Source organism: Phalacrocorax carbo, chromosome Z, assembly GCF_963921805.1.
Source record: "Phalacrocorax carbo chromosome Z, bPhaCar2.1, whole genome shotgun sequence".
NCBI classification, from domain to species: domain Eukaryota; kingdom Metazoa; phylum Chordata; class Aves; order Suliformes; family Phalacrocoracidae; genus Phalacrocorax; species Phalacrocorax carbo.
Genome location: NC_087548.1, coordinates 4,630,855 through 4,775,033, shown reverse-complemented (window position 1 = coordinate 4,775,033; position 144,179 = coordinate 4,630,855). Strand labels below are relative to the sequence as shown.

Sequence of the window (144,179 nt, the reverse complement as noted above, 5' to 3'; positions counted from 1 at the left end):
AGGATAGTTCCCCCACTGGGCACTTTGTTTTAGTTCTTATCTACATCCCAATTAGTTATTCTCTGTGACTACATGCTTTATCACCCCATTCTCAGTGTCTTCTAAGGCTGGATGTTTGCTTTGATCAGTCTCTCAGCTCTCCTCAAGGATATAGTCGTAAAACAAGTGCTTCCCTATCTCTCAGTTTCTGTCTCTGGCCCTCAACTTCTGTTTTGCCAGGCTCGCATAGTTCATTGTTATGTCTTTTATGGACAGTTACAAAAAGTCTATTTTCTTAGGCATATCAGGTTGAAACTAGAGGTGTTCTTGGCCTGGCTACAGCTCAGGCCTTTACCTCCTTTGGAGCCTGTACGAAAGGGGTCTAGCACATCTGTCACACTCCACCCCATGACTACAGTCAATCCACTTTACCAACTCATAGAGTGGTAGTATGGTTATCTCTTGCCTCTATGTCATAAATATGTGGCACGTTGCAGATCAGTGATAAGAGTCCAGTTATTTGATTTTAAGCAGCACACCAATTCAATGGGATTACATGTCTGTTCAGGCATAAAATCTTAGACTATGTGTAGTGAGTTGACCTTGGCTGGATGCCCAGTGCCACCAAGCCCCTATGTCATTCCCCCTCCTCAACTGGACAAAGGAGTGAAAATATAACAAAAGGCTCATGGGTTGAGATAAGGACAAGGAGAGATCACTCAGCAATTACCGTCATGGGCAAAACAGACTCAACTTGGGAAAATTAGCTTAATTTGATGCCAATAAAATCAGAGCAGGGTAATCAGAAATAAACCCAAATCTTAACAGACCTTCCCCTGTTGTGTTAATAGTAGGAGTCTGAGGAGTGGTTAGGGGGACACCCTACCATTGAGTCACGAAGTTCAGACAGGACACCGTTGCTTTCTAAACTCCTTCTCCAAGAGGAGTCTAGGTGCGGCTAAGTCCAGTCTTAGTCTCAGACTTGGTCAACGGTTTATTTTCTAAGGACTGTAGAAGTAACCACCCATCAGAGTATTTGATGTTAGTAACTAATTTGGCAAATGCCCAGGCCGGTTGCGTTCAATGAGAACGATCACAGATAGATTAATGAATAGTGCAATTTATTAAAGCAACAGATACACAAGTTCTTTGGATTACTGGTGATAAGATTGCTGGTTACAAGAAACGCACAAATACTAAGAAAATGAGTAACACTGCTAGGCTACAAGTGCATTAAGCAAATCTGAAGCAACTCTAATGCATTGGAGATTTAAGGTGAAGCTATATAGAGGTTTCTGAGTTTTCCTGGGGGAACACTTGGTATAACCAAGTGCTCAAATCTTACCCAAAGGCATCCCAGTGGGGGGAAAGAGAGGCTCAGCCCGTCCACTGGTCCCAGAAGTCAGAGTGGTACGTGATGATATCTTCCCTAACACCCTCTTTCTCTTAAACTATTTTATACTATTTTTTATCTTTCAGGTGGAGCTTGAGTGACTCTATTCATACATACCTTTATTATGATTGGTGTAAAATTTCCTCGCTTTGCTTTTAAAGGTGTAGACTAGAAAAATTCAAAGCGCATGCCCAGTGAGGGGTGGTCGCACCTTAGAGGCGGGTAGCTTTTGGGATGGAGGTGTGTTTTGGTATTATAACGATATTATAATGAGCAAAGTTCACCAAAAGGATGGGATTTTGTCAAAAGTATGACAGACTGTTGGCCCAGGGTGGCAAATATGCAGCATACCAGCTCCATGGTACCTCAAATTCCCATTTATCACAGAGCCTGACCATGGTGCCTCCACACCCCTCCACCCTCCGGACAACTCCTTTTAGAGTCAGTATGCCAAGCTCTCCTGGCATTTCTGGCATCTAAGGTTACTAGGGAACTTCCGTGGCATGGATTCCTCACATGTCAGCTGCACTCCACCCTGACAGCCTCTTCAATGCTTTACCTTTTCTAGAAACATAAGTTTAATTTCTAAGTCATCTCCAGTGATTATTCCACATCCCTTCTTCCCAGGCTTAACTTCACTCCCGATTTTCTCTACCTCCTCCCCTCGAGCGGCGCAGAGGGATGGGGAATGGTGGTTACAATCAGTTTATCACATTGTGTCTGCTGATCCTTCCTCCTCAGAGAGACGACTGGTCACACTCTTCCCCTGCTCCAGTGTGTGGTCCCTCTGTGCTGGTTTTGGCTGGGATAGAGTTAATTTTCTTCAGGGCAGCTGATATAGTGTGTTTTGGATTTGGTATGAGAACAGTGTTGATGGCACATTCATGTTTTATTTGTTCTTAAGTAGGTGCTAAGTGTCCCTAAGTAGTGCTTACACTAGTCAATGACTTTTCCAGCTTCCCATGCTCTGCTAGGGGCACAAGAAGCTGGGAGGGGAGGGGACACAGCCAGGACAGCTGATCCAAACTGGCCAAAGGGATGTGCCATACCATATGATGTCATGCTCAGTATATAAAGCTGGGGGAAGAAGAGGGAATGGGGGGACGTTCGGAGTTATGGTGTTTGTCTTCCCAAGTAACCGTTACACTTGATGGGGCCCTGCTTTCCTGGAGATGGCTGAAAACCTGTGTGCTGATGGGAAGGAGTGAATGAATTCCTTGTTTTGTTTTGCTTGGGCATGCAGCTTTGGCTTTTCCTTTTCATTATATTATTATTATTACTATTACTCTTTTGCTTTCCCTAATAAACTGTCTTTATCTCAACCTAAGAGTTTTCTCACTTTTACCCTTCTGGTTCTCTCCCCATCCCACTGGGTGGGGGGAGTGAGTGAGCAGCTGCGTGGGGGTTAGTTGCAACCATGGGGCTAAACCATGACACCCTCCCATGGGAGACAGTGCTCCCCGAACTCCAACGTGGGTACTTCCCACAGGCTACACATCTGCATGAACTGCTCCAGCATGTGTCCCTCCCATGGGGTGCAGTCCTTCAGGAACAGACTGCTCCACTGTGGGAGCCCCATGGGATCACAAGTCCTGCCAGCAAACCTGCTCCAGTGTGGGCTCCTCTCTCCACAGGTGCTGCCAGGAGCCTGCTCCAGCACAGGCTCTACATGGGGTCACAGCCTCATTCAGGCACATGTACTTGCTCCGGCATGGGGTTGGTTCTCCAAGGGCTGCAGGTGGATATCTGCTCCAACGTGGACCTCCATAGGCTGTAGGGGGACAGCCTGCCTCACCATGGTCTTCACCAGGGGCTGCAGGAGAATCTCTGTTCTGGTGCCTGAAGCACCTTCTCCCACCCTTCTTGGATGATCTCAGTGTCTACATAGTTGCTTCTCTCACATTTTCTCACTCCTCTCTCCAGCTGCAGTTGCGCAGGTTTTTTTTGTCCCCCCTTCTGAACGAGAAAAGCGGCCAGTGGTCTATCTCTATACTGACTACTGGATGGTGGCAAATGCCCTGTGGGGGTGATTACAGCAATGGAAGCAGAGCAATTGGCAGCACAGAGGCAAACCCATCTGGGCTGCCACATTGTGGCAAGATATTGCTGCCTGGGTAGAGAACCTGATTGTGAAAGTACGTCATGTGGATGCTCATGTCTCCAAGTCGGGACATTGAAACAACCAGCAGGTAGATCAGGCTGCTAAGATTGAAGTGGCTGAGGTGGATCTGGACTGGCAGCATAAGGGTGAATTATTTCTAGCTCAGTGGGCCCATGACACCTCAGGCCTCAGGCCATCACACAGATGGGCTCGTGATCAAGGGTTGGACTTGACCATGGACGCTATTGCACAGGTTATCCACGAATGTGACACATGCGCTGCAATCAAGCAAGCCAAGCAGGTAAAGCCTCTGTGGTATGGGGGACGATGGCTGAAATATCAATATGGGGAGGCCTGGCAAATCGACTATATCACACTCCCACAAACCCATCAAGGCAAGCACCATGTACTTACAATGGTGGAAGCAACCACTGGACGGCTGGAAACATATCCCGTGCCCCACGCCACTGCCCAGAATACTATCGTGGATCTCGAAAAACAAGTCCCGTGTCGACATTGCACCCCAGAGAAAACTGGGTCAGACAGTGGGACTCATTTCCAAAATAACCTCATAGACAGCTGGGCACGGCTTTGAGTGGTTGTATCACATCCCCTATCATGCACCAGCCTCTGGGAAAATTGAATGGTACAATGGACTGTTAAAGACTACACTGAGAGCAATGGCGGGGGTAGAACATGTAAACACTGGGATACACATTTAGCAAAAGCCACCTGGTTAGTCAACACGAGGGGATCTGCCAATCAAGCTGGCCCTGCACAGTCAGAACCCTTACATACTGTGGAAGGGGATAGAGTCCCTGTAGTGCATTGAAAAAATATGCTGGCAAAAACAGTCTGGGTTCTTCCTGCCTCAGGGAAAGGCAAACCCATTCGTGGGATTGCTTTTGCTCAAGTACCTGGGTGCACTTGGTGGGTGATGCGGGAGGATGGAGGAGTCTGATGTGTGCCTCAAGGGGATTTGATTTTGGGTGAAAAGTCAATGAACTGAATGATATGCTGTTAATTGCTATATAATAATGTATGTCATCATTCCTATGGTTGCTATATGCCATATCAATGGTATCATAGTAGGAATCTCCCAAATTAATGAAGGATGAACTTAGATTGAACCAAGCAAATGCAGTGGTGATGGAATAAGGACTGACTTTAGTATGCAACAATCTGACACCAAACATAACATCTCTCTGGCCCTGAAAGACTGTTACGATAGATGGAGCCCAGTCATAGAATAAATGAACTCAGTGGACATTTCTGTGGTCATTTATGCGTATTTTACAGACATTTTATGGGGGTGGTCCATAGACCAAGAGAATGATAAACAATATCTGTATATTCTATTAAAGTATGAGAAGGCGGGTAGGGGTTATTGAAGTTGTATTGGATAGTATGTGACCTGAGCATGATGTAAATGGTATGGAATAAAGGGTGGATACTGACATGGTTTTAGCTGGGATAGAGTTAATTTTCTTCACTGTAGGTGGTATAGTGCTGTGCTTTGTACTTAGTATGAAAATAATTTTGATAACACATCGATGTTTTGGTTGTTGCTATGTAATGCTTGTACTAGTCAAGGACTTTTCCAGCCTCTCATGCTCTGCTGGGTGCACAAGAAGCCGGGAGGGGAGTGGCACAGCTAAGAGAGCAGATCCAAGCTGGCCAAAGGGATATTCCATATCCTCTAACGTCATGCCCAGTATATTAACTGGGGGGAGCTGGCCGGGGGGCAGACAGCGATCGCGGCTCAGGGACTGGCAGCATCAGTCAGTGAGTGGTGAGCAGTTGTATCACTTGTGGGTTTTTTTCCCTTTTTATTTTATTATCATTATTATTATCATCATAATCAATGTTATTATCATTACTTTTTTATTTTAATTATTAAACTGTTTTTATCTCAACCCACAAGTTCTCTTGCTTTTGCTCTTCTGATTCTCTCCCCCATCCCACAGGGGTGAGGGGAGTGAGTGAGCGGCTGCGTGGTGTTTAGTTGCTGACTGGGGCTAAATCACGACACCCCTTCTTAAATATGTTATCCCAGAGGTGCTACCACCGTCGCTGATATGCTTGGCCTTAGCCAGCAGCAGGTCTGTCTTGGAGTCAGCTGGAACTGTCTCTGTCAGGCACAGGGGAAGCTCCTAGCAGCTTCTCACAGAAGCCACTCCTGTTGCCCTCCCACTACCAAAACCTTGTCACGTAAACCCAATACAGTATGGGAGGTGATAACCACCCTAGGAACCTGCCCAAATCCTTCCACACACCCTGCCACCTACAGATCAACCACCTCAGGACACATGTCTTTGTCACTTCACTATTGAGTTGTTTCCCCTTATGCCAGGATGAAACTGCCGCGTTCCACACACCCAACAAAAAGCCAACAATGTTAGATAATAGAATCAAACAGCTTACATAAGGATGTACAAGAACCTCATGAGCCTATGCAACAAAACTAACCACATCAGTCCCAGAGGAGAAGCAGGAGGTGTAATCCCTCATTCTCTCCACAAGACACCCCACCTAGCAAAGGAATGGCATCAATGCCAGGTGAAAGGGCATGGCCATTGCTTTTATCAAAATGTTCCCAGACACAGTGAAACAGACTTATAAGCAGCACAATAAACAGCAAATGCTGAAAGCGGCCACTAAGAAGCCCTAGACTATTATACAGTAAAGCAAGCAAGCTCTGTGACCAGCCAGCACAGGAGCCTGCCAATTAACAACAGCTATAGCATGCTTAGATGAAAATTTATCTTGCCCCGTGTTGGGTGCTAAAAAGGACTGTGGTGGTGTCACCGAAATCAGGAATAAAACTCCTTAACACCAATGTAGTATTAAGAAGCAGGCATTCTTTATTACAGTGCTGGATGCACACTGGATTCCTCCTAATGTGCATGCTGCAAGTCGCAATAGACAGAGCTTATATTGCTCAGTTATATACATATGCATTAGGTTCCCCAGAATAATTACAGATATTCATTCTATTTCTTGGAACTAACTATACTATGTGCATCTTAATTACCCATGTGTTTTAAGTTCCTTAGGCCCCTGAAGAGGTATCAGGTGGTCTCTGGTGGTCCCTAGTAGTTTATTGAAGGGGTGTTTTTTTGGTGTCCTTTCCATGAACTCTGTGTCCTTCTTCCACATATGGTTATGAGTTGGCCCATCGAGTAATCTTGTCACAGTGTGTTGCAAGGCATGTTGGTTTCAACTGGTGTTCCGACTCTTATCTAGATAGAGATGTCAGCAGCAAACACAGTCAGTGACAAATGCAGTAGTGGCAACGGTAAGTTCCTCGGCTGGGCACTAGATTGGGGCAGACAAGGGGGTTCCCGGAGACAGGGAAGCCTGAGGAAGAGCAGAGCGGCCTGCCAGGTCCCTGCAGCTCTCATGAACGAGGCTGGGCATTGCCACAAGCAACCACGGGAGATTTAAACGGCCCCAGGGAGCACCAGCGACCAGGAGGGTGGTGACCAGGACAAGCAAACAGGGTGTGGTGTGGCAGTTTGCACGGCAGTTTGTGCAGCAGTTTGTTCAGGCAGGGTGCTGCATCCAGTTTGTAGACCCACAGCCCAGGGAAGTTCTCTAGGTCTCTGCCAGGGTGGTGGGCACTTGCCTCAGAGCTAAAACCAGTGTTCCCATGGCGAAAGCCCCAGAGATGTCTGATGCATCCACCCAGACAGAACTGGTAAGGAAGGAGGCTTCAGTACAGGCAGTAGGTTGCAACAAGTGCCCCGACCCTTCTTCTGCTGTAAAAGTAAGTACCTGCATAAGGTGTGCACAGGTTGATGATCTGTTGCACCAGGTGGCTGAGTTGCAGGAGACAGACAGAAGGCTGCGCAGTATTAGTGGAGACAAGGCAGAGATAGATAGGTGGTTTCAGAACCATGTTCCTGTAGCAGACACCACTGAGAATGAGGCACCTTGGACCCTAGTGACCTGCAAAAGCAGGGCTCCGCTTCAGTCCCCATCCTCCACCATCACTACCAACAACAGATTTGAAGCTTTAGCGGCTGCAGACACTCATGAGCAAGGTCTGCAATGTGCAACTGTACCAGCAGCACAGAAGAGATACCATAAAAAGAAGAGATGAGTGCTCATAGTGGGTGACTGTTAAAAGGCACTGAGGCACCCATCTGCCGACCTGACAGGGAGTCACAAGAGATTTGCTGTCTTCCGAGAGCTAAGACCTGAGACATTGCTGAGAGGGTGCCACAACTTGTCAAGAGCACAGATTACTTTCTGCTGTTACTCTTCCATGTGGGCACAAATGACACTGCAAGCCAGAGCCTGCACAGAAACAAAGACAACTATAATGCCCTGGGGAGCAAGTGAAAAATATTGGTGTCCAAGTCATCTTCTCCTCTATCTTACCTGTTGGAGAAAAATGGCCAACTATAAATAGGCAAATCATGCAAATCAACTCTTGGCTATATGGCTGGTGCCATCATGAGGGTTTTGGCTTTTATGACAATAAGACACTCTTCAGCAACTATAGCCTGCTAGGGAAGGATGGAATCCACCTGTCTGGAAGGGGCAAGGGAATCTTTGGCAGCAGGCTGGCCAACTTGGTGAGGAGGGCTTTAAACTGAGGGACGCAGGGGATGGGGGGCCAAAGTGGCAGTGCTAATGCCATCACATCCAATGGGGGAATAAGACAGGCCAACCAGAGCAGTAACAAAGGTGCCGTAGCTGCTTCATGAGATGACAATCAGGAGACCAACCACCTCAAGGGTGTGTATGGCTACAGTGGGTCCTCGTGCACCCCTCCAGGGAAACCTGCATGCTCAGGTACCTCTCTGAAATGGCTGTACACAAATGCACGCAGCATGGGGAATAAACAGGAGGAACTAGAGGTCTGTGTGTTGTCACAAGGCCATGATCTCATTGCAATCACAGAGACATGGTGGGATAGCTTGCATGACTGGAACATGGTCATGGATGGTTACAGGCTTTTCAGGAAAGAAAGGCCAGCAAGGTGAGGTGGGGGAGTTGCTCTTTATGTGAGGGAGCAACTGGAATGCATCAAGCTCTGCCTTGGAGTGGAAGAAGAAGAAGCTGAGAGCTTAGCTTATGGGTAAAAATTAAGGGGCAGGCAAATATGGGTGACACTGTTGTGGGCATTTACTACAGGCCACCTGATTAGGAAGAGGAAATTGATGAAGCTGCCGACAAACAGCCGAAAGTAGCCTCAGAATCACAGGCTGTGGTCTTCATGGGGGACTTGAACCACCCTAATATTTACTGGAAAAGCAACACAGTGAGGAATCCACGAGGTTCCTGAAGAGCATCGAGGATAAATTTTGATGCACTTGATGGAGGAGAGAATAAGGCAAGATGTGCTGCTCCTCCTTCTACTAACAAACAAGGAGGGGCTGGTTGAGGATGTGAGAGTTGGGGGTAGCCTTCCCTGCAGTGACCATGAGCTAGTGGAGTTCAGGATCCTATGTGGTAGAAGGAGGGCAACAAGTAGGATTAAAACCGTGGACTTCAAGAGAACCAATTCGAGCATCTTCAAAGACCTGCTAGGAGGAATCCCATGGGCTAGGGCTCTAGAAGACAGGGGGTCCAGGAGAGCTGGTCAGTATTCAAGGACCACTTCCTCTGAGTTCAAGATTGGTGCATCCCTAGGAGGAAGAAGTCAAGCAAAGGAGCCAGGAGACCCTCATGGATGAGCAAAGAGATTCTAGAGAAACTCAAATAGAAGAGGGAGGTTCACAGCATGTGGAAAAAGGGACTGGCTACTTGGGAGGAATATAGGAATGTTGTCAGGGTATGCAGAGATGTGACGAGGAAGGCCAAGGCCCACTTGGAATTAAATCTGGCAATGCATGTCAAAGATAAGAAGAAGGGCTTCTTTAAATACATCAGCAGTAAAAGGAAGACTGGGGATAGAGTGGGCCCACTGCTGAACAAGGTAGGGGCCCTGGTGACACAGGATGCAGAGAAGGCGGGGTTACTGAATGCCTTCTTTCTTCAGTCTTTACTGATAAGGCTGGCCCTCAGGCATCTCAGCCCCCAGAGAAGAGAGGACAAATTGGGACAAAGGAAGACTTACCATCGGTTGAGAAGGATTGGGTCAGAGATCACCTAAGCAAACTGGATCCTTGCAAATCCATGGGCCCCGATGGGATGCACCCACAAGTGCTGAGGGAACTGGTGGATGTTCTTGCTGAGCCACTCTCCATCATCTTTGAAAGGTCGTGGAGGACAGGAGAGGTGCCCGAGGACTGGAGGATGTCAAATGTCACAGTCTTCAAAAAGGGCAAGAAGGAGGACCTGGGAAACTATAGGCCAGTCAGCCTCACCTCCGTCCCCAGAAAGGTGATGGAGCAGTTCATCCTGGAGGTCATCTCCAGGCATGTAGAGGACAAGAAGGTTATCAGAAACAGTCAACATGGATTCACCAAGGGAAGATCATGCTTGACCAACCTGATAGCCTTCTATGATGGTGTGACTGGCTGGGTCAGCGAAGGGAGAGCAGTGGATGTTGTTTACCTTGACTTCAGCAAGGCATTCGACACTGTCTCCCATAACATCCTCACAGGCAAGCTAAGGAAGTGTGGGTTAGATGAGATGACAGTGAGGTGGATAGAGAACTGGCTCAATAACAAAGCTCAGAGGGTTGTGATCAATGGGGCAGAGTCTTGTTGGAGGCCTGTCACTAGTGGTGTTCCCCAGGGGTCTGTGCTGGGTCCAGTCCCGTTCAATATATCCATCAGTGACCTGGATGATGGGACAGAGTGTAACCTCAGCAAGTTTGCTGACGATACCAAGCTGGGAGGAGTGGCTGATAGGCCAGAAGGCTGTGGTGTCCAGGTCAGCGAGACCTGGACAGGCTGGAGAGCTGGGCTGAGGGGGACCTCATGAAACTCAGCAAGACCAAGTGCAAGGTCCTGCCCCTGGGGAGGAACAACCCCATGCACCAGTACAGGCTGGGGGCTGACCTGCTGGAAGGCGACTCTGTTGAGAAGGACCTGGGAGTGCTGGTGGATAGCAAGCTGACCCTGAGCCATCAGTGTGCCCTTGTGGCCAAGAAGGCCAACTGCATCCTGTGCTGCATTAAAAGGAGTGTGGCCAGCAGATGGAGGGAGGTTATTCTCCCCCTCTACTCTGCCCTAGTGAGACTACATTTAGAGTACTGTGTCCAGTTCTGGGCCCCCCAGTTTAAGAAGGACAGGGATCTGCTTTAGCAAGTCCAGCGGAGAGCTACAAAGATGATCAGGGGACAGGAGCATCTCCCTTATGAGGAAAGGCTGAGAGTCTTGGGTTACAGAGAACACTGTGAGAGGATCTCATCAATGCGTATAAATAACTGAAGGGCAGGTGTCAAGAGGATGGGACTGGACTCTTTTCAGTGGTGCCCACTGACAGGACAAGGGGCAATGGGCACAAGTTGGAACACAGGAAGTTCCACTTCAATATCGGAAAAAACTTCTTTACTGTGAGGCTGACAGACCAGTGGAGCAGGCTGCCCAGAGAGGTTGTGGAGTCTCCTTCCCTGGAGACATTCAAAACCTGCCTGGGCACTTTCCTGTGCCCCCTGCTCTGGCTGTGCCTGCTCAAGCAGGGGGGTTGGACAAGATGATCTCCAGAGGTCCCTTCCAACCCCTACCATTCTGTGATTCTGTGATGTCCTTAGTTCCTTTTATCTTGGTTTCGACTGGCACCTGCTGCTGGCTTGTTTGCATCCCTCCAGGGTGTCCCCCATCAGGCTTGAGAAGATTATGTCCTTGAGTGAATTCTTGCCTGAGGCCCCTTACAACAAGTCCCCTCTTTTGAGATTTCGCTGTTTCATTAGAGAGATCTCAATACCTTATGTATTTTGATTCACACAGATTTTTAATCATAGGAATACATTGCATTAATATACAAGTAACCAAGATTATTATAATAGTAAGTGTAGGGGAATAGACAGGGATCGGCGACCGGAAGATCACGGGATGTGACGGAAAGATAGACTCCTCCCCACAGGAGTGGCAGGAACAGGAACCGCAAGAGCTATATAAGCGTGTGACGCAGCTAAATAGACGGACATTTTGTATCCATCATATTGGTGTCTGTGCATCACTGTCCCCAGGGTGGGTAGAGCCCTGTGTCCCGGAGGTATGCGGCCCAAGATAAGTTCTCCCATAGAAGCATACAGCTACAAGTGGTGACCCCGACGTGATTAGCGGGGAGGCTTGGCAAGTTCGCCGGGGGGAAAGAGAGCTTGGGGCAGGCAGGGGCGGGATGGGGAGCCGCAGGTCGGCGGGCGCGCCATGGAATCAGTCATAAAGGTACTGAAGGGATTGGGGAAGGAATATGGTACTTCAATATCGAAGGCGCCTACCTCAAAGGCCATCCAATGGATGATTACGCAGGGGCTCATACGAAGTCCCGCAGACATATTTAATAAGGATAAGTGGGTGAGGATTAAAGAGGAGCTAGCCGAAAGGGCTATGATGGGAAAACCCCAGTACATACAGCTCTGGGGAAAGATACACCGATTACTATTGAAAGCTCGGGATGATCAGGAGACGTGGCGGCAGGCGCGGCGGTGCCTGCACGGTGCTACAGGCGACAGTAGCCCGGAAAGAGACCCAGGAGGGGCAGTGGGGACGCAGACAGGGGCAAGCATCGCGGGGGATGGGAAAGAAGGGGAGAGTTCGGACGGAGTAGCCTGGCCAGCGACTCAGTCTGAGGCTCCCAAGGAGGTGGATCGGGAAGCGGCGGTGTTCCCTGTTGAGCCAGCGGGGCCTTTAGAGTCGCCCCCCCACCCCCGCATACCCCTGGGATGATTTGGCACGGGCGCGGGAGCCCGCGCGCGGGGAGAGTGACGTGGCAGCGGACGCAGCGGGAGTGACGGAGCGGAAGGAGAAAGATGACCAGCGCCGGAAGCAGCGCCGGCAGCGGCACCGCCCTCTGCCCGACCCTCGAGACTGGCTCCCGGGGCAACCCTTGAGATGGGAGTCGGACGAGGAGGGGGATTGGGGTGCCTGTAGGGGAGGACAGGGGGAGTATAGAACAACTTCGAGTAGCAGCGAATCAGAAATTGGGGGAGAAACCGATGCCCATATGTGGGAAGAGAGAGCAGCTTGCCTGCGGCGCGCAAAAAAGAGGCACAAAACAGCAGAGACTCGGAGGACCAATCAGAAGGAGGGAGGAGAGGGACCGCCAAAAGGGGAGGTCCGGGGCGCTGCAGCTCCGGAGGGGTCTCCGGAGGACGTGCTGCGGCAGCTGCAGCAGGCTATGCGCGCACTAGGGGAAGTAACTCGGCAGCAGACGGGACTTTTAACGAAGGGTGCGCCCCAGCGACAGTCAGTTGAGTTACCTAACTGGCGGCTGATAGCTAGAGATTGTAGCCTCGATGGAGTAAGGATAGAGATGCCCGGGATCTTCCCTGTCCGACTAGCTCCAGGAGGAGGGGTGGAGTGGACGCCGATAGATGCCAAGCTGGTGCGAAGTTTATGGCGAGAAATTAGAGAAAAGGGGCTCGAAGTACCCAAGAATGGTGTAAAGCTTGGAATATTGTATTAAAACACGGCATTGCTTACAATAGCACAGGGCAGGCAGTAGTAGAACGCGCTCATCGCACCTTGAAAGCAAAAATAATACAGCTTGGGGAGGGGGAGGGGTATAAGGGAACTATACCCATAGCAGCTCAGCAAACTATTTTAATGCGTGCATTATATTCGCTTAATCATTTTATACGCGGGCAGGAGCAAGTTACAGCAGCGGAGAAGCACTTTGGCAAAGCTCAAGCAGGCGAGCGCTATCCGCAGGTACGAGTAAGGTTCCCAGGCAGTGAGCAATGGGAGAGAGGATGGAAACTGAGATGCCTGGGGAGGGGCTACGCTGCGGTTGAGAATGAAGGGCGCATAGAATGGGTGCCTGCAAAGTGTGTGAAAGCAGAACTGTGCAAGGATGTACAATGAATAATCCCTTTCTGAGTTGTCTCTTTGCAGGGTCTGCTGACATGGATCCTCATGCTAGCCGTACCATTGGGAAAAGAAATGAGCTCCTTGACAAGATCGCAAGCAATATTGCAACGAGAGCGACACTGGAAAGGGTGGCAAAAGAGAGATATGAACTGGATAGTAATAATTGGGGGGATCTTGTTGTGTGTAGTAATCATGGTTACTTGTGGGCTACCATTGTTATGCTGTGTTATAAGACAAATCAAAGAGCGCCTGCGAGCGTTACATGAATATAGACCTGACCGCAATATGTATCCGCTTACATAAGTAGCTTTGTAGAATTTTAGTAGCATGGGGAGGGGGAGATGTAGGGGAATAGACAGGGATCGGCGACCGGAAGATCACGGGATGTGACGGAAAGATAGACTCCTCCCCATAGGAGTGGCAGGAACAGGAAGCGCAAGAGCTATATAAGCGTGTGACGCAGCTAAATAGACGGACATTTTGTATCCATCATATTGATGTCTGTGCATCACTGTCCCCAGGGTGGGTAGAGCCCTGTGTCCCAGAGGTATGCGGCCCAAGATAAGTTCTCCCATAGAAGCGTACAGCTACAAGTAAGCTAAGTAATAACTTAGTTATTTCCCTAGCTTTGTTGGTGTGACAGGGAAAAGCTTCCGGCCATCCTGAGAAAGTATCAATCAATATCAGGAGATATCTATAACCATTTTGTTTTGGTAACTCAGAAAAATCAATTTGCCAGTAACCTCTGGGGGAATTTCCTTGCCTAGTGGTCCCTGGGCATGGTCTTTTCCCGTTCATGGGATTAATGTTTGAACAAATGGGGCATTTTGCTATTACAGACTTTACTATTCCAGTCATCCCTGCACAAATAATCAAATTTTGAAGGCTTGAAATCATAGCCTCACTACCCCAGGGTGTTTCCTCGTGTCCCTTATTTACAATTTCAGTCATGACCTGCGGCGTAACAAGGACTTTTCCTGTGGGAGTTATCAACCAGCCCTCTCTGTTTGTGGTTGCTTTCAACAATGATGCCAATTGTTGGTCTGTCTCAGCATAGTCAGGTTTCAAACTTGGGAACTTCACCTGTTTTACTGGTACTGATGCAAGGATGCCTTGTTGTGCTGGTTTTGGCTGAGAAGGGGTTAATTCTCCTCCCTGTGGGGGTCGGCTACCTTTCCAGCTTCCTGCGCTCTGCCGCGTGGCAGGTGGGGCTGGGAGGGGCAGGGCCATGGTGGGGACGGCTGACCCCAACTGGCCAATGGCATGTTCATTCCATACCATGTGACACCATGACCAGTATATTGAGGGGGGGCAGGTTGCAGCTCGGGAGCAGCGTGGCGCCGGGTCGGCGGGCGGCTGTGGCGCGTGCGGTTTGTTTCGGTGGTTCGTTTCCCCTCCCTTTCCCCCTCCCCCGGGGCTTTGCGCCTCTCGTTGGTCTCCTTTACATTGCATTTCTGTTGTTGTTTCTTTTAATTTTAATTATTAAACTGTTCTTATCCCAACCCACGAGCGTTACCCTTCTGATTCTCTCCCCCATCTACCGGTGGGGGAGTGAGCGAGCGACTGTGTGGGGCTGAGCTGCCGGCTAAACCACGACAGTCTTTTTGGTGCCCAACATGGGGCTCAAGGGTTGGAGATAATAACAGCTGCTGGTCACAGCACCATGTTGTCCTTTTTGCAGCTGGTGTTAAAGATTGGTGTTGGTTTGTTGAGTCTGCTGTGATTAGTAATGTTTTGCCTACAAGATTTGTTATACAAACACTCGTTTTCAGCTTTATCTAGTGTTTGGGGTTTTTGCTGAAACCCTTACTGTACTTTGGATACCACCTTGTTGAGGCAATTAGCAATTATACCTCCTCCTCTGAGAGATTTTATATGGAGGAAATAAATACAGAATAGTACCTTTGCAACTTTGTTCTATGATGTCTGTGCCTTTGTTACAACAACGTTTTTGTATCTTGAACATCCTTGGGTGGTTAAGGTGCACTTATTGTTAGTTTTTGGGCATGTTGTTTAGGTTTTGACTGAGCAACTTAAGAATATCACCCAGAAATCTGCCCCGAGGCTTGATAGTTACGAGTGGCAGGGCATTTGGGATAGCATGGGCAAATAGCTAGGGCAGTGGGCACCCGCAGTGTTTTGGGGTTTCACCCCCGAACAAGTGCAGAATCCTGAAAAACTAGTAGAATATTTGGAGAAAGTATGTTGTTATGCTGGGATCTCCAGAGAGACACAGGTAGCTGCAACATGCTGGGGCCTGGCCCATGCATACTGAGCCATGCTCAACAGCATTCAATGCCCCCAGGGGGAAGAGAATGTCTCTGGATTGAAATGCAAAGTGACTGGCACTGTAGACAATCCAGCCCTGATGACAGGCACTGCAGCCACTCAAACCCCCACAACAAGTACTTGAGCTGGCTCAGAAAATAAACCCGTACCAGTATCAGTTGCTCACATACACAAGAAGAAATATTGGAAACGGACGTCAACTCGTTTAGAACGGGATGATGAAAAAGCAGGGCTGTCACGGGGAGAGGAGGAAGAAGTCATAAATGAAATATAGACCACCCGATCCCTGTCCTTCAGTGACTTGCAAGATATGCGAAAATATTTCAGACGTCATTCAGGTGAGCATGTTGTCACCTGGCTGCTCCGATGCTGGGATAATGGGGCCAGTAGCCTGGAACTAGAGGGAAAAGAAGCCAAACAACTGGGATCCCTTTCTGGGGAAGGGGGCGTTGACAAATCAATTGGAAATAAAACACAAGCCCTCAGCCTCTGGAGGCGACTCCTGTCCGGAGTGAAGGAAAGGTATCCCTTTAAAGAAGATGTTACATATCGCCCAGGAAAATGGACAACTATGGAGAAAGGCATCCAGTATCTGGGGGAATTAGCTGTGTTTGAGGTGATTTATGGTGACCTGGACGATCAATGGTCATCCAAAGAGCCAGATGAAGCCGAGTGCACACGACCCATGTGGTGGAAATTTGTACGGAGCGCACCATCTTCGCATGCAAACTCATTGGCAGTCATGTCCTGGAAAGATGACGAGACACCAATGGTGGCAGAGGTGATTGATAGACTCCGGGATTGATACAAAAATTCGTGGATACTATCCTTCAAAGTCCGAACTTCCCCATAAGAGGAAGCGGAGTATCCAGACAGTTCCCGAAATAAAACTCAATAGCAACAGAGTCACTATTAAGCAGGCATCCTTTATTACAGCGCTGGGCAGCACTGGGGATTGATCCACCATGAGTGCTCCAGTGATTCAGTAAACTTCCAAAGATTATATACTATAAAGTCATACATATTAATAAGATTCACGAGGATTCATTAACATATGTAAAAGCTCAAGCTGCATGCATAGTTGTACTTTTAGAGGTCTTTGGGAGTCCTCCAGTGGTCTCTGATGGTCTTCCTCACCTATCCGCTGGTTGAACTTTGGGTTTCCTTTGCCCATTATATAGTCACTGAATTAGCTCTCCAGTCCTTTGGCCGTGGACTATCACAAGGGGCTGATTTAAACTAGTTCCTCGAGTGCTTATCTCGGCACTGATGTCCAGAGTCTATGTTATTAATGAATTTACAAGCTTATGCACCATCTTTTTAATCCCATCTGGCACCAATTTGCATTCTTCAAATCCCTGAAACTATCTTTGCAAGGGAGGAAACCACAAGAGAACAAGGATGTTTACAATAAGGATTAAGTCAAGGACTGTCAGGGGTTTAGTTCTATCAGGATTACGAAACAAATCTCTCTTCCTCGCTCGTCTCTGCTGTGGAGAAACTGTCCCAAGAGGTCCAGCAACTCAAAGAAGATATGTCCTACTCCCCACCTCGACAGAGTAGTGTCTCAGCTGTTAGGACTAAGCGTCCTTTGGCTCAAAGAAGGGGATACACACCACGGGCCACCCTATGGTTCTACCTACGTGACCACGGAGAGGACATGATGAATTGGGATGGCAAGCCTACTTCGACCCTACAGGCATGAGTACATGAACTGCAAGGAAGAACAGTCACTCAGGGAGGCTCTTCCAGGAAAGCTGCTGCTCCAATTTCCAGTGAGCAAGTCCCCAGACAGAGGAGTAGAAGCGCTGATATTATTTCTGAGCTTAATAGAGAGACTCCTGATTCACATTTACAGGAAGTGAGTTGTGAGTGCCATGATCAGGACTAGAGGGGCCCTGCCTCCAGCTGGGTGGAGGAAAGGGATAACCGGGCTTACTGGACTGTGTGGATCCGATGGCCTGGCACGTCCGACCCACAGGAGTATAAAGCTTTAGTGGACACCGGCGCACAGTGAACCTTAATGCCATCAAACTATAAAGGGGCAGAACCCATCAGCATTGCTGGAGTGACAGGGGGATCCCAAGAGCTAACTGTATTGGAGGCTGAAGGGAGCCTAACCGGGAATGAGTGGCAGAAGCACCCCATTGTGACTGGCCCAGAGGCTCTGTGCATCCTTGGCATAGACTATCTCAGGAGAGGGTATTTCAAGGACCCAAAAGGGTACAGGTGGGCTTTTGGTGTAGCTGCCTTGGAGACGGAGGAAACTGAACAGCTGTCTACCTTGCCCGGTCTCTCAAAGGAACCTTCTGTTGTGGGGTTGCTGAAGGTCAAAGAACAACAGGTGCCAATCGCCACCACAACAGTGCACTGGCGGCAATATCGCACCAACAGAGACTCTCTGATCCCCATCCATAAACTCATTCACCAACTGAGGAGCCAAGGAGTGATCAGTAAGACCCGCTCACCCTTTAACAGTCCCATATGGCCAGTGTGGATGTCTAATGGAGAGTGGAGGCTAACAGTAGTGCTGCTGTGCCAGACATACTAGTACTTCAGTATGAACTGGAGTCAAAGGCAGCCAAGTGGTATGCCACAAATGATATTGCTAATGCATTCTTCCCAATCCCTCTGGCAGCAGAGTGCAGGCCACAGTTTGCTTTTACTTGGAGGGGGGTCCAGTACACCTGGAATCGACTGCCCCAGGGGTGGAAACACAGCCCTACCATTTGCCATGGACTGATCCATAATGCTTTGGAACAAGGTGGAGCTCCCGAACACCTACAATACATTGATGACATCATCGTGTGGGGCAACACAGCAGAATAAGTTTTTGAGAAAGGAGAGAAAATAGTCCAAATCCTTCTGAAAGCTGGTTTCGCCATAAAACAAAGTAAGGTCAAGGGACCCGCATGAGAAATCCAGTTCTTAGGAATCAAATGGCAAGATGGTCGTCGTTAGATTCCAATGGATGTGATCAACAAAAGAGCAGCCATGTCTCCACCAACTAGCAAAAAGGAAACACAAGCTTTTTTGGGCGTTGTGGGTTTTTGGAGAATGCATATTCCAAATTACAGTCTGATCGTAAGCCCTCTCTATCAAGTGACCCAGAAAAAGAATGATTTCAAATGGGGCCCTGAGCAACAACAAGCCTTTGAACAGAATAAACAGGTGATAGTTCATGCAGTAGGCCTTGGGCCAGTCTGGGCAGGACAAGATGTAAAAAATGTGCTCTACACTGCAGCCAGGGAGAATGGCCCTACCTGGAGCCTCTGGCAGAAAGCACCAGGGGAGACCCGAGGTCGACCCCTAGGGTTTTGGAGTCAGGGATACAGAGGGTCCAAAGCCCGCTATACTCCAACTGAAAAAGAGATATTGGCAGCATATGAAAGGCCCAGAAATCTTGGAAGTGATTATGGACTGGCCAGAAGGCAAAGATTTTGGATTATCACCAGAGGAGGAGGTGACACATGCTGAAGAAGCCCCACTGTATAACAAACTGCCAGAAGAGGAGAAGCAGTATGCCCTGTTCACTGATGGGTCCTGTCGCCTTGTAGGAAAGCACCGGAGATGGAAGGCTGCTGTATGAAGTCCTACACAACAAGTAGCAGAAACTGCTGAAGGAGAAGGTGAATCGAGCCAGTTTGCAGAGGTAAAGGCCATCCAGCTGGCCTTAGACATTGCTGAACGGGAAAAGTGGCCAGTGCTCTATCTCTGTAATGACTACTGGATGGTGGCAAATGCCTTGTGGGGCTGGCTGCAGCAGTGGAAGCAAAGCAACTGGCAGCGCAGAGGCAAACGCATCTGGGCCGTCACATTGTGGCAAGATATTGCTGCCCGGGTAGAGAACCTGGTTGTAAAGGTACGGCATGTGGATGCTCACGTCCCCAAGAGTCGGGCCACTGAAGAACATTGAAACAACCAGCAGGTAGATCAGGCTGCCAAGATTGAAGTGGCTGAGGTGCATCTGGACTCGCAACATAAGGGTGAACTATTTCTAGCTCGATGGGCCTATGACACCTCAGGCCATCAAGGGAGAGATGCAACATACAGGTGGGCTCGTGATCGAGGGGTGGACTTGACCATGGATATTATTGCACAGGTTATCCATGAATGTGACACATGCGCTGCAATCAAGCAAGCGAAGTGGGTAAAGCCTCTGTGGTATGGGGGACGATGGCTGAAATATAAATATGGGGAGGCCTGGCAGATTGACTATATCACACTCCCACAAACCCTCCAAGGCAAGCGCCATGTACTTACAATGGTAGAGACAACAACTGGCTGGCTGGAAACATACCCTGTGCCCCACGCCACTGCCCGGAACACTATCCTGGGTCTTGAAAAACAAGTCCTGTGTCGACATGGCACCCCAGAGAGAACTGAGACAACGGGACTCATTTCCAAAATAACCTCATAGAGAGTTGGGCCAAAGAGCATGGCATTGAGTGGGTGTATCTCATCCCCTATCATGCACCAGCCTCTGGGAAAATTGAACGGTACAATGGACTGTTAAAAACTGCACTGAGAGCAATGGCGGGGGGTGGGACATTCAAACACTGGGATACACATTTCGCAAAAGCCACCTGGTTAGTCAACACGAGGGGATCTGCCAACCGAGCTGGCCCTGCCCAGTCAGAACCCTTACGTACTGTGAAAGGGGATAGAGTCCCTGTAGTGCACACAAAAAGTATGCTGGGCAAAACAGTCTGGGTTCTTCCTGCCTCAGCCAAAGGCAAACCCATTCATGGGATTGCTTTTGCTCGAGGACCTGGGTGCACTTGGTGGGTGATGCGGGAGAATGGAGAAATCCGATGTGTGCCTCAAGGGGATTTGATTTTGGGTGAAAACATTCAATGAACTGAATGGCACAATGTGAACTGCTATATAATATTGTGTGTCACCTTTGTGTTGTATCAATGATATCAAGAGTATTAGCCTCCGAACCCATGGAAGATAAACTATGAAACAAGCCATGCAGCAGTGATGGAACGATGACTGACTCGGCATGCAGCAACCCAACTCCACACACCATCTCTCCCACCCTGAAAGACTGATACAACAGATGGAGCCCAGAGTCATGGACTGGGTGAACTCAATGGACATTTTAATGGACATTTTACAGGGAAGGTCCATAGACTAAGGGAATGATGTCTGTGTATTACGTTAAAGGATGGGAAGGGGAGGGGTGGTGGTTGGTACGGTTGTATTGCATCATATGGGACCTGGGCATGGTGTAAATGGTATGGAATAAGGGGTGGAGAATGTGCTCGTTTTGGCTGAGAAGGGGTTAATTCTCCTCCCTGTGGGGGTCGGCTCCCTTTCCAGCTTCCCGCGCTCTGCTGCGTGGCAGGTGGGGCTGGGAGGGGCAGGGCCGTGGTGGGGGAGGCTGACCCCAACTGGCCAATGGCATGTTCATTCCATACCATGTGACACCATGACCAGTATATTGAGGGGGGGCAGGTTGCAGCTCGGGAGCGGCGCGGCATCGGGTCGGCGGGCAGCTGTGGCGCGTGCGGCTTGTTTCGGCGGTTCATTCCCCTTCCCCCTCTCTTTCCCCCTCCCCCGGGGCTTTGCGCCTCTCGTTGTTCTCCTTTACATTGCATTTCTGTTGTTGTTTCTTTTAATTTTAATTATTAAACTGTTCTTATCCCAACCCACGAGCGTTACCCTTCTTATTCTTTCCCCCATCTACTGGTGGGGGAGTGAGCGAGCGAATGTGTGGGGCTGAGCTGCCGGCTAAACCACGACACTTGTTCAGCCACCTCTTTAGCAGAACTGATGTACTTTACAATGCATTATCGCTACTTCCTTAGGTTTTTTAATATCCTGTAGAAGTTGGAGAATTTCTTCCTTGTATTTAATAGGTGATCCTTGAGCTGACAACAATCCTCTTTCTTTCCAGATAGCCCCATGTGCATGGGCAATCCCAAATGTGTATTTTGAATCAGTCCATATACTTACCTTTTTCCCTGCAGCTACCTTCAAGGCTCATCTTAAAGCCACTAGTTCCACCTTCTGGGCCGACGTATTGATAGGTAGGGCCCCAGCCTCTATTATCTGTTTAGTTGTAGCCACCACATATCCAGCCATCCGTTTCCCATCTCCTACAAAGCTGCTACCATCTGTAAACAGCTCTAAATCAGGCTTAGTTAACGGTTCATCTCTTAAATCCTGTCTGCTGGAATATACGTGTTCGATGGTTTGCAGACAGTCATGGTGCAAGTGTTCAGGGTCCCTTATTTCTGAATTCAGAAACATTGCTGGCTTGATTGCTGTGGTGATTTTAAGTTCCACATCATCCTGTTCCAACAAGATAACTTGATATTTGAGCATACGGCTTGGAGACAACCAATGTCCCCCCTTTTGCTCTAAGACAAAAACCACCATATGTAGAATGTACACAGTGATTCTTTGTCCTATTGTTAATTTTCTAGCTTCTTGGATTAGAAGAACAGTTGCAGCTACAGCACACAAACATCCTGGCCATCCTTTACTCATATTATCTAATTTGTTTAGAGAAATACCCCACAGCTCTTCTCTAGGTTCCCAGTATTTGTGTCAGCACACCCAAGGCAAGATGCTGTCTTTCATGTACAAATAACTCAAAAGGTTTAGACAAATTGGGCAGTCCCAATGCAGGTGCTGACATCAAAGCCTTTTTTAAGTCCTTAAAAGCTACATGGCATTCAGGGGTCCATAGTAGGTGGCTCTCTGTTGACCCCCTTAAGGTTTCATAAAGGGGTTTTACCAACAGTCCATAACTGAGGATCCACAGCCTGCACCACCCGGCCATACCCAGAAACACCCTCAGCTCTCGTACAGTTCTTGGTTCTGGAGTTTGGCAGATCGCTTCTTTTCTGTTGGCTCCCAGTCTCTGTTGTCCTTGTAAAACCTCAAAACCTAAAGAAATCATAGTCTCTTTTCCCACCTGAGCTTTGCTCTTTGATGCACGATATCCTCCTTGTCCTAAGAAATTCAACAGGCTTGTAGTAATTTGTAGACATTCTCTCCCAGTCTCTGCAGCCAACAAAATGTCATCTACATATTGCAGTATTGTTCCCTCTGGGTTTTCCTTCTTCCATAATTCCAGCTCCTTTGCCAGCTGGTTGCCAATTATTGTAGGTCTATTCTTAAACCCTTGAGGCAGCACCATCCAAGTAAGTGGTGCTTTGTGCTAGGTGGTGGGGCTTTCCCATTCAAAGGCAAATATCGCCTGGTTATCTTTGTGAGGTGTGCAGAAGAAGGCTCATCCTTGAGATCAAGCACAGTAAACCACTTATGCTTTTCCTTCAAGGTTGTCAGCAAGGTATATGGATTAGCCACTACTGGGTGAATATCTTGAACAATTTGATTCATGGCTCTTAAGTCTTGAACTAATCTATATTCCTTGCCATTTTGGTTTTTTTGCTGGCATTATTGGAGTGTTATATTCTGATTCACACTCTATCAATGTATTATTAATCCTTCCAACCCCTTCCTATCCTCCCACTTGATAGGGTACTGTTTTTGCCTTACTGGCTTAGTTCCAGTTTTTAAGACAACTTTTACTGGTTCTGCCAATTTAGACCAACCTGGGATTCCATCAGCCCGTACGGAGGGTGTTACTGCATCCTCTACTCCTGCAGGAATTTCTTCCTCTGGTCTCTGTGCGTTCTGTAACATAAAAATTCTCGCTTCCACAGGTTTTGATTCAGGTATTAATAATTGCACTTCTCCATTCTTAAAAGTTATCTGTGCATCTAATTTGCTCAAGAAATCTCTTCCCATCAAGGGCACCGGGCATTCAGGCATATAAAAAAATTGATGAGTTACCCATTGTTTTCCTAATTTAAAATTTAAGGGCTGTAAAAAGGGCCAGTTTTCTTGTTTCCCTGTACCACCACCAACGCTTACAGTTTCATAGCTGAAATTTCCCTTACACATAATAAGTGGCTCCCGTATTGGGTAAGAATTCCACCTCATCGTTCCCCAGCTTTAATGTAACCAGGGGTTCTGCTGGGGAGACTTTCAATTCATCCCCTGATCCCTGTCAATCTGAATCTTGACCCAAAGTAAGCAGCTCTTCCACCTTGGGATTTTCCTGTTTTCTTGGAAAATTCCTCTGAAAATGCTTCTGAGGGCATTCCCTCTCCTACTGCACCTTTTGTTTAAAAAAAAGTTAAAAATGCACTGATCCTTAGTCAAAGTTTTACTCTCCCCAGGTCTAAAGGGGGTCCTCATACTTCCTCCCATAGGAGGGCGAGCTAACCTATACCCATCATTTTGCCTTCTGCTGCTGCATCAGGCAGCAATTAAGCCTTGTGATTCTCTTTCTTAACTTGCTCCTTTTCCTGTCACTACTTCTCCTCCTCCTCCCTATTAATATACACCTTCCACGTTGCCTCTAACAACTTATCCATAGATCTTGCCTCTGCTCCTTCTAGCTTTTGCAGTTCTCTCCTAATATCAGGATTCAACTGCCCCACAAAGTCACAAACATTAGCGCATCAGTCTCTCTTCAGATCCTAAACTGTCCATTTCCTAGCCATATCACATAGTCATTCAAAGAAAGCTGACGGAGTTTCATCTTTCCCTTGTACCAACTGATAGAATTTTGACAACGTTTTCAGTTTTAGAATCACGTTCCTTACACCAAACAATATTAACCTCTGATATTCAGTTAACAATAACCTTTGTGCCTGATTGTTAGGGTCCCAATTCAGGTTGGTGGTGGGAAAAATGATCCTCCAGTCTTCTTGCCTGTGCATCCTGAGCGTGAACCCTCTCTGCTTCTTCCTTAGCCTTAACCACAACAGACCTCCACTCCTCATATGTCAACAATATATTCAACACCGCCTGTATATCCTTCCACTCTGGATCATGATTCTCCACAATAGTTTCCAATAACTTTGCCACCTTTTCCAGGTCTTCCCTATATGTTCCAGCCATCTCTTTCCATCCAAGCCCTTAAGTCTGCTACTGAGGAGGGTACTTTAACCCACACTGGTCCCCCTGTCAGACCCACAGCCTGCCTTAAGGGCGCTTGTAGCACCGACCCCCTCTCCTAGTTCTTCCTGCTACTGCACTGAAATTCTCCCCTTCACTTTCAGCATCACTGTCCACATCCCTATTATCCACTTCTCCAACTTCCCTGTTTCCACCCTGATCATTACCTCCCTGTAGATTTCCCTGACCCAGAGCCACTAATAATCCTACATCATCTTCCTCTTCCACTGGCTCCTTGTATTTTACACCTTTTACCAGTACTACATGCAGAACAACATCATTTAGGCATTTGTCCCAAATTTGTTCTAAAGCCAAAACATTTGCATCCTTTGTAATCAATCCTCGTTCTTTTCTACTTTTCCAAGCATTCCGCAACGTGAAACACAAATCCACATATGGTATCTCATCACATTTTCCTTCTCTTTTACAAAGCAACATTAACTGTAATATAGTATTATTACATTATAATAACATTGTATTATTATAGTATTATATTTCAAAGTATACATTGGCTACCAATGATTACAATATTCAGTTAACTGCTTCCTTGTGAGGGGATCACACACACCCCCGCCCTTCCTCCAATGCTTCAGTAAACACCCTAAAGGTGATTTCCTTAAGATGACTCCTTTAGATGATTCCCCACCCATATTAAATGTGAGTTCCAAAACAACTCTCTGCTCCAAGCATGCAAAAACAAATCCATAGTTCTGATAACCAAGCCAAAATTCAGAGACCAATCAAGACAATTAACCAAACTGGGGACTCAAACCCCTTTCAGTGGGACTCTAACCCACTCCTTAAGCTTTGGGGACTCGAACCCCATTCCAAACCAAATAGGGGACTCGAATCCCCAACCAGAAAACATACTTTGCAAAATTATTTTTCTCTTAATAATTGACCAAAACCAATATTACAAGCGCTGGTACTTAAAACCAAATTATAGTTAGAATTTCCAATTAAATAAACTTTCCCTTCCTGTGCGGGCAGACCTTAGGCTGGTATGTGAGGCACTCATGCCAGCAAGCGCTTAATTCCTTTACCTCACTGGGACTCAAACCTGGCCCCTTGGCTGGCACTCCGGACGTCCCCATAGTAACATGCAAACAAGCCGTCCCTTAGGTACCTTTATAGTCCAACCCTGCATAGCTTGTGCTGTGCCTTACAGGCACGCAACCTTTACCTTTAATATTCCTTTAAATCCTTTAAGAAAAGAATTCCTTCACCTTCCATGGGGCCTTGCTCAGAGCTCTTTTGTCCAGGGATCGGAGGTTGTCCCTGAGAATCCCTCAGTGCCAGCTGGAGGCCCTGCGATCCCACAGATCTGTCGAGGTTCAAGAGCAGAGTCCCACCTGGGTCACCAAAAACTGTCACCGAAATCAGAAATAAAACTCCTTAACACCAATGTAGTATTAAGAAGCAGGCATTCTTTATTACAGCATCAGATGCATGGGGGGGAGAAATAATTACTCCTAGCATGCATGCCCCAAGTTGCAATAGAAAAAGCTTATATTGCTCAGTTATGCACATATGCATTAGATTTCCTGGAACTAATTATAATACTTGCATCTTAATTACACATGTGTTTTAAGTCCCTTAGGAGCCCCTAAAGAGGCAACAGGTGGTCTCTGATGGTCCCCAGTGGTTTGTTGAAGGGGTGATTTTTGTGTCCTTTCCATGAACTGTGATTCCTTCCACTCATGGTCATGAGTTGTCCCACTGAGTAATCTTAGAATCATAGAATTGTTAACGTTGGAAAAGACCCTTAAGATCATCAAGTCCAACTGCTAACCTATCACTGCCAAGTCCACCACTAAACCATAGCCTCAAGCACCACATCTACCCTCCTTTTAAATACCTCCAGGGATGGAGACTCAACCACTTCCCTGGGAAGCCTGTTCCAATGCCTGACAACCCTTTTGGTGAAGAAGCTTTTCCTAATATCCAACCTAAACTTCCCCTGGCGCAGCTTGAAGCCATTTCCTCTCGTCCTATCACTTGTTATTAGGGAGAAGAGACCGACCCCCGCCTCGCTACAACCTCCTTTCAGGTAGTTGTAGGGAGTGGTAAGGTCTCCCCTCAGCCTCCTCTTCTCCAGACTAAACAACCCCAATTCCCTCAGCTGCTCCTCTTAAGACTTGTTCTCTAGACCCTTCACCAACTTCGTTGCCCTTCCCTGGACATGCTCCTTGTAGTGAGGGGCCCAAAACTGCACACAGTACTCGAGGTGCAGCCTCACCAGTGCTGAGCACAGGGGCACTATCACCTCCCTGCTCCTGCTGGCCACACTATTCCTGATACAAGCCAGGAGGCCATTGGCCTTCTTGACCGCCTGAGCACACTGCTGGCTCATGTTCAGCTGGCTGTGAACCAATACCCCCAGGTCCTTTTCCTCCAGGCAGCTCTCCAGCCACTCCTCCCCAAGCCTGTAGCGTTGCATGGGGTTGTTGTGACCAAAGTGCAGGACCTGGCCCTTGGCCTTGTTGCATCTCATACCGTTGGCCCCAGCCCATCAATCCAGCCTGTCCAGGTCCCTCCGTAGGGCCTTCCTGCCCTCCAGCAGATCGACACTTCCACCCAGCTTGGTGTCATCTGCAAACTTACTCAGGGTGCACTCAATCCCCTCATCCAGATCATCAATGAAGATATTGAACAGGACCGGCCCCAACACTGAGCCCTGGGGAACACCACTCGTGACTGGCCGCCAACTGGATTTGACTCCATTCACCACCACTCTCTGGGCTCGGCCGTCCAGACAGTTTTGAACCCAGCGCAGAGTACACTCGTCCAAGCCGTGAGCAGCCAGTTTCTCCAGGAGAATGCTGTGGGAGACAGTGTCAAAGGCCTTACTAAAGTCAAAGTAGACAACGTCCACAGCCTTCCCCTCATCCACTAAGCGGGTCACCTTATCATAGAAGGAGACCAGGTTAGTGAGGCAGGACCTCCCTTTCATAAACCCGTGCTGGCTGAGCCCGATCCCCTGCATGTCCCGCATGTGCTGCGTAATGGTATTCAAGATGATCTGCTCCATGACCTTTCCCGGCACCAAGGTCAGGCTGACAGGCCTGTAGTTCCCTGGATCCTCCTTCCGACCCTTCTTGTAGAGGGGCGTCACATTCGCCAGCTTCCAGTCATCTGAGATCTCCCCGGTTGACCAGGACTGCTGGTAAATGATTGTCACAGTGTGTTGCAAGGCATGTTGTTTTCAGCTGGTGTTCTGACTCTTATCTAGATGGAGATGTCCTTAGTTCCTTTTGTCTTGGTTAGGACTGGCACCTGCCTGCTGCTTGGTTGTTTGCATCCCTCCAGGGTGTCCCCATGAGGCTTGCAAAGATTATTTCCTTGAGTGCGTTCTTGCTTGCTTGCGGCCCATTACAACACTCACCTAGAGAAGCATTTGAAGTAGGAAGTTTTACTGCTGTTTCAATTGCTTTCCTGCAGAAGTGACTGTAAACAGTGCAGGCAAATCTCTCCTTCAGTGGAGCTGGAAGGCTGGAAGTGATCAGCACCCAGATCCCTTTTCCCTTCCCCAAATATACCCCTAAGGGCTCAGGAACTTCTTACAAATTTGTCAGGATCGACTGTTGGGTTGAATAATTTGGCAGAGGTTAAACCCCCTTGCTTTCCAACCGACATCAGATAATTCTGGGAGGTTGGGGGTGGCTGGGCTTAACTTCTGATTAACCCCAATGTTTTATCGTGACTAGGTTCCTTTTACATTCTCGGAAACAGAATTAAGACTCAAAATGGAGTCAAGTGCCAAGTCACTTTATTTGGCCAACAATAAACATGTGAGAGGAAAGGAGAGAAAGAGAGAAAAAAGGTGAGAAAGGGAGAGGGAGAGAGCACGCATTGTGATAGCTACCACCACGGATCTGCTGCAGTTGGTCCATCCGTGCAGTCCGTCCATCCAATGTATCTTCAAATCCAGTGGAGGGAGAATGTTCCAGAACACTCCTTGTGGTCTCTGCTGGTTTCTCCTTTTTATAGCGTTGTCCTCTTGCATAGTCAATAACTGTTTTGAATATCCACACCTCCCACTCAGCAGTGGGGCACATGCCCAGTACCATCATTAGAGGGTGCTAAAAGTTCCATTGCAGGCACAACTGGAAATACCAGATAAAGCTGAAAACGAGTGTTTGCATAACAAATCTTGTAGGCAAAATGTTACTAATCACTGCAGAACACAGCAGACTAAAGAAATCAACACCAATCTTTAACACCAATTGCAAAAATGAGAACATGGTGCTGTGACCAGCAGCTGTTATTATCTCCAACCCTTGAGCCCCATGTTGGGCGCCAAAAAGATTGTCATGGATTAGCCGGCAGCTCAGCCCCACACAGTCGCTCGCTCACTCCCCGACCGGTAGATGGGGGAGAGAATCAGAAGGGTAACGCTCGTGGGTTGGGATAAGAACAGTTTACTAATTAAGATTAAAAGAAACAACAACAGAAATGCAATGTAAAGGAGAACAATGAGAGGCACAAAACCCCGGGGCGGGGGGAAGGGAGGGGGGAAGGGGGAGAACGAACTGCTGAAACAAACCACACACGACGCAGCCGCTCACCGCCCGCCGACCCGATGCCGCGCTTCTCCCGAGCCGCAAACTGCACCCCCCCATAATATACTGGTCATGGTGTCACATGGAATGGAATGAACATGCCATTGGCCAGTCGGGGTCAGCCGCCCCCACCATGGACCTGCCCCTCCCAGCCCCCCGCCACACGGCAGAGCCGGGAAGCTGGAAAGGTAGCCGACCTCCCACAGTGAGGAGAATTAACCCCTTCTTAGCCAAAACCAGCACAATCTATAACGTGTTACCCTGTAGTCCTCTAATATTTTATTTCCATTGGTAAATTTGTGTTGAGTTTGCAGTGCCTCAGGACTGAAGTTTGTCAGGCCTGCTCTGTCTGAAGTTCTCTTGATCTGTCCATGACTTTGTTTTAAAATGATTTAGCTATAACAGCAATTTTTATAATTGATCAGGTGTCTATGGATAATATTATTTTCTTTTGTCTATCTTTGTATGGTGCCACCATGGTTTTATGATTCTGACATAGTAATGTAGTGTAGAGAAATACAGGCCTGTTATGATAGCAGGGGCCTTGAGAATTGGAGACAGACGATGCAGTGTAGAGGAATAAAGGAGTAGGATAATAAGAGATGGGGCACAGGATTTTGGCACCGGAGACCCCATGGCTATAAACGCACCAAGGGTCAGTTAAAGAAATGCTGGAAAAAAATGATTTTAGGGGTAACAGAGAATATTGAAATAGCGCCTAGCATCTGTAAAAAGCCACCATATAGAGTAAATTCGGATGTAACCTGGAGTTGCAGACCAATGAAGAAAAAGCAAAGATTGAATATATATATTTAAAAAAGGTGTGCTTCCTCTTTGACAATAAACAAGATTCTGAGCATAATAGGCCTTGGCATAATAGGCCCTTGTCCCCTTACAGAACACCTGTTAACTCACTTATGTAAGAAGACATGTTCATCACAGAATGGCAGGGGTTGGAAGGGACCTCTGGAGATCATCTTGTCCAACCCCCCTGCTTGAGCAGGCACACCTAGAGCAGGGTCCACAGGACCATGGCCAGGTGGGTTTTGAATGTCTCCAGGGAAGGAGACTCCACAGCCTCTCTGGGTAGCCTGTTCCACTGCTCTGCCAGCCTCACAGGAAAGAGGTTTCTTCTCATGTTTAGGTGGAACTTCCTGTGTTCCAACTTGTGCCCATTGCCCCTTGTCCTGTCAGTGGGCACCACTGAAAAGAGTCCAGTCCCATCCTCTTGACACCTGCCCTTTAGATATTTATAAGCATTGATAAGATCCCCCCTTAGTCTTCTCTTCTACAGGCTGAACAAACCCAAGTCTCTCAGCCTTTCCTCATATGGGAGATGCTCCAGTCCCCAGATCATCTTTGTAGCTCTCCGCTGGACTTGCTCAAGGAGTTCCACATCCTTCTTAAACTGGGGGGCCCAAAACTGGACACAGTACTCCACATGTGGTCTCACTAGGGCAGAGTAGATGGGGAGGATAACCTCTCTCGATCTGCTGGCCACACTCCTAATACATCCCAGGATACCATTGGCCTTCTTGGCCACAAGGGCACATTGTTGGTTCATGATCAGCTTGTTGTCCACCAGCACTCCTGGGTCCTTCTCAACAGAGCTGCTTTCCAGTAATTCAGACCCCAGCCTGTACTGGTGCATGGGGTTGTTCCTCCCCAGGGGCAGGACCTTGCACTTGGTCTTGCTGAGTTTCATGAGGTCCCCCTCAGCCCAGCTCTCCAGCCTGTCCAGGTCTCGCTGACCTGGACACCACAGCCTTCTGGCCTATCAGCCACTCCTCCCAGCTTGGTATCGTCAGCAAACTTGCTGAGGTTACACTCTGTCCCATCATCCAGGTCACTGATGGATATATTGGACGGGACTGGACCCAGCACAGACCCCTGGGGAACACCACTAGTGACAGACCTCCAACAAGACTCTGCCCCATTGATCACAACCCTCTGAGCTTTGTTATTGAGCCAGTTCTCTATCCACCTCACTGTCATCTCATCTAACCCACACTTCCTTAGCTTGCCTGTGAGGATGTTATGGGAGACAGTGTCGAATGCCTTGCTGAAGTCAAGGTAAACAACATCCACTGCTCTCCCTTCGCTGACCCAGCCAGTCACACCATCATAGAAGGCTATCAGGTTGGTCAAGCATGATCTTCCCTTGGTGAATCCATGTTGACTGTTTCTGATAACCTTCTTGTCCTCTACATGCCTGGAGATGACCTCCAGGATGAACTGCTCCATCACCTTTCTGGGGTCGGAGGTGAGGCTGACTGGCCTATAGTTTCCCAGGTCCTCCTTCTTGCCCTTTTTGAAGACTGTGACATTTGACATCCTCCAGTCCTCGGGCACCTCTCCTGTCCTCCACGACCTTTCAAAGATGATGGAGAGTGGCTCGGCAAGAACATCCACCAGTTCCCTCAGCACTTGTGGGTGCATCCCATCGGGGCCCATGGATTTGCAAGGATCCAGTTTGCTTAGGTGATCTCTGACCCAATCCTTCTCAACCAAGGGGAAGTCAGTCCTCCTTTCTCCATATTTTCTCTCTCTTCTCTGGGGGCTGAGATGCCTGAGGGCCAGCCTTATCAGTAAAGACTGAAGAAAGAAGGCATTCAGTAACTCCGCCTTCTCTGCATCCTGTGTCACCAGGGCCCCTACCTTGTTCAGCAGTGGGCCCACTCTATCCCCAGTCTTCCTTTTACTGCTGATGTATTTAAAGAAGCCCTTCTTCTTATCTTTGACATGCATTGCCAGATTTAATTCCAAGTGGGCCTTGGCCTTCCTCGTCGCATCTCTGCATACCCTGACAACATTCCTATATTCCTCCCAAGTAGCCAGTCCCTTTTTCCACATGCTGTGAACCTCCCTCTTCTATTTGAGTTTCTCTAGAAGCTCTTTGCTCATCCATGAGGGTCTCCTGGCTCCTTTGCTTGACTTCTTCCTCCTAGGGATGCACCGATCTTGAGCTCAGAGGAAGTGGTCCTTCCATCTTCAAAGTAAAAAGGCTATATGCCAGTTGGGTCAATCTTGTATTTCTTCAATAAGCAGGTCCATACGTTCAAATCTTCAGAGTCCTTGGGTTTATATTTAAACCGACTGCAAAGCAATGATGCTCGTTTTCAAGCATTGCTGTTGTCACAGTAATAGTACATAGGATGTTTCCATGAATGAAATATCTTTGGATATAAAGGAGAGTTACAGTAAGAGACAATTTCAGGTGTTTATGAAGTATATTATCTTCCCCATTCTAGGAAGAATGTGATGGTATAGAAATATCGTTATGAAGGTGTCACAGAAAAACCTGGTCTCCAAATGCATGGGTGTATTTGCATAGGAGGAGATGTAGTTGGGGGCAGAAGGGTTCAGTCAGATATAGCTTCTATTTTTTTTTCCAGGAAAAGTTAACTTATTTCTGTGTTTGGGATTAAAGATTGCATGCTTTGGGATTTATGATTCCGTGTGCGTGTGAGACCATTAAGCGATTTGTATTTAAATTCTTTAAATCTGAGAAAGTTGGAATAATAATGGGTGGGATTCTTTTCTTGCACCTTATGCTGACTTTACTTTGGAGGAGCCACTCTCAATTTGTACTGCTGTAAATGAGCAGAGGCTTTTGGAGAGTAGGGGAGGAAACTCTTCAGAGTAACGTTTAAATGGGGAAAAAATCCTTTTATATACTCTCCTGGTGCAGATTTCTCTTTGGAAGTTATTCTCTAACTATTTTCCATCTCTGTTTATTACATGCTAAACAGATGGCCCAGAAATTAGCCAAAGGCAGGAAGAAGGTGCAGTACATCCACCATCAGCTTGATGTTATATCTGTTCTTCTGTTTGCTTTGTTGGGTTTTTTTCTTCCTTTTTATTTTGTGCTTTTCTTTTTTGCATCCAGCAAGATTTTTTTAGGGTTATTTCTGAGTTACCATGTCAGTTAACATTTCTCAGAAATCAATTGCCTGGTTGGCTGTCATTAGCCATTGCTTATCATTAGCCATTTTGTGTTAGAAATAGGGTAAAGATTGGCCTTATCAAAGGGATACAGGTAGTACCAAAAATGCATACCAAGGAAATAGGACTGATGTGTCAAAGGTTTTATTCTGTAAACTGGCAAATTTTTTTTAAAAAGTGCTTTTTTTATTCCTCTATAGAGAGTGTTTTGCTTGATTCACAGCTGTGTCAAATAAAGGAAAAAAGAATAGACACACAATTATATGCTGACTGACTCATATTTTAGTAATATGTTATGATTATGGAGTTCTTAAATAGTTATCAGATTTTTTAAAAAGCACTTAAAATTGCAAGCATTTGCTTTTTGTTTACAAAGGTACGGCTTCTAGAGGGAGTTAGCGTGTTAATAGTATGTTGTTTGACTGTGAAGACCCTCTTACCAGAACTGCACTATAAGTTATTTAAAACTGCACCTATGGTACAGATTTTTCAATTATTCTGAGCAATCGCTGTTGTTAAGCCCCTGTATGTGAAGGGAGGTCAGAGTGGATTTTATGGGATTAAAAATTTTACAAATTGCATCTAACCCACTTTCATACCTTATATAGGTGTCATGGTTTCAGCTGGGATAGAGTTAATTTTCTTCACTCTAGCTGGTATAGTGCTGTGCTTTGAAATTAGCATGGAAAAAAAACCTGTTGAGATAACACACAGATGTTTAGGCTGTTGCTGGGCAGCGCTGATACTAGTCAAGGACATGTCTAGCCTCCCATGCTCTGCTGGGTGCACAAGAAGCCGGGAGGGGAGGGGGCACAGCTAAGAGAGTGGATTCAAACTGACCAAAGGGCTATTCCATATCATGTAACGTCATGCCCAGTATGCTACCTGGGAGGGGCTGGCCGGGGGGGGAGGGAGCAATCGCGGCTCGGGGACGGGCAGCGTCGGTCGGCGGGTGGTGAGCGGTTGTATCGTTCATGTTTCTGCGTTTTTGTTCCCTGTTTTCCCTTTCCTTCCTTTTCCCTTTTATTATATTAACATTACTGTCATTATTATCATAATCATTTATCATCATCATTCTATTGTAGTTATTAAACTGTGCTTATCTCAACCCACAAGTTCTTTTGCTCGTCCGATTCTCTTCCCCATCCCACAGGGGTGGGGGGGGGAGGGTGAGCGAGTGGCTGCGTGGTGTTCAGTTGCCAGCTGAGGCTGAACCACGACAGTCTATTTTTGGCGCCCAACGTGGGGCGAGAAGGGTTTGATATAATAACAGTTGCTGGTCACAGCATTGATTAATCTGCTCGCAGTATTAGTTTGTCCAGTCTTTACCATGCTGATTGTAAAGTACATGTTAAAACTTGCTGTTGGTTCTGTCAGTTGGCTGTGCTCTGCAGTGATTAGAGATATTTTGCCTAGGAGACTTGTTATTAAAACACTGGCCTTGACTGTTATCAGTTATTTAGGTTTTGCATGGAAGCCGTTACTGTACTACAGCTACCACCTCATGGAGGCAATTAGCAATTATACCTCCTCCTCTGAGGAGTTTTTTATGGAGGAAATACAGAATGGCACCGTAGCTAATATCTTATGTAATGTCTCCTCCCTCATTACAACAACTTTTCAGTATCTTGAACATCCTTGTGTAGTTAAGATACATCTGTTGATATTGCTTTGGCAAGTGGTATCAGATCTGTCTAAGGTTAGTAAGCAAGTTAAGAATATAATCCAGAGATCTGTCCCAAGGCTCGATAGCTATGCGTGGCAGGGTATGTGGGAAAGTATGGGCAAATGCCTAAGACGGTGGGCACCCCCTGTGGTGTGGGACTTCACCCCTGAACAAGTGCAGAATCCTGAAAAATTAGTAGAACATTTGGAGGAAATATGTTGTCACCCTGGCAATTCCAGAGAGATACAGATCACTGCCATGTGCTGGGGTCTGGCTTATGCCTATCGAGCCCTATTTAACACTATTCAGTACCCCCAAGGGAAAGAGAAGGGAACTACTCCGACCCCTGTGACAAGTACCGCGGCCACCCAAACCCTCACGACAGACACTGCAGCTACTCCAACCCCAGCGACAAGCACTGCGGCCACCCAAACCGCCGTGACAGAGACTGCAGCTACTCCAACCCCAGCGACAAGCACTGCAGCCACCCAACCCGCCGCGACAGAGACTGCAGTTACTCCAACCCCGGTGACAAACACTGCGGCCACCCAACCCGCCGCGACAGAGACTGCAGCTACTCCAACCCCGGTGATGAGCACGGCGGCCACCCAACCTGCCGTGACAGAGAATGCAGCTACTCCAACCCCGGTGATGAGCACGGCGGCCACCCAACCCGCCGTGACAGAGAATGCAGCTACTCCAACCCCGGTGACAAGCACTGCGGCCACCCAACCCGTTGCGACAGATACTGCAGCTGCTCCAACCCCGGTGATGAGCACGGCGGCCACTCAAACCCCCACGACAGGCACTGCAGCTACTCAAACCCCAGTGCCAAGCGTTGCAGCTGAACCAGAGGACCAATCTGTGCCAGTATCAGTCGCCCCTATACGCAAGAAGAAATCATGGAAGAGAAAGTCAACTCATTTAGAAAGAGATTACGATGAACCAGGGCCATCACGAGAAGAGGAGGAGGAGGAGGAACCATGTGTACAAGAAACGGAAACTACCTGATCTCTATCCTTGAGTGAGTTGCGGGATATACGGAAAGATTTCGGGCGTCATTCAGGTGAGCACGTTATCACCTGGCTGCTCCGATGCTGGGATAATGGGGCCAGTAGTTTGGAATTAGAGGGGAAGGAAGCCAAACAACTGGGATCCCTCTCTAGGGAAGGGGGCATTGATAAAGCAATTGGAAAAGGAACACAAGCCCTCAGCCTCTGGAGGCGGCTCCTGGCCGCGGTGAGAGAGAGGTATCCCTTCAAAGAAGATATTGTATTTCGCCTAGGAAAATGGACGACCATGGAGAAAGGCATTCAGCATCTAAGGGAATTAGCCGTGCTTGAGGTGGTTTATGGTGACCTGGACGATCAACGGTCCTCCAAAGATCCAGATGAAGCTGAGTGCACACGACCCATGTGGCGGAAGTTTGTACGGAGCGCACCATCCTCGTATGCAAACTCATTGGCAGTGATGTCCTGGAAAGATGACGAGACACCAACGGTGGCTGAGTTGATTGATAGACTCCGGGAATATGAAGCGAATCTCTCTTCCTCGCTCGTCTCTGCTGTTGAGAAACTGTCCCGAGAGGTCCAACAACTCAAAGAAGATATGTCCTACTCCCCACCAGTATGGACCAGTATCTCAGCCATTAGGAGTAATCGTCCCTTGGCTCAAGAGAAGGGATACACACAACGGGGCACCCTATGGTTTTACCTGCGTGATCACGGAGAGGACATGAAGAAGTGGGATGGAAAACCTACCTCAGCCTTAGAGGCGCGGGTACGTGAGCTGCAAGGGAGAACAATTACTCAGGGAAGTTTCTCCAGGAGAGCTGCTGCCCCAGTTTCCCGTAAGCAATTCTCTAGACAGAGGAGCAGAAGTGCTGATGGCCTGACTGATCTTAACAGAGACACCCATGATTCATATCTACCGGAAGTGAGTGATGAATACTATGATCAGGACTAGGGGGGCCCTGCCTCCAGCCAGGTGGAGGAAAGGGATAACCGGGTTTACTGGACTGTGTGGATCCGATGGCCTGGCACATCTGACCCACAGGAATATAGAGCTTTAGTGGACACCGGTGCACAGTGTACCTTAATGCCATCAAACTATATAGGGGCAGAACCCATCAGCATTGCTGGAGTGACAGGGGGATCCCAAGAGCTAACTGTATTGGAGGCCGAAGTAAGCCTAACTGGCAATGAGTGGCAGAAGCACCCCATTGTGACTGGCCCCGAGGCTCCGTGCATCCTTGGCATAGACTATCTCAGGAGAGGGTATTTCAAGGACCCAAAAGGTTACAAGTGGGCTTTTGGTGTAGCCGCCTTGGAGACAGAGGAAATTAAACAGCTGTCTACCTTGCCTGGCCTCTTGAAGGACCCTTCTGTTGTGGGGTTGCTGAAGGTCAAAGAACAACAGGTGCCGATCGCCACCACAACAGTGCACCGACGGCAATATCGCACCAACAGAGACTCTCTGATCCCTATCCACGGGCTCATTCGTCGACTGGAGAGCCAAGGAGTCATCAGTAAAACCCACTCACCCTTTAACAGTCCCATATGGCCAGTCCGGAAGTCTAATGGAGAGTGGAGGCTAACGGTAGACTATCGTGGCCTGAATGAAGTCACTCCACCGTTGAGTGCTGCTGTGCCAGACATGCTAGAACTTCAATATGAACTGGAGTCCAAGGCAGCCAAGTGGTATGCCACAAATGATATTGTTAATGCATTCTTCTCAATCCCTCTGGCAGCAGAGTGCAGGCCACAGTTTGCTTTTACTTGGAGGGGGGTCCAGTACACCTGGAATCGACTGCCCCAGGGGTGGAAACACAGCCCTACCATTTGCCATGGACTGATCCATAATGCTTTGGAACAAGGTGGAGCTCCCGAACACCTACAATACATTGATGACATCATTGTGTGGGGCAATACAGCAGAAGAAGTTTTTGAGAAAGGGAAGGAAATAGTTCAAATCCTCCTGAAAGCTGGTTTCGCCATAAAACAAAGCAAAGTTAAGGGACCTGCACGAGAAATCCAGTTCTTGGGAATAAAATGGCAAGATGGTCGTCGTCAGATCCCCATGGATGTGATCAACAAAATAACAGCCATGTCTCCACCAACCAGCAAAAAGGAAACACAAGCTTTCTTGGGCGTTGTGGGTTTTTGGAGAATGCATATTCCACACTACAGCCTGATCGTAAGCCCTCTCCATCAAGTGACCCGGAAAAAGAATGATTTCAAATGGGGCCCTGAACAACAACAAGCCTTTGAACAGATTAAACGGGAAATAGTTCATGCAGTAGCTCTTGGGCCAGTCCGGGCAGGACAAGATATCAAAAATGTGCTCTACACCGCAGCTGGGGAGAATGGCCCTACCTGGAGCCTCTGGCAGAAAGCACCAGGGGAGACCCGAGGTCGACCCCTAGGGTTTTGGAGTCGGGGATACAGAGGGTCCGAAGCCCGCTATACTCCAACTGAAAAAGAGATATTGGCAGCATATGAAGGGGTCCGAGCTGCTTCAGAAGTGGTTGGTACTGAAGCACAGTTGCTCCTGGCACCCCGACTGCCAGTGCTGGGCTGGATGTTCAAAGGAAATGTCCCCTCTACACACCATGCAACTGATGCTACGTGGAGTAAATGGGTTGCACTGATCACCCAGCGGGCTCGAGTAGGAAACCCCAGTCGCCCAGGAATCTTGGAAGTGATTATGGACTGGCCAGAAGGCAAAGACTTTGGAATATCACCAGAGGAGGAGGTGACACGTGCTGAAGAAGCCCCACTGTATAACACACTGCCAGAAGAGGAGAAGCAATATGCCCTGTTCACTGATGGGTCCTGTCGCCTTGTGGGAAAGCACCGGAGATGGAAGGCTGCTGTATGGAGTCCTACACGACAAGTAGCAGAAACTGCTGAAGGAGAAGGTGAATCGAGCCAGTTTGCAGAGGTAAAGGCCATCCAGCTGGCCTTAGACATCGCTGAACGGGAAAAGTGGCCAGTGCTCTATCTCTATACTGATTCCTGGATGGTGGCAAATGCCCTGTGGGGCTGGCTACAGCAGTGGAAGCAAAGCAACTGGCAGCGCAGAGGAAAACCCATCTGGGCTGCCACATTGTGGCAAGATATTGCTGCCCGGGTAGAGAACCTGGTTGTAAAGGTACGGCATGTGGATGCTCACGTCCCCAAGAGTCGGGCCACTGAAGAACATCGAAACAACCAGCAGGTAGATCAGGCTGCCAAGATTGAAGTGGCTGAGGTGGATCTGGACTGGCAACATAAGGGTGAACTATTTCTAGCTCGGTGGGCCCATGACACCTCAGGCCATCAAGGGAGAGATGCAACATACAGGTGGGCTCGTGATCGAGGGGTGGACTTGACCATGGACGTTATTGCGCAGGTTATCCACGAATGTGAAACATGTGCTGCAATCAAGCAAGCGAAGCAGGTAAAGCCTCTGTGGTATGGGGGACGATGGCTGAAATATAAATATGGGGAGGCCTGGCAAATTGACTATATCACACTCCCACAGACCCGCCAAGGCAAGCGCCATGTTCTCACCATGGTAGAAGCAACCACCGGCTGGCTGGAAACATATCCTGTCCCCCATGCCACTGCCCGGAACACTATCCCAGGCCTTAAAAAACACGTCCTATGGCGACATGGCACCCCAGAGAGAATTGAGTCAGATAATGGGACTCATTTCCGAAATAACCTTATAGACAGCTGGGCCAAAGAGCATGGCATTGAGTGGGTGTATCACATCCCCTATCACGCACCAGCCTCTGGGAAAATCGGAAGATACAATGGACTATTAAAGATGACACTGAGAGCAATGGGGGGTGGAACATTTAAACACTGGGATACACATTTAGCAAAAGCCACCTGGTTAGTCAACACAAGGGGATCTGCCAGGCGAGCTGGCCCTGCCCAATCGGAATCCTTACGTACTGTGGAAGGGGATAGAGTCCCTGTAGTGCACATAAAAAATATGCTGGGCAAGACAGTCTGGGTTATTCCTGCTTCCAGCAGAGGCAAACCCACTCGTGGGATTGCGTTTGCTCGAGGACCTGGGTGCACTTGGTGGGTGATGCGGGAGGATGGAGGAGTTCGGTGTGTACCCCAGGGGGATTTAATTTTGGGTGAAAACAGCCAATGAACTGAATAATATGCTGTTAATTGTAATATGATGTTGTATGTCATCACTACTATGGTTGCATCAGTGGAATGTTATCATGGTGGGAATCTCCCAATTAATGATAATAGCAAATGCTGAAGGAGAAAAAATAGACTGTCGTGGTTCAGCCTCAGCTGGCAACTGAACACCACGCAGCCGCTCGCTCACCCCCCCACCCCCACCCCTGTGGGATGGGGAAGAGAATCGGACGAGCAAAAGAACTTGTGGGTTGAGATAAGCACAGTTTAATAACTACAATAGAATGATGATGATAAATGATTATGATAATAATGACAGTAATGTTAATATAATAAAAGGGAAAAGGAAGGAAAGGGAAAACAGGGAACAAAAACGCAGAAACACGAACGATACAACCGCTCACCACCCGCCGACCGACGCTGCCCGTCCCCGAGCCGCGATTGCTCCCTCCCTCCCCCGGCCAGCCCCTCCCAGGTAGCATACTGGGCATGACGTTACATGATATGGAATAGCCCTTTGGTCAGTTTGAATCCACTCTCTTAGCTGTGCCCCCTCCCCTCCCGGCTTCTTGTGCACCCAGCAGAGCATGGGAGGCTAGACATGTCCTTGACTAGTATCAGCGCTGCCCAGCAACAGCCTAAACATCTGTGTGTTATCTCAACAGGTTTTTTTTCCATGCTAATTTCAAAGCACAGCACTATACCAGCTAGAGTGAAGAAAATTAACTCTATCCCAGCTGAAACCATGACAATAGGGTTTCCATATATCTTTGTTTAGTTTTGGCTTCTGCGATCTAATACTTTGTTTTGAATTGCTGTTCTGGTGACTGTGTCTTGTTTGTGATCTAGTTAAGGGTGTTACCTAATGTTATTGACTCTATTCCATTTATTTGCAGGCTCTAGAAGGTGAATTTCAACCTGTGACTGAAGTGGACCTCTTTATTTCTACACAGAGAATAAAAGTATTGAATGCAGACACTCAGGTATGGAGAAAGAAGCACCTTTGCCAGGTCAGGCCTTGTCAGTGTTATAATAATAGTCTTTTGAAACAGACCTTCATCTACCTGCCAAAATTTGACTTTCAGGGAGTGCTGGCTCTTACAGTTCCCTCCAAGACTTCCTGGTCAGAAAGCTATGCTCAAGAACCACATAAAACATGGAATTAATCAGTGTTGTCTGACTGATTTGGCAGGTATGCTAATTGCAGTCAGCCCAAAAGATAAGAAGCTTTGTTCATATTATACAGTATTCTAGGCAGTCTATACTATAATATGACAAGTACCAATTGTCCACAGACAAGCCGAAGGTATTTGGTTGTGAAAACTAATTTGAAGTCCTTAGTCCTCAGCATGTTGTGTGTGTACAGGACAAGATACCCAAGTCTTTCTGTTCTTTTCCACAGTAACTTTCACTTTCAAAATGTGCTTTTTTTATGGTTTGCTTTTTTTGAAAGTCAGGCTGATGGTTCCTCTTGGCACCTCCTTTCATACAGGAGACTTATTTCCTTTTTGTAGACATTTACTTAATAAAGGTGTCATGCTGCCATTAATCTCTTTATAAAACATCAAAAGTGCAATAAGAATTTGCTTAAAACAGCGTCTGATACCATTTTTTCTATCCTTCAGGAAACTATGATGGATTATCCTCTGAGGACCATTTCTTACACTGCGGATATAGGGAATATAGTTGTTCTGATGGCTCATAGACAAATGCTGCAATCAAATTCCCGGGACAGTGTGGAAGCATCTCACCCTTCCCAAGATGGAAAAAGGCAATACAAAATGATTTGCCACATCTTCGAGTCTGAGGATGTAAGGATTTCTTTTTCTTGTGATTTTTCTAGGAGATAAACTGTGATCACATCTTGACAGGCTTGAAAGTCTATAGCCAGTGGTCCTGTTTGGCTTGTTTCTTAATTGCTTAAAAATATTTAATTGAAGTAGAAGAACTTGTTTTCTCTTTGCATGATGGAACCCTGAGTTTTACTTGCAAAGTCAGTATTTATGTAACTTCATTTTTTTCAAGTAAATTTAATGCTTTCCTAGAAAAAGTGAGGGACACATTCTAAACTGAAAAAAGATTTTTTTTGACACTGTCTCCCAAAGCATCATCCTACAGAAGCTGGTGGCTCATGCCTTAGGTATACTCTTTGCTGGGTAAAAAAACTGGCTGGATGGCCGAGCCCAGAGTTGTGGTGAATGGAGCTAAATCCAGTTGGTGGACGGTCACAAGTGATGTTCCCCAGGGCTCAGTGTTGGGGCCAGTCTTGTTTAATATCTTTATCAATGATCTGGATGAGGGGATCAAGGGCACCCTCAGTAAATTTGCAGATGATACCAAATTGGGCAGGAATGTTGATCTGCTTGAGGGTAGGAAGGCTCTACAGAAGGATCTGGACAGGCTGGATCAATGGGCTGAGGCCAATTGTATGAGGTTTAACAAGGCCAAGTGCCAGGTCACAACAACCCCATGCAATGCTACAGGCTTGGGGAAGAGTGGCTGGAAAGCTGCCTGGCAGAAAAGGACCTGGGGTACTGATTGACATCTGCCTGAACATGAGCCAGCAGTGTGCCCAGGTGGCCAAGGCGGCCAACAGCATCCTGGCTTGTATCAGGAATAGTGTGGCCGGCAGGACTAGGGAAGTGATCGTCCCTTTGTACTCGGCACTGGTGAGGCCGCACCTTGAATACTGTGTTCAGATTTGGGCCCCTCATTACAAGAAGGACAATTGAGGTTCCTGCACCCAGCAGGAACCAGTGTTATGCACAGCACTATTCCACACTCAGTTTCCTGCACTCATCAGCTCTGCACTTATGCCATATTGCTTTCCACTTGTAAACAATATGTATATCATTCCCAGTTTACCTTGATCACCTCATAACAAAGGATTCCACTAGTCTGCTTTTTTCAGCTGCTTCCTTGCATGGCACAGAGATCAGAGCTTTCCCTTTACATGCCTTTGTTTTTCTACCCATCCCTGCCTCTACCACCAGTAGCAGGTGTTAGGAGCTAGAATCATAGATTCATAGAATGGTTTGGGTTGGAAGAGACCTTTAAAGATCATCAAGTTCACCCCCCTGCCATGGGCAAGGACATCTTTCACTAGATTAACTTGCTCAAAGCCCCTTCCAACCTGACTTTGAACACTCCCAATGATGGGATATTGACACCCTGCCTCCTGACACCCTGCCCCTTGACCAATATTGGCAGCGTAGACAGACTGCCAACACCCTGCCCCTTGACTGACATCAGCAGTGTAGGCAGGATGCCACCCACATTATTCATGTAAGGTATGATGCTCTCAAATCATACTGCCATTGGTGGAGCCATAGGAAAGCATGACTCTTACCCATATTCAAAAGGCATTTGCACAATTGGCTGTTGCTGCCAGATGACCTGGACGCCAAGTGTCCCTGGCAGTCTGCCAGAGCCATGGCATCGCTTATGAGCCTGTGTTAGCTATTGGTGATTGGGTGAGTTGCAGTATGGGCATGCTGTTGCTCATCTTTCCTACTACCTCAGTAAAGCTGTGTTTTATAACACTGTCAGTTTCTATTACCATTTGGATCACAGGCATCCACAACTTCTCTGGGCAACCTGTTCCAGTGTCTCACCACCCTCATCATAACAAAAAAAATTCTTCCTTATATCTTATCTAAATCTACCCTCTCTCAGTTAAAAACTGTTGCCCCCTGTCCTGTCACTACAGGCCTTGGTAAAAACTCTCTCTCCATCTTTCTTATAAGCCCTCTTTCTATATTGAAAGGCCACAATAAGGTCTCCCCAGAGCCTTCTCTTCTCCAGGCTGAACAACACAACTCTCTCAGCCCTTCTTCATAGAAGTGTTCCAGCCATTTTTGTGGCCCTCCTCTGGACCCTCTCTAACAGGTCCATGTTTGTCTTGTGCTGGGGACCCCAGAGCTGGATGAAGTACTGCAGGTGGGGTCTCATGAGAGCGGAGCAGAGTGACAGAATCACCTCCCTCGACCTGCTGGCCACACTTCTTTTAATGCAGCCCAGGATATGATTGGCTTTCTGGGCTGCAAGCACGCATTGCCAGCTCATGTCTAATTTTTCATCCACCAGTACCCCCAAGTCCTTCTCCACAGGGCTGCTCTCAATCAGTTCAGCAGCCAGTCTGTACTGATACTGGGGATTGCCCCGACCCAGGTGCAGGACCTTGCACTTGGCCTTGTTGAACTTCATGAAGTTCGTATGGGCCCACTCCTTAAGCCTGTCAAGGTCCCTCTGGATGTCATCTCTTCCCTCTAGTTTATCAACTGCACCACTCAGCTTGGTGTCGGCTGCAAATTTGCTGAGGGTGCACTCAATCCCACTATGTCATTGATGAAGATACTAAATAGTATTGGTCCCAGTACAGACCCCTGAGGGACACCACTCATTACTGCTTTCCACTTGGACATTAAGCTATTGACTATAACTCTTTGGACGCGGCCATCCAGCCAATTCCTTATTCATGTAACAGTCCATCCGTCAAACCCATATTTTTATTTATTTTATCTTTCCAATTTAGCAGCAAGACTGTTGTGGGTGACAGTATCAAAGGCCTTACAGAAGTCCAGGTAGATGACGTCTGTAGCTCTTCCCTTGTCCACTGATGCAGTCACTCCATCACAGAGGGCCACTAGATTAGCAATTAGGAATATAGGAAGTAATTTGTTTGTACTGGATCTGTATGGGATGGGGTCAACTTTTTTCACAGCAACCTGCATGGTGCTATGCTTTGCATTTGTGGCTAAAACAGCGTTGATAACACACCAATGCTTTGGCTACTGCTGAGCAGTGCTTGCACAGCATCAAGGTTTTCTCTCTTTTTCTCCCCCTGCCCCCAGCAAGTAGACTGGGGGCAGGTAAGAGCTTGGGAGGGAACACCACCAGGATAGGTGACCCAGACTGACCAAAGGGCTATTCCACACCATATGATGTCATGCTCAGCTGTAAAAGCTGAGAGAAATGCGGAGGAGGGGAGGCATTCATTATTCAGGCGTTTGTCTTCTGAAGCAACTACTACGCATACTGAGGCCCTACTTCCCAGGAAGTGGCTGGACATCTCCCTGCTGAAGGGAAGTAGTGAATGAATTCTTCTATTTCCTTTGCTTGTGCATGCAGCTTTTACTTTCCCTATTAAATTTTTATTATCTCAGTCCATGAGTTTTCTTGACTTCCTTCTGTTTTCTCCCCATCCCACAGGAAAGGGGAATGAGTGAGAGCCTGGGTGGGTGTTTTGCTGCTGGCTGGGGTCAACCCACCACACTGTTGCCTAAGTGAAAAACATATTTAAAGTTAGACAGTAGAATAACATTTCTGCCATATGCCCTGCATATTTAAATAGTGAACATATTTATGGAAAGGTCCACATGTGGCAAGAATTGAAAATGAAAGCTGGGACACAACCTTAGCTAAGTAATTGATATAATTTAGGATAAGTTGTGTCATTTATTACCCTAAAACAATGCTGTTTTAAATACATAGTTAATGTTATATGTTTGATTCTGCAGATGCACATATACATTACTGCAAACTAAGTGGCAGAAGAGAAATTTGAACACCTTCTTAGCATACATACATTCATTCAGTTTTGGCAAGCCACTTCCTAAATTATTATCAGCAAACTCTCGGCCTTGTCTGAGGTATTTTTTTTCTGTATTTTATTGTTGCAATTCTTATAGACATTAGTACTCTGCTAAATAAAGGAATGTAGCACAGTAAATACATCAGAACAAAATAGATGGCAACTCCCCCTCAACCCAAACTCCCCCCCAGATGAAACCATTGCAGCTCCATTACAGAGAAAGGGTCAAAGACCTGTGACAAAAAACATCAGAGGAATTACATTCAGATGTGCAGGCTCACTTATATAGAGAGAGAGATCACCAAGTTCAGTGTTTACAAAGAATAATATTTTTACAAATGAAATACTACACTTTTTCCAACACTTTATAATAATTCCTATTTGACCTTTTTACAGAACAATAATACAAGAGAGTCTAGGCATTGCACAAAATATGTACAAGAGATCTCACGCACATTGCCGTCTTCAGAAACTTATTTAATTTAGAAAATTAAGGAAAAAAACACACAAAAGAAAACAAATCTGGAAATTCTAACCAAACAAGATTCAAAACAAGTGGGGAAACTTGTTAATAAAAATAAAAAGGATGTTTCATCTGTAATGTAAACACCGAAGCATTAATAAGAATATATGAAATAGTGAAGAGGGAAAAAAACTTTTTAGACCTTTTACAGAAGAAGGAATGTAAAATGGCAGTTTATTCTTTTAAATCCATGGAGAATTCACACATCTAATCTAATAAACTACTGCACTACTGTAGAAAATTGCCAGTTCTTCCTTTTGAGCTAATTTTCCTTGCAACTGTCTTTACTTTTGCAAACTAAAATGGGATTATTTACAAGACTTATCAGGAGTGTACACTGGAAACTTCCCAGTGTAGAAATCTTATACATATATTACAATTGATCGGAACAATGAAGATTCTGAGTGAAGGTCCTGCCGCTAGGGAGGAACAACCCCATGCACCAGTACAGGCTGGGGGCTGAACTACTGGAAAGCAGCTCTGCTGAGAAGGACCTGGGAGTGCTGGTGGACAACAAGCTGACCATGAGCCAACAATGTGCCCTTGTGGCCAAGAAGGCCAACGGTATCCTGGGATACATTAAAAGGAGTGTGGCCAGCAGATCGAGAGAGGTTATCCTCCCCATCTACTCTGCCCTAGTGAGACTACATTTAGAGTACTGTGTCCAGTTTTGAGCCCCCCAGTTTAAGAAGGATGTGGAACTCCTTGAGCAAGTCCAGCAGAGAGCTACAAAGATGATCAGGGGACTGGAGCATCTCCCATATGAGGAAAGGCTGAAAGGCTTGGGTTTGTTTAGCCTGGAGAAGAGAAGACTGATGGGAATTTCATCAATACCTATAAATAGCTAAAGGGTGGGTGTCAGGATGACGGGACTAGGCTCTTTTCATTAGTGCCCACTGACAGGACAAGGGGCAGTTGGCACAAATTGGAACACAGGAAGTTCCACCTCAATACGAGAAAAAACTTCTTTACTATGAGGCTGGCAGAGCAGTGGAACAGACTGCCCAGAGAGGTTGTGGAGTCTCCTTCCCTGGAGACATTCAAAACCTGCCTGGACACAGTCCTGTGCCCCCTGCTCTGGGTGTGCCTGCTCAAGCAGGGGGGTAGGACAAGATGATCTCCAGAGGTCCCTTCCAACCCCTACCATTCTGTGATTCTTCACTAGGATCCAATCCAACAAGCATTCATATGCTCAGCTTTAAGCATCTGTTCACCATGAAGTCAATGGGTTAGGTACTCAGGTGCTTACAACTAGGTATAAGCTTGATTGCAGGAAAACAGCCTTGATTTTAATGATTCAAATTTTTGTGTGCTTAGGTTTTCTTCATCTCCCACTGAAGTCAATGGGAAGACCCCTCAACATGAATTGGACAGAACCACAAAAACAAGTGAAGTTGAGGGTGTAAAACACAGCAGGAATCAGAAGTGTGATAACTGTCTTCAAGACTGTTGAGTTTCCTCAGGCAACTTATGGAAAGCCTGCACTGTATATAACCTACTAAATAGTATATGGTAATATATCATATTGATATAGATTACTATTTTTATAAGAAGTTATGAAAATTTTCAAATTATCTCCATAAGCCAGATGTCTACAATGAAAAACTCTAATCACAAGTCATTCACAATCTATTTACATCAGTCTGATAGCAGAGGTAAATACTAATCTGGAATACTAACACCATTTGCTTGCAAAATCTGCTATTCCAGAGATCAAGATTAAATTATGCAAAAACAAGAACTGCAGTAAATGAAGTTATTCTACACTACTTTCAAACTAAAATGTATTCACTTGCTGCAACAGCTTATGCTCTGTTCTGTTATCTCCCTTACTGCCCATTGAAATATAAAGCTGATTTTTTTCTTTCTCTCTCTCTGTTCATCCCATGTATGTCCATGGTTTCTGAAAGGCAACAATAAACCTCTGACCACAGATGGAAACCAAGTGCTCAGCGAAAATCAAAGTTTTCATGGCTCTCATCAACAGAAGTGTGCATATGTACATACACATCCATGAAATCTCTAGAATAAAGTCCAGGTATCATTACTAGTCTCCAAACACAATGCAGTGCACAGTCCATTCCACAGTAATTGAGAAACTAATGGCTATAAGCATCACACCATTCTCAAGTGAAAAGGATGGTATTTTTTTTTTCCCCATATGTGTTCTGGTCTTGTTTTTAATCACACTGAGCCTTTACATGGCAGAAACTGTTGCTTTCAGAAAATTCAAGGCATCAGCCTGGTCTGAATATATGGTTCAAATTCAGTGTAAACAGCAGTATGCAGTATGGACAGAATGTAGATATACAAAATGGAATGTTTTCATCTTGAGGAAAAAGAGCCATCAGCTGCTTTATTCTTTTACTGTTTTTCCCCTTTGTCCCTGATATAAGTTATAGACCAGTCAAATCCAGCATTTCATACATCTCTACATTTCTTCACACAAATCCATATAGTACTCACACATCCTCTAAGTGTCATATGGAAAAACAAATCACAAATTAACTTATATAACAAAATAAATAAATAAATTTATTCCCACTTTACCTTTACTTCTCCTATTTACATCTAAAGAAAAATGTCAATAAAAACTAGATGTCTTTCAACAAAAAATACTTTTAAAATGGCTCAGTGTAACAAAATTACTTAGAACAGTGTGGAGACCTATTATTTTCAAGCACAATTATAAATGTCAGTATACACAAGCACACAATTGTGTGCACCAAATCTGTAATTAAGAGCTTAGAATGTATAGCTTTTCAGCAGAGCCCCTCAGTATTACTCTTGCTGGATATTTAGAGATCACTCCTCTCCCCCCTCATTTAACCTCTGAAATGGGCATATAAAAGACTCACTGCATTTGAAAAACAAGTATTTTAAGAATTAGAAACCTGGGGGACCCAACTGCAAAAAATCACATCTTCTGAATTATTTGCTGAAACATGTCAAAATTGCATTGTCTGTACCAACTCATGGAGCAACTTTTGGGGTTCTATTATCCTGAAGAACAGAAATTAAAGGGTGTACATTTGAACAATGGGTTTTATGCGAGCATCAGTTATTCATTCTTCATAGGCATGTAAAACTTTTTGTGAGTCTTACCATGAACGCTGCTGCTGCTATTTACTCTCTGTGTGGAGTTGCGTAAAGCTTTACTTGTACAGAGATGTAACCAAAAAGTCTCATGGCTATATTTTTCCCTCCCCCTTTATACACAGCAAATGTTGGGGGGAGAGAGAAATATATCTGTGGACACAAATGCAGCACTAGAAACAGACACAGTAATGAGGAAAACTATCCTTCATGCATGTTGTGAAGGTGAGGTGTCAGCCTTAGATATAAACTGGTTGCTCTTGCGCAGTCAACAGTCTGTACATAGCAGCTGGCATGGTCTTCATATGAATCTAGAAGGTAATAAGACATGTTAATCAATACTCCTAATAGGCATGCTACCAAAAACATGAGTGTCCATAGCCTAGGGAGCACTAGGGAAGAAACTAGCTGAGGTAATATAGGGCAGAAGGGAAAAGGAAAGCCTGAGAATTTTTATATCCATACTAAGGTCTGGGGAAAAATTATTCTCTAAGGTGTTGAGTATCTACCAACCATCTCAATTTTTATCTGAAGTTGTGGGCACTTCAGTAATAAGAAAAACCTTGGTGGTTCTCACTCTCACTTCTAGTATTTATGTTTGAACAGTAACAACCCAAAAGAGGCAATGATGATGAAATATGCAATATTGTCTAGGCACACTGCTTGCTCCTACCTCACCGACAGCATTTGAGAGAATGTGAACAATTTTCTCATGAGGTGTTGCTACAACACTCTGCCCATTGATTTCAATGATACGATGGCCAACTCGCACTCCTCCTCGTTCTGCTATACCTCCTCTCATAAGGCTACAGATCTGGAAGGGAAAGGACAAAATTATCAGAGTTTTGATATGGAACAGAGGCTTTTGACCACAAACAATAATTCAGTATTTAAATACATGTGTTTGCAACAAAGTCTAAAATGTAGTGGATCACTGATTCAAAGTAACACTTATTAGTAATCGAGTAGTACACATTCTCTTCAAAAAGCAAAAGAAACCATCCACCAAAAGCCATCCATATTATACTTGTTACTTCATGGTTTGAAAATTTAAGAGTGTATGAATAAATACAGTTTATAAAAAGTTTAAAGTGCATAAGCCTTGCATTAAGAGAGAATCAAAGACACTCTTTTGAGACCATATGCAATTATTTGGTCAGAGACACAAATGATACAGACTGAAAGCAGCATTCTCCATACACTTTTGTTTCTTTAACCTAAACCAGCCTTTTTACTCCTCTGATTGATGCTAAAGCTATGAAATAAAGTTTCTTTTCCTACTTTTGACTGGGAAAAAAGTCAGATGAATAACTTGGACCAGTTCAGCTTTTATATGTTAGACTAAAAATGTGTACTGAGCCCCTGTTGCAGTGAGGGAAAAAGTACAATTCATTACATATGTAAACTTTAACATATGTAAAAGCATCACCAGAAGGTCTGGAAGCTACTTACAATCCCATTCTGTACACTGAAGCCTAACTGGTATCTGAGGTCAGGTCTCCTGATCAAGACTGTGGTTACCGGAGGACATCTAACTACATTCAATTTAACTTGGGCTTGGTTTTTCAAACCCTGCAAAAAAATACCATCACCATGAAAAATGCTGACAAAGATGGTGTGAAACAATTTAACATGATCACTAGGAGAAACAATACTTAGAATGTTAACATGGGAATAGCTCTGAATAAGCAGTTCTTTGAATGTATCATTATAAAGCAGGATTCCTGAATACCAGACACAAGCAACAGGATGCTCAGTGAATTGAATGATGCAGTATAAACCTCTTCTTGTCAAGACGCTCATGTGGTTGTTTTAAGAAAGGAAGCAAAGGAAATAAAAAGCAGGTCTATGCAGTTGACCAGAAAACTGCCAAACATTCTGGCTGGGAAATGAAATTTAAAATATGCAGCTAAGATCAATAGTTACAAATAAGTGGCTTTTCTGGTGTAGTCATATTCAGTTCTGCAATGCAAATGTCAAGTCCTTGTATAAGCAATACTCATATTTATATTGCCCCTCCCTTCTAAATGGGATTTATCACATTCAGCATTAAATCTTTGCTACCAGAAGAACTAAAAGAAGGAAAACACAAACATAAAAGGGGAGATAATTGTAGAGTCTGACCATTACATATATTCAAGCGTTCAGAGCTGTTACTTGTAGGTAAATCCAACTCCAATGTTAGATTACTTTTTTCTATACAACATATAGAACTGAACACACATTACTCTTAAATGTTGCATTTACACACATGTAGCCTTCAATAAACAGAACCCATACAGAAAAGAGATATTATGTAGAGTACAGTAGCTTCAAGCTTCAATCACGTTAACATTTATCAATTACAATGCCTGCTTTTGAATTTCTTTCATATGCACAAAGTGAAATATGGATCGCATTGAAAATAATGGGTTGCCTGCCACTCACTTCAACAAGATTAGGATTTCATTTAGAAAAATAACTCCTATTACAGCTAAGGTAATATACTGATGTCTCTACATGCAGTTTACCACTGCTGATTTTGTTGAGCCTAAATCTAGACTTGGTACTGACTTGAAACTGACATTCTGCTGGGATGAAAAGTCAATGCCTCTAACTGCCTGGACATGACAGTTGCACAGGCCCTGAATCTGTTTCTGATAGTAGCTAGCACCAGATGTTTCTGAAAAAGACATAAGTAGCATAATACAATTAGGGAATAACCATCACATATGGAAAGATTCTTCCTAGATCTGTCAGTTTGTAAATGGTTTATAGTCAATTAGTAGCAAGGCTTACATCTCTAATTTTAAAATAATCTTATGTGAAGTACTTGCAAGATATTCTCCTCATCTATATAAAATGCTTATCTTTTCATAGGAGACCTTATAGCATACTAAAAAAGTCTGCAGTCAGGATATTTCTGTAACATTGAAATATATACTTGGGTGACTGATGGTTCATTTAGGGGTTCATTTGTGTTATCCAATAATGTTACATAAACAGTTCTAGATGCACGGCTATAAAGACCTGCAAATGCATCAACTACCTTCTTAACAGAAAGATAAATGGCTAGCAGTTCCTCTGGCAACAGCCTCATGTATCCATGAAAAAGGAGTAGAAAGGCCTCTAAAGGCAGGAGACAGCAAAGCTAGCTTTTTGATTGTTTTCATTTTGAGAAAGTACAGAAGATTCTTAATGCATCACAGCAAAAGTCCATCTGTATGAGAAAAGCATACATCAGTTTTAGAAATAAAATTGATATGGGATAGAAAACAAAGCTCAGAACATGACGGGTAGTAAGCTTTGTTCCACTGAAGTTAGCCCAGAGATACTTAAGGGTTTTTTTATGCTTCAGGAAAAAAATAAAAGACTGCAGTTACCAATGTTTTAATATACTGCATTCACAAGATATCGTTTGAATTAACTGAATCCAGAATGGTTGGTCTCAGAGACTTAAATATCTATTACTTGTCAGTGCATGGTCTTTACATTTCCAGAAACCAGAATATCAGAACACCACTACCCAGCAGGGACACAGAAGGATTTCTATAATCCTATATAGCATTACATTGCATGTCTACATGGTACAATATGCAGCAGTTCTGTGGTGATTGACTATTTCAATAGGTAACCCAGAAGACAATTTAGCTGATTTTCCAACATTCTCAAGGATTACATTTTTCCCCCTCCTGAAACTTTGATGTTTAAATACCCATTCTCTTGTATGTTGCATCTACCCCAGAGGCTCTTCATTTACAGTTGACTCGCCTGCTTTTTGCATTTACATGATCTCATGTCAATTAAAAGAAAATTCTTCTGGTTAAAAAGTCCCACCATTTAGCCAAGTTCAAAGAAACATTATACTTTCCAATATACTCAAGTTGTTTCTACAGAAAATAAATAGGCTTAATTTTTCCTTTAAAAAAGAATAAAAGTTTAGAAAAATGTTAAAATATGTTTTAAAAAGTCAAGCTTTTAAAAAAATTACTCAGTTCTCTAGGAATTAGATCTCAGGAATCATTTAAATGGCTAAAATTGCACCAATGCAGATTTTAGGCACCTATGTCTCAAACTGTCCTATGAAGTTTAGGTGCCTCCAGGTAGTAACAGACATCTTCCTTTTGGATCCAAATATTCCCTTGGGGCCTGAATTCCTGCAGCATGCCCTGGTCTAAGCAGCTAAATGCATAGCTCCCTTCTTAGGGCTCAGAAAATAGGTAAAACAGAATTTGCCCTCTATTTTAAAGTCATCAAAAGGAAACTGCTATAAAATGCACAAGTTCAAAGTTAACAAACAACAAATAATTCTATACTTTTTGATCTCCCACTACTCCAATAAAGATTTTAAAATATGTAATATCCAGGAATATTCTCTGTACCTTTATAATGCTCTGGCATGTTGAGAGTGGTAAGCCAACCAAACTGGTCCCATTAATTGACATGATCTGGTCCCCTATATTTAGTTTCCCAGACTTCTCTGCTGGTCCTCCATGCATCATGTTGGCTATGATAACTGTAGGCAAAATGGATCCCCAGCCAGATTCCACAATCACTACACCTAGAATTTCTCCCTTTTGCTTTTCAATGTAAACCTGAATCATAAGAAAGAGAGTTTCAAACAAAAGCTTTTTTCTCATCTATGGAACTGATGATCCCACCCCCTCATATGTTTCCATATAAACAAACACAGGCTTCTCATTTGCAAAATGCCTTTCTTATTCAAAGGCAAAACACAATAGGGTATATAGTTTAACATAGTTTAAATGCCTTCAACCATCAAATAACATTAAAACTAGAGATTTTGTTTAATTCAAAATTGCCCCCAAATAGAACTCATCTGTTCATATGGCTGGAGGGAGCTGGTATAGAACAACCCTGGCATGATGGCCTTTGGTGGACACAACTAAGTCAGGGAGGGTTTTAAAGTACTTGTGACTGTGTTTTCTGAAACAGTTACCTGTGTGTTGCAGTGTTACACTACTTCATCTTTATTGATAAAACCAGCAGCAAATATATAGCCTTTTAAAATCTGGGGTCAACCACTCTTACCAACCTCAGTGCCTCCAAAAATTTTATACTGTCTACTCTATATTCACTTCACTGTCGTGTGTCTCAAATGTGAAAATTTTTGGGTAAAAAGAATACAAAAAGAAAGTAAATCATTCAACTATTGATAAATTTAGGGTTCCCTGCTTGCTCTTAAAACAGAATTGCCCACAGGATAAACCTACTGGGAAGGATAGAAATTACCTCAGTGCCGTTATTCATTGGAAGCACTAATAGCTTTCTAATTGTTGCCAGTACAGGCTTGAACTCAGTATACATGAGCTTAATGGTGTTATGGAAAAAAAGCAGACATACATCTTTGCAGTTTTCAGATTTGGAAAAATGAATCAGGTCATCGTTGTACATGTCCTGGGTATTGAGCAAGTCACTATATTCCTTCTGGCTTAGGTCTTCTGGATTGATTCCATTTGCCCTCAGAAATTCCTGGTAGGCCACGCTAAATGCTTGACCTATAGACTGTGCAATCAGCTGTGCCTGTAGTAATTCCCAAAGAAGAAAAGAACATCAAATATTCCGATGGTTTCATTCACTGATACTTTCTCTGTTATAAACATGCTGCAAAATGGTTTATGCCTACATGTTAAGGAACCTAAAGTATTAAGTAAAAAAGCAAAACAGACTGTCAACATAGTCATCCATGCAGTGAACCCAGATGAACATAAGAAACACAAGTAAAGCCTTCCTTTCACAGCTAACTACTGCTAACTTAAAGGTATACCTATTGCATTACTTGAAATTGAGACTCCAGAGGGAGAACTTGAGTTCTCACCTGTGGTAATTTTCACTTCTGGCACAAAATCAAGCCATCAATAAAAAATAAAAACACCTTCTAGAAAACATACAACAGCATTTTAAAAGATAATGAGAAGGCCTTTAAAAGAAGGCAAAAGTTTATTGAGCTGCAGTAGGAAGGGTGTTGACAGTAGTTCGAGGGAAGTGATCCTTCCTCTCCACTCAGCACTGGTGAGGTCACACCTGGAGTCCTGTGTCCAGTTCTGGGCTCCCCAGTATGAGAGAGACATGGACATACTGGAGAGAGTCCAGAGAAGGGCCACAAAGATGATTCAAGGACTGGAACATCTGACATATGTGGAGAGGCTGAGAGAGCTGGGACTGTTCATCCTAGAGAAGGATCAGGGGGATCTTACAGATACATAGAAATACCTGATGGGAGAGTGTAAAGAAGATGGAGCCAGCCTATTTTCAGTGGTGCCCAGTGACAGGACAAGAGGCAATGGGCACAAACCAAAACACAGAAAATTCCACTTAAACCTAAGAACACACTTTTGTACTGTGAAGGTGTGTAAATACTGGAACAGGTTGTCCAGAGAGGTTTCAGAATCTCTAAATGTCATGGTTTTAGCAGGGATAGAGTTAATTTTCTTCACTGTAGCTGGTATAGTGCTGTGCTTTGGACTTAGTATGAAAATAATGTTGATAACAAACTGATGTTTTGGCTGTTGCTAAGTAGTGCTTGTACTAGTCAAGGACATTTCTAGCTTCCCATGCTCTGCCGGGTGCACAAGAAGCCAGGAGGGGCCACAGCTAAGAGAGTGGATTCAAACTGGCCAAAGGGATATTCCATATCATGTAACATCATACATCATGCCCAGTATGTTAACTGGGAGGAGGTGGCCGGGGGAGGCAGGCAGCAATCATAGCTCGGGGACTGGCAGCATCAGTCAGCGGGTGGTGAGCGGTTGTATTGCTTGTGTTTGGGTTTTTTTCCCTTTTCCCTCTTTTCCTTTTCATTATATTATCACTATTATCATAATAATTATTAACGTTACTATTTTATTTTAGTTATTAAACTGTTCTTATCTCAACCCACAAATTTTCTTGCTTTTGCTCTTCCGATTCTCTCCCCCATCCCACAGGGGTGAGGGGAGTGAGTGAGCAAGCGGCTGCGTGGTGTTTAGTTGCCAACTGGGGCTGAACCATGACAGTCCTTTTTGGTGCCCAACACGGGGCTCGAAGGGTTGAGATAATAACAGTTGCTGGTCACAGCATAGACTCTGTTCTCAATATTAGTTTATCCAATCTGCACCATGCTCTTGTATTTGCTGTGCCTATTAAAGATTGGTGTTGGTTTTTGTGGTCTGCTGTGCTCTGCAGTGATTAGTGATATTTTGCCTGGGAGAGTTGTTTTTAAACACTGGCCTTCAGTTTTATTTGGTATTTGAAGTTTATATTGAAGCCATTACTGTACTTTGGGTACCACTTCATGGATACCATTAGCAATTATACCTCCTACTCTGAGAGGTTTTTTCATGGAGGAAATACAGAATGGCACCTTAGCTGCCGTCTTCTATAGTGCCTCCTCTCTCACTACAACAACTTTTCAGTATCTTGAACATCCTTGGGTAGTTAATATACATCTCTTGGTATTTCTTTGGCAGATAGTTTCAATATTGTCTAAGGATAATAAACAATTTAAGAATATCATCCAGAGATCTGCCCCAAGGCTTGATAGTTATGAGTACCAGGGCATATGGGATAGTATGAGCAAATACCTACGGCAGAGGGCACCCCCAGTGTCTTGGGACTTCACCCCTGAACAAATGCAGAATCCTGAAAGGCTAGTAGAGTATTTGGAGAAAGTATGTTGTCAACCCGGCAACTCCAGAGGCAACTTGCTGGGGCCTCGCCCATGCCTATCGAGCCCTGTTCAACAGTATTCATTTCTCCCAAGGGGAAGAGAAGGCCTCTGAACCTAGAGAGGACAAAGAAAAGGAAAACAAGAGGCATTGAGGCCACTCCAACTATGGTGACTCAAACCGGGGCCACTCCAAATCCGGCAACATATACTGCGGCCATTCCAAGTCTGGCGACAGCACTGTGGCCATTCCAGCCCCAACAACAGGCCCTGCAGCCAATTAAACCCCTGTGCCAAGCACTGTGGACACTCCAACCCCCACAGCATGCACTGCAGCTGAATCAGAGGATGAGCCCCTGCCAGTATCGGTGGCCCCTAAAGACAAGAAGAAATCCTGGAAGAGAAACTCAACTTGGTTAAAAAGAGATGATGGAAGACCAGGACCATTACGAGGAGAGGAGGAGGAAGAGGAAGAACTCATACAAGAAACAGAAACTATCTGATCCCTATCCTTGAGTGAGCTGTGAGATATGCGAAAATATTTCGGCTGTCATTCAGGTGAGCACATTGTCACCTGGCTACTCCGATGCTGGGATAATGGGGACAGCAGTCTGGAATTAGAGGGAAAAGAAGCCAAACAACTGGGATCCCTTTCTGGGGAAGGGGGCATTGACAAAGCGTTTGGAAAAGGGACACAAGCCCTCAGCCTCTGGAGGCAACTGCTGTCATGTTTTCGAGAAAGGTACCGCTTCAAGGAAGATATTGTATTTTTCCTAGGCAAATAGATGACCATGGAGAAAGGTATTGAGTACCTGAGGGAACTAGCTGTGACTTAAGTCATTTATAGTGACCTAGATGATCAACAGTCATCCAAAGATCCAGATGAAGCCGAGTGCACACCACCCATTTGGTAGAAGTTTGTATGGAGCACACCACTGATGCATGGAAACTCCTTGCAAGTAATGGCCTGGAAAGAGGACGAGGCACCAATGGTAGCAGAGGTGATTGATCAAATCAGGGATTACGAAGCAAATATTTCTTCCTCCCTCATCTCGGCTGTGGAGGAACTGTCCCGGGAAGTCCAGCAACTCAAAGAAGATATATCCTACTCACCACCTCTAAGGACCTCTCAGCCATTAGGAGTAACTGTCCCTTTGCTCAAGGGAGCGGACACACGCCACGCAGCACTCTATGGTTTTACCTGCGTAACCATGGAGAGGACATGAGCAAGTGGGATGGAAAGCCTACCTCGACCCTAGAGGCACAAGTACGTGAACTGCAAATAAGAACACTCACTCAGGGAGGCTCTTCCAGGAAAGCTGCTGCTCCAGTTTCCAGTGAGCAAGTCCCCAGACAGAGGAGTAGAAGCGCTGACTGTATTTCTGATCTTAATAGAGACACTTGTGATTCGCATTTACAAGAAGTGAGTAACAAATACTATGATCAGGACTAGAAGGCCCCTGCCTCCAGCCAGGTGGAGGAAAGGGACAACCGGGTTTACTGGACTGTGTGGATCTGATGGACTGGCACATCCAACCCACAGGAGTATAAAGCTTTAGTGGACACCGGCGCACAGTGCACCTTAATGCCATCAAACTGTATAGGGGCAGATCCCATCAGTATTGCTGGAGTGACAGGGGGATCCCAAGAGCTAACTGTATTGGAGGCCGAAGTGAGCCTCACCGGGAATGAGTGGCAAAAGCACCCCATTGTGACTGGCCCAGAGGCTCCGTGCATCCTTGGCATAGACTACCTCAGGAGAGGGTATTTCAAGGACCCAAAAGGGTACAGGTGGGCTTTTGGTGTAGCTGCCTTGGAGACGGAGAGAATTAAACAGCTGTCTACCTTGCCTGGCCTCTCGAAGGACCCTTCTGTTGTGGGGTTGCTGAAGGTCAAAGAACAACAGGTGCTGATTGCCACAACAAGAGTCCACTGGTGGCAATATTGCACCAACCGAGACATCCTGATTCCCATCCATGAGCTCATTCACTGACTGAAGAGCCAAGGAGTGATCAGTAAGACCCGCTCACCCTTTAACAGTCCCATATGGCCAGTGCAGAAGTCTAATGGAGAGTGGAGGCTAACAGTAGACTATCATGGCCTGAATGAAGTCACTCCACCGTTGAGTGCTGCTGTGCCAGACATGCTAGAACTTCAATACGAACTGGAGTCAAAGGCAGCCAAGTGGCATGCCACAACTGATATTGCTAATGCATTCTTCTCAATCCCTCTGGCAGCAGAGTGCAAGCCACAGTTTACTTTCACATGGAGGGGTGTCCAGTACACCTGGAATCGACTGCCCCAGGGGTGGAAACACAGTCCTACCATTTGTCATGGACTGATTCAGACTGCACTGAACCAGCAAGAAAGTCCAGAACAGGGAGAAGCTCCGGAACACCTTCAATGCATTGATGACATCATCGTGTGGGGCAACACAGCAGAATAAGTTTTTGAGAAAGGAGAGAAAATAGTCCAAATCCTTCTGAAGTCTCATTTTAACATAAAACAAAGTCAAGGGACCTGCACAAGAGATCCAGTTCTTAGGAATCAAATGGCAAGATGGACATTGTCAGATCCCAATGGATGTGATCAACAAAAGAGCAGCCATGTCTCCACCAACTAGCAAAAAGCAAGCACAAGCCTTTTTGGGCGTTGTGGGTTTTTGGAGAATGCATATTCCAAATTACAGTCTGATCGTAAGCCCTCTCTATCAAGTGACCAGGAAAAAGAATGATTTCAAATGGGGCCCTGAGCAACGACAAGCCTTTGAACAGAATAAACAGGTGAGAGTTCCTGTAGTAGGCCTTGGGTGAGTCTGGGCAGGACAAGATGTAAAAAATGTGCTCTACACTGCAGCTGGGGAGAATGGCCCTACCTGGAGCCTCTGGCAGAAACGTGCCGGGGAGACCCAAGACTGACCCCTAGTGTTTTGGAGTCGGGGATACAGAGGGTCTGAAGCCTGCTATACTCCAACTGAAAAAGAGATATTGGCAGCATATGAAGGGGTTTGAGCTGCTTCAGAAGTGGTTGGTACTGAAGCATAGCTCCTCCTGCCACCTCGACCGCAGGTGCTGGCTGTTCAAAGGGAAGGTCCCCTCTACACACCATGCAACTGATGCTACATGGAGTAAATAGGTTGCACTGATCACCCAGCGGGCTCAAGTACGAAACCCCAGTCACCCAGGAATCTTGGAAGTGATCATGGACTGGCCAGAAGGCACAGATTTCAGAATATCATCAGAGGAGGAGGTGACATGTGCTGAAGAAGCCCCACTGTATAACACACTGCCAGAAAATGAGAAGCAATATGCCCTGTTCACTGATGGGTCCTGTCCTCTTGTGGGAAAGCATAGGAGACGGAAGGCTGTTGTATGGAGTCCTATATGGCAAGTTGCATAAACTGCTGAAGGAGATGATGAATTGATCCAGTTTGCAGAGGTAAAGGCATTCCAGCTGGCCTTAGACATCGCTGAACGGGAAAAGTGGCCAGTGCTCTATCTCTATACTGATTCCTGGATGGTGGCAAATGCCCTGTGGGGGTGGCTGCAGCAGTGGAAGCAAAGCAACTGGCAGCGCAGAGGAAAACCCATCTGGGCTGCCACATTTTGGCAAGATATTGCTGCCCGGGTAGAGAACCTGGTTGTGAAAGTACATCATGTGGATGCTCACGTCCCCAGGAGTTGTGCCACTGAAGAACATCGGAACAATCAGCAGGTGGCTCAAGTGGATCTGGACTGGCATCATAAGGGTGAATTATTTCTAGCTTGGTGGGCCCATGACACCTCAGGCCATCAAGGGAGAGATGCAACATACAGGTGGGCTAGTGATTGAGGGGTGGACTTGACCATGGACGCTATTGCACAGATCATCCATGAATGTAAAACGTACGCTGCAATCAAGCAAGCGAAGCAGGTAAAGCCTCTGTGGTATGGAGGACGATGGCTGAAATATAAATATGGGGAGGCCTGGCAAATTGACTATATCACACTCCCACAAACCTGCCAAGGCAAGCGCCATGTGCTTACAGTGGTGGAAGCAATGACCGGCTGGCTGGAAACATATCCTGTCCCCCATGCCACTGCCCGGAACACTATCCCAGGCCTTAAAAAACACGTCCTATGGCGACATGGCACCCCAGAGAGAATTGAGTCAGACAACGGGACTCATTTCCAAAATAACCTCATAGACACCTGGGCCAAAGAGCATGGCATTGAGTGGGTGTATCACATCCCCCATCATGCAACAGTCTCTGGGAAAACTGACCGGTACAATGGACTGTTGAAGGCTACACTGAGAGCAATGGGGGGTGGAACATTCAGGCACTGGGATACACATTTAGCAAAAGCCACCTGGTTAGTCAACACTAGGGGATCTGCCAATCGAGCTGGCCCTGCCCAGTCAGAACCCTTACGTACTGTGGAAGGGGATAGAGTCCCTGTAGTGCACGCAAAAAGTATGCTGGGCAAAACAGTCTGGGTTCTTCCTGCCTCAGCCAAAGGCAAACCCATTAGTGGGATGCACTTGGTGTACTTGGTGGGTGATGTGGGAGGATGGAAGAGTCTGATGTGTGCCTCAAGGGGATTTGATTTTGGGTGAAAACAGCCAGTGAACTGAATTTCCATGCTGTTGATTGCTATATAATATTGTATGTCATCACACTTATGGTTGCTATATAACATGTCAATGCTATCATATTAGGACTATCCCAAATTAATGAAGAATGAACTTTGAACCATTAAAAGTGCAGCAGTGATGGAAAAAGGACTGACTTCAGCATGCAACAATCCAACACCATACACACCATCTCTCCAGCCCTGAAAGACTTGTACAATAGATGGAGCCCAAAGTCATGGACTAAATGAACTCTGTGGACATTTTGTGGCCATTTGTGCACCCTCTACAGACATTTTACAGGGGTGGACCATAGACTAAGGTGATGGTAATTAATATCTGTGTATTTTATCAAAGGATGATAGGGCGGTGTTGGTTATTGAGGTTGTATTGGATAGTATGGGACCTGAGCATGACATAAATAATATGGAATAAGCTGTGGATACTGTCATGGTTTTAGCTGGGATAGAGTTAATTTTCTTGACTGTAGTGGGTATAGTGCTTTGTTTTGGACTTAGTATGAGAATAATATTGATAACACATTGATGTTTTAGTTGTTGCTAAGTAGTGCTTGTACTAGTCAAGGACTTTTCTAGCTTCTCATGCTCTGCCTGGTGCACAAGAAGCCAGGAGGGGGACAGCCAGGACAGCTGAACCAAACTGGCCAAAGGGATATTCCATATAATATGACATCATGCCCAGTATATTTACTGGGGGGTGTTGGCCAGGGGAAGCAGTGATTGTGGGTTGGGGACTGGCAGCATCATTTGGCAGTTGGTGAGCGGTTGCATCACTTGTTTGGGTTTTTTTTCCCTTCTCCCGAAGTTTCACCTCTCTCTTTCTCCCTCATTATTTTCCTTTTCATTATACTTTTATTGTTGTTACAGTTTTATTTTATTTATTAACTGTTCTTATCTCAACCCACAAGTTTTCTTACTTTGGCCCTTCCAATTCTCTCCCCCATCCCACAGGGCTGGGAGGAGTGAGCGAGGAGCTGTGTGGGTCTTAGTCTCTGACTGCGGCTAAACCATGACACCTGTTCTAGTTGGCCCTGATTAAGCAGGCAGGGATTCAACCAGACAGTCTCTAGAGGTGCCGTCACACCTCATCTATGCTATGGTTCTATGGTAGTTCAAACTCTTCCTTCTCATCCATGCTTTCCTATAAAATTCTCACAACCATGTCTGAAGTTACTGTCAGATAAAGTATGGAAAGTGTGGAAACAACTGGCCCATTGAGCAGATTCAGCCCTTAATGTGACTGGATGTGGTACACAATCGCAGAATCGTTCAGGTTAGAAGGGACTTCAGAGGGTCTCTAGTCCAACCTCCTGTTCAAAGCAATCTTCTATGAGGTCAGACCAGCTTCCTCAGGCTTTTTAGTCAGGTATTGAAAATCTTCAGGGACAGACTCTATAACCTCTCTGGGCAACCTGTTCCAATTCTTGACAATCCTCATAATGAAAAAGTTTTCCCTTGCATCCAGTCTGAACCTTTCTTGTTTCAATGTATACCCATTAGCTCTCATACTCCCACCATATACCACTGTGAGGAACCTGGCTCTGTCTTCTTGATGATCTCCTCATGGATAGTGGTAGGCTGCTGTTAAGGCCCCTGAAGCCTTCTCTTCTCCAGGCTGAACAAGCCCCATTCCCTCAGCCTCTCTTCATAGGGCAAGTGCTCCATCCCCCTGACCATCCTGATGGCCTTCTGCTGAACTTGCTCCATTTTATCAATTCCTTTCTTGGGGGGGGCACAAAACTGGATGTGGTAGTCTAGAGGTGGTCTAGTGAGTGTTGAGTGGACAGGAAGAATCATTTCCTGCAATTTACTGCTTATGCTCCTTTTAATCCAGCCCAGGATACTGTTGTCTGCCTTTGCTTGCCAGGGCATACTGATGGCTCATGTTCATCATTGCCAAGACCCCCCAGGGCCTTTTCAGCAGAGCTGCTGTCCAGCTAGTCAGTCCCCTGCCTGTTTTGTTGCCAGGGTTTCTTCCTCCCTAGGTGTAGGAATTGTCATTGGTCCTTGTTGAATCTCACGAATGAAAAGCTCAGGGGGCTTCCAGCCCACTCCACCTAGTCTATATGGCTCTCTCGTAAGCCCATAGCTTGCTCTTGGCTGCCCTGCTCCATAGCTTTCATTCACTGCTTAATTGCTCCCTATGAGCTATTCTAGTGACTGGAAAAAAGGGAATATTGCACCAATTTTAAAAAAGGTAATAAGGAGGACCCTGTGAACTACCAACCAGTCAGCTTCACCTCTGTACCCAGCAAGATCCTGGAACAAATCCTCCTGGAAGTTCTGTCAAAATATATGGAAGACAGGGAGGTGATTAGGGACAGCCAACACGGCTTTACCAAGGGCAAATTGTGCCTGACCAACCTAGTGGCCCTCTGTGATGGAGTGACTGCATCAGTGGACAAGGGAAGAGCTACAGACGTCATCTACCTGGACTTCTGTAAGGCCTTTGATACTGTCACCCACAACAGTCTTGCTGCTAAATTGGAAAGATAAAATAAATAAAAATATGGGTTTGACGGATGGACTGTTACATGAATAAGGAATTGGCTGGATGGCCGCGTCCAAAGAGTTATAGTCAATAGCTTAATGTCCAAGTGGAAAGCAGTAATGAGTGGTGTCCCTCAGGGGTCTGTACTGGGACCAATACTATTTAGTATCTTCATCAATGACATAGTGGGATTGAGTGCACCCTCAGCAAATTTGCAGCCGACACCAAGCTGAGTGGTGCAGTTGATAAACTAGAGGGAAGAGATGACATCCAGAGGGACCTTGACAGGCTTAAGGAGTGGGCCCATACGAACTTCATGAAGTTCAACAAGGCCAAGTGCAAGGTCCTGCACCTGGGTCGGGGCAATCCCCAGTATCAGTACAGACTGGCTGCTGAACTGATTGAGAGCAGCCCTGTGGAGAAGGACTTGGGGGTACTGGTGGATGAAAAATTAGACATGAGCTGGCAATGCGTGCTTGCAGCCCAGAAAGCCAATCATATCCTGGGCTGCATTAAAAGAAGTGTGGCCAGCAGGTCGAGGGAGGTGATTCTGTCACTCTGCTCCGCTCTCATGAGACCCCACCTGCAGTACTTCATCCAGCTCTGGGGTCCCCAGCACAAGACAAACATGGACCTGTTAGAGAGGGTCCAGAGGAGGGCCACAAAAATGGCTGGAACACTTCTATGAAGAAGGGCTGAGAGAGTTGTGTTGTTCAGCCTGGAGAAGAGAAGGCTCTGGGGAGACCTTATTGTGGCCTTTCAATATAGAAAGAGGGCTTATAAGAAAGATGGAGAGAGAGTTTTTACCAAGGCCTGTAGTGACAGGACAGGGGGCAACAGTTTTTAACTGAGAGAGGGTAGATTTAGATAAGATATAAGGAAGAATTTTTTTTGTTATGATGAGGGTGGTGAGACACTGGAACAGGTTGCCCAGAGAAGTTGTGGATGCCTGTGATCCAAATGGTAATAGAAACTGACAGTGTTATAAAACACAGCTTTACTGAGGTAGTAGGAAAGATGAGCAACAGCATGCCCATACTGCAACTCACCCAATCACCAATAGCTAACACAGGCTCATAAGCGATGCCATGGCTCTGGCAGACTGCCAGGGACACTTGGCGTCCAGGTCATCTGGCAGCAACAGCCAATTGTGCAAATGCCTTTTGAATATGGGTAAGAGTCATGCTTTCCTATGGCTCCACCAATGGCAGTATGATTTGAGAGCATCATACCTTACATGAATAATGTGGGTGGCATCCTGCCTACACTGCTGATGTCAGTCAAGGGGCAGGGTGTTGGCAGTCTGTCTACGCTGCCAATATTGGTCAAGGGGCAGGGTGTCAGGAGGCAGGGTGTCAATATCCCATCATTGGGAGTGTTCAAAGTCAGGTTGGAAGGGGCTTTGAGCAAGTTAATCTAGTGAAAGATGTCCTTGCCCATGGCAGGGGGGTGAACTTGATGATCTTTAAAGGTCTCTTCCAACCCAAACCATTCTATGAATCTATGATTCTAGCTCCTAACACCTGCTACTGGTGGTAGAGGCAGGGATGGGTAGAAAAACAAAGGCATGTAAAGGGAAAGCTCTGATCTCTGTGCCATGCAAGGAAGCAGCTGAAAAAAGCAGACTAGTGGAATCCTTTGTTATGAGGTGATCAAGGTAAACTGGGAATGATATACATATTGTTTACAAGTGGAAAGCAATATGGCATAAGTGCAGAGCTGATGAGTGCAGGAAACTGAGTGTGGAATAGTGCTGTGCATAACACTGGTTCCTGCTGGGTGCAGGAACCTCAATTGTCCTTCTTGTAATGAGGGGCCCAAATCTGAACACAGTATTCAAGGTGCGGCCTCACCAGTGCCGAGTACAAAGGGACGATCACTTCCCTAGTCCTGCCGGCCACACTATTCCTGATACAAGCCAGGATGCTGTTGGCCGCCTTGGCCACCTGGGCACACTGCTGGCTCATGTTCAGGCAGATGTCAATCAGTACCCCAGGTCCTTTTCTGCCAGGCAGCTTTCCAGCCACTCTTCCCCAAGCCTGTAGCATTGCATGGGGTTGTTGTGACCTGGCACTTGGCCTTGTTAAACCTCATACAATTGGCCTCAGCCCATTGATCCAGCCTGTCCAGATCCTTCTGTAGAGCCTTCCTACCCTCAAGCAGATCAACATTCCTGCCCAATTTGGTATCATCTGCAAATTTACTGAGGGTGCCCTTGATCCCCTCATCCAGATCATTGATAAAGATATTAAACAAGACTGGCCCCAACACTGAGTCCTGGGGAACATCACTTGTGACCGTCCACCAACTGGATTTAGCTCCATTCACCACAACTCTGGGCTCGGCCATCCAGCCAGTTTTTTTACCCAGCAAAGAGTATACCTAAGGCATGAGCCACCAGCTTCTGTAGGATGATGCTTTGGGAGACAGTGTCAAAAAAAATCTTTTTTCAGTTTAGAATGTGTCCCTCACTTTTTCTAGGAAAGCATTAAATTTACTTGAAAAAAATGAAGTTACATAAATACTGACTTTGCAAGTAAAACTCAGGGTTCCATCATGCAAAGAGAAAACAAGTTCTTCTACTTCAATTAAATATTTTTAAGCAATTAAGAAACAAGCCAAACAGGACCACTGGCTATAGACTTTCAAGCCTGTCAAGATGTGATCACAGTTTATCTCCTAGAAAAATCACAAGAAAAAGAAATCCTTACATCCTCAGACTCGAAGATGTGGCAAATCATTTTGTATTGCCTTTTTCCATCTTGGGAAGGGTGAGATGCTTCCACACTGTCCCGGGAATTTGATTGCAGCATTTGTCTATGAGCCATCAGAACAACTATATTCCCTATATCCGCAGTGTAAGAAATGGTCCTCAGAGGATAATCCATCATAGTTTCCTGAAGGATAGAAAAAATGGTATCAGACGCTGTTTTAAGCAAATTCTTATTGCACTTTTGATGTTTTATAAAGAGATTAATGGCAGCATGACACCTTTATTAAGTAAATGTCTACAAAAAGGAAATAAGTCTCCTGTATGAAAGGAGGTGCCAAGAGGAACCATCAGCCTGACTTTCAAAAAAAGCAAACCATAAAAAAAGCACATTTTGAAAGTGAAAGTTACTGTGGAAAAGAACAGAAAGACTTGGGTATCTTGTCCTGTACACACACAACATGCTGAGGACTAAGGACTTCAAATTAGTTTTCACAACCAAATACCTTCGGCTTGTCTGTGGACAATTGGTACTTGTCATATTATAGTATAGACTGCCTAGAATACTGTATAATATGAACAAAGCTTCTTATCTTTTGGGCTGACTGCAATTAGCATACCTGCCAAATCAGTCAGACAACACTGATTAATTCCATGTTTTATGTGGTTCTTGAGCATAGCTTTCTGACCAGGAAGTCTTGGAGGGAACTGTAAGAGCCAGCACTCCCTGAAAGTCAAATTTTGGCAGGTAGATGAAGGTCTGTTTCAAAAGACTATTATTATAACACTGACAAGGCCTGACCTGGCAAAGGTGCTTCTTTCTCCATACCTGAGTGTCTGCATTCAATACTTTTATTCTCTGTGTAGAAATAAAGAGGTCCACTTCAGTCACAGGTTGAAATTCACCTTCTAGAGCCTGCAAATAAATGGAATAGAGTCAATAACATTAGGTAACACCCTTAACTAGATCACAAACAAGACACAGTCACCAGAACAGCAATTCAAAACAAAGTATTAGATCGCAGAAGCCAAAACTAAACAAAGATATATGGAAACCCTATTGTCATGGTTTCAGCTGGGATAGAGTTAATTTTCTTCACTCTAGCTGGTATAGTGCTGTGCTTTGAAATTAGCATGGAAAAAAAACCTGTTGAGATAACACACAGATGTTTAGGCTGTTGCTGGGCAGCGCTGATACTAGTCAAGGACATGTCTAGCCTCCCATGCTCTGCTGGGTGCACAAGAAGCCGGGAGGGGAGGGGGCACAGCTAAGAGAGTGGATTCAAACTGACCAAAGGGCTATTCCATATCATGTAACGTCATGCCCAGTATGCTACCTGGGAGGGGCTGGCCGGGGGAGGGAGGGAGCAATCGCGGCTCGGGGACGGGCAGCGTCGGTCGGCGGGTGGTGAGCGGTTGTATTGTTCATGTTTCTGCGTTTTTGTTCCCTGTTTTCCCTTTCCTTCCTTTTCCCTTTTATTATATTAACATTACTGTCATTATTATCATAATCATTTATCATCATCATTCTATTGTAGTTATTAAACTGTGCTTATCTCAACCCACAAGTTCTTTTGCTCGTCCGATTCTCTTCCCCATCCCACAGGGGTGGGGGTGGGGGGGTGAGCGAGCGGCTGCGTGGTGTTCAGTTGCCAGCTGAGGCTGAACCACGACAGTCTATTTTTTCTCCTTCAGCATTTGCTATTATCATTAATTGGGAGATTCCCACCATGATAACATTCCACTGATGCAACCATAGTAGTGATGACATACAACATCATATTACAATTAACAGCATATTATTCAGTTCATTGGCTGTTTTCACCCAAAATTAAATCCCCCTGGGGTACACACCGAACTCCTCCATCCTCCCGCATCACCCACCAAGTGCACCCAGGTCCTCGAGCAAACGCAATCCCACGAGTGGGTTTGCCTCTGCTGGAAGCAGGAATAACCCAGACTGTCTTGCCCAGCATATTTTTTATGTGCACTACAGGGACTCTATCCCCTTCCACAGTACGTAAGGATTCCGATTGGGCAGGGCCAGCTCGCCTGGCAGATCCCCTTGTGTTGACTAACCAGGTGGCTTTTGCTAAATGTGTATCCCAGTGTTTAAATGTTCCACCCCCCATTGCTCTCAGTGTCATCTTTAATAGTCCATTGTATCTTCCGATTTTCCCAGAGGCTGGTGCGTGATAGGGGATGTGATACACCCACTCAATGCCATGCTCTTTGGCCCAGCTGTCTATAAGGTTATTTCGGAAATGAGTCCCATTATCTGACTCAATTCTCTCTGGGGTGCCATGTCGCCACAGGACTTGTTTTTCGAGACCCAGGATAGTGTTCCGGGCAGTGGCGTGGGGGACAGGATATGTTTCCAGCCAGCCGGTGGTTGCTTCTACCATGGTGAGAACATGGCGCTTGCCTTGGCGGGTCTGTGGGAGTGTGATATAGTCAATTTGCCAGGCCTCCCCATATTTATATTTCAGCCATCGTCCCCCATACCACAGAGGCTTTACCTGCTTCGCTTGCTTGATTGCAGCACATGTTTCACATTCGTGGATAACCTGCGCAATAACATCCATGGTCAAGTCCACCCCTCGATCACGAGCCCACCTGTATGTTGCATCTCTTCCTTGATGGCCTGAGGTGTCATGGGCCCACCGAGCTAGAAATAGTTCACCCTTATGTTGCCAGTCCAGATCCACCTCAGCCACTTCAATCTTGGCAGCCTGATCTACCTGCTGGTTGTTTCGATGTTCTTCAGTGGCCCGACTCTTGGGGACGTGAGCATCCACATGCCGTACCTTTACAACCAGGTTCTCTACCCGGGCAGCAATATCTTGCCACAATGTGGCAGCCCAGATGGGTTTGCCTCTGCGCTGCCAGTTGCTTTGCTTCCACTGCTGTAGCCAGCCCCACAGGGCATTTGCCACCATCCAGGAATCAGTATAGAGATAGAGCACTGGCCACTTTTCCCGTTCAGCGATGTCTAAGGCCAGCTGGATGGCCTTTACCTCTGCAAACTGGCTCGATTCACCTTCTCCTTCAGCAGTTTCTGCTACTTGTCGTGTAGGACTCCATACAGCAGCCTTCCATCTCCAGTGCTTTCCCACAAGGCGACAGGACCCATCAGTAAACAGGGCATATTGCTTCTCATCTTCTGGCAGTGTGTTATACAGTGGGGCTTCTTCAGCATGTGTCACCTCCTCCTCTGGTGATATTCCAAAGTCTTTGCCTTCTGGCCAGTCCATAATCACTTCCAAGATTCCTGGGCGACTGGGGTTTCCTACTCGAGCCCGCTGGGTGATCAGTGCAACCCATTTACTCCACGTAGCATCAGTTGCATGGTGTGTAGAGGGGACATTTCCTTTGAACATCCAGCCCAGCACTGGCAGTCGGGGTGCCAGGAGCAACTGTGCTTCAGTACCAACCACTTCTGAAGCAGCTCGGACCCCTTCATATGCTGCCAATATCTCTTTTTCAGTTGGAGTATAGCGGGCTTCGGACCCTCTGTATCCCCGACTCCAAAACCCTAGGGGTCGACCTCGGGTCTCCCCTGGTGCTTTCTGCCAGAGGCTCCAGGTAGGGCCATTCTCCCCAGCTGCGGTGTAGAGCACATTTTTGATATCTTGTCCTGCCCGGACTGGCCCAAGAGCTACTGCATGAACTATTTCCCGTTTAATCTGTTCAAAGGCTTGTTGTTGTTCAGGGCCCCATTTGAAATCATTCTTTTTCCGGGTCACTTGATGGAGAGGGCTTACGATCAGGCTGTAGTGTGGAATATGCATTCTCCAAAAACCCACAACGCCCAAGAAAGCTTGTGTTTCCTTTTTGCTGGTTGGTGGAGACATGGCTGTTATTTTGTTGATCACATCCATGGGGATCTGACGACGACCATCTTGCCATTTTATTCCCAAGAACTGGATTTCTCGTGCAGGTCCCTTAACTTTGCTTTGTTTTATGGCGAAACCAGCTTTCAGGAGGATTTGAACTATTTCCTTCCCTTTCTCAAAAACTTCTTCTGCTGTATTGCCCCACACAATGATGTCATCAATGTATTGTAGGTGTTCGGGAGCTCCACCTTGTTCCAAAGCATTATGGATCAGTCCATGGCAAATGGTAGGGCTGTGTTTCCACCCCTGGGGCAGTCGATTCCAGGTGTACTGGACCCCCCTCCAAGTAAAAGCAAACTGTGGCCTGCACTCTGCTGCCAGAGGGATTGAGAAGAATGCATTAACAATATCATTTGTGGCATACCACTTGGCTGCCTTGGACTCCAGTTCATATTGAAGTTCTAGCATGTCTGGCACAGCAGCACTCAACGGTGGAGTGACTTCATTCAGGCCACGATAGTCTACCGTTAGCCTCCACTCTCCATTAGACTTCCGGACTGGCCATATGGGACTGTTAAAGGGTGAGTGGGTTTTACTGATGACTCCTTGGCTCTCCAGTCGACGAATGAGCCCGTGGATAGGGATCAGAGAGTCTCTGTTGGTGCGATATTGCCGTCGGTGCACTGTTGTGGTGGCGATCGGCACCTGTTGTTCTTTGACCTTCAGCAACCCCACAACAGAAGGGTCCTTCGAGAGGCCAGGCAAGGTAGACAGCTGTTTAATTTCCTCTGTCTCCAAGGCGGCTACACCAAAAGCCCACTTGTAACCTTTTGGGTCCTTGAAATACCCTCTCCTGAGACAGTCTATGCCAAGGATGCACGGAGCCTCGGGGCCAGTCACAATGGGGTGCTTCTGCCACTCATTGCCAGTTAGGCTTACTTCGGCTTCCAATACAGTTAGCTCTTGGGATCCCCCTGTCACTCCAGCAATGCTGATGGGTTCTGCCCCTATATAGTTTGATGGCATTAAGGTACACTGTGCACCAGTGTCCACTAAAGCTCTATATTCCTGTGGGTCAGATGTGCCAGGCCATCGGATCCACACAGTCCAGTAAACCCGGTTATCCCTTTCCTCCACCTGGCTGGAGGCAGGGCCCCCCTAGTCCTGATCATAGTATTCATCACTCACTTCCGGTAGATATGAATCACGGGTGTCTCTGTTAAGATCAGTCAGGCCATCAGCACTTCTGCTCCTCTGTCTAGAGAATTGCTTACGGGAAACTGGGGCAGCAGCTCTCCTGGAGAAACTTCCCTGAGTAATTGTTCTCCCTTGCAGCTCACGTACCCGCGCCTCTAAGGCTGAGGTAGGTTTTCCATCCCACTTCTTCATGTCCTCTCCGTGATCACGCAGGTAAAACCATAGGGTGCCCCGTTGTGTGTATCCCTTCTCTTGAGCCAAGGGACGATTACTCCTAATGGCTGAGATACTGGTCCGTACTGGTGGGGAGTAGGACATATCTTCTTTGAGTTGTTGGACCTCTCGGGACAGTTTCTCAACAGCAGAGACGAGCGAGGAAGAGAGATTCGCTTCATATTCCCGGAGTCTATCAATCAACTCAGCCACCGTTGGTGTCTCGTCATCTTTCCAGGACATCACTGCCAATGAGTTTGCATACGAGGATGGTGCGCTCCGTACAAACTTCCGCCACATGGGTCGTGTGCACTCAGCTTCATCTGGATCTTTGGAGGACCGTTGATCGTCCAGGTCACCATAAACCACCTCAAGCACGGCTAATTCCCTTAGATGCTGAATGCCTTTCTCCATGGTCGTCCATTTTCCTAGGCGAAATACAATATCTTCTTTGAAGGGATACCTCTCTCTCACCGCGGCCAGGAGCCGCCTCCAGAGGCTGAGGGCTTGTGTTCCTTTTCCAATTGCTTTATCAATGCCCCCTTCCCTAGAGAGGGATCCCAGTTGTTTGGCTTCCTTCCCCTCTAATTCCAAACTACTGGCCCCATTATCCCAGCATCGGAGCAGCCAGGTGATAACGTGCTCACCTGAATGACGCCCGAAATCTTTCCGTATATCCCGCAACTCACTCAAGGATAGAGATCGGGTAGTTTCCGTTTCTTGTACACATGGTTCCTCCTCCTCCTCCTCTTCTCGTGATGGCCCTGGTTCATCGTAATCTCTTTCTAAACGAGTTGACTTTCTCTTCCATGATTTCTTCTTGCGTATAGGGGCGACTGATACTGGCACAGATTGGTCCTCTGGTTCAGCTGCAACGCTTGGCACTGGGGTTTGAGTAGCTGCAGTGCCTGTCGTGGGGGTTTGAGTGGCCGCCGTGCTCATCACCGGGGTTGGAGCAGCTGCAGTATCTGTCGCAACGGGTTGGGTGGCCGCAGTGCTTGTCACCGGGGTTGGAGTAGCTGCATTCTCTGTCACGGCGGGTTGGGTGGCCGCCGTGCTCATCACCGGGGTTGGAGTAGCTGCATTCTCTGTCACGGCAGGTTGGGTGGCCGCCGTGCTCATCACCGGGGTTGGAGTAGCTGCAGTCTCTGTCGCGGCGGGTTGGGTGGCCGCAGTGTTTGTCACCGGGGTTGGAGTAACTGCAGTCTCTGTCGCGGCGGGTTGGGTGGCTGCAGTGCTTGTCGCTGGGGTTGGAGTAGCTGCAGTCTCTGTCACGGCGGTTTGGGTGGCCGCAGTGCTTGTCGCTGGGGTTGGAGTAGCTGCAGTGTCTGTCGTGAGGGTTTGGGTGGCCGCGGTACTTGTCACAGGGGTCGGAGTAGTTCCCTTCTCTTTCCCTTGGGGGTACTGAATAGTGTTAAATAGGGCTCGATAGGCATAAGCCAGACCCCAGCACATGGCAGTGATCTGTATCTCTCTGGAATTGCCAGGGTGACAACATATTTCCTCCAAATGTTCTACTAATTTTTCAGGATTCTGCACTTGTTCAGGGGTGAAGTCCCACACCACAGGGGGTGCCCACCGTCTTAGGCATTTGCCCATACTTTCCCACATACCCTGCCACGCATAGCTATCGAGCCTTGGGACAGATCTCTGGATTATATTCTTAACTTGCTTACTAACCTTAGACAGATCTGATACCACTTGCCAAAGCAATATCAACAGATGTATCTTAACTACACAAGGATGTTCAAGATACTGAAAAGTTGTTGTAATGAGGGAGGAGACATTACATAAGATATTAGCTACGGTGCCATTCTGTATTTCCTCCATAAAAAACTCCTCAGAGGAGGAGGTATAATTGCTAATTGCCTCCATGAGGTGGTAGCTGTAGTACAGTAACGGCTTCCATGCAAAACCTAAATAACTGATAACAGTCAAGGCCAGTGTTTTAATAACAAGTCTCCTAGGCAAAATATCTCTAATCACTGCAGAGCACAGCCAACTGACAGAACCAACAGCAAGTTTTAACATGTACTTTACAATCAGCATGGTAAAGACTGGACAAACTAATACTGCGAGCAGATTAATCAATGCTGTGACCAGCAACTGTTATTATATCAAACCCTTCTCGCCCCACGTTGGGCGCCAAAAATAGACTGTCGTGGTTCAGCCTCAGCTGGCAACTGAACACCACGCAGCCACTCGCTCACCCCCCCCCCCACCCCTGTGGGATGGGGAAGAGAATCGGACGAGAAAAAGAACTTGTGGGTTGAGATAAGCACAGTTTAATAACTACAATAGAATGATGATGATAAATGATTATGATAATAATGACAGTAATGTTAATATAATAAAAGGGAAAAGGAAGGAAAGGGAAAACAGGGAACAAAAACGCAGAAACACGAACGATAAAACCGCTCACCACCCGCCGACCGACGCTGCCCGTCCCCGAGCCGCGATTGCTCCCTCCCCCCCCCGGCCAGCCCCTCCCAGGTAGCATACTGGGCATGACGTTACATGATATGGAATATCCCTTTGGTCAGTTTGAATCCACTCTCTTAGCTGTGCCCCCTCCCCTCCCGGCTTCTTGTGCACCCAGCAGAGCATGGGAGGCTAGACATGTCCTTGACTAGTATCAGCGCTGCCCAGCAACAGCCTAAACATCTGTGTGTTATCTCAACAGGTTTTTTTTCCATGCTAATTTCAAAGCACAGCACTATACCAGCTAGAGTGAAGAAAATTAACTCTATCCCAGCTGAAACCATGACACCTATATAAGGTATGAAAGTGGGTTAGATGCAATTTGTAAAATTTTTAATCCCATAAAATCCACTCTGACCTCCCTTCACATACAGGGGCTTAACAACAGCGATTGCTCAGAATAATTGAAAAATCTGTACCATAGGTGCAGTTTTAAATAACTTATAGTGCAGTTCTGGTAAGAGGGTCTTCACAGTCAAACAACATACTATTAACACGCTAACTCCCTCTAGAAGCCGTACCTTTGTAAACAAAAAGCAAATGCTTGCAATTTTAAGTGCTTTTTAAAAAATCTGATAACTATTTAAGAACTCCATAATCATAACATATTACTAAAATATGAGTCAGTCAGCATATAATTGTGTGTCTATTCTTTTTTCCTTTATTTGACACAGCTGTGAATCAAGCAAAACACTCTCTATAGAGGAATAAAAAAAGCACTTTTTTAAAAAAATTTGCCAGTTTACAGAATAAAACCTTTGACACATCAGTCCTATTTCCTTGGTATGCATTTTTGGTACTACCTGTATCCCTTTGATAAGGCCAATCTTTACCCTATTTCTAACACAAAATGGCTAATGATAAGCAATGGCTAATGACAGCCAACCAGGCAATTGATTTCTGAGAAATGTTAACTGACATGGTAACTCAGAAATAACCCTAAAAAAATCTTGCTGGATGCAAAAAAGAAAAGCACAAAATAAAAAGGAAGAAAAAAACCCAACAAAGCAAACAGAAGAACAGATATAACATCAAGCTGATGGTGGATGTACTGCACCTTCTTCCTGCCTTTGGCTAATTTCTGGGCCATCTGTTTAGCATGTAATAAACAGAGATGGAAAATAGTTAGAGAATAACTTCCAAAGAGAAATCTGCACCAGGAGAGTATATAAAAGGATTTTTTCCCCATTTAAACGTTACTCTGAAGAGTTTCCTCCCCTACTCTCCAAAAGCCTCTGCTCATTTACAGCAGTACAAATTGAGAGTGGCTCCTCCAAAGTAAAGTCAGCATAAGGTGCAAGAAAAGAATCCCACCCATTATTATTCCAACTTTCTCAGATTTAAAGAATTTAAATACAAATCGCTTAATGGTCTCACACGCACACGGAATCATAAATCCCAAAGCATGCAATCTTTAATCCCAAACACAGAAATAAGTTAACTTTTCCTGGAAAAAAAAATAGAAGCTATATCTGACTGAACCCTTCTGCCCCCAACTACATCTCCTCCTATGCAAATACACCCATGCATTTGGAGACCAGGTTTTTCTGTGACACCTTCATAACGATATTTCTATACCATCACATTCTTCCTAGAATGGGGAAGATAATATACTTCATAAACACCTGAAATTGTCTCTTACTGTAACTCTCCTTTATATCCAAAGATATTTCATTCATGGAAACATCCTATGTACTATTACTGTGACAACAGCAATGCTTGAAAACGAGCATCATTGCTTTGCAGTCGGTTTAAATATAAACCCAAGGACTCTGAAGATTTGAACGTATGGACCTGCTTATTGAAGAAATACAAGATTGACCCAACTGGCATATAGCCTTTTTACTTTGAAGATGGAAGGACCACTTCCTCTGAGCTCAAGATCGGTGCATCCCTAGGAGGAAGAAGTCAAGCAAAGGAGCCAGGAGACCCTCATGGATGAGCAAAGAGCTTCTAGAGAAACTCAAATAGAAGAGGGAGGTTCACAGCATGTGGAAAAAGGGACTGGCTACTTGGGAGGAATATAGGAATGTTGTCAGGGTATGCAGAGATGCGACGAGGAAGGCCAAGGCCCACTTGGAATTAAATCTGGCAATGCATGTCAAAGATAAGAAGAAGGGCTTCTTTAAATACATCAGCAGTAAAAGGAAGACTGGGGATAGAGTGGGCCCACTGCTGAACAAGGTAGGGGCCCTGGTGACACAGGATGCAGAGAAGGCGGAGTTACTGAATGCCTTCTTTCTTCAGTCTTTACTGATAAGGCTGGCCCTCAGGCATCTCAGCCCCCAGAGAAGAGAGAGAAAATATGGAGAAAGGAGGACTGACTTCCCCTTGGTTGAGAAGGATTGGGTCAGAGATCACCTAAGCAAACTGGATCCTTGCAAATCCATGGGCCCCGATGGGATGCACCCACAAGTGCTGAGGGAACTGGTGGATGTTCTTGCCGAGCCACTCTCCATCATCTTTGAAAGGTCGTGGAGGACAGGAGAGGTGCCCGAGGACTGGAGGATGTCAAATGTCACAGTCTTCAAAAAGGGCAAGAAGGAGGACCTGGGAAACTATAGGCCAGTCAGCCTCACCTCCGTCCCCAGAAAGGTGATGGAGCAGTTCATCCTGGAGGTCATCTCCAGGCATGTAGAGGACAAGAAGGTTATCAGAAACAGTCAACATGGATTCACCAAGGGAAGATCATGCTTGACCAACCTGATAGCCTTCTATGATGGTGTGACTGGCTGGGTCAGCGAAGGGAGAGCAGTGGATGTTGTTTACCTTGACTTCAGCAAGGCATTCGACACTGTCTCCCATAACATCCTCACAGGCAAGCTAAGGAAGTGTGGGTTAGATGAGATGACAGTGAGGTGGATAGAGAACTGGCTCAATAACAAAGCTCAGAGGGTTGTGATCAATGGGGCAGAGTCTTGTTGGAGGTCTGTCACTAGTGGTGTTCCCCAGGGGTCTGTGCTGGGTCCAGTCCCGTCCAATATATCCATCAGTGACCTGGATGATGGGACAGAGTGTAACCTCAGCAAGTTTGCTGACGATACCAAGCTGGGAGGAGTGGCTGATAGGCCAGAAGGCTGTGGTGTCCAGGTCAGCGAGACCTGGACAGGCTGGAGAGCTGGGCTGAGGGGGACCTCATGAAACTCAGCAAGACCAAGTGCAAGGTCCTGCCCCTGGGGAGGAACAACCCCATGCACCAGTACAGGCTGGGGTCTGAATTACTGGAAAGCAGCTCTGTTGAGAAGGACCCAGGAGTGCTGGTGGACAACAAGCTGATCATGAACCAACAATGTGCCCTTGTGGCCAAGAAGGCCAATGGTATCCTGGGATGTATTAGGAGTGTGGCCAGCAGATCGAGAGAGGTTATCCTCCCCATCTACTCTGCCCTAGTGAGACCACATGTGGAGTACTGTGTCCAGTTTTGGGCCCCCCAGTTTAAGAAGGATGTGGAACTCCTTGAGCAAGTCCAGCGGAGAGCTACAAAGATGATCTGGGGACTGGAGCATCTCCCATATGAGGAAAGGCTGAGAGACTTGGGTTTGTTCAGCCTGTAGAAGAGAAGACTAAGGGGGGATCTTATCAATGCTTATAAATATCTAAAGGGCAGGTGTCAAGAGGATGGGACTGGACTCTTTTCAGTGGTGCCCACTGACAGGACAAGGGGCAATGGGCACAAGTTGGAACACAGGAAGTTCCACCTAAACATGAGAAGAAACCTCTTTCCTGTGAGGCTGGCAGAGCAGTGGAACAGGCTACCCAGAGAGGCTGTGGAGTCTCCTTCCCTGGAGACATTCAAAACCCACCTGGCCATGGTCCTGTGGACCCTGCTCTAGGTGTGCCTGCTCAAGCAGGGGGGTTGGACAAGATGATCTCCAGAGGTCCCTTCCAACCCCTGCCATTCTGTGATGAACATGTCTTCTTACATAAGTGAGTTAACAGGTGTTCTGTAAGGGGACAAGGGCCTATTATGCCAAGGCCTATTATGCTCAGAATCTTGTTTATTGTCAAAGAGGAAGCACACCTTTTTTAAATATATATATTCAATCTTTGCTTTTTCTTCATTGGTCTGCAACTCCAGGTTACATCCGAATTTACTCTATATGGTGGCTTTTTACAGATGCTAGGCGCTATTTCAATATTCTCTGTTACCCCTAAAATCATTTTTTTCCAGCATTTCTTTAACTGACCCTTGGTGCGTTTATAGCCATGGGGTCTCCGGTGCCAAAATCCTGTGCCCCATCTCTTATTATCCTACTCCTTTATTCCTCTACACTGCATCGTCTGTCTCCAATTCTCAAGGCCCCTGCTATCATAACAGGCCTGTATTTCTCTACACTACATTACTATGTCAGAATCATAAAACCATGGTGGCACCATACAAAGATAGACAAAAGAAAATAATATTATCCATAGACACCTGATCAATTATAAAAATTGCTGTTATAGCTAAATCATTTTAAAACAAAGTCATGGACAGATCAAGAGAACTTCAGACAGAGCAGGCCTGACAAACTTCAGTCCTGAGGCACTGCAAACTCAACACAAATTTACCAATGGAAATAAAATATTAGAGGACTACAGGGTAACACGTTATAGATTGTGCTGGTTTTGGCTAAGAAGGGGTTAATTCTCCTCACTGTGGGAGGTCGGCTACCTTTCCAGCTTCCCGGCTCTGCCGTGTGGCGGGGGGCTGGGAGGGGCAGGTCCATGGTGGGGGCGGCTGACCCCGACTGGCCAATGGCATGTTCATTCCATTCCATGTGACACCATGACCAGTATATTATGGGGGGGTGCAGTTTGCGGCTCGGGAGAAGCGCGGCATCGGGTCGGCGGGCGGTGAGCGGCTGCGTCGTGTGTGGTTTGTTTCAGCAGTTCGTTCTCCCCCTTCCCCCCTCCCTTCCCCCCGCCCCGGGGTTTTGTGCCTCTCATTGTTCTCCTTTACATTGCATTTCTGTTGTTGTTTCTTTTAATCTTAATTAGTAAACTGTTCTTATCCCAACCCACGAGCGTTACCCTTCTGATTCTCTCCCCCATCTACCGGTCGGGGAGTGAGCGAGCGACTGTGTGGGGCTGAGCTGCCGGCTAATCCATGACAATCTTTTTGGCGCCCAACATGGGGCTCAAGGGTTGGAGATAATAACAGCTGCTGGTCACAGCACCATGTTCTCATTTTTGCAATTGGTGTTAAAGATTGGTGTTGATTTCTTTAGTCTGCTGTGTTCTGCAGTGATTAGTAACATTTTGCCTACAAGATTTGTTATGCAAACACTCATTTTCAGCTTTATCTGGTATTTGGGGTTTTTGCTGAAACCCTTACTGTACTTTGGATACCACCTTGTTGAGGCAATTAGCAATTGTACCTCCTCCTCTGAGAGATTTTATATGGAGGAAATACAGAATAGTACCTTTGCAACTTTGTTCTATGATGTCTCTGCCTCTATTACAACAACCTTCTTGTATCTTGAACATCCTTGGGTGGTTAAGGTGCACTTATTGTTAGGTTTTGGGCATGTTGTTTTGGTTTTGACTAAGCAGCTTAAGAATATCACCCAGAAATCTGCCCCAAGGCTTGATAGTTACGAGTGGCAGGGCATGTGGGATAGCATGGGCAAATACCTAGGGCAGTGGGCACCCGCAGTGTTTTGGGGTTTCACCCCCGAACAAGTGCAGAATCCTGAAAAACTAGTAGAATATTTGGAGAAAGTATGTTGTTATGCTGGGATCTCCAGAGAGACACAGGTAGCTGCAACATGCTGGGGCCTGGCCCATGCATACTGAGCCATGCTCAACACTCTTCAGTGCCCCTAGGGGGAAGAGAATGTCTCTGGATTGAAATGCAAAGTGACTGGCACTGTAGACAATCCAGCCCTGACGACAGGCACTGCAGCCACTCAAACCCCCACAACAAGTACTTGAGCTGGCTCAGAAAATAAACCCGTACCAGTATCAGTTGCCCCCATACACAAGAAGAAATATTGGAAACGGACGTCAACTCGTTTAGAACGGGATGATGAAAAAGCAGGGCTGTCACGGGGAGAGGAGGAAGAAGTCATAAATGAAATATAGACCACCCGATCCCTGTCCTTCAGTGACTTGCAAGATATGCGAAAATATTTCAGACGTCATTCAGGTGAGCACATTGCCACCTGGCTGCTCCGATGATGCTGGGATAATGGGGCCAGTAGCCTGGAACTAGAGGGAAAAGAAGCCAAACAACTGGGATCCCTTTCTGGGGAAGGGGGCGTTGACAAATCAATTGGAAATAAAACACAAGCCCTCAGCCTCTGGAGGCGACTCCTGTCCGGAGTGAAGGAAAGGTATCCCTTTAAAGAAGATGTTACATATCGCCCAGGAAAATGGACAACTATGGAGAAAGGCATCCAGTATCTGGGGGAATTAGCTGTGCTTGAGGTGATTTGTGGTGACCTGGACGATCAACGGTCCTCCAAAGATCCAGATGAAGCCGAGTGCACATGACCCACGTGGTGGAAATTTGTACGGAGCGCACAATTGTTGCATGCAACATCATTAGCAGTAATGTCCTGGAAAGATGAAGAGGCACCAATGGTGGGGGATGTGATTGATAAACTCTGGGATTATGAAGAAAATCTCTCTTCCTCCCTCATCTCGGCTGTGGAGAGACTGTCCCAAGAGGTTCAGCAACTCAAAGAAGATCTGTCCTACTCCCCACCTCGACAGAGTAGTGTCTCAGCTGTTAGGAATAAGCATCTCTTTGCTCAAGAGAGAGGATCCACACTACAGGCCACGCTATGGTTCTACCTGCGTGACCATGGAGAGGACATGATGAGGTAGGATGGCAAGCCTACCTCGACCCTAGAGGCACAAGTACGTGAACTGCAAATAAGAACACTCACTCAGGGAGGCTCTTCCAGGAAAGCTGCTGCTCCAGTTTCCAGTGAGCAAGTCCCCAGACAGAGGAGTAGAAGCGCTGATATTATTTCTAAGTGTAATAGAGGGACTCCTGATTCACATTTACAGGAAGTGAGTTGTGAGTGCCATGATCAGGACTAGAGGGGCCCTGCCTCCAGCCAGGTGGAGGAAAGGGATAACCGGGTTTACAGGACTGTGTGGATCCGATGGCCTGGCACGTCCGACCCACAGGAGTATAAAGCTTTAGTGGACACCGGCACACAGTGAACCTTAATGCCATCAAACTATATAGGGGCAGAACCCATCAGCATTGCTGGAGTGACAGGGGGATCCCAAGAGCTAACTGTATTGGAGGCCGAAGTGAGCCTCACCGGGAATGAGTGGCAAAAGCACCCCATTGTGACTGGCCCAGAGGCTCCGTGCATCCTTGGCATAGACTACCTCAGGAGAGGGTATTTCAAGGACCCAAAAGGGTACAGGTGGGCTTTTGGTGTAGCTGCCTTGGAGACGGAGAGAATTAAACAGCTGTCTACCTTGCCTGGCCTCTCAAAGGACCCTTCTGTTGTGGGGTTGCTGAAGGTCAAAGAACAACAGGTGCTGATTGCCACCTCAACAGTCCACCGGTGGCAATATCGCACCAGCTGAGACTCCCTGATTCCCATCCATGAACTCATTCATCGAGTGGAGAGCCAAGGAGTGATCAGTAAGACCCGCTCACCCTTTAACAGTCCCATATGGCCAGTGCAGAAGTCTAATGGAGAGTGGAGGCTAACAGTAGACTATCATGGCCTGAATGAAGTCACTCTGCCACTGAGTGCTGCTGTGCCAGACATGCTGGAACTTCAATACAAACTGGAGTCAAAGGCAGCCAAGTGGTATGCCACAAATGATATTGTTAATGCATTCTTCTCAATCCCTCTGGCAGCAGAGTGCAGGCCACAGTTTGCTTTCACATGGAGGGGCGTCCAGTACACCTGGAATCGACTGCCCCACGGGTGGAAACACAGTCCTACCATTTGTCATGGACTGATTCAGACTGCACTGGAACAGGGAGAAGCTCCAGAAAACCTTCAATGCATTGATGACATCATCGTGTGGGGCAACACAGCAGAAGAAGTTTTTGAGAAAGGAGGGAAAATAGTCCAAATCCTTCTGAAAGCTGGTTTTGCCATTAAACAAAGCAAGGTGAAGGGACCCTGACAGGAGATCCAGTTCTTAGGAATCAAATGGCAAGATGGACGTCATCAGATTCCAATGGATGTGATCAACAAAAGAGCAGCCATGTCTCCACCAACTAGCAAAAAAGGAAACACAAGCTTTCTTGGGCGTTGTGGGTTTTTGGAGAATGCATATTCCAAATTACAGTCTGATCATAAGCCCTCTCTATCAAGTGACCTGGAAAAAGAATGATTCCAAATGGGGCCCTGAGCAAGCCTTTTAACAGATTAAATGAGAAATAGTTCATGCAGTAGCACTTGGGCCAGTCCGGGCAGGACAAGATGTATAAAATGTGCTCTGCACTGCAGCTGGGGAAAATGGCCCTACCTGGAGCCTCTGGCAGAAAGCACCAGGGGAGACCCAAGACTGACCCCTAGTGTTTTGGAGTCGGGGATACAGAGGGTCCGAAGCCCGCTATACTCCAACTGAAAAAGAGATATTGGCAGCATATGAAGGGGTTTGAGCTGCTTCAGAAGTGGTTGGTACTGAAGCATAGCTCCTCCTGCCACCTCGACCGCAGGTGCTGGATTTTCAAAGGGAAGGTCCCCTCTATACACCATGCAACTGATGCTACATGGAGTAAATGGGTTGCACTGATCACCCAGCGGGCTCGAGTAGGAAACCCCAGTCGCCCAGGAATCTTGGAAGCGATTATGGACTGGCCAGAAGGCAAAGACTTTGGATTATAACCAGAGGAGGAGGTGACACGTGCTGAAGAAGCCCCACTGTATAACAAACTGCCAGAAGATGAAAAGCGATATGCCCTGTTCACTGATGGGTCCTGTTGCCTTGTGGGAAAGCACTGGAGATGGAAGGCTGCTGTATGAAGTCCTAAACGACAAGTCGCAGAAACTGCTGAAGGAGATGGTGAATGGAGCCAGTTTGCAGAGGTAAAGGCCATCCAGCTGGCCTTAGACATCGCTGAACGGGAAAAGTAGCCAGTGCTCTATCTCTATACTGATTCCTGGATGGTGGCAAATGCCCTGTGGGCGTGGCTACAGCAGTGGAAGCAGAGCAACTGGCAGCACAGAGGCAAACGCATCTGGGCTGCCACATTGTGGCAAGATATTGCTGCCCGGGTAGAGAACCTGGTTGTAAAGGTACGTCATGTAGATGCTCACGTCCCCAAGAGTCGGGCCACTGAAGAACATCGGAACAACCAGCGGGTAGATCAGGCTGCCAAGATTGAAGTGGCTGAGGTGGATCTGGACTGGAAACATAAGGGTGAACTATTTCTAGCTCGGTGGGCCCATGACACCTCAGGCCATCAAGGGAGAGATGCAACATACAGGTGGGCTCGTGATCGAGGGGTGGACTTGACCATGGATGTTATTGCACAGGTTATCCACGAATGTGAAACATGCGCTGCAATCAAGCAAGCGAAGCAGGTAAAGCCTCTGTGGTATGGGGGACGATGGCTGAAATATAAATATGGGGAGGCCTGGCAGATTGACTATATCACACTCCCACAAACCCACCAAGGCAAGCGCCATGTGCTTTCAATGGTAGAAACAACAACTGGCTGGCTGGAAACATACCCCGTGCCCCACGCCACTGCCCGGAACACTATCCTGGGTCTTGAAAAACAAGTCCTGTGGCGACATGGCACCCCAGAGAGTGCTAACTAATTGAGTTAGACAACGGGACTCATTTCCAAAATAACCTCATAGACACCTGGGCCAAAGAGCACGGCATTGAGTGGGTGTATCACATCCCCTATCATGCACCAGCCTCTGGGAAAATTGAACGGTACAATGGACTGTTAAAAACTACACTGAGAGCAATGGAGGGGTGGAACATTCAAGCACTGGGATACACATTTAGCAAAAGCCACCTGGTTAGTCAACACTAGGGGATCTGCCAATCGAGCTGGCCCTGCCCAGTCAGAACCCTTACGTACTGTGGAAGGGGATAGAGTCCCTGTAGTGCACGTGAAAAATATGCTGGGCAAAACAGTCTGGGTTCTTCCTGCCTCCGGCAAAGGCAAACCCATTCGTGGGATTGCTTTTGCTCGAGGACCTGGGTGCACTTGGTGGGTGATGCGGGAGGATGGAGAAATCCGATGTGTGCTCAAGGGGATTTGACTTTGGGCAAAAACAGTCAGTGAACTGAATGGCACAATGAGAACTGCTATATAATATTGTGTGTCACCTTTGTGTTGTATCAATGATATCAGAGTACGAGCCTCCCTACCCATGGAAGATAGACTGTGAAACAAGCCGTGCAGCAGTGATGGAATGATGACTGACTCGGTATGCAGCAACCCAACTCCACGCACCATCTCTCCCACCCTGAAAGACTGATACAACAGATGGAGCCCAGAGTCATGGACTGGGTGAACTCAACGGACATTTTAATGGACATTTTACAGGGAAGGTCCAGGAACTAAGGGAATTATGTCTGTGTATTATGTTAAAGGATGGGAAGGGGAGGGGTGGTGGTTGGTACGGTTGTATTGGATGGTGTGGGACCTGGGCATGGTGTAAATGGTATGGAATAAGGGGTGGAGAATGTGCTGGTTTTGGCTGAGAAGGGGTTAATTCTCCTCACTGTGGGGGGCGGCTACCTTTACAGTTTCCTGCATTCCGCTGCGTGGCAGGTGGGGCTGGGAGGGGCAGGGCCATGGTGGGGGCGGCTGACTCCAACTGGCCAATGGCATGTTCATTCCATTCCATGTGACACTATGACCAGTATATTAAGGGGGGGCAGTCTGCAGTTCGGGAGCGGCGCGGCGTCGGGTCAGCGGGCGATGAGCAGCTGCGTCGCATGCAGTTTGTTTCGGCAGTTCGTTCCCCTTCCCCCCTACCTTCCCCCCTGCCCCGGGGCTTTGCGCCTCTCGTTGTTCTCCTTTACATTGCATTTCTGTTGTTGTTTCTTTTAATTTTAAATATTAAACTGGTCTTATCCCAACCCACGAGCGTTACCCTTCTGATTCCCTCCCCCATCTACCAGTAGGGGAGTGAGCGAGCGACTGTGTGGGGCTGAGCTGCCGGCTAAACCACGATGTAGATAAAGATTTATGACTAATTAGTATTAGGAACTGCAAACAAACAGAAAGCCTTAATCATGGATGCACTCAACGTTTTATGTTCATGCTCACAACAAGTCTGCCAGATTTACTTTAAGCCAGTGTAAAAGCAGGCACTGAAACATTAGATACTTTTTCTTATTTACAAATAAACCCAAGCATTTCCACATTTCTAATAATCTATTTCAGATAGAGAAGTATGCTATAGTTTGCTATCACCAGGCTACAGCAAAAGCAATTGGAACTGGCTCATACTGAAGGCTCTCCATTAAATTGACACTGACATTAAGGAATAACATAGATATCCTGAACAGCAGCTTCTGCACACACTGGTAGGACTTCTTTTTATTTTTTTAAACTCCCCAGATAAGCAATTGTAACTCTTCCCCAAAATCAGAATCTTTCAGAAAAAACTGTAAACTGTACACAATGATGGATCTCACATGAAAAAGGAAAAAGCACATCAGAAATAGAAAGGAAAAATCTTGAGCTAGAATTTCACAGTGCAGACACTATGTCAAAGGTGACTCAAAATACCCTATTAAGCACTTCATTCAGAACCCTGCTCTCAAATTCAATAGGAACAGCATCAGACTGCAGATTTACTTCAGCTTCTTAGTGAATGACTATCTAATTTCATAAAATTAATGTAATGGAGGTCCCAGTTGACTGGAGGTTAGCAAATGTGACACCCATCTACAAGAAGGGAAATACAGGCCTGTCAGTCTGACCTCGGTACCGGGGAAGGTTATGGACGAGATCATCTTAAGTGCTATCACATGGCACATACAGGACAACCAGGGGATCAGGCCCAGCCAGCATGGGTTTATGAAAGGCAGGTCCTTCTTGACTAACCTGATCTCCTTCTATGACCAGGTGACCTGCTTAGTGGATGAGGGAAAGGCTGTGGATGTTGTTTACCTGGACTTTAGCAAAGCCTTTGACACTGTCTCCCACAGCATCCTCCTAGAGAAGCTGGCAGCTCATGGCTTGGACAGGTGCATTTTTCTCTGGGTAAAAACTGGCTGGATGGCCAAGCCCAGAGAGTTGTGGTGAATGGAGCTAAATCCAGTTGGTGGATGGTCACAAGCAGTGTTCCCCAGGGCTCAGTTTTGGGGCCAGTCTTGTTTAATATCTTTATCAGTGATCTGGATGAGGGGATCGAGTACAACCTCAGTAAGTTTGCAGATGATACCAGGTGGGAGTGTTGATCTGCTTGAGGGTAGGAAGGCTCTACAGAGGGATCTGGACAGGCTGGATCAATGGGCTGAGGCCAATTGTATGAGGTTTAACAAGGTCAAGAGCCAGGTCCTGCACTTGGGTCACAACAACCCCATGCAATGCTACAGGCTTGGGGAAGAGTGGCTGGAAAGCTGCCTGGCAGAAAAGGACCTGGGGGTGCTGATTGACATCTGGGTGAACATGAGCCAGCAGTGTGCTCAGGCGGCCAAGGCGGCCAACAGCATCCTAGCTCGTATCGGGAATAGTGTGTCCAGCAGGAGTATCAGTGTCCAAAACTGAAGAGATTATCAATCAGGTATATCCAGGAGTATGGGCTACAGGAATTCCAGGAAAAGCAAAGAATGCCATTACCATAGTAGTAGAACTTAAAGAAGGGGTAAGGCCAGTATGACAAAAACAATACCCCTTGAAGTTAGAAGACGGGAAGGGAATAGAAGGACCAATGAATAAATTTTGCAGCACAGGCTATTAATAGAATGTGAATCAGAATATAATACCCCATATTACTAGTAAAAAAGCCAGATGAACTATCGGGTAGTACAAGATTTAAGAGAAGTGAACAAAATTATTAAGGACCTACACCCTGTAGTAGCTAATCCTTATACCTTACTTACTAAATTATGGGATAATCAAGTATGGTTTACAGTATTAGATTTAAAAGACGCATTCTTCTGTTTGCCTTTAGCCAAAGAAAGTAAAAATTTATTTTCATTTGAATGGGAAAGCCCTACCACTGGCAAAAAAAGCTTACCTGGACAGTGTTACCCAAGGTTTTAAGAATAGTCCAACAATCTCTGGAAATCAATTAGCACGAGAACTTGAAACATGGGATCCTCCCTGCAGGGAAGGAGTCCTTTCACAGTATGTGGATGACTTTATTAATAGCAACTGAAACAAAACCTGATTGTATATAATGGACTACCAGTTTCTTGAATTTTTTGGGACTAAATGGGTATCGAGTCTCAACAGAAAGCTCAGATGGTGCGGCAACAAGTAACCTACCTTGGATATGAATTATCTGGAGGACAACAGGAATTAGGAACAGAAGGAAAAGAAGCCATCTGCAGAACCCCCCTCCCTCAGATGGTAAAAGAACCCAGGACCTTTTTGGGAATGACAGGTTGGTGCCGGTTATGGATTTATAGTTATGGAATAATAGTAAAACCTTTGTATGAACTTCTGAAAAAACAACCCCACTCAATTGGTCTGGTCCAAAGAAGCTCAAAATGCATTCAATACACTTAAAAAGGAACTAATGAAGGCCCCAGCCCTGGGCCTACCTGATGTGACTAAACCTTCTGGCTGTTTTCCCATGAAAGACAAGGTGTAGCTCTGGGACTCCCAGCTCAATGGCTAGGACCCTACAGAAGAGCTGTGGCCTGTTTTTCTAAACAGCTTGACAAAGTAAGCAAGGGGTGGCCAGAGTGCCTGCAAGCTGTGGCAGCTGTGGTCTTGAATATTCAGGAGGCCTGGAAATTCACCTTAGGCCAAAAGATCACAGTACTGGTTTCACACACAGTATCAGCTGTGTTGGAACAGAAAGGGAATCACTGGCTTTCCCCATCCCGATTTCTACAATACCAGGCCATTTTAATTGAACCAGATGATGTTACTATTGAAGTAACCAATGTTACGAACCCAGCTTCTTTCCTCAGTGGAGTGACTTCTGAACCATTAACACAATTGCCTTGAAACTATAGAGACTGTCTACTCCAGTAGACCAGATTTGAAAGAAGACCCTCTGGAAGATGCACAAGATTCCTGGTTCACAGACGGAAGCAGCTTCGTCTGACAAGGTATTTGAAAGGCTAGATACACGGTGACAACAGTGAACAAAATAATTGAATCTCAATCACTACCTGCTGGAACATCAGCTCAAAAGGCTGAAATTATTGATTGCCCTGATGAGGGCCCTGGAGCTGGCAAAAGGGAAAAAGAGAAATATATGGATAGATTCCAAATACGCCTTTGGAGTTGTCCATGCTCATGGAGCAATTTGGAAAGAATGAGGGCTATTAACTACACAAAGAAAACAAATAAAGCATGCAGAGGAAATACTTTGCCTATTAAAGGCAATGCAACTACCAACTAAAGTTGCTGTCATGCGCTGCCAAGGACATCTAAAGGGTAACACTGACCTGGAAAGAGGTAACCTATTGGCTGATTATGAAGCTAAACAGGTAGCAGAAAGAATGCAAAAGTTCTTAACGTTAATTTCAGATAATAGAGTTAGGAAGGGTTTAGATGAACAGGGAAATATTGAATACTCTAAAACTGATAAGGAACTAATAGAAAAGTTGGGGGGGGCAGATTCCTTCCAGAGGATGGGCCTATTTGAGTGATGGCAGAATTATAATTCCTGCCAAACTGGTATGGGGAATTGTTAAAGAGGAACATAATAGAACACATTGGGGGGCAGACTCTCTGTATATCTTTTTAAATAGGAAATTAATAGGGAGAAATTTATATACCACAATCTGACAGGTCATTCAACAATGAGATATGTTTGAAAAACAGTTATTAATTGAATTGGTTACTCTAATGGTTTTAAGAATGTTTGTGTATCTCTCAGATGTTTTCTTTGCTGTTGTCGAAATTCAGCTGAGACATATGGTAATTGGAAAAGAAATAAGATTAGACACCAAGTGGAAACAGGGAAATTCTTACATTGAGGATTGTAGCAGGTAAGCTACAAGCCCTCAAAAGAAAAGGAGGGATCGATAGAGCTGTTGTGACTAAAACTTGTTGCTTTGGGGAAGTCAGAAAAGCTTCAGGACAAGAAGCTCCTAAACAAATTTGCAACGACAACATTTGACCTTAGAAAAGCAGATGTACAGAACCATAAAGATAAGGAACTGCAGAGTAAAACACTAAACCAGAACAGGCTATCCCTCAAGGATAGTATATACGTGATCACAGAACTGAGTTTGCGCAAAAGCAGCAGTTAACTAGCAGACGCAGTGAGGAAGAGTATATCCTTCATCCAGAGACCCCTGATGACCACCCAGAGACACCAACAGGCATGTGCAAAGCACATTTGCATATGACAATGGATTATTGGAAAATTAATGAATATGTATATCTTTTCTCAGAAAACTAATGAATATGTATGTAAAGCTTGTATAAGTTATGCAACTAACCCTGTGCAGGCACGCACATTAGGAGGAGTGATCCCTTGTGCAGTGCATCCAGCACTGCAATAAAGAATACCTGCTTAATAGTTGTTCAGACTATTGAGTCCCGATTTTGGCTTTTCACGGCATCAACAGATTAGAGCAGAAGCTGTACTGTACAAATTAGCATTATCTGGAACTTTTTTCCTTTCACCCTTGTTCCAAAAGCAGCATTAAGTGGTTTATCTTGCAAAAAAAAAAAAAGATTAGTCACTTAATGTTTATGAAACCACAGATAACCCAACATGAGAAGACTTAAGCGTACAAGAAGTTCACATCTGCAGCTTTAAAACACTAACTTGAGAAACAGCAAGAGTCATCCCTCACCTTGATTCTGCTGACAGCCTCTTGTGCCTGCATCATTCTCACATTCTTGGAGGGAGTTTTGTCAGAAAGGAGTTGAGTGGAGCCGAGGTAATTGGCAGCAAAAATTATTCCATCAATCAAGTCTTCAGGGTCACAAGGTCCAGGAACTACAAATACGGGGGGGGGGGGGGAATCACATAAAACCATGGTTAAAGAAATAATATTCTGACTTCTTGAGTCTGTACCTAAGAGCTGCAAACGCTCCTCTGAACTACTTCACTTTAGCATGATGGCATGACAACCAATACTTTTAATCAAGTCATACAAAACACCAAGCATGTCTTCTCAACATCCCTCCAGCAGAAACTAATTGCTAATTCAATTTCTCACAATAGATCATTCTCCTATAAGGCAGGGTTCACTCTAGAGCAAAATAACCTCTTTAGTTTTGTTCTTACATAGAAACAAGAATACTTAAATTGTTCTCTCAGCACTTTGAACAGGTAGTGGAATCTCCTCAAGAGTGCTTTACGGTTATGATACACACACCACCACACCCAGTAGAAGAGATCAGTATTAACAAAATCACACTCGTTCCCAACAAGGGTATTGTGTTGGGGCGGGGAGGAGGGGGAGGTGTTAGAGAAAAAGATTTTGATGGTAAATATACAGTGCAAGGGCTCTTGCATTTGGAAAAAGCTACTGTCTTAGTCCTGCAAGATACATAATGACTTCAGCTCTCATCAACTTCTGTGTAAAGTTAAAAGTCAATGAGGTATTGATCACCTCACAAGTCAGTACAGAGAAACATATAATATACAGGTTTTCAGGTGTTTGGGGATTATATGTGCAGAAATTAGGGCTTTTCTATATATATGTTAAAATTCTCATGATCTGAGAAAAAGGAAGGTTTATGCAAGAAGCTTCTTATTTTGCTACAAGTAAGAAAAAAAATCTATGTTCAAGGCCAGTGAAAATGTACAGACAATCATAATTTGAGAATTGGTAGAATTGTCTATATTTTACCAAGAATTATAAACTGGTTTTGCTCTCTATTTTGCTAGAAACAAAACCTGATCCTTTCAGAACAGAGTTTTTAGTCAACTCAGGAGTTAGCCTGAGATTTAAGAGGTGCTAAAGCCTGAAGTTGAACATAACACAAAAATGTCAATTTTATTCTAATTCACCAAAGATGACATTAATAAGGACTGAGAAATTTACCTCCAAAAGAATATGCCATTAAGTTAATAAAAAAATTAGTAGCTAGAACTAAATTTTAATCAAATTCATAATATATACACAGATATGAGTACATACACAAACTTTATCATGAAGCTTTCCCAATTTATGGCTTCTTTATAGATGAAAGTTTATGACTACTGATTTTGAGGTACCTTGAGTGTGCTCATTCTGTTCAGTACTACATAAATGGACACCCAAAAAATGAAAATAATTATGGTCGATAGTAATTTTCAGGAATGAAACCCAAAGGAATGGAATTTATATTGTTGGGCCACTGATTAGGCTGTGTCCCAAGCCTCAGCTAATTGAACAGGATGTGGAAAACTACTGGCTGTGACACAAGAAATTGCTGGACATGACAGGTAACAGAGTGAACTGCCAAAAGTTACAGGCAGCACCACGAGGGATGGCTGGATTGCACTGGTGGTTAAGGGGGAGTTACATGAGACTTCACAGACACCTGACAGGGAGCATTGGGGGCCTTTGGGGGAGTGGAACCTTGCAAGGCCAGAAGTGCCTGAGTGACTATAGCATACAAGGCTGAGAGTGTCTAGGGACTGGTATCAGAAATACCAAATTTGGGTATGGATGTAGCAATAACAGACCAGTGGGGAAAAAGTAATTAGAGATGGGTTGTTTATTTGGGAGGAGACCAGGGTGGAGAATGGAAGGGATCAGGGTAGATGAGGGGGGAGAAGTACAAGCATGGGAAAATGGAGAGAAGGGGGGACAGAAGAGGCTGGTCACATGTAAGCAGGCTGCCAGTCAGTACACTTGTTTGACTGAGCCTTGTTCTTGATCACTGCAGTCTGTCCTGCCTTCTTATTAAATCCTTTTTCTTAATTCATTTTTCTGTGTGCTCTCACCCTCTAGCCTATGTGAGTGCTGCAAGGGTTAAGTGCCAGCAACTGGAGAAGGGGCCACAAGTCACAGGTGCCAGCAACTGGAGCAATCAGGGTGTGTTTATATTTCCCTAATGAACTTTAATACTTTAAGCGTGTGTGTGTAATTTGCTAGCAAACATCAACCTGGGCTAGCTTGCAAATAGGAGACCTGCATCTGTAAAGGCTCAAGGTGTTGGTGAGGGGCCCCAAGTCCAGGCATGAATATTAGAAAGGGAGATACAAGGGTGACAAAAAGGAGGGCCAAGCAGCAGGGAAAAATGTTAATAAAGTGTTTGTGGGCCCCCATTGGGCAACCATGTGCTTGATCAGTCAACTGCAGTCTAAATCAGGACAATGAACAAAACCTGTTGTTCTGACCATATGACACATGTTAAACCTGCTTCCATGATCAGGATGATTGGGGGTGGTAGTTTGTGGGGTGCTTTCCTGGGCTATCAGGGGAACACCAAGATGGGACAGAGCAAGCATCCTGATATCACTAGGTTGGTGTCCGTTCTAAGCCTGGCAGTATCAGCATCTTACCAACCACTTCCAACCAACCACATAGCATCTAGAAGTGATACATATTGGCATATTATTGCTCAAGCCCTGAAAATATACAGTACTGTAATTGCTGATATTTGTTACCCTATGCATAAAGGCCTTATCACCACTTCCACTACCAAAACCTTTATAGCACAGTTCTTGATCAAAACACAAAATCTTAAGCATAGGGTGAAAGAGGTACAGATAAGACAGGAAGCATAATCAAAAGGAAAAACGAACATGTTTTATTTTTATGAGATGTGAACACTCTTGCAGAACAACAGTATTGTTCTTCACAAGCCCCTCTCTGTACATTATGAAATTATCTGTTGAATAAAAGTGTAGTGCAGGTGAAAGTTTTTCCTCAGACTATCAATTACCTGCATAAAAATAGTGTATTCAATGTTTTAAGCAACTGCCCACTGGACCAATATCTCAAAGAATGCAAAGAGATTTTTTTATTTGTTGGGGGGCAGGGACACACTTTAGGATGGTCCATGACAGAGAGAGGTCACAGGTTCTAAAATATACAACATATACTTTTAAAGACTAGACCAATGGCAAAATTTACAGTCTAAAGATAGTAGACTGTAAAGCAATCAAGGAATTTGAAGACATTCCAAATTAAATATGATGTCAGCTTTTTTTTTCCATTCTATAAAGGATAAGGGCTATTTAATCAGAGGATAAGTACCTGAAAATCAGTGCAATTTTCCTCCTACTTGTCTGCCAATTAAATCTCAGTTTTGTGGAGAGATTGACTGTTTTGTCTAACCTCTATTCCTTATTAGACAACAAATTACTCTCTACACACATTCACATATGTTATGAATTCCGTGGTGATTTTTTTAAATCAATAATTTAAATTACAATGATAACAACCCAGTAGAAAGGTGGCAGGACGCATCAATTAAATATTACAAAATAAGAGAGATTTTGCTCAACTTCTAAAAAAGTCTACTAGGGCTTAATTCAAGTTCCAGGTTGGACACAGTTTAATCTAAATCAATTCATCCAATCTCAGCAAGTTTTATGTTCTGCACATAAAAATAAAGTTCTATACAATAAAAACATGAGTTCTTCATATAATGAAACCTTTAAGTTATGAAATATATCTTACCTTCAACATATTTTGGGAATGAAGCCAAGCTTTTTCTGGACTGTAATCAAGACAAATAGGATTTCAACAGAACAAATATGCTTCAATACACATTAAAAATTCCTCCATAAAAATGAAATCACAGTAATAGTTATTAGCAAAAGAGGGTGAGCTTATTAGGAAAATATTTACTTTTAAATTAAATGTCTGACCAATTATTAGAGGGTTATTACCCCTAAATATGGTATATTCTATTAACTTGTTCATCAAGCAGGCAACACTACATTATTTTGAATTAGCTCTTGGTGTTTGGCAACATGCTTCCTGACTACTAATTAGTGCCGTGCTCTCTTTAACAAACAGAAATACAGGAAAATACATAATCTCTCATAGACATTTTCTAAATAAATACATCTGGAGATATTAAAAAGAAGGACTAATACTATTATTATTCATGACAAAAATAATTGACCTATTCTGTTAATTATGAACCAAATTTAATAACTTATTAGGATTGTTCTTGAAAGGCTATGTAGCCACTTATATCTGCTGGAGTAGATGTATTTAACAACGGTCCTACACTGATTATGTTTATACTGTAACAAGCACAAAAATACATATGAACATGCATGATTTAGACAATGAAAACTGCAAGCAAGGCATTTATTCCTTGTTTATTTAATCAAGTAAAGAATGAAGTAAAGTCTCACTTTCATGAAAGGTAAACTAATAGAAAAAAACCCAGTTGTCTATGAGACTGGTATCAGAAACTATAACTTCAGGGAGACTCACCATTTTGTTATACTCAATATGTTGTGGTTAGCCCCAGGCAGCAACTCAGACCCACACAGCCACTCGCTCACTCCCCCACCAGTGGGATGGGGGAGAGAATCAGAAGGGCAAAAGTGAGAAAACTCATGGGTTGAGATAAGAACAGTTTAATAATTAAAATAAAACAACCACTACAACTAACCAAACTACTACAACTGGAAAATAACAAGAGAGGGAGGCAAAACCCAGGGTGGAAGGGTGATAGGGTAATAAAAACCCAAAACAAACAAGTGCCACAGCCACTCACCACCCACTGACACCCCCCTCCAACACTGACCACCTCAACCTGAACCACCCCACACCAACTCCCCCAGTTAATATACTCTATCCCAGCCAAAACCAGCACAGCAACACTGCATGGTTTAGTACCTCCCTTACAAAAATAATAATGACAAAGCCTCATTATTTTTAGGACACACTTTTAGGTTTTAACAAAACCTTTATTTAAAATGTAAATTTTAGTGTTCAGTTGATGGACAAAACCAGTAATTCAATATTAATGACCTTTTTTTTATTACTCATAGATATATAATTAAAAATTGATTCCCCTTTTTCAATAACGTTTTCTGATACCTTGTTATTACTTTAGTTTTATCAGTGTTTCTTGACATGGATAATGAATGAAAAGAATTGTCTTTGTAGAGCCTTTGTAATAAAAACATTAATATTAGTTTTCTCAGCTTTATCCTGAAATGAAGTTTTATTGGCTAGTCAGATTACTGAATATCTGTCAAACCTGTAATTATATACATAAAATTTGGTTAGGCCTTGAGTCTTTTTAAAAAAAAAAAATATGTATACTTTGAGTTTTTTTAGAAGTGTACAGTTGTTTTGTTCTCTAGGCCCGTCAGAATCCAGATAACTGAATATCTGCTAGCATCACAGTAGCAGCAATTGCATGCAATTATTGAAGTGGGTATAGGTGGCGCAGTAAAAATAAAGTCATCACAACAGATTGAATAGCCACAGAAAAGCCAGTCCTGATTTGAAAATAAATGCTTGTGTCCTCTCAGCACTTGATTTTCCTTAAGCATTTTGACAGCAGGCAGTCATTACTTAGTCATAAATTTCTCTCTGCTGATATTGTCTCTGAGAAGAATCATAGAATCATTTAGGTTGGAAAAGACCTTTAAGATCATCGAGTCCAACTGCAAACCTAACACTGCCAAATCTACCACAAGAGCTTTTATGGTTTTGCTGGATAACTCAGAAACGCTCTTTCATGAGGAAAGGCCAAGTATTTTAAGGTTCTCTAGGCTCTGTTTTATCTTTCATATGTCTTTTGTTTTTCTGCCACCAATTATTTTACAGTGAGGACAGTGTAGTAGGATGAAAAATATTAATTATTCCTCGCGTCCTTGTACCAATTAATGGAAAAGACTCACTGGATTAGTCATTTACCTGTCACATAAGCATGCGCTTCCCAAGTGATTGATTTGTCACAAGCATATAGAACCTGTTAAACTGCCTATCATAAAAGGAAACAAATTGGTGAATATGTAAATGCAACTGAACATCATCTGAGACACTGGACTTCATCCTGATCATATGTGAATCTTGTTTTTTTATATATATATATATAAAAATAAATATATATATATGAGTTGCTCAAAATTTAACGCATTGCAGAATGAGGTTCAGGTTTGTCAACATCTTGTAATGCTTGGCTTATCAAAAACTTTTATTTTCAAAAGGTTTAATAGCAGCATATGCTTTAGTATACCTATTACCATGGGTTTTTATACAAAGTTGTCTTTACTAAATTCTCCCATATTGTGATGGCTTTGGCTGGGATAGAGTTAATTCTCTTCACTGTAGCTGGTATAGTGCTGATGGCACATTGATGCCTTAGTTGTTAAGTAGCAGCTAAGTGTCACTAAGTAGCACCTATACTAGTTAGGGACCTTTCCAGCTTCCCATGCTCTGCCACATGCACAAGAAGCCGGGAGGGGAAGGGGCCACAGTCAAGACACCTGACCCCAACTGGCCAATGGGATATTCCATATCATGTGACATCATGCCCAGTATATTAACCGGGGGAGTTGGCATGGGGTAGGGTGGTTGTGGGCTGCCAGTGATGGATCATGAGTAGTTGCAGCACTTGTTTGTTTTGGTTTCTTCTCTCTCTCCCCATTATATTATTATTGTTGTTATTGTTTATTTTAATTATTAAACTGCCATGAGTTTCCTCACTTTTACCCTTTTGATTCCCTCCCCATCCCACTGGTGGGGGAGTGAGCGAGCGGCTGTGTGGGGCTTAGTTGCCAGTTGGGGCTAACCACAACAGTTGCTTATTTGCATGGAAAAAAACCCCAGCACATCTGACTGAAATTACCCTGAAATAACACTTAACACTGTATGTGATCACATATTGAAAACTAAAATGGGTAGTGTATTGTTCATTTTCTCCTTTGAGTAAGATTAATATCTAACAACTGTCAGCCTTTAGAGTTGTCACAAAGCAACTACATCTGTAAACTGAATAAAGCCAGAGGCTTTAGCAAACTAAATATTGTAAGTTAAATCATAATGGCACAATCCAATGCTGTTGAAGGCTTTAGTGCAGGATAAATTAAGGACAAAATTCTGAAGTCTTCTGAAAGCTTCCATCCCCTTCTAAATGCAAGCATGTATTTAAATTAATATATATACACAGGCTATAAGCTTTTTTCTCCCCTAGATGATAAAGAAGAAAAACAAGAATGGACTAAGTCTTGTTTAAATTTCAACCAATATTTCTGTTTACAGTACATTAGATTGTTCATTTGTAGAAGATAACTTGTGCTTAGCTATCAGCTAACAGCATGATATCTATCAGCAACTGTGTCTACTTGCTTGCAGATCTCTAACAAATCTAACACTGAAGTTTGAAAAAAAATTCTCACCTCATATCAGTGAGATAAGCATTTCTCATCTCATCTTAGTGGAACTACTGCAGTGTGGAAACCTGCCAGGTAAAGACCTTGACAAAAAAAAAAAATGAAGTGTATAGCTCGCTTTCAAGGAGCCCAGAGTCCGGACTCCTAGATTCTAGTTTCAGTTCTGCCTGTGAATCATTGGCAGGCTATTGAGAAATCACTTACTTGTTCCTACGGGTCAGTTTGCCCATCAATAAGATAGTAGGCAGCATTAAATTAGTACATTGGAAGGGCCTATTCACTTGGCTGAGAAATGTTATTCTCTTTATGGCAAGATATTCTGCAGAGATAAGGAAGAGAGCTAGCTCCTCTTGCCCTGAATACAGAGGTGACATTGGCAGCTGATCCTCAATAAATCAATACCCTCTAGCCTGTTAAACAAGTGTTGTTGCAGCTAGAGTAAGGAATGCCATCACAAATGGTCTCGGATACAGTATGTTATGCATTCAGTCAGGGAGACAAACACAAAGGGAAAATATCAAATCAGTTTTTTGTTTTTGTTGCTGTTTTGGTACAAGAGAGGAGATTATACATGTACAAAGACAAAGAAAATAGAAAGGCATAAGCAATACAGACAAGACAGTGACTTTTAAAAAGCTTGCACTACCTCTTTATTAGTGGAGGTCTCTGCTGTACTGCAGATATCCTGATGATGTTGCCTACTTGGTTCAGCACCCCAGGGTGAAGAGGAATCAGGAGACAGAGACTAGACATGGTAAGAAAATAAAATTACATCATTTGAGTGACTGATGTAGAAATATCTCTGGTTTGGCAGTGGGAATAAGAAATGAGGAAAACACCAAAACATGACAAACACTTTCTGAAGTGTTATAGCCCTTTTCATTGCAATGATCACACAGTCTATTAGGATGTTGAGACTTATCTGAACAGCTAAATCAACACAGAAAACTTTACTTTGTCAATAATCTATTAAATGCAGCATGTTGAAAAATTAATAGCTGCCTTCAGTGGTAGACAACTGTGGTGGGTTGACCTCGGCCAGCTGCTACACGCCCACCCAGCCTTTCTCTCACTCCCCCTCCTCAACAGAATGGGGGGAGAAAATAAGATGGAAAAGCTCATGGGTCAAGATAAAGACAGGAAGATCACTTACCAATTACTGTCATGGGCAAAACTGACTTGACTTGTGGAAGAATCCTTTAATTTTTGCCAATTAAAATAGATTTGGATGGTGAGAAACAAAGACAAATTAAAACAACACCTTCTCCCCACCCCTTTTTCCCAGGCTCAATTCCTGACTCCCCTATTTCCCCACACCCCAAGCAATGCAGGGTGGATGGGAAACAGGATTTAGGTCAGTCCATAACAGTTCCTTTCTGCTGTTCCTTCCTCCTCACACTTTTCCCCTGCTCCAGCATAGGTCCTCTCCACAAGCTGCAGTTCCTGTCAGGAAAAATCTGCTATAGTGTGGGTTTTCCACAGGTCTCAGTTCCTTCAAGAAATATCTACCTGCTCCAGTGTGGGGTCCTTCACAGGCCATAGTGTGGATATCTGCTCTGGCATGGTCTCTTCCACAGGCTCTAGGGGAATATCTGGTCTGGTGCCTGGAGAACCTCCTCCCTCTCCTTCTTCTCGGACCTTGGTGTTCATACTACTGTTTCTCACTTTTTTTCCCCCCTCACTCCTCTGCTCATCATCTGGCATTTTTGTCCTTTAAATGTTTTCACAGAGGCACCACCAACTTCACTGACTGGCTCAGCTTCAGCCTGCTGTGGGTCCATGAACAAGCTGGCTGGAACCAGCTGTGTCAGGCACAGGGCTACCCATACCTCTTCCCACAGAGACCACCTTGTAACCCCTGCTACCAAAACCTTAATTAAATCTTAATGGAGAAACCATCTTTCAGACTATTTCCCCCAGTCATTCGCTATTATAAAGACTGTTCTTCTCTGTTCTAACTATAAAACCTCCATCAAATGTCATATACTTGGGAAAGTCATATTAGAAAAATAAAGTGAAAACCACAGAAAACCAGTATCATGAATTTTCTATCTCTGTGTGATCCACCAGCAAATACCTTGGTAAGCTGCTATGAGAAATACTATCATACTAATAGGACACTCTTATAGAATGCTGCTAACATTAAAGAGCAATAGTTATGTATCTAAAGTCAAGAGTAGTAAGTACTTTAGTACAAATATGATTAAAAAATACAGCATATAGAAAGAAGACTGTAAAGCTTTGACCCAGAAAGTATTTCAAAACCAGATCTTTAGGAGATGTGGCAGTGCAGATGTCACAAGGTGAGCCCTCAGATGAAGCTTTAGTATTCAGTTATGCGCACTGGTTGTTTTTTAAGCCCAGAAGCTCTGAAATTCTGCAAAGTCTCCTTCAACATAGGAATCTTGCTCCTTGCTTTGCCACATCAGTACAGTTTGTCACTAATAGTAAAACAGCCAAATACTATCATTCTAGCTTCATAAGCAATTATTACATCCCCTCTCTAAGCTAGCTAGTGTTATAACACTGTAATATGACTATATTTCTGCTTTGAGATGGCAGCAGCAAATTCTTGGCTGCATTCCCACCCCAGCTTAAATCTCAAACTCTATCAAATATTATGCTATGAAATCTAATTTCTGCTGCTTTTTCTTCATAAACATACAACAACAAAAATAATCCATCCACCTCCTCCTTTTCCTCATTTCTTGAAAAGGCCTATCTTGTATGTTTACTAAAAAGAAATTCCAGAATCACATTCAACTAATAGAGGCTACCAAAGAGTTAGAAAGCAATTCTTTATACAGATGCATCCTAGGTAAACAGTAGCCTTTGCTTCTATTTATTTATTTATTTATTTTATTCACAACTGTGGGGCAAAAAAAAGACATACAGAAAAGGTGATTTTGTGAAATGGCACCTAGAATATGGGAATATACTTGCACTATGACAATGATGAATCATTTATCACCCATAAGTTCCCTGACACTTTCACAAGTACTTTGAGAGAGTTATATACATCCTAACTTACCATGTGACATAAAATGTTACAGTTCTGTGCTGACTCAACTGCACAAGTAGCATTTCCTATTCTCTTAGGAAAGCATTCCCATTGCGTTCTTATTCCCATTAGATACATAATACTGTGTATATTATGGTTAAACATGAAAGGTGTGAAAAACTCTCAACCTAACAATGACATCATATACAGATATTGGAAGACTGAGCTTTAAGCAGTAAGCAAAAGCAAAACAAAAAAAAGCATATGATCCTTCAACACCAAATGTATCCATGAAGAACCCTCTGAAAAGCCTGAAAGCTCTCATACTCATATGCCAAAATAATAACAAAAAAGCTTTTACATAAACTAATCTAATTACTGACATATAGAAATTCAGCACTGCTTAAAATGTGTTAATGGTTGTTCCAGTAGCATCACAAAAATCATAAGCTAGTCTTGTCTACAGAATATTATTCTTATTGACCTATCAGAAAGATTATACAGCCTTCTAGGAACTGTCTTTGCATGTTCGTTACAAAAGTTTCTGAAAAAACTACTGCAGCCTGACCAACCCCCACCCCCCCAAATGCAAACATCATAGAATCTATAGTGTGCTACAAGACATGCAATTAGAATTATTCTCAAAAATGCTTGTATGTCCAAGTTTGTCTTTGAAGAATCATAGCCTGTTTGTCTTCCTCAGCAAAATGAAAGCACAGAGGTACAATATACAACACTACAGCCCACAAGTAGCTTTTATACCAATAGCAAGAAATATTTTTGATAAACCACAGAGGACAAACAATTTATGCAGCTACTTGGAAACAATGTAAACTAATGTCTAAAGAAAATGTCCAATACTGATTCCTTAAGAGTTAACAGAACTGCTTTAGAAGCCTAACTAAAACTTTGTCAGGATACAAACAATAAATGAATGTCAGTCTTTCTACTATTGCCATAGAAAACTTTGCTACTGACTTGTAGAGTGCTTTTTTTCCAGGACTCTTAATAACAATAAGCATCCACAACCCTTTTTTTCTCCTCCTTGAAGACCTACCTATATTTCTTTTTTAGCCCAATAGATAAAAAAATTCTTCATCTTAATTGCATTGCTTCAGTCTAAGAATACGATCCACTTCACTGCCCTTTACAATGGGATTTTGTTGCGGTTTAGCAGGCAACTCTACCCCACACAGCCGCTCGCTCGCTCTCCCACCGGCAGGATGGGGGAGAGAATACACCAGAAGGCCGTGCTGCCATCCAGCAAGACCTGGACAGGCTGGAGAGCTGGGCTGAGGGGGACCTCATGAAACTCAGCAAGACCAAGTGCAAGGTCCTGCCCCTGGGGAGGAACAACCCCATGCACCAGTACAGGCTGGGGTCTGAATTACTGGAAAGCAGCTCTGTTGAGAAGGACCCAGGAGTGCTGGTGGACAACAAGCTGATCATGAACCAACAATGTGCCCTTGTGGCCAAGAAGGCCAATGGTATCCTGGGATGTATTAGGAGTGTGGCCAGCAGATCGAGAGAGGTTATCCTCCCCATCTACTCTGCCCTAGTGAGACCACATGTGGAGTACTGTGTCCAGTTTTGGGCCCCCCAGTTTAAGAAGGATGTGGAACTCCTTGAGCAAGTCCAGCGGATGATCAGGGGACTGGAGCATCTCCCATATGAGGAAAGGCTGAGAGACTTGGGTTTGTTTAGCCTGGAGATGAGAAGACTGATGGGGGATTTCATCAATACCTATAAATATCTAAAGGGTGGGTGCCAGTATGATGGGACTAGGCTCTTTTCAGTGGTGCCCAATGACAGGGCAAGGGGCAATGGGCACAAGTTGGAACACAGGAAGTTCCACTTCAATATGGGAAAAAACTTATTTCCTGTGAGGCTGGCAGAGCAGTGGAACAGGCTACCCAGAGAGGCTGTGGAGTCTCCTTCCCTGGAGACATTCAAAACCCACCTGGACATGGTCCTGTGCCCCCTGCTGTGGGTGTGCCTGCTCAAGCAGGGGGGGTTGGACGGGATGATCTCCAGAGGTCCCTTCCAACCCCTACCATTCTGTAATCAGAAGGGTAAAGCTCGTGGGCTGAAAAGTACAGTTTAATAATTAAAATAAAACAATAACAACAACAGCAACAATAATGCAATGAAAAAGAAAACAATGAGAGGCACGAAACCCGGGGAAGGGGGTAAGAACAACCAAAACCAACAGCACTTGCTACACCAATCCAACACTGCCAGTCCCCAAGCCGCATCCACTCCCTTGCACACCAACTGCCCCGGTTAATATGCTGGTCATGGTGTCACATGGTATGGAATGAACATCTCGTTGACCAGTTGGGGTAAGTTGTCTTGGATGTGGCCCCGCCCCTCCTGGCCTCTAGCCTAGGTGGCAGAGCATGGGAAGTTGGAAAGGTCCCTAAATACTATAGGCACTACTTAGCGACACTGAGCCGCTACTTAACAACTAAAGCACTTTACCAGCTACAGTGAAGAGAATTAACTCTATCCCACCACACTCTCCACCCCTTATTCCATACCATTTACACCATGCCCAGGTCCCATACCACCCAATACAACCTCACCAACCACCACCCCTCCCCTTCCCATCCTGTGACATAGTACACAGACAACATTCCCTTAGTCTATGGACCATCCCTGTAAAATGTCCATTAAAATGTCCATTGAGTTCACCCAGTCCATGACTCTGGGCTCCATCTGTCATATCAGTCTTTCAGGGCAGGAGAGAGGGTGTGTGTGGTGGTGTTGCAGGCTGAAGTCAGTCTTTGTTCCATCACTGATGCAATTTGTTTCAACAAAGTTCATCTTCCATGAACTGGGATATTTGTACTGTGATATCATTGATACGGCATATAGCAACTACAGAAGAGATGACATACAACATTATATAACAGTTTGCATTATGCCATTCAGTTCATTGGCTGTTTTCACCCAAAATCAAATCCCCTTGAGGAACACACTGGATTTCTCCATCCTCCTTCATCACCAACCAATTGCAGCCAGGTCCTCAAGCAAAAGCAATCCCACAAATGGGTTTGCCTTTGCCTAAGGCAGGAAGAACCCAGACTGTTTTGCCCAGCATATTTTTTGCGTGCACTACAGGGACTCTATCCCCTTCCACAATATGTAGGATTTCTGACTGGGCAGGGCCAGCTCGGTTGGCAGATTCCCTTAGTGTTGACTAACCAGGTGGCTTTTGCTAAACATGTATCCCAGTGTATGACTGTTCCACCCCCAATTGCTCTCAGTGTAGTATTTAATAGTCTGGTGCATGATAGGGGATATGATACACCCACTCAATGCCATGCTCGTTGACCCAACTGTCTATGAGGTTGTTTGGGAAATGAGTCCCGTTGTCTGACTCAGTTCTCTCTGGGGTGCCATGTCGCCCCAGGACTTGTTTTCCAAGGCCCAGGATAGTGTTCCAGGGGGTGGCATGGGGCACGGGATGTGTTTCCAGCCAGCCAGTCGTTGCTTCCACCATTGCAAGCACATGGTGCTTGCCTTGGTGTGTTTGTGGGAGTGTGATATAGTTGATCTGCCAAACCTCCCCATATTTATATTTCAGCCGTTGTCCCCCATACCACAGAGGCTTTACGCACTTACTGATTGCAGCACATTTCACATTCGTGGATAACCTGTGCAATAACATCCATGGTCAAGTCCACCCCTCGATCACAAGCCCACCTGTATGTTGCATCTCTCCCTTGATGGCCTGAGGTGTCATGGGCCCACCGAGCTAGAAAAAGTTCACCCTTATGCTGCCAGTCCAGATCCACCTCAGCCACTTCAGTCTTGGCAGCCTGATCCACCTGCTGGTTGTTTCGATACTCTTCAGTGGCATAACTCCTGGGGACGTGAGCATCCACATGATGTACATTCACAACCAGATTCTCTACCCGGGCATCAATATTTTGCCACAATGCAGCAGCCCAGATGGGTTTGCCTCTACGCTGCCAGTTGCTTTGCTTCCACTGCTGCAGCCAGCCCCACAGGGCATTTGCCACCATCCAGGAGTCAGTATAGAGATAGAGCACTGGCCACTTTTCCCATTCAGTGATGTCTAAGGCCAGCTGGATAGCCTTTACCTCTGCAAACTGGCTCATTTCACCTTCTCCTTCAGCAGTTTCTGCTACTTGTCATGTAGGACTCCATACAGCTGCCTTCCATCTCCGGTGCTTTCCCACAAGGCAACAGGACCCATCAGTGAACAGGGCATATCGTTTTTCATCTTCTGGCAGTTTGTTATACAGTGGGGCTTCTTCAGTACGTGTCACCACTGGTGATATTCCAAAGTCTTTGCCTTCTGGCCAGTCCATAATCGCTTCCAAGATTCCTGGGCAACTGGGGCTTCCTATTCGAGCCTATTGGGTGATCAGTGTAACCAGTTTACTCCACGTAGCATCAGTTGCATGGTGTATAGAGGGGATGTTTCCTTTGAACATCCAGCCCAGCACCGGCTGTCGGGGTGCCAGGAAGAGCTGTGCTTCAGTACCAACCACTTCTGAAGCGGCTCGAACCGCTTCATATGCTGCCAATATCTCTTTCAGTTGGAGTATAGCAGGCTTCAGACCCTCTGTATCCCCAACTCCAAAACCCTAGGGGTTGACCTTGGGTCTCCCCTGGCACTTTCTGCCAGAGGCTCCAGGTAGGGCCATTCTCCCCGGCTGCGCTGTAGAGCACATTTTTTACATCTTGTCCTGCCCAGACTGGCCCAAGGCCTACTGCATGGACTATCTGCTGTCTAATCTATTCAAAGGCTTGTCATTGCTCAGGGCTCCATTTGAAATCGTTCTTTTTCCGGGTCACTTGATTGAGAGGGCTTACGATCAGACTGTAATTTGGAATATGCATTCTCCAAAAGTACATAACATGTAAAAAAGCTTGTGTTTCCTTTTTTGCTTGTTGGTGGAGACATGGCTGCTCTTTTGTTGATCACATCCATTGGAATCTGACGACAACCATCTTGCCATTTGATTCCTAAGAACTGGATCTCCTGTCCGGGTGCCTTGATCTTATTTTGTTTTATGGTAAAACGAGCCTTCAGAAGGCTTTGGACTATTTTCTCTCCTTTCTCAAAAACTTCTGCTGCTGTGTTGCCCCACACGATGATGTCATCAAAGTACTGAAGGTGTTCCGGAGCTCCACCTTGTTCCAGTGCAGTCTGAATCAGTCCATGACAAATGGTAGGACTGTGTTTCCACCCCTGGGGCAGTCGATTCCAGGTGTACTGGACACCCCTCCATGTGAAAGCAAACTGTGGCCTGCACTCTACTGCCAGAGTAATGGAGAAAAATGCATTAGCAATATCATTTGTGGCATACCACTTGGCTGCCTTTGACTCCAGTTAGTACTGAAGTTCTAGCATGTCCGGCACAGCAGCGCTCAGTGGCAGAGTGACTTCATTCAGGCCACAATAGTCTACTGTTAGCCTCCACTCTCCATTAGAACTCTGCACTGGCCATATGGGACTTTTAAAGGGTGAGTTGGTCTTACTGATCACTCCTTGGCTCTCCACTCGATGAATGAGCTCATGGATGGGAATCAGGGAGTCTCAGCTGGTGCGATATTGCCACCGGTGGACTGTTGAGGTGGCGATCGGCACCTGTTGTTCTTTGACCCTCAGCAACCCCACAAAAGGGTCCTTTGAGAGACCGGGAAAGGTAGACAGCTGTTTAATTCTCTCCATCTCCGAGGCAGCTACACCAAAAGCCCACCTGTACCCTATTGGGTCCTTGAAATACCCTCTCCTGAGGTAGTCTATGCCAAGGATGCACGGAGCCTCTGGGCCAGTCACAATGGGGTGCTTTTGCCACTCATTCCCAGTGAGGTTCACTTCGAACTCCAATACAGTTAGCTCTTGGGATCCCCCTGTCACTCCAGTAATACTAATGGGTTCTGCCCCTATATAGCTTGATGGCATTACGGTGCACTGTGCACCAGTGTCCACTAAAGCTTTATACTCCTGTGGGTTGGACGTGCCAGGCCATCTAATACACTCAGTGCAGTAAGCCCGGTTTTCCCTTTCCTCTGCCTGGCTGGAAGCAGGGCACCTCTCTAGGGGAACAGACAGGGATCGGCGACCGGAAGATCACGGGATGTGACGGAAAGATAGACTCCTCCCCATAGGAGTGGCAGGAACAGGAAGCTCAAGAGCTATATAAGCGTGTGACGCAGCTAAATAAACGGACATTTTGTATCCATCATATTGATGTCTGTGCATCACTGTCCCCAGGGTGGGTAGAGCCCTGTGTCCCGGAGATATGCGGCCCAAGATAAGTTCTCCCGTAGAAGCGTACAGCTACAAGTGGTGACCCCGACGTGATCGGCGGGGCGGCATGGCAAGTTTGCCGGGGGAAAAAGATAGCTCATACGAAGTCCCGCAGACATATTTAATAAGGATAAGTGGGTGAGAATTAAAGAGGAGTTAGCCGAAAGGGCTATGATGGGAAAACGCCAGTACATACAGCTCTGGGGAATGATACACCGATTACTATTGAAAGCTCGGGATGATCAGGAGACGTGGCGGCAGGCGCGGCGGTGCCTGCACGGTGCTACAGGCGACAGTAGCCCGGAAAGAGACCCAGGAGGGGCAGTGGGGACGCAGACAGGGGCAAGCATCGCGGGGGATGGGAAAGAAGGGGAGAGTTCGGACGGAGTAGCCTGGCCAACTACTCAGTCTGAGGCTCCCAAAGAGGTGGATCGGGAAGCGGCGGTGTTCCCTGTTGAGCCAGCAGGACCCTTGGAATGCGCCCCCCCACCCCGCATAGCCCTGGGACGACTTGGAACAGGTGCGGGGAGGGTGACGTGGCAGCGGACGCAGCGGGAGTGACGGAGCGGAAGGAGAAAGATGATCAGCGCCGGAAGCAGCGCCGGCAGCGGCACCGCCCTCTGCCCGACCCTCGAGACTGGCTCCCGGGGCAACCCTTGAGATGGGAGTCGGACGAGGAGGGGGATTGGGGTGCCTGGAGGGGAGGACAGGGTGGGTATAGAACAACCTCGAGTAGCAGCGAATCAGAAGTTGGGGGAGAAACCGATGCCCACATGTGGGAAGAGGGAGCAGCTTGCCTGCGGCGCGCAAAAAAGAGGCATAAGGCGGCAGAGACTCGGAGGACCAATCAGAAGGAGGGAGGAGAGGGACCGCCAAAAGGGGAGGTCCGGAGCGCTGCAGCTCCGGAGGGGTCCGTGGAGGACGTGCTGCGGCAGCTGCAGCAGGCTATGCGCGCACTAGGGGAAGTAACTCGGGGGCAGACAGGACTCTTAATGAAGGGGGCGCCCCAGCGACAGTCAGTTGAGTTACCTAACTGGCGGCTGATAGCTAGAGATTGTAGCCTCGATGGAGTAAGGATAGAGATGCCCGGGATCTTCCCTGTCCGACTAGCTCCAGGAGGAGGGGTGGAGTGGACGCCGATAGATGCCAAGCTAGTGCGAACTTTATGGCGAGAAATTAGAGAAAAGGGGCTGAAAGACGAAGGAGTAGGATTGCTGCTGGACGCTGCGCATGCAGTGCCATTGACCCCCTCTGATGCTAAGCAGTTGGCGAAAGCAATATTGGCTCCCACAATGTACATACTTTGGAAGGAGGCAATGCACAGTGCCTGCCATGCCCTCGTACAGCAAGTGGCGGCAGTTCCGGGCCACCCGCTGAGAGGGACCACCCTTGACCGGCTCACTGGCAGAAGTCAAGGACTGGAAACCCCGCAGTTGCAAGCAGCAGAATTAAGGGGCAGGGAGCTGCAAGCGGTAACGGAGAGTTCCCGCAAAGCATATAGTGAAGTGGGCAGGTATGAGAAAAAAGCAGAACCTTGGCAAAAGATACAGCAAGGACTAGCAGAGCCATTTACAACATTTTGTGACAGGTTGCAGAAGGCTATTATAGAATCAGAATTGCCACCAGCAGCCAAGGAGGCAGTCCTTATGGATTGCCTCCGAAATCAAGCAAATCCGCAAACACAAGATATCCTCCGCACCCTGGCGGTAGGGGCGCCATTGGGTGAAACCATCAGGCATGTCTTGCGCCAGGAAGCATTGAACCAGCATGGCGGTGCGGGAGCGCACATCTGCCAGAACCCTGACTGTGGAAGCGAAGAAAGGGTAATGGTGCAAGCGGCCGGGGTGGGGCCGAGATGTTACTTGTGTGGACAGCAAGGGCACTTTAAAGCTGGGTGCCCGCTAGCGGAAAGGGGAGGACGTAATGGAGGAGGAGCGCGCCCAGTAGGGAGGTGCTGGGTGTGTGGGAAGCCAGGACACCTGGCAAGAGATTGTCCAACCACGAAGCCGGGAAACGGCCAAAGGAGGGTGAAGCGAGGGGGATTCGCGCCTCCTGTGAGTCAAATGACCCCCATCATGGTGCCAGCGCCAGGAGCTTGGCCCACCGTAGCGGGCCAAGGGGGAGTGAACCATCATGCAGGGGAGCAGAACCAGCAAGATTTGCAGGTTACAGCCCCTGCGTGGCCTTGGTCATAGGCTGTGATGAGAGACCCATGGCGGCGGTGATGATTACCCCACAAGAGCCGAGTTGCCCGGCACGCATATGCCTGGGAATGTTAGTGGATACCGGGGCAGATGTCACAGTGATGCCACTCGAACGGTGGCCACCAACTTGGCCCCTTGCCGTGAGAAAACGTATAATAGGGGTAGGAGGAGAACAACAGACGAGAACTAGTACTTGCCCTGTGAAACTCGAAGTCATGGACGAGGACGCAGGGAAGCTCCTCACGGCCGTAGTGACCATACTAGTAGCAGATGGGGTAGCAAGCCCCTTGTTAAGGCGAGACGACCTTGCCCAGATGGGGATCGGGTTGAAAAATTTAGCATAAGGGCCACTGCCTCAGAGGGGCTTCATCAGCACAAGTTAGTGTGGAAAACCGAACAGCCCGTCTGGGTGGAGCAGTGGCCCCTGACAACAGAGAAAACAGAGGCTGTAAGAGCTATAGCAAAACGAGAGCACAAAGCAGGGCACCTAGAGCCCTCGATGAGCCCGTGGAACACCCCTATATTTGCTATAAAAAAGAAAGATAAAAACCAATGGAGGATGCTGCATGACCTTAGAGCAGTAAATCAGTAAATGGAGGACATGGGGCCTCTCCAACCTGGCCTACCAGATCTGAGTGCTGTCCCGAAAGGATGGCGAGTCATTGTTTTAGATCTCAAAGACTGCTTCTTCAGTATTCCACTACATCCAGATGATAGAAAGAGATTTGCCTTTACTCTGCCCGCGGTGAACCACGCAGAACCAGGTAGTAGATGGCAGTGGACAGTACTTTCGCAGGGGATGAAAAATTCTCCAGCGATCTGCCAGAGGTATGTGGCTTCTGCATTGCAGCAAGTAAGGCGACAGTATCAGGAGAGAATCTACATGATCCACTACATGGATGACGTCCTCATAGCTGCGCCCACCCAGGCGTTATGTGAACAAGTCTTTTCAGACACCCAAAGGGGCCTTGCGGGACAGGGCCTCAAGGTAGCTGAGGCAAAGGTACAGCGAGGACCAGTGTGTGGATTTCTGGGTGCTAGAATACAAGGGGATTCCATACAAGCTCAGCCTATTAAACTTACACCTAAGGTTAAAAATTTACACGATGTACAGAAGCTGGTAGGAGCACTGCAGTGGTTGCGGACTTTCGTGCGCGTCACCGGTGAGGAGATGCAACCTTTCTATGCGTTGCTGAAAGGGACCGACCCGTGGGAGCCCAGGAGTTTAGACGCTGAGGCAGTCCAGCAATTGCAGACGATAGACCGTCGAATGCAAAAGGAAGGAGTATGGCGGTGGGACCTCCAGGAGGAATTAATTGCACGTTGGATTCTGACCGCTGGTGGAGGATTAGGATTGCTATATCAAATACGGACAGGGGAAGAAAAGCCACTGCGATGGGTATATCAGAAGGTTCCCAAGGATGCGTTCTCCACAAAAGTCAAGGTAGCCGGGGTGTAGGGGAATAGACAGGGATCGGCGACCGGAAGATTACGGGATGTGACGGAAAGATAGACTCCTCCCCATAGGAGTGGCAGGAACAGGAACCGCAAGAGCTATATAAGCGTGTGACGCAGCTAAATAGACGGACATTTTGCATCCATCATATTGATGTCTGTGCATCACTGTCCCCAGGGTGGGTAGAGCCCTGTGTCCCGGAGGTATGTGGCCCAAGATAAGTTCTCCCGTAGAAGCGTACAGCTACACACCTCCAGTCCCAATCGTGGCATTCGCAACTCACTTTCTGTAAATTCCCTACAAAGGAGAGGGTAGTAAGCAGAGTGAGAGGCCCCCTTGGCTCAGCCATGACCTCCTGGGTCTACTCAAATCCAAAAGGGAAGCACACCAGAAATGGAGAAGTGGAGGATTATCCGTCAAGAACTACAAGGGCATTGCCAGAGCTTGCAGAGATGCACTTAGAAAAGCAAAACACAAGCTCGAATTGAAACTGGCTGTAAATGTCAAAAATAACAAGAAAGGGTTCTTCAGGTATGTCAACCAGAAGCAGAAAAAGAAGGAAAACATAGGCCCACTGTTAAACAGAAAAGGACAGTCAATCACCAATGATGCTGAAAAGGCAGAGGTCCTCAACACCTTCTTCACCTCTGTCTTTACCAGCGCTGTCAGGTCCCGGGCTTTGGGAACAAAATTGCCAATTGAACCAAACACCGACCCACCATCAGTGAAGGAAGAGTAGGTATATGAATTACTACAGGAGCTTGACCCCCACAAATCAATGGGCCCTGATGCCATCCACCCAAGGGTGTTGAGAGAGCTGGCTGACATCATCGCAAGGCCGCTCTCCATAATCTTTGAGAAGTCATGGAGAACGGGGGATGTCCCAGAGGACTGGAGGAAGGCAAATGTTACCCCTATGTACAAGAAGGGCTCGAGGGAGGATCCGGGTAACTATAGGCCTAGCAGCCTTACTTCAATCCCTGGGGAAGTTATGGAACAAATTCCCCTGGGGGCCATCACAAGTCAAATGAAGCACGTGATTGGGAAAAGCCAATATGGATTCACTAAAGGCAGATCATGTTTGACAAACCTGGTGGCCTTCTACGACAAAGTGACTTGCCTGGTTGACATGGGGCAGGCGGTGGACATTGTTTACCTGGACTTCTCCAAGGCCTTTGATATAGTCCCCCACAGCCTCCTCCTGCAGAAATTAATGCGTTATGGCCTAGACAAGTGGTCTGTGCAGTGGGTGGGGAACTGGCTGACAGGCCGCACCCAAAGGGTGGTAGCAAATAGCTCTTTCTCAAATGGCAACCTGTCACTAGTGGAGTCCCCCAGGGATTGATATTGGGCCCAATGTTATTCAACATCTTTATAAGTGATCTGGACAACGGCATCAAGTGTAGCCTGATGAAGTTTGCTGATGACACCAAGTTGAGTGGGGAAATAGACACTCCAGAAGGGAGAGCTGCTCTGCAGGGAGATCTGGATAGGCTGGAGGAGTGGGCCAGCAAGAACCTTATGAAGTTCAACAAGGAAAAGTGTAAGGTCATGCACCTGGGAAAACATAATCCAGGAGTGCAGCACAGACCGGGATCCACCTGGCTGTAGAGCAGCTCCGTGGAAAGGGACCTGGGGGTCCTGGTGGACAGAAAGCTCAACATGAGCGAACAGTGTGCTGCTGCGGCCAAGAAGGCCAACAGGATGCTGGGTTGCATCAAAAAAGGCATCGCCAGCAGAGAGAAAGAAGTCATTATCCCACTTTACTCAGCGCTTCTCAGGCCACACCTGGAGTACTGTGTACAGTTCTGGTCCCCTCTATACAAAAAGGATGTGGACAGTCTTGAAGGGGTCCAGAGAAGGGCCACCAAGATGATCAGAGGACTGGGAAGCCTGCCATATGAGGATAGGCTGGGAGAACTGGGTTTGTTCAGCCTTGAGAAAAGGAGGCTCAGAGGGGACCTCATCACCGTGTACCAGTACTTAAGGGGTAGCTACAAAGAAGATGGAGACTCCCTTTTTACAAGGAGTCACATGGAGAGGACACGGGGGAATGGACACAAGTTGCTCTTGGGGAGATTCCGATTGGACACCAGAGGAGAATTTTTCACATTGAGGACAGTCAACCATTGGAATAATCTCCCCAGGGGAGTGGTTGACTCGGCCACGTTGGACACCTTCAAGAGTCATCTGGACAGGGTGCTGGGCCGCCTTGTTTAGACTCTGCTCTTTCTAGAAAGGTTGGACTAGATGATCCCTGAGGTCCCTTCCAACCTGCAATTCTGTGATTCTGTGTGATTCTATGATTCTGTGAAATGTGAATCAAGAGTCTCTCTCAGAAATAAAAGCAACGCTTCTACTCTTCTGTCTGGGGAATTGCTTACTAGAAACTGGAGCAGCGGCTTTCCTGGAAGAACCCCTTGACTGTTCTTCCTTGCAGCCTGTGTACCCATGCCTCTAGGGTTGTAATAGGCTTGCCATCCCATCTCCTCATATTGTCTCCGTGGTCACGCAGGTAGAACCATAGGGTGGCCCATGGTGTATTTCCTCTCCTTTGAGAAAAAAAAAACACACTTATTCCTAACAGCTGAGACAGTACCCCATAGAGATGGGGAGTAGGATATATCTTCTTTGAGTTGCTGAACCTTCCAGGACAGTTTCTCCACAGCAGAGACAAGCGAGGAAGATATATTTGTTTCATAATCCCGGAGTCTATCAATCACCACTGCCACTGTTGGTGCCTCATCCTCTCTCCAGGACATCACTGCCAATGAGGTTGCATAGGAGGTTTGTGCGCTCCGTACAAACTGCCACATGGGTCATGAGCACTCGGCTTCATCTGGATCTTTGGATGACTGTTGATCGTCCAGGTCACCATAAACCACCTCAAGCACAGCTAATTCCCTCAGATACTGGATACCTTTCTCTAAGGTCATCCATTTTCCTAGGCGATATGTAACATCTTCTTTAAAGGGATACCTTTCCTTCACTCCAGACAGGAGTCGCCTCCAGAGGCTGAGGGCTTGTGTCAATGCCCCCTTCCCCAGAAAGGGATCCCTGTTGTTTGGCTTCCTTCCCCTCTAATTCCAGGCTACTGGCTTCATTATCCTAGCATCAGAGAAGACAAGTGACAATGTGCTCACCTGAACAACAGATGAAATTTTTTCACATATCTCACAGCTCACGCAAGGACAGGGATCAGGTGATCTCCGTTTCATTTATGACTTCTTCTTCCTCTGCTTGTGATGGCCCTACTTCTTCATCATCCCGTTCTAAATGAGTTGACACTCACTTCCAGTATTTCTTCTTGTGTACGGGGGAGACTGATACAGGTTGATTCTCTGGTTCAGCTCCAGTACTTGTCCTGGGGGTTTGAGTGGCTGCAGTGCCTGTCACTTTGCATTTCAATCCAGAGACATTCTCTTCCCCTTGGGAGCACTGAATACTGTTGAACAGGGCTCAGTATGCATGGGCCAGGCCCCAGCATGTTGCAGTTATCTGTGTCTCTCTGGAGTTCCCAGCATAACAACATACTTTCTCCAAATATTCTACTAGTTTTTCAGGATTCTGCACTTGTTCGGGGGTGAAACTCCAAAACACTGCGGGTGCCCACTGCCCTAGGTATTTGCCCATGCTATCCCACATGCCCTGCCACTCGTAACTATCAAGCCTTGGGGCAGATCTCTGGGTGATATTCTTAAGCTGTTTTCTAACTTTAGTCAAAACCAGAACAACATGCCCAAAACCTAACAATAAGTGCACCTTAACCACCCAAGGATGTTCAAAATACAAAAAGGTTGTTGTAACAAAGGCACAGGCGTCATAGAACAAAGTTGCAAAGGTACCATTCTGTATTTCCTCCATATAAAATCTCTCAGAGGAGGAGGTATAATTGCTAATTGCCTCAGCAAGGTGGTATCCAAAGTACAGTAATGGTTCCATCAAAATCCCCAAATGCGAGATAAAGCTGAAAACTAGTGTTTACATAAGTAATCTCTAAGGCAAAACATCACCAATCACAGCAGAACACAGCAGACTAAACAGGCCAACACCTATCTTTAACATATACTGCAAAAACAAGAGCATGGTGCTGTGACCACCAGCTGTTATCTCAAACCTTCTGAGCTCCACATTGAGCGCCAAAAGAGACTGTTGTGTTTTAGCCCCAGCTGGCAACTCAGCCCCACACAGCCACTCGCCCACTCCCCCACCGGCAGGACAGGGGAGAGAATCAGAAGGGTAAAGCTCATGGGTTGAGATAAGAACAGTTTAATAATTAAAATAAATCAATAACAACCACAGCAACAATAATGCAATTAAAAGTAAAACAATGAAAGAGGTGCGAAACCCGAGGGGGGGCGGGGGGGAAGCGGAATGAACAACCAAAACAAACTACACGTGACGCAGCCACTCACCGCCCACCAACCTGACACCACCAGTCCCTGAGTTGCAACCACCCCCCTGTGCGCCAACTGCCCCAGTTAATATACTGGTCATGGCGTCACATGGTATGGAATGAATATCCCACTGGCCAGTCTTGGTCAGCTGTCCCTGCTTTGGCCCCTCCCTTCCCGACCTCTTGCCCACTTTGCAGAGCATGGGTAGCTGGAAAGGTCCCTAACTACTATAGGCACTACTTACCGATACTTAGCTGCTACTTAACAGCAACTAAAGCATCAATGTGCCATCAGCACTTTACCAGCTACAGTGAAGAGAATTAACTCTATCCCAGCAAAACCAGCACAGATTTAATAACAGAACTCATAATAGGAAAAACAGTAGTACTGTATTGCATCAAATCTATCCTTCTCATCCCAGTTGGTTAGACTATCTTCTAATAGTAAAATCTGCTCATTTTAGAAGAGTGATGCTGTTTACCAATTTTTTGCAGCAGTATACCTCAAGACCTATGATTTGTGCACTGCATACATCTTCTATTTGTGCCTTTAAATGCCTCCTTCCCATACTCAGCTAAGAGCATTCACAACATACAGTTTCCAGGTGGAGATAGCTCCTGCCCATCATTCTTCCCTAGGAGACTACTTTGAAGATACAAGGCCCTGCCCTTCCAGAGGGATGAGAATATATACCTAGGAGAACCATGGCCTTTTCTAAAGGGAATCCCTATATGCCATTCTCTCTGTTGTGTATGTGCCAAAAAAATCCATGCCAGTCCATCATGGACTGTTCAGGAGGGCATGAACTGCACTTCTCTGGTTCTATGCACAGAATATCTAATCTAACTTCAGCTGCATAGCCTTTCCATACAGTGTCAGTTTCTCAATGTCATTACTCTTGCTGCTGTGCAAAATGAACTGATATTATATTTCAAAACAGATTATACAAAACTGGGGGAAGTGGCTGATACTTCAGAGGGTTGTGCTGCCATCCAGAGGAACCTAGACAAACTGGAGAAATGGGCCAACAGGAACATCATGCAGTTCAGCAAAGGGAAATGCCAAGTCCTGCACCTGGGGAGGAACAACAACACACACCAGTACATGCTGGGGGCACCCAGCTGGAAAGCAGCTTGGCAGAAAAAGACCTGGGGGTCCTTATGGACACCTAGTTGAACATGAGCCAGCAATGTGCCTGAACAGCAAAGTCAGCCAACAGCATCCTGGAATGCATTAGGAATGCAGGTTGCAGGAGGTTTTCCTTCCCCTCTACTCAGCACTGGTGAGGCCACACCCAGAGACCTGTGTCCAGCCCTGGGCTCCACAGTACAAGAAAGACATGGATGCACTGGAGCCAGTCAAGCAAAGAGCCATGAAGTTGACTACGGGAGTGGAGCATCTCTCATGCAAGGAGGGGATGAGAGAGATGGGACTGTTCATCCTGGAGAAGAGAAGGATCAGGGGGGTTCTTATCAATCTATATAAATAGCTGATGAGAGGGTGTAAAGAGAACAGGACCAGACTCTTAGCGGTGCCCAGTGACAGGACAAGAGGCAATGGGCACAAACTGAAACACAGGAAATTCCACACTTTGGTTTTTTTAAATACACCATGAGAGTCCTTGAATACTGGGACAGATGGTGGAGTCTGCAGCCTTTGAGATATTCAAAACCTGACTGGACAATATCCTGGGCAACCCACTCTAGCTGCCCCTGCTTTGAGCAGGGGGGCTGAATGAGACAATCCCCAGTGGTCCCTTCTAACCTCTGATACTGTCCCTCACAGTATCCTTCTGGACAAGTTGTCCAACTGTGAGATGAGCAGGTACATGGTGTGCTGGCTGAAGGGCATGGCTCAAAGGTTTGTAGTGAATGGGGCTGCGTCTGGGTGGAGACCAGTCACCAGTGGTGTTCCTCAGGGTTCAATTCTAGGGCCAGTTCTGTTCAGTATTTTTATCAATGATCTGGATGAAGGAGTTGAATGCACCATTAGCAAGTTTGCTGATGATAACAAACTGGGAGGTGCTGTTGACTCTCTTGAGGGACAAGAGGCCTTGCAGAGGGATCTGGAAAGGTTGGAGCATTGGACAATCATCAGTGGCATGAAATTTAACAAGACCGATTGTTGGATTCTGCACCTGGGACCGAGTAATGCTGGACACAAGTATAGATTGGGAGAGGAGTGGCTGGCGAGCAGCCCTGCAGAAAGGGATCTGGGAGCCCTGGTTGACAGCAGGCTCAGTATGAGTCAGCAGTGTGCCTGGTAGCCACAAGGGCAAACCGCATCCTGAGGTGCAGCAAACACAGCATAGCCATCCAGTCAAAAGAGGTGATGATCCCGCTGTATTTAGCGTTGGTGTGGCCTCACCTTGAGTGCTCTGTGCAGTTCTAGGCCCCACAATTTAAAAAGGATGTGAAAGTCCTTGAATGCATCCAGAGGAGGGCAACAAAGCTGGTGAAGGGGCTGGAAGGTGTGTCCTGTGAGGAGTGGCTAAGGACTCTGGGTTTGTCTAGTTTGGAGAAAAGGAGTCTGAGGGGTGACCTCATTGATCTCTACAGCTTCCTGAGGAGGGGAAGTGTGGGATATCTGGAAAGCAAAGGACACGTAGTGAACAATCCAGGCTCGGACTGCGCGGACTTAATTGGCCTGGGAACAAGAAGGCCTCAAGGATGTTGCGAGTTAAAACCAATGTATGTAGCTATTAATAACAGCTGTGGTTTTGTATTTCCCAAGACTTACAAAGCGGCATGGTACGAACTTACTGTGGGAATGTGTGGGATGGCATTACGTCTTTCTGATAAGTTGCATCCCAAGATTGGCCACAGGTGCTGCTCTGTCAACAGGGGCCGCATCCCATACCACCGGTGGGAGTGTCTCGTTACAGCGTAGCAAAACAAGGCGGGAGTTGCCGATGCTGCTAGTGGCTATCCTTGGGATAAAGCCCAAGGCCGTGCTGACCAACTAATAAGAGGCTTGTATATAATAAACAGTAGAGGCTTGTGTGTGATAAGGTGGTTGCAGAGCTATATTAACCACGCTGTGTCTGTAATAAACTGGCATTTGCTTGATCATATTGGTTGTGTGGGGTGTCCGTGACTTCCGCGTCAGCAAGTGGCGCCCGAACAGGGACCCCGGATCGGAGTTGGATTTTCTGACGGAGCCAAAGACGGAGGGTGCGGAAGCCGGCCATAGGTGAGTGCTGCCCCGGCACTCGGGAAGACACTAGCGCAAAAGATTGGAACTCACCCTGATCAGGCGGGCAGCCGGGGAGGAGATGGGGTCCACCATGACAAAAGAAGAGTCAGCAGTGGTTAAGCTCCTCCAACATATCCTCTCAATGAGAGGGCTGAGTTATGACTCGTCTACCCTGAAGGCTTTGCTATCTTGGGCAAAGGGAAAAGACTTGATCCCCACAGCTGGAGCCGCCTTTGATGTATCAATATGGGAAAAAATAGGGGCAGAGCTGCGGGATGAAATAAGTAAAGGATCCAGGGAGGCGAGCAAATTCTCTACCGTGTGGAGGTTGATTAATGAAACATTGCAAAGCATGAGGGCTGAACGGCAAGCTGTGGCATCTGCATTTGTGGCTTTGACTCCAGCCGACGGGTCTGCCTCTGCAACCAGCATGCTGTTCTCAGGTCCAACGATCCCTGCTGCAGCCCTGGCTCGCGCTGCGGGGGGGTCCGAATCCCAGCAGAAACTGTAGCCACAGCCCATGCTGCCACACATGTACCAGCACCAGAGGGAAAAGCTGCAGAAGATTTTCTACCACCACCAGATGCAACACAGTTAGACAGGCCTCAGTTTTGTGACGATGCCGATCCACCATCCCGACCCTCTTCACCGGCGCCGACCACTTCACTTTACCCTCCCTTGCCACCTTCTCCACCGTCACGTTGCGAAGAGGAGGAGGGGAGAGCAAACAGTTTGGGGATGCACAATTGCGGGAATTGGTAAAAAGGCTGGAAACTTTAGAGGCTCGCCTAGGGGCGCCGCCAGAAAAGTTACCAGCTCCTCTGTCTGTGCCATGCCCCGGACCATTGGGGTCTAACCCATTCGTCCCAAATGAAACACTGGGTGGGACCAGTGCTCCTGCACCAATGCCAGCGCCACCAGCGTCGGCGGTATTTGGGCAAGGGTTGTTGGCAGGGGGGGCGGGAGACCCATCCATGCGATGGAAAGGGGTGATTTGAGATGCCATGATAGAAGGGCAGTTTTTGCCACTGGCATTTCCAGTTATAGCAGATAATAATGGGAGAGGAGTGTGGGAAGCATTGGATTGGAAAATGTTGAAGCAGGCCAAAAATGCTGTTACTCAGTATGGGTTAAAATTACCATATACTCAGTCCGTGTTACAACACATTTTTCCTCACAGTTATTAACTCCTTATGACTCTAGGATGATTGTCCGGATGCTGTTGCCACCCTCGCAGCAGCTACAATTTTTCCGCTAAAACAGGAGAGGCTGCAAATTTTACAGGACTTAGTAAACGAACAATTAGAACCAGGTCATATCGTGCCTTCTACAAGCCCTTGGAACACTCCCGTTTTTACCATTCAGAAAAAATCTGACAGATGGCGGCTACTGCACAATTTACGAGCAGTAAACGCTGTTATGCAGGACATGGGGGCACTACAGCCAGGATTACCTTCCCCTGTAATGATCCCCAAGAACTGGGATGTGCTTATCATTGATTTAAAAGATTGTTTCTTTACTATTCCCTTGCATCCAGACGATGCAGAGAAATTTGCATTTACGGTACCGACAATTAACAAACAAGAGCCAGCGAAAAGGTATCAATGGGTGGTGTTACCTCAGGGCATGAAGAACTCACCTACATTGTGTCAAAATTTTGTAGCATGGGCTCTACAGCCATTCCGAGCAACATCCATCCTTACTAATTTTTCACTATATGGATGACACATTGATTGCCAGTGAAAAGATGGATTCGAAAGGAATATTACAAAAGTTAGTAGAAACCTTAGAGCCAAAGGGACTTAAAATAGCCCCAGAAAAGGTGCAGCACCGAGGTCCATGGCAGTATTTGGGCTGGACCATTACCGGAAGTGCAGTCCGACCACAGAAAATCGAACTTAAAACAGACATTAAGACCCTCTCAGATGTTCAAAAATTGATGGGAGACATTCAGTGGGTAAGAGCTGTTAGTGGAATCACTAATGATGATTTAGCTCCTTTAATGCCCCTCTTAGGAACCACGACCAAAGCTAACGAGCGATGAAGTCTATCAGTAGAACAGAAACAGGTGTTAGATCAGGTTGTGGAAAAAATTCTAACAGCTACTGTACAGAGAAAAATTGCTATTTTGCCTTTGCAGTTTTTGATTGTTAATTCATCACCCAAACGAAAACATTTAGTAGGACTCATAATGCAATTAGACGAACAGCACATCAACATTCTGGAATGGGTATTCTTATCTTATCAACCCAAAAATACAGTTTGTACATGGGTCGAGCTGTTAGCTAACATAATTATTAAAGGCAGAAGAAGGATTTGGGAGTTATCAGGACAAGAGCCCGCAACGATATTTATGTCTATAGCACAGAGCTATTTGGACTGGCTTTTAGCGACCTCAGAGACAATCCAAATCGCTCTTGCTGAGTATCCAGGTACGGTTACTAATAATTATCCATCAGCAAAAATTTTATCCCTATTGCAAAACCAGGAATTTGAGGAAATCCCTTGCAGGTCAGAAGTACCAGTGGAAAGACTCACATTATTCACTGATGCTGGAAGGAAATCAAAACGAGCTACTATTGCTTGGCACAGCAACAACCAGTGGCATCATCAGCTTCTTACAGGGAACACCACAGACTCTTTGCAGACACTCGAACTGAGAGTAGTCTTGTGGGTTTTTCAATGCTGGCCTGACGACCCTTTAAATGTAGTCTTGGACTCGTGCTATGTGGTGGGAACGGTACAGTGCTTGGAACGCGCCATGATCAAAACTCTAAAAAATAACACCTTATATATGTTACTGATGCAGCTTTTGTTTTTGTTGACTCAACGCAGAAAACCCTATTTTGTGACACACATTCGCAGCCATCAGTTTAATCAAGGCTTGTCTATCGGAAATAATGTAGCAGACAAGCTAGTCGCTACTGCTTGGAAAAATCACAATGTCAACCTGTTTGAGCAGGCCCGTTTGTCTCATGAATTTTTACATCAATCCACAAAGGTGTTAGCAAAACAGTTTAACTTAAAGCTGTCAGATGCCCGAGGCATTTTGCAATCGTGTCCAGCTTGCCAAAAACTGGGATTTGGTCTGGGTCTTGGGGTAAATCCTTGGGGCTTAGGAGCCTTGCAGTTATGGCAAACGGATGTCACTCATATTACAGAATTTGGGCGTCAAAAATATGTGCATGTCAGTATTGATACTTACTCCCATGCATTGTGGGCCACTGCTCAAACAGGAGAATCAGCCAAACATGTTGTGAAGCATATGCATGCGGCTATTGCTGCTTTAAGAGCTCCTCAGGAAATAAAAACAGATAATGGCCCTGCATACATTTCACGAACATTCGAACGCTTTTGCCAATTGTGGGGCATTCGCAGAGTAACTGGCATACCCCACTCCCCTACAGGACAGGCCATTGTGGAACGTGCGCACGCTACCTTGAAATCGCTGTTGCAAAAACAAAAAGGGGAGAACTGGCTCCTTCTGAACGTCTTGCAAAAGTGATTTATGTTCTAAACTATTTGAGGTTAACAGGAGACCGTGACTCTCCTCCAATTGTAATTCACCATCTGTCATTGCAATCTGGACTACAAAAAGCTGACTCGGTAAAAGCACAGTATCAAGATTTAAAAACTGGGGAATGGAAGGGTCCCGCAGAAGTAAAAATGACCGGTCGAGGTTATGTTTCTGTTTTGACAGACGAAGGTCCACGGTGGGTGCCTAGCCGCTGGGTGAAACCATGGAGAGAAGATCTGGGACCAGCAACTAGATCGACTTAAGAAACTAACCAATGAGTTAAAAGCTAGCTCTCTAGGCCTCGATTCATGGTTAACTGGGTTAGGTATCTCAGGATGGGTAAGAGATTTAATTACCCATGGGCTTGTCTTATTATTAGGATTATTATTAACTGTGCTAATATTAGGATGTGTCTTTAAGTGTTTAATGAAAGCAGTAGAGCACATGATGACTGGAGCCTGGATTGCTCAAAAACAAAAAGGGGGATTTGTGGGATACCTGGAAAGCAAAGGACACGTAGTGAACAATCCAGGCTCGGACTGCGCGGACTTAATTGGCCTGGGAACAAGAAGGCCTCAAGGATGTTGCGAGTTAAAACCAATGTATGTAGCTATTAATAACAGCTGTGGTTTTGTATTTCCCAAGACTTACAAAGCGGCATGGTACGAACTTACTGTGGGAATGTGTGGGATGGCATTACGTCTTTCTGATAAGTTGCATCCCAAGATTGGCCACAGGTGCTGCTCTGTCAACAGGGGCCGCATCCCATACCACCGGTGGGAGTGTCTCGTTACAGCGTAGCAAAACAAGGCGGGAGTTGCCGATGCTGCTAGTGGCTATCCTTGGGATAAAGCCCAAGGCCGTGCTGACCAACTAATAAGAGGCTTGTATATAATAAACAGTAGAGGCTTGTGTGTGATAAGGTGGTTGCAGAGCTATATTAACCGCGCTGTGTCTGTAATAAACTGGCATTTGCTTGATCATATTGGTCGTGTGGGGTGTCCGTGACTTCCGCGTCAGCAGGGAAGTGGAGAGGGAGGTGCTGATCTCTTCTCCCTGGCATCCAGTGACAGGATACGTGGGAATGGTTCCAAGCTGCACCGGGGATGTTCAGACTTGACATTAGGAAACATTTCTTTACTGAGAGGGTGGTCAAACACTGGAACAGGCTTCCTAGAGAGGCGGTCGAGGCCCCAAGACTGTCAGTGTTTAAGAGGCATTTGGACAATGCCCTTACTAACATGCTTTAACTTTTGGTCAGCCCTGAAGTGGTCAGGCAGTTGGACTAGATGATCATTGTAGGTCCCTTCCAACTGAAATTTCTATTCTATTCTATTCTATTCTATTCTATTCTATTCTATTCTATTCTATTCTATTCTATTCTATTCTATTCTATTCCGTTCCATTCCGTTCCATTCCGTTCCATTCTGTTCTATAATATAATGCATGAGGAGTCATAGCAAATCTCTAGAGACTGCAAGCACATAAGGAGCCTGAATCTTTTCAGCTCTGCAACTGTAATATTACCTTTATAGAAGTAGCAAATAGTATTAAGAAATTTTTCATAGAAACTATTAGCTTTATTATGTGACAGAAAACAAAACTAACAAGTCCAGAATTAACAGGAACACACAAGGTTCTATACCATAAGGTAAATTATTTGGTAATTATTCTAATTTTCCAGTGGATGTTAGGAAAAAAAATGTAGTAGCACTTGTTTCATAAAAATGTCAGTAGAGCTTTCTGTGTCAAATTTATCTCTAGTACAACTCTAATGAAGTCAGCAGTGTTTCATAAAGGAAAATTTGGTGCTCTGACAACATATATATACTCCTTATGCATCCCTTTGAGTAAAAATTTAAAATAAATACAGTATTACATACTTTACTGAGGAATAAAATGAATCACAGAAGAGTATAACCCTCTCAGTTTCACTGTAATGTATATTACACAATCCCTGTTCCTTTAATTGCAACATGTGAGCCTATAGCTCTGTATACTTACATCTCCATGTAGTGGCCTCTGATCATCACAGTCCCTGGTTGGGCTAATGTCCTGCCTCATGACCCAAATAGGTTCTTTTGGTTCATCAGGGGTATAAGGAGAACGAACAGTCCTTGTCTTCACTTCCTCAATAGCTTCTTTAATATCTTTGATGGCCAGTGATATTGCATCTCTTTTCTCCTTTCTGCACCTCTGTACTGTCTCTTCCGAGTTGGCTGTGGCCCTAGAGCCAGCTGACAGTTGACCACGGCTTTCATGCCCCCTACCTGGAGCATGCTCCAAGCTTTGCTCTGCCTCTAGCATGTCTTCAGCAGCCTTGCCCAAGCTCTGAGAGCTCATAATCTGTTTCACCTCTGCCACAATCTTATCGATATCTTCCTCTTGTTCATAGCTGTCCATTCGTGGATATAGAGCAAACTCTGCCTCTTTCTCAGGGCTGTCCGACTCTCCATCAGATCGTTCATCATAATGGTGAAGGCGGGCACCAAGAGCTTCTTTGCGATAGTTGTCAGCTTCCTCCCTTTCCCACTCATATTGCTGAAGTCCTTCCCTAACATCAAGGTCCAGCACATCCCCTGTCTCCTCATACACATGTTCCTGCTGCCTATAGCCAGCATAGGGCTCAGCATATCGCTCATCCTCTCCTTGGTGGAGGGGCTGGTGAGCGTAGACGTAACCTGAGTACACTGCATTCATGGCTTCTTCATGTTCAATGGAGTGGAAATGTACATGATCAGGCAGTGTTCGATTATGAACAGCCTTAGTATGCTCTGCTTCAGCATTTTCTGTGTACTCCTCAGACTCAGGCCTGTACTGCACTGCATATGTACTCTCATCCTCATTCTCCTGAATGAGATCTACATCATAGCCATCCTCTGCTGTGGCTATAACATCCCCTTCCACCATGTCCATGTGATTATGGAAATCACTCTCAGTGCTAGCTGATTGAGCTAGCATCCCTTCCTCTTCCTGCCCAGATGGTACCCCTTGGTTGCGGTTTCTGTGCCTTGAATAGCAGATCACAGACTGTTGTTCCTCTTCTACGTGTGAGTGCTCCAAGTCAGCTTCCACTGACTCATTCATATCTTCATTTGCTGGCTCTTCATTCACCTCCACCTCAGATAGTATGACCAAATGGTTCATGGAAAGTTCTGATGTGTAGGCCACTTATTGTATCCACTTACTGCATAGATATTTTGTCTATCAGGACTGGAAAGAAATTAAGAGAGTGATGTTATTAAAAAAACAAACAAACCCACAAACAAAACAAAAAAGCCCCACAGTGTGGAGTCAACAAACAACCCCAGAGTAGCAAAACACACCCTTGCTTCTCCAACACAAAAAGTTTTGGCTTCATCAGCTCTTAAGTCAGAGGACAACCAGCACAACAGCATGACCTTCCAATACAAATTGATTTCTACAAGCACCATTCATTCAGAGATGGGACCACAATTCCTTTGAGAATTGCAGTTTACAGATTTATGGACAAATTCTCTGGGAAAGAATCCACTGTCTCAGACCAGTCCAAGAGATGCTTCTATGGACTGGCCACACATCTAGACAGTGCAGCCAAGACGCACAACAAAGCAACTAAATTTCACCAGGGGCTCAATTGTGGAAGAGATATTGTGGTAGGATGTGGCAGTGTAAAATGACTGAGATTTTATCCTGCTGCAGTAGTCTGTAACTGGTCAGATATATGATACCTTTTCAGACTAGACATTTCCAACATATCTTCAACCAAGATCCTCATTCTAGGACTCTTAGTCAACAGAGAGAAAAAGACACATTTAGGGTACAATGCAAAGTGCCTGTTTCTCTTCCCTAGAGAAGTATAAGATAGCTAGCTCCAGTATAGACATCTTCATGAAATACCTCTAAAATTATGCAAGATTATTTCTGCCCGAAATGTCTTTCCTAAAACAGGGAATAGAGATTACAAATATTCATAATTGTGACCCTTGCCACATTGAGACTAGAGAGGCATTTTAGTTTTACCAAATGTGTTCTGCTCAGAGCAAAAAAAAATCTCAAATTATGAGATAATTACAACAGAGGTCTGCCAACGATGATAACTATATACAGCATGGAAATAAGAAAAACCTATAAGAATACAGCTTCTCCTCTAGATGTTTCTCAGAGCAACCAAGTTTACCTAGCTCAGAGGGTATAGTTTTAATCTGCCAATTGCAGATATTCTGAACCTTCTCCAATATTTAAGATGCAGTGTCATAAGACCACCTCATGTATTTCAAGTCTAATCGCATACCCATTAGAAAAATATAATTTTAGCTGGTGGTTTACTACCAAATATAGAATCATAGAATTGTTTAGGTTGGAAAAGACCCTTAAGATCATCAAGCCCAACCCTTAACCTATCACTGCCAAGTCCACCACTAAACCATGGCCCTAAGCACCACATCTACTCATCTTTTAAATACCTTGAGGGATGGTGACTCAACCACTTCCCTGGGAAGCCTGTTCCAATGCCTGACCACTCCTTCAGTAAATAAATTTTTCCTAATATCCAATCTAAACCTCCCCTGGCACAACTTGAGGCTGTTTCCTCTCATCCTGTCACTTGTTACTTGGGAGAAGAGACCAACACCCACCTCGCTACAACCTCCTTTCAGGTAGTTGCAGAGAGCAATAAGGTCTCCCCTCAGCCTCCTCTTCTCCAGACTAAACAACCCCAGTTGCCTCAGCTGCTCCTCATAAGACTTGTTCTCCAGACCCTTCACCAGCCTCCTTTTTCTTCTTTAGACATGCTCCAGCAACTCAATGTCTTCCTTATACTGAGGGGCCCAAAACTGAACACAGTATTCAAGGTGCAGCCTCACCAGTGCTCCCCTACTCCTGCTGGCCACACTATTCCTGATACAAGCCAGGATGCTGTTGGACTTCTTGGCCACCTGGGCACACTGCTGGCTCATGTTCAGCCGGCTGTCGACCAACACCTCCAGGTCCTTCTCCACCAGGCAGCTTTCCAGCCACTTTTCCCCAAGCCTGAAGCGTTGCATGGGATTGTTGTGACCAAAGTGCAGGACCTGGCCCTTGGCCTTGTTAAACCTCATACAATTGGCCTTGGCCCATCAATCCAGCCTGTCCAGATCCCTCTATAAAGCCTTCCTACCCTCAAGCAGATCAACACTCCCACCCAACTTGGTGTGACCAGCAAACTTACTGAGGGCATACTCGATTCCCTCATCCAGATCGTTGATAGAGATATTAAAGAACTGGCCCAAAACTGAGCCCTGGGGAACAGCGCTTGTGACTGGCTGCCAACTGGATTTAACTCCATTCATCACAGCTCTTTAGGCATGGCCATCCAGCCAGTTTTTTACCCAGAGAAGAGTATGCCCATCCAAGCCATGACCAGCCAATTTTTCCAGGACAATGCTGTAGGAAATGGTGTAAAAGGCTTTACTAAGTCCAGGTAGATAACATTCACAGCCTTTCCCTCATCCACTAAGCTGGTCACCTTGTCATAGAAGGAGATCAGGTTAGTCAAGCAGGACCTGCCTTTCATGAACCCATGCTTACTGGGCTTGATCACCTGTTTGTCCTGTATGTGCCATCTGATGGTACTTAAGATGATCTCATCCATAACCTTCCCCAGCACTAAGGTGAGACTGACAGGCCTGTAGTTCCCCAGATCCTCCTTCGGCCCTTCTTGTAGATGGGTATCACAGTTGCTAACCTCCAGTCATCCAGGACCTCCCAGGTTAACTAGCACTGCTGATAAATGATGGCCACCTGATCAAGAAGAGGAAATTGATGAAGCCTTCTACAGACATCTAGAAATAGTCTCGCAATCGTAGGCCCTGTTCCTCATGGGGGAGTTCAACCACCCTAATTATTTACTGGAAAAGCAACACGGCGAGTCATGCACCATCCAGAAGGTTCCTACAGAGCATTGAGGACAACTTTTTGATGCAAGTGGTGGAGGAGCCAACGAGGCGAGATGTGCTGCTCGACCTTATCCTAACAGACAAGGAAGGGCTGGCTGAGGATGTGAGAGTTGGGGGTAGCTTTGGCTGCAGTGTCCATGACATGGTTGAGTTTAGGATACTGCAAGGTAGAAGCAGGGCTATGAGTTGAGTTATAACCTTGGACTTCAAGAGGGCTTCTTCAAAGACCTGCTAAGAGGAATCCCATGGGCTAGGGCTCTAGAAGGCAGGGGGGTCCAAGAGAGCTGGACAGTATTCAAGGACCACTTCTTCCGAGCTCAAGATCGGTGCATCCCTAGGAGGAAGAAGTCAAGCAAAGGAGCCAGGAGACCCTCATGGATGAGCAAAGAGATTCTAGAGAAACTCAAATAGAAGAGGGAGGTTCACAGCATGTGGAAAAAGGGACTGGCTACTCGGGAGGAATATAGGAATGTTGTCAGGGTATGCAGAGATGCGACGAGGAAGGCCAAGGCCCACTTGGAATTAAATCTGGCAATGCATGTCAAAGATAAGAAGAAGGGCTTCTTTAAATACATCAGCAGTAAAAGGAAGACTGGGGATAGAGTGGGCCCACTGCTGAACAAGGTAGGGGCCCTGGTGACACAGGATGCAGAGAAGGCGGAGTTACTGAATGCCTTCTTTCTTCAGTCTTTACTGATAAGGCTGGCCCTCAGGCATCTCAGCCCCCAGAGAAGAGAGAGAAAATATGGAGAAAGGAGGACTGACTTCCCCTTGGTTGAGAAGGATTGGGTCAGAGATCACCTAAGCAAACTGGATCCTTGCAAATCCATGGGCCCCGATGGGATGCACCCACAAGTGCTGAGGGAACTGGCGGATGTTCTTGCCGAGCCACTCTCCATCATCTTTGAAAGGTCGTGGAGGACAGGAGAGGTGCCCGAGGACTGGAGGATGTCAAATGTCACAGTCTTCAAAAAGGGCAAGAAGGAGGACCTGGGAAACTATAGGCCAGTCAGCCTCACCTCCGTCCCCAGAAAGGTGATGGAGCAGTTCATCCTGGAGGTCATCTCCAGGCATGTAGAGGACAAGAAGGTTATCAGAAGTAGTCAATATGGATTCACCAAGGGGAGATCATGCTTGACCAACCTAAGAGCCTTCTCTGACGGTGTGACTGGCTGGGTCAACGAAGGGAGAGCAGTGGATGTTGTCTATCTTGACTTCAGCAAGGCATTCGACACTGTCTCCCACAGCATCCTCATGGACAATCTAAGGAAGTGTGGGTTGGATGAGTGGACAGTGAGGTGGATTGATAATCACAGAATTGCAGGTTGGAAGGGACCTCAGGGATCATCTAGTGCAACCTTTCTAGAAAGAGCAGAGTCTAAACAAGGCGGCCCAGCACCCTGTCCAGATGACTCTTGAAGGTGTCCAACGTGGCCGAGTCAACCACTTCCCTGGGGAGATATTTCCAATGGTTGAAAGTCCTCACTGTGAAAAATTCTCCTCTGGTGTCCAATCGGAATCTCCCCAAGAGCAACTTGTGTCCATTCCCCCGTGTCCTCTCCATGTGACTCCTTGTAAAAAGGGAGTCTCCATCTTCTTTGTAGCTACCCCTTAAGTACTGGTACACGGTGATGAGGTCCCCTCTGAGCCTCCTTTTCTCAAGGCTGAACAAACCCAGTTCTCCCAGCCTATCCTCATATGGCAGGCTTCCCAGTCCTCTGATCATCTTGGTGGCCCTTCTCTGGACCCCTTCAAGACTGTCCACATCCTTTTTGTATAGAGGGGACCAGAACTGTACACAGTACTCCAGGTGTGGCCTGAGAAGCGCTGAGTAAAGTGGGATAATGACTTCTTTCTCTCTGCTGGCGATGCCCTTTTTGATGCAACCCAGCATCCTGTTGGCCTTCTTGGCTGCAGCAGCACACTGTTCGCTCATGTTGAGCTTTCTGTCCACCAGGACCCCCAGGTCCCTTTCCACAGAGCTGCTCTACAGCCAGGTGGATCCCGGTCTGTGCTGCACTCCCGGGTTATGTTTTCCCAGGTGCATGACCTTACACTTTTCCTTGTTGAACTTCATAAGGTTCTTGCTGGCCCACTCTTCCAGCCTATCCAGATCTCCCTGCAGAGCAGCTCTCCCTTCTGGAGTGTCTATTTCCCCACTCAACTTGGTGTCATCAGCAAACTTCATCAGGCTACACTTGATGCCATTGTCCAGATCACTTATGAAGATGTTGAATAACATTGGGCCCAATATCGATCCCTGGGGGACTCCACTAGTGACAGGTTGCCAGTTTGAGAAAGGGAACTGGCTCAACAACAGAACTCAGAGGGTTGTGATCAATGGGACAGAGTCTGGATGGAGGCCTGTCACTAGTGGTGTTCCCTAGGGTTCTGTGCTGGGTCCATTCCTGGTTAATGTATTCATCAATGACATGGATGTTGGGATAGAGTGTAACCTCAGCAAGTTTGCTGATGATACCGAGCTGGGAGGAGTGGCTGATAGGCCAGAAGGCTGTGCTGCCATCCAGCGAGACCTGGACAGGCTGGAGAGCTGGGCTGAGGGGGACCTCATGAAACTCAGCAAGACCAAGTGCAAGGTCCTGCCCCTGGGGAGGAACAACCCCATGCACCAGTACAGGCTGGGGTCTGAATTACTGGAAAGCAGCTCTGTTGAGAAGGACCCAGGAGTGCTGGTGGACAACAAGCTGATCATGAACCAACAATGTGCCCTTGTGGCCAAGAAGGCCAATGGTATCCTGGGATGCATTAAAAGGAGTGTGGCCAGCAGATCGAGAGAGGTTATTCTCCCCATTTACTCTGCCCTAGTGAGACCACATGTGGAGTACTGTGTCCAGTTTTGGGCCCCCCAGTTTAAGAAGGATGTGGAACTCCTTGAGCAAGTCCAGCAGAGAGCTACAAAGATGATCAGGGGACTGGAGCATCTCCCATATGAGGAAAGGCTGAGAGACTTGGGTTTGTTTAGCCTGGAGAAGACTGAGGGGGCATTTCATCAATACCTATAAATATCTAAAGGGTGGGTGCCAGTATGATGGGACTAGGCTCTTTTCAGTGGTGCCCAGTGACAGGACAAGGGAAAATGGGCACAAGTTGGAACACAGGAAGTTCCACTTCAATATGGGAAAAAACTTATTTCCTGTGAGGCTGGCAGAGCAGTGGAACAGGCTGCCCAGGGAGGCTGTGGAGTCTCCTTCCCTGGAGACATTCAAAACCCGCCTGGACATGGTCCTGTGCCCCCTGCTGTGGGTGTGCCTGCTCAAGCAGGGGGGGTTGGACGGGATGATCTCCAGAGGTCCCTTCCAACCCCTACCATTCTGTGATTCTGTGATTCTGTGAATGTGGCTTGGTGAGCACTTCTGCCAGCTCCCTCAGTACCCCTGGTTGGATCCCATCCAGCCCTATAGACTTGTGTGTCTAAGTGGTGTAGCAGATTGCTAACTGTTTCCCCTTGGATTATGGGGGCTTCATTCTGCTCCCCACCCGTCTCCCATCTCAGGGGGTGGGTACCCCGAGAACAACTGTTCTTACTATTAAAGGCTGAGGCAAAGAAGGAATTAAGTACCTCAGCCTTTTCCTCATCCTTTGTCACTGTTTCCCCCTGCATCCAATAAAGGATGGAGAGTCTCCTTAGCCCTCCTTTTGTTACTAATGTATTTATAGAAACATTTATTATTGTCTTTTACTGCAGTAGCCAGATTAAGTTCTAGTTGGGCTTTGGCCCTTCTAATTTTCTCCCTGCATAACCTCATGACATCTTTGTGGTCCTCCTGAGTTGCCTGCCCCTTCTTCCAAAGGTCATAAACGCTCCTTTTTTTTTTCCTGAGTTCCAGCCAAAGCTCTCTGTTTAGCCAAGGCAGTCTTCTTCCCCACTGGCTCATCTTTCAGCACATGGGGGCAACCTGCTCCTGTGACTTTAAGATTTCCTTCATGAAGAATGTCCAGCCTTCCTGGACTCCTTTGCCCTTCACAACTGCCTCCCAAGGGACTCTCTCAACCAGGTTCCTAAACTGGCCAAAGTCTGCCTTCCAGACGTCTAAGGTAGAAGTTCTGCTAACCCCCCTCCTTACTTCTCCAAGAATTGAAAACTATTATTTCATGATCACTATGCCCAAGATGGCCTCCAATTATCACATCACCAAGTCCAAGGGGGTTAAAATGCCTTGTGAGAAAACTTATATTTTAATATGTAAAATATTGCTATAAAAAGATGTTATAAAATATGTTAGATACCAATAATAATTTAAAAATAATTCAATGCATAAAATAGAACTTGAACCAAATTTAGTGAACTCAGGCAGAGTTCACTAAATAAGCTCCGTGCAAAGCCACAGAAATAGTTGTTGGGTTTTTTTATTTGGATTTATTTTTGTTTTCTTTTTTGTGCGCTTTTTTTACTCCTACAGAGGAAAAGCAATAGTGATTTCAGCTGCTGTCCATCAGAGTTCCCGACAGGCAGGGGAGGGTAGCTAGGAGTAATTCCTGCTACAGATCTATAGGAACCCCCAGTGGGTGTAGCTTCCATTTCAGCAAGTGTTTCACCTTGTCTGTGCCATACCCATTGTTTTAGTCTTTAAAACTACATCCTTAAAAGAGAGGAAAAGGAAATCTTGCCCCAGGATCCAGACAGACTTTTTTCAGAAACAACGCATACATAACTTGCACAAATCTAACATGCTATGCTTAGCTTCTAATATATGCCTTTCCCACTTTCCTCAAAAACAAACAAAACCAAAACAATCCTAGGACTTAAGTTATAATACATAGATACAAAATATTAATTAAGAAATCACATAAAAACATTATTGAACAGGTAAAGATACCATGCACAAAGCTAACTGAGCTTTCTAGGACTTCATATAAACAAAAACCAAATAAAAGTAGCTCGTGGTTTTAGACTTGCATCAAAAGAAGTAATTGAAAATTGGAGGGGGGTGTTTTCTTTTAACTGAAAAAGTGAAAGCTCATGGGTCAAGATAAAGACAGGAAGATCACTTACCAATTACTGTCATGGGCAAAACAGGCTTAACTTGAGGAAGGTTCCTTTAATTTTTGCCAATTAAAATAGATTTAGATGGTGAGAAACAAAGACAAATTAAAACAACACCTTCTCCCCACCCCTTTTTCCCCGGCTCAACTTCACTCCTTCATTCCTGACTCCTCTATTTCCCCACATCCCAGGCAATGCAGGGGGGACGGGAAACGGGGGATTTAGATCAGTCCATAACAGTTCCTTTCTGCTGTTCCTTCCTCCTCACACTTTTCCCTTGCTCCAGCAAGGGTCTTCCATGGGCTGCAGTGTGGATATCTGTTCTGGAGTGGTCTCTTTTATGGGCTGGAGGGAAATATCTGCTTCACCCTGATCTCTTCTAAAACTTCCACAGGATTCTTGGGAATCAGTGCCTGGAGCAACTCCTCCCTCTCCTTCTTCTCTGACCTTGGTGTTTCTCACACTTTTCACTCCTTACTCTTTGCCCTGTCTTAAATATGTTTTCACAAAGGCACCATCAGCTTCATTGATTGTCTCAGCTTTGGCCTACAGTGGATCCATTGCCAAGCTGGCTGAAACCAGCTGTAACCATCACGGGCAGTCTTTGGCCTCTTCTCACAGAGGTGTAAGGAATTTTTATGGCACCCCTTAAAGTGAATTAAACGTCTTTGTGATATCAATAAAGATTAACTTAGCTCACTTTAACAATACTATGGCATAGTGAAACAGGACAGGATAGCTCTGTCTCAGAACAAAAACCCCAAAGCAAATGATAGTCTGCTTTGTTAACAGCCTGTGAAGGACTGCTTAGTGTTGCCAAATTTAAGTGAAACTAGCAGAAAGGTAATTCCGGCAGAGGGAGATCACGACCACTGACTCAAAGACCACCCACTCAAGAAACCCACCAACCCAAAAGGTTAAGGAAGTAAAGGTCTCAAAAATCATAGTGGGCATGCATAGTTATTTACATGGTAGGTGAAGAATTTTATCCAATCATTTAACAATTAATAAATTAGATTATTAAATATGTTAATATCTTGTGTATAAAGAACTGCTAGTTTCCACCAATGGTGTGCTGGTTTGTACCTTGCACCCGTACGTGCACATTTACATAATAAAGGAAAATACCGTGTAAATTGGGCGATGCACACCAAGTAATGGACCCAAGCTTTTGGGATAACAGTTTTCTGTCAACCCAGATGGGACAGCGCTGACAGCCTTGCCCAGTTCATCTTGCCGCACCCAACGGGAAGAAGGAACTGAGTGGATTCCAGCACACACCAACCTCTTGATCAGGGACTCCATTGGCTCCTCTCCTGCAGTCGGGCAGTGAGCAACACAATGGTGCAATGCTATTGAAAAGAGGCATTTTCAAATATTGGGAAAAGGGGGGACAGGTGAAATCTCTTGGGAAGCAGTAAGCCACTGGAAATATTTGTTCTATTTAAGCCCTGTGTAAGGCGCATCAGAAAGGATATGCAGCAGTGACATAATTGTTTTGTTTTTACATGCTGTTCTGGTAACGAAGGGAGACGTCCCTCATGCTGTTCTCTATCTGAATTAGTAAATTGTGTATTCCTGGGCTAGGAAATACTTTTTGGTACTGAAATGGGCTCTGCTGCTTCTCAAGAGGCACTGCTTTGTTCTCCTCTAGGATGCATCCTAAAACATTGGAATAAATTTGGTGGGGATCCCACGACAAAAGGTAAATTGAAAAGATATTGTAGACAATGGAGGCTACAATATCTTTTGAAAGAATGTGTGAAGTAGCTTGAAAATGGACAAATTTACAAGCTCTTTCATAAAGACAGGCAAGGTAGAAGAGGTGGAGGAGGTGCACTCTACATCAAGGAACACCTTGAATGTATCAAAGTCAACTATGGTGATTGCGACTGCTCTATCGAATGCCTCTGGGTTAAAGTCAAAGGGGTCATCTCCAATAAGGCCCTCACAGTGGGCATCTGCTATCAACCTCCTAACCACGGTGACGAAGCCGATGAAGCGATATTTGGGGCGCTAAAGCAAGCTTCTGGCCAACAGAACCTGGTCCTGATGGGTGACGTCAACTACCCAGACATCTGCTGGAAGAACAATACGGCAGCTTGCATGTCATCCACCAAGTTCCTGGAATGCATAGAGGACTGTTTCCTGATACAAATGTTAGATGTGCCAACCAGGAAGGAGGCGCTGCTGGACTTGCTATTCACAAACCGAGAAAGCCTGCTTTGTAATATCTCGGTTAGTGATAGCCTTGGCTGCAGTGACCACAATATAGTGGATTTCAGGATCCTGCTGAGAGTGCTGAAGGTCAGCTCTAAGACAAGGATCCTAGATTTTAGATGAGCAAACTTCAGTGCACTCAGGGCTCAATTGGGAGGGATTCAATGGGAAGCTTCCATGGAATACAAAGGAGCTAGTGAGAGCTGGGAGTTCTTCAAGAACTCTCTATTGGAAGCACAAAGCCAATTTATCCCCTACAAAGGAAAGGGAAGTAAGCGGAGCAAGAGGCCCCCTTGGCTCAGCCATGACCTCCTGGGTCTACTCAAATCCAAAAGGGAAGCACACCAGAAATGGAGAAGTGGAGGATTATCCGTCAAGAACTACAAGGGCATAGCCAGAGCTTGCAAAACCCCAGTTTGAATTAAAACTGGCTGTAGATGTCAAAAATAACAAGAAAGGGTTCTTCAGGTATGTCAACCAGAAGCAGAAAAAGAAGGAAAACATAGGCCCACTGTTAAACAGAAAAGGACAGTCAATCACCAATGATGCTGAAAAGGCAGAGGTCCTCAACACCTTCTTCACCTCTGTCTTTACCAGCGCTGTCAGGTCCCGGGCTTTGGGAACAAAATTGCCAATTGAACCAAACACCGACCCACCATCAGTGAAGGAAGAGTAGGTATATGAATTACTACAGGAGCTTGACCCCCACAAATCAATGGGCCCTGACGCCATCCACCCAAGGGTGTTGAGAGAGCTGGCTGACATCATCGCAAGGCCGCTCTCCATAATCTTTGAGAAGTCATGGAGAACGGGGGATGTCCCAGAGGACTGGAGGAAGGCAAATGTTACCCCTATGTACAAGAAGGGCTCGAGGGAGGATCCGGGTAACTATAGGCCTAGCAGCCTTACTTCAATCCCTGGGGAAGTTATGGAACAAATTCCCCTGGGGGCCATCACAAGTCAAATGAAGCACGTGATTGGGAAAAGCCAATATGGCTTCACTAAGGGCAGATCATGTTTGACAAACCTGGTGGCCTTCTACGACAAAGTGACTTGCCTGGTTGACATGGGGCGGGCAGTGGACATTGTTTACCTGGACTTCTCCAAGGCCTTTGATATAGTCCCCCACAGCCTCCTCCTGCAGAAATTAATGCGTTATGGCCTAGACAAGTGGTCTGTGCAGTGGGTGGGGAACTGGCTGACAGGCCGCACCCAAAGGGTGGTAGCAAATAGCTCTTTCTCAAATGGCAACCTGTCACTAGTGGAGTCCCCCAGGGATCGATATTGGGCCCAATGTTATTCAACATCTTCATAAGTGATCTGGACAATGGCATCAAGTGTAGCCTGATGAAGTTTGCTGATGACACCAAGTTGAGTGGGGAAATAGACACTCCAGAAGGGAGAGCTGCTCTGCAGGGAGATCTGGATAGGCTGGAGGAGTGGGCCAGCAAGAACCTTATGAAGTTCAACAAGGAAAAGTGTAAGGTCATGCACCTGGGAAAACATAACCCGGGAGTGCAGCACAGACCGGGATCCACCTGGCTGTAGAGCAGCTCTGTGGAAAGGGACCTGGGGGTCCTGGTGGACAGAAAGCTCAACATGAGCGAACAGTGTGCTGCTGCAGCCAAGAAGGCCAACAGGATGCTGGGTTGCATCAAAAAGGGCATCGCCAGCAGAGAGAAAGAAGTCATTATCCCACTTTACTCAGCGCTTCTCAGGCCACACCTGGAGTACTGTGTACAGTTCTGGTCCCCTCTATACAAAAAGGATGTGGACAGTCTTGAAGGGGTCCAGAGAAGGGCCACCAAGATGATCAAAGGACTGGGAAGCCTGCCATATGAGGATACGCTGGGAGAACTGGGTTTGTTCAGCCTTGAGAAAAGGAGGCTCAGAGGGGACCTCATCACCATGTACCAGTACTTAAGGGGTAGCTACAAAGAAGATGGAGACTCCCTTTTTACAAGGAGTCACATGGAGAGGACATGGGGGAATGGACACAAGTTGCTCTTGGGGAGATTCCGATTGGACACCAGAGGAGAATTTTTCACAGTGAGGACTTTCAACCATTGGAATAATCTCCCCAGGGGAGTGGTTGACTCGGCCATGTTGGACACCTTCAAGAGTCATCTGGACAGGGTGCTGGGCCGCCTTGTCCAGACTGTGCTCTACCTAGAAAGGTTGGACTAGATGATCCCTGAGGTCCCTTCCAACCTGTGATTCTGTGTGATTTTGTGTTTCTGTGAAATTTGCATCCGGATGATGCTAGTAATATTAAACTGCTTAATATGTTATTTATTGGCCGATCAGCATCGGACATTAAGAAGCAATTGCAAAAAGTGGATGGTGCAGACAGAATGACAATTTCACAATTGATGTCACTTGCATATAAAGTTTATAATATTTGGGATGAAGTGGAAGAAAAAGAAAAACCAGACCAAACCAAACAAAAAGACAAAACTACAGGCTTCCTTGTTAGCTGCTTTGGCAGAAAGACAAAGGAGAGGAAGAGGCATAGAAATTCACCAAGTGGATTTCGGGCTTGAGGAGGAGGCTGTGGAAATTCGAGGGGGAATCGGTGCAATACCCCTTTAGGACTTAATCAATGAGCTCATTGTAAGCAGGATGGTCATTGGAAAAAAAATTGTCCGCAGCGGTCAAATAGTCAGGGAAAAGGGACAGAGCTGCTGATGTACTGGCAGAGATAGGATTAGATTGAATGGGACTGGAGGAACCTATTAAAGTTTCCCCAGCCGATCCTCTGCTTCCAGTGAAGCTGGGGAATGAAACAACAGATCTTTTAATAGATAGTGGGGCAACACATTCTGTACTTAGAGACTGTTAAGGGGCCATTAAGTAAAATCAAAACTAGTGTAATTGGTGCCACCAGGAAAAATACTCTAAAATCATTTTTGCAACCAATTGAGTGCACAATTGGAAATACAATGGTAACTCATTCCTTTCTCTATATGCTGGACACAGGGGGATAGCTCCACCAAACACGTCCCCAGCGCTGGAATAAAGAAGTGCCTGCTCGCCTACTCTGTGTAGATGAGTTGTTCCTCCTACAGATTTGTAACAGTTTTGGCGACCCAGATGGGACCTTGCGAGTGAGACTGGAAGGGATCGGGTGTTGATCAGACTCCAGCCGGCACCGAGGGATTCTCGGGGAGGACCATGGCCCTCAACCCATACAACCTCCTCGCAGCGTTCCCTGGAAAAAGGGTAAAGCACTTCTTTGGAATTTGTTTGGATAGCCTGCCTGTAAGGCTCAGTGAAAGCTTCGCAGGGTTGGGGTTTGAGGGTACCTGTTTGCATTGAAAGCCTGGGAATCTGCCCTTAAGTCATAAGCGAAAGCTACTGCTGGGTTGGACTTTGCGTATTTGAGACAATTGTCATTTGCATTTGTTTGGTATTTGCTATTTGGATATTTGCATTTGTTTAATAGTCATTATTTGAATGTATATTATCCCTATTCACATAAACCCTTGACCAAGTCTAAGACTAAGATTGGACCTAGCTGCACCTAGACTTCTCTCTGCAAGAAGTTTAGAAAGCAAGGGGGTCTATTCTGAACCTCATGACTCAACGGGAGGGTCCTCCTTTTCCCCTTTTCCTTGTACTATTTGCATTTGTTTAATATTTGTTATTTGAAAATATATATAAGCATTATATATATAAGAATAATGGCATTAGCAAAATTGTTAATAAGATTCCAGGGAATTTACCTACTGATGAGAAGATACCAAAGACATCACCCTTGAGATGTTTATTGACACATTGGAATGTGTTGCCTGATGATTTGCGTAAAAGTCAAATGATTATTGTAATTGCTGGTGGCCATTATATGTTTTAGAGGATCAGGAAAAATGGCCAATGAATGGGACTATTATACTTTGAGCTATAATAGTTCAGGATGTTCTCCCTCTAGTAGCTGCACTGAAATATGGATTTTGGTGTAGAGGAATTAGAAGTGACCTACAACTGACTGACACATATAAGTCCAAGAGAGGAACAATAGTTGTAGGAAATCTGCAATTCAAAGCCCAGGACACTTAGTTTGGGCAATGAGTGATGGAACTTGGACCACTCATTTACCAATGGATGGGAAAGTGAAACAAATTATATTGGGAATGCCAACATTATGTCTAATTTGGAAAGAGGCTCCTTTTAAAGGGAAATTTGAAAGTTTGAAACTGGAACGAATAAAAAGGTCGCTAACTGATGCTAATGTAGATTGGAATGAACCTTCAACAGGAGTAAAAGTTGGATGGGCCTTGGAATCTTTATTGACTCTCTTGTCAACATATAGGAATAGAAACTGGTTATATAGGTTGACTGGTCAGGTAGAAAGATTGGCAAATGTAAAGAAGAAAGGTTTCAAAGAACTGAAATTGCAGTTACAAGCAACCTCAAGAATGACTATGTAGAATAGGATGGTGTCCTGATTTCAGCTGGGATAGAGTTAATTTTCTTTGTAGTAGCTAGTATGGGGCTATGTTTTGGAGTTGTGCTGGAAACAGTGGTGATAATGCGGAGATGTTTTAGTTGTTGCTAAGTAGCACTTACACTGGTCAAGGACTTTTTCAGCTCCCCATGCTCTGCACAAGAAACTGGGAGGGGACACAGCCAGGACAGCTGATCCAAACTGACCAACAGGATATTCCATACCATATGACATCATGCTCAGTATATAAAGCTGGGGGAAGAAGAAGGAAGGGGGGGACGTTTGGAGTAATGGCGTTTGTCTTCCCAAGTAACCGTTACGCATGATGGAGCCCTGCTTTCCTGGAGATGGCTGAACACCTGCCTGCCCGTGGGAAGTAGTGAATTAATTCCCTGGTTTGCTTCGCTTCCGCATGCAGCTTTTTCTTTCCCTATTAAACTTTTATCTCAACCCATGAGTTGCCTCACTTTTACTCTTCTGATTCTCTCCCCCGTCCCACCAGCGGGGAGTGAGCGAGCGGCTGCGTGGCGCTTGGTTGCTGACTGGGGCTAAACCACAAGAGATGGCCTTAGATATACTCTTGTTGAAAGAACATGGAATTTGTGGATATTTGAAGGATAGGCTAGACCATTGCTGCATACATATCCCAAATGTTACTCAGGATGTTAAGCACGATTTGGATTTATTAGAATGTGCTGGTTTTGGCTGAGAAAGAGTTAATTCTCTTCACTGTAGCACCTGTAGTAGTCAGGGACCTTTCCAGTTTCCCATGCTCTGACATGTGGGCAAGAGGCCAGGAGGGGCAGGGCCACAGCCAAGACAGCTGACCCAGACTGGCCAATGGGCTGTTCATTCCATGCCATGTGACACCATGACCAGTAAGTATATTAACCAGTGCAGTTGATGCATGGGGGGGCAGTTGTGGCTCTGGGACTGGTGGCGTCATGTGCGGTTTGGTTCGGTTGTTCATTTCCCACCCCACCCGCCCACCCTGGGTTTCGTGCCTCTCTCATTGTTTTCCTTTTCATTGCATTATTGTTGCTGGTTTTGTTGTTATAATTTCATTTTAATTATTAAACTGTTCATATCTCAACCCCCAAGCTTTACCCTTCTGAGTCTCTGCCCCATCCCGCCGGTGGGGGAGTGAGCGAGTGGCTGTGTGGGGCTGAGTTGCTGGCTGAACCACAACATAGGACAAATAGAAAAGGACACCCAAGAGATTCAATGAGATATGCAAGAGAATTGGCTTGACAAAATTTTCAACGGATTAGGATGGAATCTGAGTTCCTGGATAAAGTCGTTAATTGGTACTGTATTACTCTTATGAGTAGTATTTTTGATGATATTACTAATTTATTACTGTTTAAAGAAAGAAATCACCAGCAGGATGGCCATTAATGGAATGATCATTCAGCCAGTAGCTAGACAACAAGATTCAAACTATTCAATCACAAGTCTCCCACAATCATACAGTGAATAATAAATGACACACAAAACTTTTGTTAGAATGAAAGTATTGAAATACTTTTTAAAACCTTCAAAGGGGGGAAATGCTGCAAAAATCACCAGATTTTATTATAGTAGAAATAGAATGTTAGAATATTGCGTGTTTTCAAAATCATAACCATAGAAGCCTCACTAGGTAGCTACTGCTTCCTATTAAGAAACTAATAGAAACTGGGTGAAACAATGAACAACTGGAGAGTTTTGTTTGAGTCCTGTAACTCCAGGAACTGTATTTGTTAGTTATTATATTAAGACTTGTGAAACCAAGGAAACTTGCTATAGAAACCCGTTATGCACCCGTGATACTGCTAGGAAATCCTCTTACACTTCCCATCTTGATTTGAATATCAAGGATTCTAATTAATAGATATTAATAGAGGTGACCAATGATAATTTTGGGATATTGATGAAGTGATCTAATCAAAGAAACCAGTCAATGTAAAGGTTAAATTTAATAGCGAACATAGTATGCATTTTTGTGTTAAACAATTTATGAAATAGTGACTTGACAGAAAAAGTGTATAAAAACTGGTGAATTTTAATACAAAGGTGGACATATCTTTGGCAGAGCTATCCCTGCCCCACCACCGCCACCTCCCCACCCTGTGCCCCCAGCGCTGGAATAAAGAAGTACCTGCTCTGCGTAGATTAGCTTTTTCCTCCTATGGATTTGTAACACTGTTGTAAGTGGCCTCAGGCAAGCATGCACTCAAGAAAATAATCTTCACAAGCCTGATGGGGAAAGGTCCTGGAGAGATGCAAACAACCTAGCAGCAGGCACCAGTCCAAACAAAGGCAAAAGGAACTAAGGACATCTCCATCTAGATAAGAGTAAACCAACACACCTTGCAACACACTGTGACAAGATTACTCCATGGGCGAACTAACGACCATATGTGGAAGAAGGACTGAGAGTTCATGGAAAGGACACAAAAAACACCCTTTCAACAAACTGCTGCCAGTTGCTCTGCTTCCACTGCTGAAACCAGCCACACAGGGCATTTGCCACCATCCAGGAGTCAGTATAGAGATAGAGCACTGGCCACTTTTCCCAATCAGTGGTGTCTAAGGCCAGCTGGATGGCCTTTACCTCTGCAAACTGGATCAATTAAACTTCTCCTTCAGCAGTTTCTGTTACTTGTTGTGTAGGACTCCATACAGTAGCCTTCAATCTCCGGTGCTTTCCCACAAGGCGACAGGACCCATCAGTGAACAGGGCATATTGCTTCTCATTTCCTGGCAGTTTGTTATACAGTGGGGCTTCTTCAGCACATGTCACCTCCTCCTCTGGCGATAAACCAGAATCTATGCCTTCTGGACAGTCCATGATCACTTCCAAGATTCCTGGGTGACTGGGGTTTCCTACTCGAGCCCGCTGGGTGATCAGGGCAACCCATTCACTCCATGTAGCATCAGTTGCGTGTGTATATAGGGGACGTTTCCTTTGAACATCCAGCACTGGCAGTCGGGGTGCCAGGAGCAACTGTGCTTCAGTACCAAGCACTTCCAAAGCAGATCAATTCCCTTCATATGCTGCCAAAATCTCTTTTTCCACTAGAGTAAAGCAGGCTTCGGACCCTCTGTATCCCCGACTCCAGAACCCTAGGGGTCGACCTCGGGTCTCCCCTGGCACATTTCTGCCAGAGGCTCCAGGTAGGACCATTCTCCCCAGCTGCAGTGTAGAGCACATTTTTTACATCTTGTCCTGCCTGGACTGGCCCAAGAGCTACTGCATGAACTATCTCCTGTTTAATCTCTTCAAAGGCTTGTCGTTGCTCAGGGCCCCATTTGAAATCATTCTTTTTCTGGGTCACTTGATGGAGAGGGCTTACGATCAGACTGTAATTTGGAAAGTGCATACTCCAAAAACCCACACCACCTAAACAAGCTTGTGTTTCCTTTTTGCTAGTTGGTGGAGACATGGCTGCTCTTTTGTTGATCACATCCATGGGGATCTGACGACGTCCATCTTGCCATTTGATTCCTAAGAACTGGATCTCTTGTGCGGGTCCCTTAACCTTACTTTGTTTTATGGTAAAACGAGCCTTCAGAAGGATTTGGACTATTTTCTTCCCTTTCTCAAAAACTTCCTCTGCTGTGTTGCCCCACATGATGATGTCATCAATGGACTGTAGGTTTTCCAGAGGTCCACCTTGTTCCAGTGCAGTCTGAATCAGTCCATGACAAATGGTAGGGCTGTGTTTCCACCCCTGGGGCAGCCGATTCCAGGTGTACTGGACACCCCTCCATGTGAAAGCAAACTGTGGCCTGCACTCTGCTGCCAGAGGGATTGAGAAGAATGCATTAGCAATATCAATTGTGGCATACCACTTGGCTGCCTTTCACTCCAGTTCATACTGAAGTTCTAGCATGTCTGGCACAGCAGCACTCAATGGCGGAGTGACTTCATTCAGGCCACGATAGTCTACTGTTAGCCTCCACTCTCCATTAGACTTCCACACTGGCCATATGGGACTGTTAAAGGGTGAGGGGGACTTACTGATGACTCCTTGGCTCTCCAGTCGACAAATGAGCCCATGGATGGGAATCAGAGAGTCTCGGTTGGTGCAATATTGCCACCGGTGGACTGTTGAGGTGGTGATCGGCACCTGTTGTTCTTTGACCCTCAGCAACCCCACAACAGAAGGGTCCTTTGAGAGACCGGGCAAGGTAGACAGCTGTTCAGTTTCCTCCGTCTCCAAGGCAGCTACACCAAAAGCCCACCTGTACCCTTTTGGGTCCTTGAAATACCCTCTCCTGAGGTAGTCTATGCCAAGGATGCACAGAGCCTCTGGGCCAGTCACAATGGGGTGCTTTTGCCACTCATTCCCGGTGAGGCTCCCTTCGACCTCCAATACAGTTAGCTCTTGGGATCCCCCTGTCACTCCAGCAATACTAATGGGTTCTGCCCCTATATAGTTTGATGGCATTAAGGTGCACTGTGCACCGGTGTCCACTAAAGCTTTACACTCTTGTGGGTCAGATGTGCCAGTCCATCGGATCCACACAGTCCAGTAAGCCCAGTTGTCCCTTTCCTCCACCTGGCTGGAGGCAGAGGCCCTCTAGTCCTGATCATAGTATTTGTTACTCACTTCTTGTAAATGTGAATCACAAGTGTCTCTATTAAGATCAGAAATATAATCCGCACTTCTACTCCTCTCTCTGGGGAATTGTTTACTGGAAATTGGAGCAGCAGCTTTCCTGGAAGAGCCTCCCTGAGTGGTTGTTCTTCCTTGCAGCTCGCATACCTGTGCCTTGAGGGTTGAG

General features: G+C 45.9%; 1 protein-coding gene and 1 long non-coding RNA gene across 2 annotated transcripts; one reads left to right on the top strand and one right to left on the bottom strand.

Annotated features, from left to right (window-relative positions):
* Positions 1–40,905: 40,905 nt before the first annotated feature.
* LOC135310652 (uncharacterized) lies at positions 40,906–49,097 on the top strand. The gene is made up of 4 exons (XR_010370741.1): positions 40,906–40,988; positions 41,631–41,816; positions 47,439–47,633; positions 48,032–49,097. It is a non-coding gene; the product is annotated as an uncharacterized LOC135310652 (long non-coding RNA).
* A 293-nt stretch (positions 49,098–49,390) lies between these two features.
* LOC135310490 (amyloid-beta A4 precursor protein-binding family A member 1-like) lies at positions 49,391–125,082 on the bottom strand. The gene is made up of 12 exons (XM_064438223.1): positions 123,827–125,082; positions 98,407–98,505; positions 94,072–94,111; positions 90,301–90,446; positions 75,479–75,511; positions 67,524–67,610; positions 66,696–66,881; positions 54,561–54,740; positions 53,579–53,791; positions 50,670–50,789; positions 49,891–50,031; positions 49,391–49,528 (listed from the first exon to the last, which is right to left on the bottom strand). Exons 1-12 carry the CDS (start codon positions 124,967–124,969, stop codon positions 49,457–49,459), a joined length of 2,460 nt encoding a protein of 819 aa, XP_064294293.1. The 5' UTR covers positions 124,970–125,082; the 3' UTR covers positions 49,391–49,456.
* Positions 125,083–144,179: the final 19,097 nt, after the last annotated feature.

Excerpts from the sequence above, each read along its gene's own strand:
- LOC135310490 (XM_064438223.1), bottom strand. The coding sequence starts at position 124,969 with ATGAACCATTTGGTCATACTATCTGAGGTGGAGGTGAATGAAGAGCCA. Across the intron at positions 53,792-54,560 it reads AATCTGAAAACTGCAAAGAT|GTTTACATTGAAAAGCAAAA; the intron begins GTATGTCTGCTT and ends CTTATGATTCAG. Across the intron at positions 50,790-53,578 it reads CATGCCAGAGCATTATAAAG|GGTTTGAAAAACCAAGCCCA; the intron begins GTACAGAGAATA and ends ATTTTTTTGCAG.